This window comes from Mchenga conophoros, linkage group LG17 (assembly GCF_057382185.1).
Source record: "Mchenga conophoros isolate Kocher_MC1m ecotype Shallow Benthic linkage group LG17, M_conophoros_male_GT1.1, whole genome shotgun sequence".
NCBI lineage: Eukaryota > Metazoa > Chordata > Actinopteri > Cichliformes > Cichlidae > Mchenga > Mchenga conophoros.
In genome coordinates, this window is record NC_140542.1 from 38,475,436 (window position 1) to 38,615,820 (window position 140,385).

The 140,385-nt window shown below is 41.0% G+C and overlaps 8 protein-coding genes across 12 annotated transcripts; 5 read left to right on the forward strand and 3 right to left on the reverse strand.

Annotated features, from left to right (window-relative positions):
* Positions 1–446: 446 nt before the first annotated feature.
* On the reverse strand, positions 447–53,479 carry rerg (RAS-like, estrogen-regulated, growth inhibitor). Of its 3 annotated transcripts, none has more exons than XM_085251830.1 (5): positions 53,267–53,479; positions 41,125–41,272; positions 12,872–12,928; positions 4,895–4,968; positions 447–2,364 (listed from the first exon to the last, which is right to left on the reverse strand). In XM_085251830.1, exons 2-5 carry the CDS (start codon positions 41,183–41,185, stop codon positions 1,954–1,956), a joined length of 603 nt encoding a protein of 200 aa, XP_085107956.1. In that variant the 5' UTR covers positions 41,186–41,272; positions 53,267–53,479; the 3' UTR covers positions 447–1,953. The 3 variants fall into 3 exon arrangements, with proteins under 3 accessions (XP_085107956.1, XP_085107957.1, XP_085107958.1); XM_085251831.1 differs by having other exon boundaries at positions 53,139–53,273; XM_085251832.1 differs by lacking the exon at positions 53,267–53,479 and adding an exon at positions 52,995–53,101.
* A 6,954-nt stretch (positions 53,480–60,433) lies between these two features.
* On the forward strand, positions 60,434–81,716 carry LOC146555913 (plexin-C1-like). 2 transcript variants are annotated; one of them, XM_085251823.1, is made up of 16 exons: positions 60,439–61,719; positions 62,742–62,864; positions 67,800–67,934; positions 68,009–68,109; positions 68,186–68,291; positions 68,370–68,535; positions 70,335–70,437; positions 71,919–71,994; positions 72,365–72,403; positions 72,498–72,631; positions 75,297–75,476; positions 76,422–76,530; positions 78,249–78,434; positions 78,514–78,669; positions 80,700–80,796; positions 80,923–81,716. In XM_085251823.1, exons 1-16 carry the CDS (start codon positions 60,715–60,717, stop codon positions 80,976–80,978), a joined length of 2,772 nt encoding a protein of 923 aa, XP_085107949.1. In that variant the 5' UTR covers positions 60,439–60,714; the 3' UTR covers positions 80,979–81,716. The 2 variants fall into 2 exon arrangements, with proteins under 2 accessions (XP_085107950.1, XP_085107949.1); XM_085251824.1 differs by lacking the exon at positions 80,923–81,716 and having other exon boundaries at positions 60,434–61,719; positions 78,495–78,669.
* An 11,139-nt stretch (positions 81,717–92,855) lies between these two features.
* LOC146555914 (cornifelin homolog A-like) lies at positions 92,856–93,772 on the forward strand. The gene is made up of 3 exons (XM_085251097.1): positions 92,856–92,955; positions 93,087–93,274; positions 93,536–93,772. The coding sequence occupies exons 1-3, from the start codon at positions 92,883–92,885 to the stop codon at positions 93,770–93,772; spliced, it is 498 nt and encodes a 165-aa protein (XP_085107223.1). The 5' UTR covers positions 92,856–92,882.
* A 7,766-nt stretch (positions 93,773–101,538) lies between these two features.
* On the reverse strand, positions 101,539–102,838 carry LOC146555915 (C-C motif chemokine 20-like). The gene is made up of 4 exons (XM_085252387.1): positions 102,679–102,838; positions 102,232–102,343; positions 101,935–102,034; positions 101,539–101,847 (listed from the first exon to the last, which is right to left on the reverse strand). Exons 1-3 carry the CDS (start codon positions 102,773–102,775, stop codon positions 101,935–101,937), a joined length of 309 nt encoding a protein of 102 aa, XP_085108513.1. The 5' UTR covers positions 102,776–102,838; the 3' UTR covers positions 101,539–101,847.
* A 1,449-nt stretch (positions 102,839–104,287) lies between these two features.
* Positions 104,288–107,730, reverse strand: LOC146555916 (macrophage mannose receptor 1-like). 2 transcript variants are annotated; one of them, XM_085252386.1, is made up of 5 exons: positions 107,708–107,730; positions 107,189–107,266; positions 106,583–106,969; positions 105,540–105,890; positions 104,288–105,320 (listed from the first exon to the last, which is right to left on the reverse strand). In XM_085252386.1, exons 2-5 carry the CDS (start codon positions 107,220–107,222, stop codon positions 104,977–104,979), a joined length of 1,116 nt encoding a protein of 371 aa, XP_085108512.1. In that variant the 5' UTR covers positions 107,223–107,266; positions 107,708–107,730; the 3' UTR covers positions 104,288–104,976. The 2 variants fall into 2 exon arrangements, with proteins under 2 accessions (XP_085108512.1, XP_085108511.1); XM_085252385.1 differs by lacking the exons at positions 107,189–107,266; positions 107,708–107,730 and having other exon boundaries at positions 106,583–107,029.
* Positions 107,731–114,668: 6,938 nt separating this feature from the next.
* On the forward strand, positions 114,669–118,442 carry LOC146555917 (cornifelin homolog B-like). The gene is made up of 4 exons (XM_085252406.1): positions 114,669–114,749; positions 117,075–117,151; positions 117,255–117,442; positions 117,575–118,442. The coding sequence occupies exons 2-4, from the start codon at positions 117,097–117,099 to the stop codon at positions 117,710–117,712; spliced, it is 381 nt and encodes a 126-aa protein (XP_085108532.1). The 5' UTR covers positions 114,669–114,749; positions 117,075–117,096; the 3' UTR covers positions 117,713–118,442.
* A 5,405-nt stretch (positions 118,443–123,847) lies between these two features.
* Positions 123,848–124,743, forward strand: LOC146555918 (cornifelin-like). The gene is made up of 3 exons (XM_085252402.1): positions 123,848–123,938; positions 124,075–124,262; positions 124,345–124,743. The coding sequence occupies exons 1-3, from the start codon at positions 123,872–123,874 to the stop codon at positions 124,552–124,554; spliced, it is 465 nt and encodes a 154-aa protein (XP_085108528.1). The 5' UTR covers positions 123,848–123,871; the 3' UTR covers positions 124,555–124,743.
* Positions 124,744–131,789: 7,046 nt separating this feature from the next.
* LOC146555919 (placenta-specific gene 8 protein-like) lies at positions 131,790–134,027 on the forward strand. Its single transcript, XM_085252388.1, has 4 exons — positions 131,790–131,814; positions 132,479–132,584; positions 132,719–132,906; positions 133,774–134,027. Exons 2-4 carry the CDS (start codon positions 132,518–132,520, stop codon positions 134,008–134,010), a joined length of 492 nt encoding a protein of 163 aa, XP_085108514.1. The 5' UTR covers positions 131,790–131,814; positions 132,479–132,517; the 3' UTR covers positions 134,011–134,027.
* Positions 134,028–140,385: the final 6,358 nt, after the last annotated feature.

Sequence of the window (140,385 nt, forward strand, 5' to 3'; positions counted from 1 at the left end):
CAGTACAGCACCAAAGTAAGAGCTGTGGTGGAGCGTCTGAGTTACATCATTAAGGTTTCTTCTAATGAAAGAGAGACACTGTGGAAAACTACTGGAACTGGACGTATTCACATCTTTTAATTTGAAAATCCATGGTTATGTTAACGATTAGATTTGAACTTATACGAATGTCAGCTATCAGCAATGTCTCCATCCCCTTTGATCGCAGCTGATACAGGCTTTCATCATTTGAATATTTCATAATTTTAACAAATAAAAGCAGCATTTTGTGTTTGGAGACTAATATGTAAATGTGACATTTGATGGTGTGCATCCTGACTTTTAATGATCTGCTTGGAAGCATCTGTACCAATCAGTGATGATTATTTGAAACTGTTTAAGTGCTTCTCTTAAATTTTCTGCAGCCACTGAGGACATTTGCATCAATTATGACCAACAGGAAAAACTGGTGTGATATGTCAGTCTTTTATTGTAAGTGCACAGCTGATTAGTTTCATCAGAGAAGTTCACATAGATATCACATTTCTACAATTACAGTATATTCTATTATAGATGACTCTTGGTTCTGTACACACCTAAGACACAGCAGTGCTTAAGGCTATATATTCTGTTGAACATGCTGTAGTTTACAGTATTAACATTATCGCCGTGAAGAACATCCCAAGTATGTGATGGTGCTTCCTTTTGTTTAGAGCAGGGGTGTCCAACTCCAGGCCTCGAGGGCCGGTGTCCGGCCGGTGTCCTAAGATGTCCTTGATCCAACACAGCTGATTTAAATGGCTAAATGACCTCCTCAACATGTCTTGAAGTTCTCCAGAAGCCTGGTAATGAACTAATCATTTGATTCAGGTGTGTTGAGCCAGAGTGAGAGCTAAAACCTGCAGGATACCGGCCCTTGAGACCTGGAGTTGGACACCCCTGATTTAGAGAAAACAACAGATATTGTATGCATATTAGCTTTAAGACGTTCCAAACCTGCGGTGCTTTGGGTTCCTTGAGGGGAAAAATGTTCAGTTCACGAGTCCTGGACAAACGCACACACCCTGACAGCTAATGTCAAAGGAACATCGTAGACTTGATCGTAAGGATTGCTTGCAAGACAGAGACGGACAGCTTTGTAGATCTGTCTGGAACCAAAATGAGTGAAACACAGTAGATCTACGTTTATCTAAAAGGAGTCCTCTGCTCCTGAAGTTCTTTGACTGCTGCTGACAGAATAGTACAACAGCCCCCTGCACATGAGATAGAAACAGGAAACTCTAAATCTTACTGTGCAATGTCAAAGTTTTGGATTCCCTGCATGTTAAATAGGAGAGCGTGCATGAATCATTTTCTGGATACTCTCTGGTTTGTTTAATATGTCAGTTTGTTTGATGAAAGAATAAAAGAAAAAAATTAAGAACCTTGCCATGTTCCTGATCCTTTGTGATCTTAGCTCAGGGGTGGGCAATCTCAGTCCTCGAGGGCCGGTGTCCCTGCAGGTTTTAGATGTGTCCTCGAACCAACACAGCTGATTTAAATGGCTAAATTAGCTCCTCAACATGTCCTGAAGTTCTCCTGGTAACGAACTAATCATGTGATTCAGGTGTGCTGACCCAAGGTGAGATCTAAAACCTGCAGGGACACCGGCCCTCGTGGACTGAGATTGCCCACTCCTGTCTTAGCTAGTCGACATGACTCATCAATGTCTGTCATCTCAATCCAAAAGCATTTCAGTTTTTTATTAATGAGAAATCATCTTTTATGGCTCCCAAGCCAAGTGTCATTCGTTGTCTCTTACAGCCTGAAAAGACAGTGCACTTGGATTTTATTTTTTTTCATCGAATAACAATTAGAGAATAACAGAAGAACACATTTCACACTTAAATCAGTCATCGTCCACTGATGGTCCAAAACATTTGAGCGAGAAAAGCAATTTTTGTTCCTGTCATCAGGCGGTAGCATGGCTCTTCCCTAGCTGCTGATCTTGGTCAGCATCTTGTTGATGGCCTGTTTGACATGAGTGGTGGAGCTGCGGCGTCTGGCTTTTCCCTGAACAGCTTTGCGGCGTCTCACCTCTCTGCAGAGCTCGTGGAACGCCTCGGCCACAGCGCCGCCCTCGTCGGCACAGGCAGAGCATTCGTAGAAGGCACACGCCATTTCGGCTGCCAGCCGCTCTCCTTCCTCTGTACCGACTTGCCGGACGTGGTCCAGGTCAGACTTGTTGCCCACCAGAACCAGAGGAACGTTCTTCGGTTTCTTCACCTCCTCTAGGAGGCTTCGGAGCGGCCCCACCTCCTCAAAGCTTCCCCGATCCGTGATGTCATACACAAGGACAAAGCCGTCACCCCAACGCATGTGACCCTCCCTCTGCTGGATGTCCTCCTGAGAAGAAGACAAGACACATGGTGCTGAAGCTGATTTAGAGTTTTACAGATTTTCCCATGTTTTTAAATAAAATGATGATGTAATAATGATTCATAAGTCTGTAGAGACTTTGCTGAACAAATCCATGTTAGCAGTTCCTGTTTCCAGTTCCTAAATTAAGCTAAACAACTGTAGCTTTTTGTTTTTGTTTTGTTTTTTTTACTGTAAAATTATCATAAAACACCAACCAAAGAAAATCTCAGGTAAAAATAACAGACGGAGCAGCTGGAGAATTTCAGATGTGCTGCCTTTACCTTTGGGTCCAGTGAAGCTGTAAAAGTCATATTAGCATTTTCCTGTTTGTAGATTTATGTTGATAATGTAGTTTCTCTCTAATTTTCCCACCAAGAAAACTTTTCATTTAATATTTTTGACTCAAATATTATTTAAACAGAACAGGCTGCAGTCAGCTTCTTTAATATGCATATACATTTTTAGCTCTTTTTGTGTTTAAACATAAAAAGACGTGTAGTCCTTTCTGATCTAAGAATCATGTTTAGTTCCTAACATTATCTTTGCACTCTGCCACACCCTCTTAAGCCCTACATTGAATTCTGCAGCCATCTGTGTAATGCAAACACTCGAGCATGTGCTCTTAATTTGATCATGTGGCTGCAGAATCATCCATGACCGATCACACAACACCTGCTTGGACTAGATGGAGGCCCAAAGGCTCTGATCTCACAGTTACCGACAGAGGAAGCTGAACAATTTATCGAAGAGTGGCCAGATTTTTCAAAAATAGAATATTAGGAACCTGAATGGGGGGGGGGGGAAATGTTTTGCATGTGCATAATATACAAACAATATATATCTGATACAGTATGGTGCTGAAAACATTAGATATATTTAATGAATATTCATTTTAAAAAGGCACATTTACTATATATATATGTGTGTATATATATATATATATATATATATATATATATATATATATATACATACACACACACACACACACACACACACACACACACACACACACACACACACACACACACGGCAATTATACATCCAAATATGCTAAATAAATAATAATGAGAGGTCTGACATTCACTGAAGTCGTGTCTGGAAACATTCAGACCTCATCCTAATGCCAGCTGAAAATAGACTACATTGTAATGAGAGCAAGAGAGAGAGATGGCTTGGCTAAAGTGTCGCAGGGGAAATCAGCCGCCAGCAGAACACCTACGCAGCAGTGCAGCATATTTATCTTCAGCCCAAGGACTTACGCAAGCTCTTGCTCATGGTCAAACCTGGCAATACTTCTATTATACTCCAGGAAATTAACATCTTTAAGTGCCATCCACTCTCACATCCAGCCAAACAATTCTTCAAAACACCTGAATAATCAGAGGACAAGTTAACTGAATGTCTTTTCCATCTATTTCATTCACATTCATATTTAATTAAAGTACATTTCAGAGTTGAAAAACACTTGACAAACACTTTTTCAGTCGACATAGACAGTGGGCTGTACACCTACTTTTGGCACAAAGAAACAACTGTGAAAATGAATGATGCAGAAAGACTTGTTATTTTTTTTATTTTTTACAGACAGTTAGTTGGCATAAGGACTGAAGATGATTCATAAAGTGGATAAATGCTTGTTTTGTTATAAAGGCTTTGTCACAGTCTCAAAGGCCTAGAGCAGGGGTCCCCAACTCCAGGCCTCGAGTGCCGGTGTCCTGCAGGTTTTAGATCGCACCCTGGGTTAACACACCTGAATCAAATGATTAGTTCATTACCAGGCCTCTGGAGAACTTCAAGAAATGCTGAGGAGTCATTTAGCCCTTTAAATCAGCTGTGATGGATCATGGATCACCGGCACTTGAGGCCTGGAGTTGCCTACCCCTGGCCTAGAGACTGGTTGGAGACTCCCAGCAAACATCTGTCCTAAGAAAAATGTGTATCGCCCAACCAGTAGGTAAGTGATTTCCAGAGGTTGAGTGTCTTTGAAATCAGTTGCTAAAGGCCCAGCCAAACACCTGTCACACTCAGAGAAAAATGTGTATCCCATGACTGGTTTCTTGAAGTTGCAAACACTTCTCCAAAGTAAAAGTTGCATCTTTTGAAAGTTGTTGGTTTCAGCGATAAGGCAAAACCTTTACTTTGGAGGTGTACCTTCTGTGTTTCCAGTTCATACTTAGTTGGGGAGTGTTTCAAGACAAGCTGGTGTCTTCCAAACAAACTACAGGTGGCTGCTAGCGAACAAGGCAATAACTAGTTTAGCACCCTGTTGGCAACTTATTTCACCCTACGACAGCCAGCAACCTCCAGAACCACTCCAGAGTAGTTTTCCCTTGTGACCGGAAGTTGCCGAGAGGTTGCCAACTTGTTTCTGGGCCTCTGCAACTGTGCAAACATCTAAAGAAATGCCATGAAATGTTTGATCTCACTACCACCCAGAGACTACCCGGTGTAATCAAAAACAGCAACATAGGCGATAAACTACTGAAAAAAGTTACCTGACAAATTGTCTCACCTGGCCTGCAGTGTCGAGAATCTCCATGGTGACAGCCTCATCGTCGATATTGGCTTGATGACGATATGTTGATTCTGCAAGGCAAAAAATGTGAGGAAATATTTTATGCAGCATTCAAAAAAAGAACTAAAGTGAGTCATTACTGGAAAACTGACACTTCCTAACATGGGAGTGGAACTCATCGTTATGTATTCTTTGTGAGTTAACAAATCAGTATCACTGTGAGGGCGGGCAGATTTTCAATGTGTTTGCAATACTCTTTTCATTCGTGATTATAATTCCACCTACTACTCTTTTGAATATTCAGACGATGACACATAAAAGTGATGATTACTGTTTGCAAGAAGCTTACTCACACTAAAACCCTGCATCTTATCTAAGCTGTAATTTTATCTAAAATATGTTGGTGACAGGGCTGCTGGTGAGAAGTTTCAGGAAACTTGCAGGACTGACGCAGTTTACTGCATCACTGTAGCCTTCTTAAAACAACGCGCAACACATCAGAAACACATAGCAGATACCTTTCAAAGTGACGGCTCCAAACTCTCATGCTAGTTATAAAAACATAATGTGACAAAAAAACAAACATGTACTGCAAATGTCTGTGAAAGTTCTCAGCCAAAATGTTCCCATTTTGGACAGATGGTTTGAAAGAGGAGTGAAAGACGCCATCTATGTCTACCGTGAGCGACCATCTTTGAACAGAGGCGGGGCTTACGACACCAACTGTCTGCCATCTATAATCCAGTTTTGAGAGCCTTTCCCAGACACCTTAACGCCCACTTACATCCTGGGCCATCTGACCTCAGGAAATCACATGATAGGGTGGGGCTAGGCTTCTCAGTGAGCTCACCAGGAACCTTGGCTGGTTGTGACCTACACCCGTTTTCACACCTTGGCTCGTGTGATTAGGTAGAGGATCAATAGGGGGTCCATGTCCCTTTTGGGGGGGACACTCCCACAGGGCTTAAATCTGGGACTCTCCACATTTGACTGTAGAACTGAAGAAGCTGCTTGAATGAGAGTTGAAACGTCTTCAAGCAGCTTGAAGAAGTCCAGACGCTTTTCTTTTCAAGCTACTTAGACTTCACTGCAAATGTTTTAGAAGTGTGGGCATCACAAAAAGCCAGTCAGAATGACGAACATGATTACATGCTACTAGCCAGCTAGTAATATATGGTTGTGATCAGACGTTAATATACACTCTTCATGTGCATGATGACTGTCATGGGAATTTTAGGCTTTTAATGCTTTTTTTGGGACTGTTTTTTCCCCAGGGTGGAATGCATGCATCTTTAATGATGTGAAGCTTGTTGATGGCTACCAAAAGCATCTGGTTAAGGTGCAAAGTTGCATGTAACAGACACCGGTACTCCGTGCACATTTTGTACACACGTGTAGAAGTTGCAGTAAGCTGCAGCAACAGCAGAGGGAGATGTTTTATTTCAAGGTAACATGAAAATAGTTATTGAAAAGTGTTTAAACAGACGTTATTAACGCATTTACATCTAAATACATATTAGCCTTTCTGGCAATTAAGGAGCCAGAAAGGATTAAGCTTATGTTTTTTGCTGAAAAATAAAATAAAAAAAGTAAAGCGCCTCGTGGCGACTGCTGTTGTGTTGTGCTATATAAATAAAATTGAATTAAACAGAATCTCCACCCTTAAAATGACTGCAACTGTAGCTCATCTGCAACAGTGGGTTGTTTATTAGTTACCATGGGGTCATTTTCTAGTTCTAGTCCTTTCAGGTCATAAACCTCTTTACACTTTGACCCTCTGTTTGCTGATGATAAAAGCCAGGCAGGCAGTGCAATCCCCCCTGTTTGACACAGTCAGAGCAAAGGCATTTGGGTTTACAGCTTCCCTTTAGAGACATTAGCTAGTTGTCATTGGCACCACATTTGTTTTTGAGGAACCATGTATTAAACATGTTCATGCCTGAGATGGGAGAGCATCATTTTTAGGTCAAAACAACTGCTTTTTGCCTGGTTCAGACAGATGCTGAGTAGCTTGAAGAGAGAACACTCTTTCTCTTCTGCTTACATTTTGGGGACAGGTTTTTCCCAGCATGCTGTCAGACTCTCCTGGTTGCAGGGTGAAGTTTGACTCTTGCAATGACCTGAAAACAGTCTGAGCTTCGCCTCTCTGTGATTTGAAAAACAGGATGAGAGCTCTGTATTGCCGGCACAGGTGTGAACTGTGACTGTGACCTTTCATTTGACCTCAGTCAGAGAGCAGGTTATCTGCCCGCCCCCCTTCGCTGTCATAAAATCCCATCTGTAAACACCTCGCAGGCAGGATCGAGGCTCCCTGAAACCTTTTTTGTGCAGGCAAACTGCCGGGATTTTCCATCGCATGACATTTTCCATGACAGGGCTTAAACCGATGCTTTCTTCTAGCATTCTGAGTGATTTCACAAAAAATCTCTTACCTCTGCTATCATGTACACAGAGGTCCAGGATTCCTGACTCATTTGTCCCAATGTCTAAAATGAGCAAGTACTCCATGTGCCAGTCACAAAGACTGTGCAGTTCATCTTTAGACATAATTTGAAATGTTATTTTGTTTGTTGCTCCCAAACGTCATAAAAATGCAGTGTGCATTTTATTTAAGCCATTGCAGAATTTTGTTACTGAGTGTTTGAACCTTTCAGACTAGACAAACACGAGGAACACGCTAACATGACACACAGGAACGAAAGCTGCGCCCACACTGGAAGGAATGAACTTCAAACCAGCTAAACTGTGTAACAGTTTGTAACACTACAAAGTCCGATTGTGCTTCTGTTTATATATTTACTGATTCTTCTGGCATGATAGTTGTAAAAGTTCTGGGAATCGTCCCATAAACATAAAAAAATCTGTCCAGTCTCTCATTCAAGATCATCTTCGTGTGCATCCCTGGACTGCTTTCAGCAGGGCAGTTATTTTTAGATTATTCCTGGAGCTCTGTGCCGGCTTTAATTTCACTACAGTCCTCAAACTTCCAAGGTCTTTATGGACCATGACAGGTCAGGATCACAACCAGGAGCGTAGTTTTAGTCATAGTTTTTTTTCCTCTTTCACTGTACACTGTGAATTCAGACTAATAAAGCAGAAATCTGCTTCTATTGCCACTGTGTCCAAGTATACAATGCATTTAAAAAAAAAAAAAAAAAAGAAACACACCCTTCAGTCACCAGCCAACATACCCTGGAAGTCCAGCCACTTCCACAAAATGAAAGTTAAGTTTTAGAATTTGGCAATGTGTCGGTGTCAGTAGTGCGATTTCCAGGGAGTGATCTACACAACTGCACTGGACGTTTGTCAAAAACACACCAAAAGGGGCCCATTGAAAAGGTTAAGGTGTTTGATTTATTTATGTTTTGGTTTTAACTACATAAGACTGTTTTCTATGAACCTAAAGCACTACACATTTGATACCAATGAAAAGAACTTTCATAGTACGTATTAAAAGAAAAGCTTTGAAGATAAGTTCTAAAGTATCACTTCAATCGAATTAAATGCTGTATTTCAAATGTTTTATTCTGACTAAAAAAAGATTAGGTCTTATTACTTTAAAAACCCAAGCCAAGAAGCGATGGAGAGGACCTGTCAGACTGATGTTCAGATTCTATCTCACGAGAGAGTTTAAAATGACAGGTCCTGCAAGGCCCCCTCTGCTGTGTGCCAGGTGTGCTCACCTCTCCGGGGGGGATAAATTGTGTTGTGTGATGTAAATGAAATGTCACAGGGAGCCAGAGGAGGAAGCAACTGACGCAGCTGTTTGGCTGCATTCACAAGGAGCCTCCTTAAGGAGAACCAGAGTCACGCTGTGCCTCGTGGGACAGCCTATTTCAGGAGCCAGCTCCCTGTCAGCTCCCAATCTGTCCACGTCCACACCCCAGTGTATCTGTTGATAAAAGCACTGGCAGGAGGCAGTGCTGGTGGTATGATTTAAGCAGGCTCACCATCCTTTGTAAGGGTCTTGGGAAGAAACAAAAATGACAGTGCAAACAGCTGCTTTACGCTGTTTTGGGATCAGGCAGGGAAAAAAAGTCTCAGTGTCGACAGTGAAAACCATCCAGTTTGTTGATGAACTCTGTCAGTGTGCGCTTCCATAAATTGCTCCAACAAACCAGAGAAAATGGTGCAGAGCATGAGCAAGCAAAAAAGCCGTGTGATATAATATAAAGCAGAGCTGCTGTTGTCATGCCAAACCACAGGAGATTAGAATCTGTAACCAGACGGTGTGCAGAGACAGAAATAACTTTTGCAATATTGTGGCCATGTGCAGTCTGAAGTGTTGTTGGTTCCCATTGTGCTGCTGGGAATGAGAGCCATGTAGTGTTTCTGCAAACTCAGTCTCTGTTGCTACCAGCCGAGAATTTAAACATACAGAGATCTGCACGTTTTTTGGTTTGTTTTTTTTTTTTTTTTTTTTTTTTTACTCCTGTTTTTGCATCTTTTAATTCTCTTCAATGATTGGTTCCTTAACTAGAGATGAAAAAAAAAGAGATTAAATTCTTACCACACATTTTCTTTCTTTGGATGTGCAGGCTTTTATATGTAAAAGCTAAAAAATGCAGCGAATGCAAAAAGTGCTTTCTTTCTTAGTTATCAGAACTCAGTTTTTTTTTTTTTTCCCCACTACAAGCATGCTGACACAGACGATGGGCTAAGTTAAGAGCTGAAAAAGTATTAATTCATAAAATTAGCCCTTTTGGACCTTAGTTTAGTCTTTTAGCTAATGAGTGTGCAGTTTCACAGTCAGATGTATGCTTCCTCCGTCACATCACATCATATCCAGCACGAACACAACAACAGCAAGAGTGTGTGTGTGTGTGTGTGTGTGTGTGTGTGTGTGTGTGTGTGTGTGTGTGTGTGTGTGTGTGTGTGTGTGTGCGCGCGCGCGCGCGCAGGTACACAAGCACACTCATTCTTCATTCAAGTACTGATCATATCTGGAGATGCCCACATGTTCGTATATTTACATGATTCTGAGAATATGAATTTAATGTGTTAAGCAGTGGTTCCCAGACTTTTTTTGCTAGGCCCCCCTTTGTTTTACAAGAAAATGTTCGCTTCTCACGCACGCACGCACGCATCCTCCAACCACACACACCCATATTTTGCTCCATTGCGGTTCCTTTCACACCTCAAGCATTTAGTAAACAATTAGGAAAATACAAGTAACCTGCAATAAATTACAGGTAGAAAGAATGTAAACTACTAACTCTATTACTCTACGTCCACGCCTACAGGGGTATTTTTGGACATGCAGCCGTTTCGTCCACATGTAAACGGCGTTTCAAATCACTAAAAACGGAGATATTTTAAAACTCCTTTTCCCGTTTACGTGTGGACGAAGAATACAGAGTTCGTCACGCAATGTCAAAGGTAGGTGCCTTTTTTCACGTCACGCTGTGCGCCACGTTATTGTTTACATGAGATGAATTGCAGAATGGCAGATAGAGACAAAATACTGTTAATCTGACTATCTGCAGGTTTTACACGCTTGCATATACACATGCATTTACCGTCCCTCCATTTAGAAAGGCAGAGGCGTCACGATGTGATTATTTTACTGTATGTGTAATAATATTCAACATTGCCATCAATGCATTTTTCAAAAAATGCCTCTCTGTGCAAAATGGGTTTAAAAACATAAACAACTGTGGGATACTGTTTGTCCATGATTTGAAGAGCCCAGCGCTGCTCCCCACGAAGGGAAAACCAATTCTGCAGGGGAGACCTACCTCGGCACTTGTGCAGGTGAAGCCAAAGGGAAGACATGCTTCACCATATTTTCTAGTCTTTGGCTTAGAATGAAGTTGGTTTGGAAACATATTCAGCGATGCTTCATCTCCTGCTTTGCATTTCTGCATTTCTATCCTGCAGAAAATTGTCTTCGCTAAGCCTGAATTTTTTGCAGTCACAGTAAATCTACTGTCCCCTGAAATAAAATCTGCCTTTGAAGATGCACAAGATAGCTCTGCTTGGGCTGTTTCGTACATCTAGGCTGAAAAGGGACAATTCACTGCAGGGAATAAGATCTGAGCTTGTTTGTAAACCTGATCCAGATAAATAGGTAGATAATAAATGGAGATGAATGGTGAGCAATAGCTACTGGAAGGCATACTGAGATAGATGGAGTGCAGCCCCCATTGCGGCAGTAATTCTCCAGCATGCAAACCCCCTACCTGTGCGATCTGCTCATAATAGTGTTTTAATGATGTTTTGAGCACTTTGAGGGTAATTTCATCCAGGCAGTCTGATTGGTCACAGACACCCTCCAGCGGTGCTGTTATTTCCATTACAGACCTCAAGGGGTTGTGACGTAACCTCTTGTTGTAACCAAGGAAGCAGTTATTGCTCTTTTCCTGATTTCTACCACATTCCCTACTTTGAGTTTAAACAGCAGACGTGTAATATGAAGCTGGCACAGTGGCAATACATTATACTGTAAAAAAGTAGTAAGATGTGGATGGGTGGCAGCTGAGTATGAGCTAAATGCCACGTATGCTAAATGTAAAAGAAATCCAGAATCATATCGCTTTAAAGTGTTTCCTCTTTGTTGGTCTAGCACCTGAACATATCTCAGCAGTCTCACAGGCATATGTTGAGATGTCACACAGAGGCCATAATGACTGTGATCATTATGTTATTATATGAAAATGGATTAATTATGCTCCTGAGTGCGGTCTGCTTTATGTTGGTGATTGCACTGTACTGCACCATGTATTGCTAAGAACAGGCAGGCTATTGAAGGAGCATCATGTGAACAGTCCAGAGGCGCTGACCTGCCAAGCACAGCCAGGAAATGAAAAGCACATTATAGAGGAGGCACTTTGTGTCCCATAATTACAATGTAGAGAACTGGTTCAACCAGAGTATGAAAAGGCCAGTTCTACTGTATATAATGCACTGATAAGAGAAACCCCCCAACAACAATTTTACATTACGCTGAGTTGTAGCAGTTTCAGCACTTTATCCCAGAATTTTTAATAAATCAATTATTGCTTTTATTCTGTTTTCACCAGATAAACATTTGTGCAGAAGATTAAAGTGCTAGCTCTGTGCTGGCCATGATAGTGCCCATGATATAACTCCTGCACCTAGAATTTCCATTTTCTCTTTTTCCTGTTAGATGAGGAGATTTGGTATATATTAGTGCTGTCTGCGTTAATCTCGTTAAATCTCTCATCGCAGGGTGTCAACGCGTTAGCGCCGTCCAGCCCCACATGCGGGGCAATCCACGTTAACTCGCTAACGAAGATTTGCCGCATTAATGCAGTTATGGAATTAACGTTATTTTAACGAGATTAACGCTAACAGCACTAATATGAATCTATGCTAACTATGAAAACTAAAATGAGCAGCAGCTAGCTTACCTTAGATTAAAAGCTGGAAACTAGCTGGGGAAAGCCATTACCCTAGCTGTGCCAAAAGCAAACACATTTTCATTATGTCATCTTTAGAGAGGTTCATGCAGGAAAAATGCCTGAACAAGATGTTTCTCCTGCTTTCAATTTTTGGCTAAACTTACAGAAAGAGGGCACAAAGCTAAAAGTAATGCTAGGCTAGTTACAGAAGATTTCACATTAGCGGTAGCATGGCAGAAAAGAATCAAGGTGTTGCAATGGTCCAGTCAAAGACCAGACCTTGAACTGACTGAATTGCTGTGCTGGGACTTTAAGACACCTGTGCCATATAACACTTGTATGACAAAGTCATACAGAAAACCATTACTTCAAGTTATTGCTGCTAAAGGTGGTTCTACAAGTAACTGGCTTAGGTTTTGTAAAATTAGTGGAATCTGCTGTGTGTTTTTTACACCTGGGGATAGCTTTAAATAATCAACTTAGTTAAGGACTACATGTATTATAAGAACTTCATATAAAACCATAAAATTGACAGTGTGCAATTTCTGCAGATACAGGAGATGGCAGTAACAGCAGCAGGAGGGGATACACGTTTCTTGGGCTGTCTTACCAAGTGTGGGGTCATACTCCCAGATGAAGCGTCTGGTCAGAAATCTCACCACCAGAGCTGCAAAGAACCACAGGACAAATGTGTTCAGCATATGAAATCAGCACACGAGACACACAGCAGGGTGGCAGTTTGATTTTAAGTATTAAATAGTTTTCTTTTTTAAATAGACTGCATACTGATTCATGAATACACTTTTTACTACGTAGATGAAATTAACTAAAAATTGATGACCATTTGTTTATAATAGTGAAGCTCAATCTACAGCCCTAATATGTACATCCACTAACATGTATTCTCAGAAAATCAGCTGTGGCTAACGCACCGACAGTCCATAAGATCCAAACCACTTTAACACACATTTCATCTAAATGCTAATACCCACTGGAAAACGTCCAGCTCATTAAGACAGAGTTCAAACAACCTTGAAACATCAGCTCTCAGGTTTTATCAAGAGCATCTTCTTCTCTGAGACAGGATTGTTGGCCTGTCTTTGACAGTATCAGCCTTCCTTTAAAAAAACATCCCCAGTGAGCCAGTGACTCACTGTCTTAATGGTTTACCATCAACAAGCAATCTGCCGCACAGAAATGTCATTTATGCAGGCTGAATTAGACAGCCCTTCCCTGTTTATCAGGCACAGCCACACACCAAACCCTCTTTCTCAGAGTAAAATGACCTGTAAACACTGGTGTAAAATGTGTTCAGTTAGCTGAATGCTGCAACATTTCTCCTTTTAGTTCAGTTGTTGGGGAGGGGTGATGTCACTGAAAAAGAGACCTGCTGTATCAGTTTACTTTATGTAAAGAGATTAGCAGAGAAAATAAATGTGGTGGCTATGAGCTCATTCACTTTCACTCAGAGTGAAATGAAATGATTGAAACCACTCTCGTCTGTCAGTGAAATATGGATTCAGCTGTAGGAGGTGGGCATCTCTGTCATGGTCCAAAGGTTTTGTCTAGTATTTGCTGAATTTTGGTTCCTTTTGTTGATTCTTTTGCTTCTAATGTTGTGTTTCACTGCCTTCTCTGCTCTTTTATTGGGGTTAATATGAACCTTCATGTCTTAGTTTTAGCCTTGCCTTTTTGTTATTTTCTGTTTACTTTGATAATTGAGGTTGATTGCGTAAAGTGGTCAGTGTAAAGTTATGTCTTTTAGTCTTTATTTGGACATTGGCTGCTTTTTCACTCATGTTCCATCCCGTCCTTGTACCTGACCATTTCTAGATAAATAAATCAGTACAGGTATTTCACATTTTCCTAGTAAACTATAAAGAAATGACAGGTGGCTTGAGATTCACCATTCAGCATCTAAATGGACCGTTTCTCACGTAGCGCTTTGGTGCTTGTTTGATTGTGTCCATGTATTTATACAGTCTTCCCCTGCATTTAAGTTCTAACGTTCACACACCAATTAACTCACACAGGGATACTTTGGCCCCCCAGTTCGAACCACCAACCTCCCAACTGGAAGATGAGCAGCTCTACCTCCTGAGCCACGACCACCCTTCATGAAGTTCAAAGACGTTCCACAGGAAGACTGTAAGTCTATTTACTTCATTCACCTAAAGCTGGACCATTTAAATGAGCTGAGTTTTGCACTTTGGCTCAATATCGACATGCTAAGCTTTACTGACCTACCAGGCGTTCACCGGATTGATTTGTCAATCCGTGTTCTTAAAGGTAAAAGTAGGGTAACTTTGTTCTTTTATCAGCATTTAACTTTCTTCACAGTGGTATAAATAAAACAGTATGGCTTTAGAACTTATATTATAAATGAATTTTTAGTAACAAATATGTTAAAGCAACATTAAAGCCACCCAAGTCTCTTCACACTTTTTAATTAGCTTCGACTCACTGCCATTGGGACTGCCTGGCTTTCATGAGTCCAGGTGGGTCTCTGTGTAATCATGTCAGCTTACTGAGCTCCTACTTATGGAAAAGAGCTCATGAAGAAACAGTTCCTCCTTTGAACTTGAAAAAACAGGCCTGTCTTCCAATTAACCAAGTAAAGGAAGAAAATCCACAATGAAAAAAGGAGTGAAGGTGAGCCAGTGCCTTTGAGCTCAGGACAGTAACTTTCACGCATGAGGCAGACTGCAAAGCTTTACCATTTTATCAGCCAAATTGGTCTTTTACTTCAGCGTTCATCATTCCTGTCTTGCTGATTTTGTTCCTCAGGAAATCACAGCCTCCCTTTCTCGCTAACAAATTCAATGTGTTTTTAGGCAAAGGGAGTCCGGGTCATGTAACGTTCAATTATCCCCTGAACGCAGTGAAAACAGAACAGTGGCAGGTAATTTGTCAATTTGCTGTTGACAAAGCAGACGAGCGTGCATATTTATTCTCGGAGCACTTTTCCTTTTCCCGTTCAACCCTAATTTTGCCGTTGAGGTTTTAGTGGCGGTGGCCTGGATTCCAGGTGGCGAGAAAAACCAATGGGGTGTGAAGTCCTTTTCTCATTAGATGTAACTCTATCTCCTGCTTTTCACTTCCACGGGAAAGAAAGGTACACACGGCAGAGAGGAGCCTTTGTTAATGTGCATCAGTGCACATTGTGGCCCAGATTCACTGAAGGATTGCAAACAGAATAATGTGCAAGGTATCGCCAAGCTGACCAGAACACAAAAACAGGTGATTTACTGACTGTGTGCAGAGAGAGGAAAGCTGATAACAGCGCTGGCATTTACAAAAAAGCCTTTCTGTGCTCATCACATATTGCTTATGTGGATACCATTTTCTAGTTTGATCCTTTTTTCTTTTTTTTAACAGTCTGATAGAGGCGTTGCTTTGGCTAAAATGGAGCCACACATTTTGCAGCGACTCTGAATTAGAGTTGCATTTATGCTTTTAGCAGCCTGTGTTATTATGTTTTGAAAGGTGTGATCAAAAACTGGCATTTAAAAAAACAAAAAACAGTCCAGCAGGAATAATGACCTTCCGGCCACAAATTTCAAATCAGAAATCAGAATACTAAAGTGAGTGGCCGACTATTTTTTTTTTTTTTTTTTTTTTTTTAAAATGACTGAATTTGCATAAGCAGGAACACCCTGAACACACATCTGTTTGTATGGTGGTTGGTAATATCCAGGCGATGCTAAAGGGGAGACGGAATGAAATTTAATAATAAAAATAATAATGGATTGGATTTATATAGCGCTTTTCAAGGCACCCAAAGCGCGTTTCAATGCCACTATTCATTTACTCTCACACACTGGTGGAGGCAGCTACAGTTGTAGCCACAGCTGCCCTGGGGCAGACTGACAGAAGCGAGGCTGCCATATCGCACCATCGGCTCCTCTGGCCATCACCAGTAGGCGGTAGGTGAAGTGTCTTGCCCAAGGACACAACGACCGAGACTGTCCGAGCCGGGGCTCGAACCGGCAACCTTCCGGTTACAAGACGAACTGCCAACCCTTGAGCCACGATCGCCCCATATGAAATTTAAAAAAAAAAAAAAAAGAAAAGAAAAAAAACCAACCTAAGAATCAAACAGATGTTAAGGCAAATCCAAAACAAGACACAAAAGAAAAACAACTAACAGAGTAAAACAGGAAGCAAGTTTAATTCAAAATAGGAACTGAAGCCAAATAATGACCAAGAAAACCTCTAGAACAGTAAAGCAGTCTTAACAGGAATTTGAAAATCAACAAGATACAGATGTAATACAATATAATTTAAGCCTAATATTACATTTGAATTCATAATAAGGCCTCAAAACTGTAATTCAAAACTCAACCAACTCGACTATATCAACTGAGAATTCAAAATAATGAAAAAGACCCAAGGACCATGAAGCAATGTCCTGGTCTGCTTTGGTGAAGGCCCACTGTGGACTAGATCAATCTTCAAATACATGGTAACTAATGTTGCTGTCTGCTACACATTTAGCATAACTGGGACCAAAAAAAATAAACTAAGCATTAAAAACAGGCTGCTGTTTGGCAATAGCAGTAAAGTCTTAGAGGTAATAAACCAATAATAAGCAGTATGTGCTTGCTAGCATCAGCTAATATTAATCAGCTTAAATTGTGTTTATTCTACAGCAGCTTATAACTCCTGCATTGACTTTTGTCAGTGTCACTGGCTACAACATTACCGCTCCTTAGCCACAAATAAAACAGGCTGTGTGTAGCGATGGAAAGTAGATCAGAGTAGAGCCGCTGTTTTATATTTTCTCTGGTGTTTATTCTCTGGTGTCACATAGCCTGCATCATGTGGCTGGTTGAAAAATTCTCTTTATATTAACTATTGCCTTATAATGTCTTCAGCTGCTAACGGTTTCTTCACAACTTGACATTTCCCAACAACTGACAGCAGCTGGAGTCAAAGTAACAAAAAACAGATCTGATCTTATCAAATTGTTCAGCTCAGACTTCATAGGGCAGCTGCGAGCTGATGGATGACAGAGGTTTCAGATTTACGTCAGACACACCATCCGTAGTAGGTGTTTGCCAAAAGCTTCTTTTATCTGAAGTGACCTAATCACATTAGCGGCAGAATGTTGGACTAATTGCAAACAAAGCACGAGCAATTAGTGGCGCCCATGCCCCTGTTCTGAACCAGTGTTGTGTTACTCATTGAACAGTCTCTATTGATTCCTCATGACCATCAGACGAACACCCACAGCTCTTTAGTTCCTTTCAGCCACAAAAAACACCTCTTCGCTGTCTCTCCCAGAGCTGTGGCTCTGCAGTCAAGTCCTGTACCTATTGTGTTCGTGTCACGTTGGGTCATGTCACACAGCCAGCTGTGCTGATAAGACTGGAGGAGAAACGGTTACATGGGAACTGCCTTAAAAACAAATAATAGAAGCGAGAAAATAAAAATGTAATAATAGAAAACTTGAAATACTATATATACAGATATGAGAAATAAAGTTTACACAAGACTGTTTTCAGTCTTGTGTAAACCACCCACGCTGTTTCTCTAGGAACAAAGAAGGTAAGTAGCAGTGTGACCACCTCTGTTAAAGTGTGGGCATTAATAGAGTTTAACAATTGCACCAGGATGATGTCTGTGCTCAGACTGTGCAATGATCAGGGAAATTACAAAAAAACAAAACAAAACCAAGAGCTACAAACTCTACAAGTGTCAGTCAGCAGGTTAAATGTTAAAGTTCATGACAGTACGATAAAAAACTAAAAAGACTCAACAAGTACGGCTTGTCTGAAAGGGTTACCAAGAGAAACTCTTTCCTTTCTATAAAGGTGCACCTAAACAAAGCACAAGATTTCCAGAAAAATGTGCTTTGAGCAGATGAGACTAAAGTGGAGATCTGTGGCCATAAAGCAAACTGCCAAATGCTGCACATCAGCACAAACGCATCACACCAACTGTTGAGTTGTTGGTGGTGGAGGGGTGATGATTTGGGCTTGCTTTGCAGTATCGGACCTGGACACCTTGCAGTCATTGCTGTGTAACTGAAAGCTACTACATGACAAACCAGCATACAAACTGAGCTAAACTGAGCTACATTTTCCCCTTGATTTAGTGAAGATTATCTAAAGAGAGCAGTAGCTGGGGGATCAGAGGGTTAATGTTAAGTACAGCTGCCTTCTACCAGGTGGAAAATGTTACCACATATTTGGACGCATGGGTTTGATATTAATATGACTTCACGGATAACTTTATTTCTATAATACCCGCGAGAGCTCAGAAATACTGGCAAATGTGATTAAAAATAATCAGCAGCAATTGAATTTCACACAGAATTCAGTGTTGGATCTGGTTTAGACAGATCATAGCATTTGCCTGTGCAGATTGATGCCATCAGACTTGTAGTACATTGGCTGCTTTTATGTTTTATGTGAACAGAAAAGGGATGAATCATTAACAAGACATTTCTGGGGTTTTATTGCATTTGGTTTAGAAAAAAATGGCCACTCTGCTGCTTTGTTGGCAGACAAGAAGCAGCAATTTACACATAATGTTCTCCCCAAAAGCTTGTAAAGAGTAACACTTACCAGGAATCTGTAAAACAAAACGGACAATTTTGTTCTGATTCTGTCAACAACTTTGAGATTGTAAGATTCATTACTAGTTTAGATGACTAGAGGATTACTATTTGTGCAGCCGGCCCCACCCCTTAGTCAATATCATAACCATTTATTTCAGAGACGTTGACAGGATTACAGGTCACAGCTCGCTCTCCTTTAATTATCGATTTATGGTTCCTGCAAATCCTCTCAGCAGTTAAACAGAAACTGAGGAAATGAAGACGTTTTATTTATGCAGCTTTGCAGATCCATTACCCCCTGGTTCGAGGATTACTTCTGAGAATCTGAAAAGCTTCTGCAGGAACTAAATTATTTAAGAATGGTTAAAGTCAACATAAAGTGATGGACAGAGGAGAGAAAGGCGTACAGCAGCGTGGCAGCTTGATGCTTACAGCGCTGACACAAATGTATTCAACGTTTTTATTAACTTGAGAGATTTCACCTCATTTTAAAGTACTGATGAATCTGAAAGCAGTTTCATGGAAACAGCCAGCATTTTTTGTTGCTTTTTTAAATGCCAGTCAGCTAATTTCTCCGACTGTGGAAATGAAAACATTACTGTGCTGGACTGTTTCTTTACACACGCCAAGATGTGACAGCCCTCATGCTAAAAACAAGCAAACATGTGACCTACAAAAGCTCCCAAACCACTTCCTGAACAGTAGGTCAGGTCACAGTTTCCAGTCTCAGAGCTTTCCCAGACTTCCTTTCACCACCATTTTCCCTGGGGCATGACTGTATCTCATACCACCAACCAATACACCAAGCTTTCTTGGAACAGTTGAATACCCATAAACCATTTTTCAGCCATAAGGATGTGTGTGCTTGTCTGTTTAACATGGGCTGTTACGATTCCCAAAGCTGCCAGGGGAAATATCCAATCCATCTTAATACAGATAGATGTGAGGGCAGACATCTAATCATCTCAGTCCCATTCCAGATCAGATTACAGCTCGCCAATCACGCTCCCATTCATACATATATATTTTAAATCGTTTTAAAAGCCCATAAAGAACGGATGTGGGAAGGCTGAAGTGAGTGGAGTAACAATAACACACAAACCAGTAAACATGTCAACTCCCAGGATGATGGTGTTACCCTCTGAGCTGGAGTTCAGAGCCTGAGCATCTGAGTGCGATGCATGAGGACGAAATAACACGAACTTTTAGACCTTTGTTAATCAAAACTACCAGAATTAAGAAATAGAAAAGAATCCTGTAGAAAACTTCACTGATTATGTTGAGACCTAAAATGAAAACGTATCTGTATAAAAGCAGCTCAGCGGGACAGCTCTTTGTTTCGAGCTTCAATTTTTAGCATGTCCTGCTTACTTAGAGGTTAGTGTGAACCAAGCATGACTTCAAGACAGCGTAGCAACAAAATTGTTACATTAGGATTTAGCTTTTAGTTACATGACTAGTCATGCTGGCTGCTGCCATGACTCCATTACGCCGCCTCCTCCAGTGTTTTGGTCCTGAATGCTGTCAAGGTTTAGGTCTAATGTTGCCACACACCCAATCGCATAAATGGAATATAAAAGTAAATCAAACTGAAGTCAAATTAAACTTTTACTCAAGTAAATGTACAAAATGTTGCTAATAAAATCAGTGGTAATGTGCATTATATAATTAGAATAAGATTATTGAAGGATTAGTGTATCACTTGGAGTTTCTTGTAATTTTGGGTTATTTAAACTAATATAAAGCATTACACTTTATTCAAAAGTAAGTCGAGGTGAGGTGAAATATATTGTGATTCATTTATCTGTATAAACTTGCACTAAAGTAGCAGTAAATATAGCAGATAACCTTCTACCACTTCCTGAGAGCTTAATAAATTTACATTCATAAAATCCCATGTCAGTAAAATCCATCTTTCTTGTCAAACTTGATAGTGACATAAAAATATTGGGACTGTTTAGCACCAGTGTTGGGCAATAACGGAATATGTGGACCGGCGTTACGTATTTAAAATACGAAATATGAGTAACTTTATTCTGTTACAGTTGCCGCTCAAATAGGTGATAATTAGAATACAGTTACGTTGTGGAAATAAATGGATTGCACGGCGGTCTTTTCCTCTTTCTTATGTTTGGCTATCTTCTCTCTAATTTTGGTAATTTCACACATTGCTGGAAACCCAAACAAAACACGCAATGAGAAGCTCTAATGTGAGCATCCTATAAATGTTGATGGTGTCAGTTACACAATGGACCCGGAGCCAGCACAACAGATCCAGCAGTGCACGGGCAGGAATGCATTTCATACTTGGAAATTCTGACACCACTTTACCTTTAAAGAAGAAAGGGATGATGGGCAAAATCTGACTGTGCAATGAAAACTCCCTCAAGCTGCTCTCAGCATCAGAAGACTCCAACCTAAAGAAACATCTGGAAGTAAGTTCTATTTTAAAAACTAACGTTAGCTTGCTGCAGCTACCTTGTTTTAGTTGTGGTAGCTACCTGGGTTATGTGCTCTGCAGCATCTTCGATGTACTATTGCTGTGTGATTTATTACTATTACTGAAGGCTACTCACCAACAAGCTAACATCTAACATTAACTTATGTTAACACAAGCAAATATATTGTCTATTCAGAGAGATTTGGGCTTAACGGCCAATTGGTAGAGAAAAACAAATGAGAATTTGCAGGATGTGATATATCTGACTACAATCAAACCCCAGTTAAATAATATACAAATTAACTAAATCAAATCAAACTAAATATTCAGCCCATTCACACCCTCAGCTCTCATCTGATAGTTTACCCCACGAACAGAGGATAATTGGGGAACTCCAATCAGGTGAACATCATTAGGCTGTAATCATGTGTGCACATCATGAATCCAGCCTTCAGGGAGTTGACATCAAAAGAACATTGATTAGTGGACTTCAAAACAAAAGCACAACAAAATCAAAACTTCCTGTCAGACACTGCAAGAGTGTGCTTCACCTTAGTGAGGGAGGTGCTTCCCAGCACCCCCACAAACACTATAGTGCACAGCAATAATTAAGTCATTAGCGTCAGTCTTGCCTGCCTTGCTGTTCGTCATCAAGAGCATATATATAAGATTGTATTCAAATTTTAATTAGCTGACAAGTGCTAGCAGGTTCCTTACTGGGAAAAGTCAAGGACTGTCAGAGTGAAACTAGAGCCTCCATACTGATACAGCTGCTGTTAATTAATTTGATATTTTCACAATAAAATGTATTTAATATTGACCAGAAGGTCAATGAGGCAGTAGCTCATCCGGCCCAACATTCCTCACAGTTTACTGGTTATTTTCTGAAAAACAACAAATGCGACTTTGTCCTTGAGCACAGTTTGAATGTGTGCAAGTTTGTATAGATTCTGACCAATACTGTAGGAGGACTGATTCTGGTGAGCTGTGGCGGCACACACGGATGTGTGGATGAATGGATAGTGTAGACCTTGGAGCTCGCAGCTCCAACAGCAAAAATGGGAACATTATAAAGTCAATATTTAGTAACTTCCCAGCAATGTATTTTACAAACTAGCTGGCAACCACCTTTCTCTGTATCTGATTTAAAAAGTGAGTACTGTACTTACAGTGCAGCGTTCATCATATTAGATTTATCTGTGAGGAGCCAGTATCGGCTCAACGACAGATAGTTTGACCTTTAATGTCTTTCTCGCATATCTGAAATCAAATTACTGTTTAAAAAAATTATATCAGTTGGGAGTGTTAAATCTGCTACGCTGTGATTACAAGCTGCATACGAGCCGTAACTGTATGTAAACAGGCAAGCAAAGTTTAGCAAATACTCCAAGGAGCCTCAGCTATGTTCTGTTCCCAGAATACCAAACGCAGTAATACTTGAAGAAATCTCATCATCTCTCTTCCCCTCCTGATCAGATTACAGCTGGCCAATTATCACCACATGACTCATCTCTTTTTCTTCTCCATGCCTACTCATTAGTGACAGAGGTTCTCAGATTCCTGCTCATCATACAGCATTTAGTTTAATGAGATGTCGGCCATAATGAGCACAAGTGCTCTTGTGAGAATAATAGAGGAGCGTTCTGCTTTTCTGCCATGTTTACTTTGCCATTAACCATAGTAAGATTAATAATTAACCCTTTTCATAAACAACATTAAAAACAGAAAGAAAATGTTTTACATGAACAGCTCTCGAACAGCTGTATGAACCCCACTCAATCCGTCAACTACCAGTTTTTAATCTCAAATCCCCTCCTCAAAAATACTCCAAATTAAGCACGCTGTCGGCATACTACAAAATCAAAGAGCTTTGTAAAACATAAAAGATTCATAAATCATCCGGTGGTGCCCAGGAGCAGCAGCAGTGAAAATGAACACATTTGTCTTTGTATCAGTGTGAACAGCGTCCGACCTGATGCTGCAGACGGCCTATTTAAATGCCGTTGTGTGATAAACACATTCCCAGCGTCATGAGTAGATATTTTGGCAGCTAAATTGGTTTTGCTGCCTCAAGCCAGGTTCTGGTAATAAATCAAACGGCAATTAAACCATCAGGTGTCGCGCCGTTTTACTCTGCCGAGCTGTTAAATCGCTCCCCTCTGTAAATCTCTAATGCAGAGGGATTTGCTACACTTGCGAGCAATCTAATTAGATACGACAGTAACATTACGACTGAGAGAGATAACAGGGATTCAGATCTTCCGCATACACAAATATAATTTAAAGACCTGCACGGCACTTAGAAAGCTCGACTCTGATTCATCTGTGGCTGCTTTCAGCTCAACAACTGTTTTTGCATCACTGCCTGTTTTATCTTTAAGCGATGTCTGCTCCTTTTTTCGTCTACTGCTTTGAAGCATCAACTTTGGCATTTTGACCACCACCATCTTGGTTTTTTCTTATGTGGACGAGACAAGCGAAGGGTGGAAATCTGTGGGAGTATCTTTTTCTGTATGTAAAAAAAATAAATAAATAAAAAAGCCACTTCCCAGTGATTGCATTAAGAAAAAGCTGGTGATGTATCACACATTTATAGCCTTTTAAGATTTTGAGAAAGACTTAAGCATACAGCAGTGGAAAAGTAATTTGGCTGGTTTCTTTGGGCATTTAAAGGTGGAAATGGGAGCAACAACACGGGGTAATGCCCGGATTCTCCATTGAGCACATTGCAGTTTATGGTCTCCGTGTCAAAGGTTAATGATTTGTAATCGGGGTCTTTGCAGGTTAAAGATTAAAGTGGCTCCAGAGAGAAGCTGCGCAAATATTTAATAAAACTGGCATAAGTGAGATCACTTGGCTGACAACAGTAGCCACCTGCACTCTTAATTCAATGACTTTTCTTTTGAGTCTGTTGAACTACATCCAACCTATGTGGCCACTTTATTAGATGCACCTGTTTAATTGCTCATTCATGCAAATATCTATTCAGTCAAACACATGGCAGCAGCTCACTGCATTTACAAGATGACCTGTCGGACAGAAAGGGGAAGAAAGGTGATTTAAGTGACTTTGAATGTGATTTGCTTTACTTGGTACCAGATGGGGTAATCTGAGTATTCCAGAAACTGCTGATCTAATGGAATTTCCCCACACAAGCATCTCTAGGGTTTACAGGGAAAAGTCAGAAAAATCAAAAATATCTAGCGAGCGGCAGCTCTGTGTGTGAAAATGTCATTTTCCTCCGATCTCTGCCAGCTACAGAGAACCGGTGAAAATGAATGGCTGAAATGCTTTAAGCTGATAAAAGGGCAACAGTAACTTAAATGACGACTTGTTCCAAGGAAAGAATGCAGAAGAACGAACAACCTGTTCGACACTGAAGCAGCAGAGAAACCTCTACCTCTGTGAGCAAAGAACAGGAAAGTGAGGCCCAACAAAATTGGACAATTAAAGATTGGAAAAATGGTTTGACGAGTCTCAGTTTCCGCTGCAATATTTGGATTGTCAGAAACATGTTGCAATGATGTTAGGGATTTTTCCATGGCACACCTTGGGCACACCAAGTTAAAAGACCATACTATCTAAATATTGTTGCTTGTCTTTTGTCATAAAGCTCAGAAACTGAACCTCAAACAGCCCTCAAGAGGCCTCCACAGTCGCGAGATCCCAGTTCAAAAGAGCACATTTTGGGATCTGGTGAACTGAGAGATTTGCATTATGAATTTGTAGCGGACAAATCTCCAGCAACTGTGTGATGCTGTCATGTCAATATGGATCAAAATCTATAAGAAATTCTTCCAGCATCTTGTTGAATCTGTTCAATGAGGAATTAAGGCAGTTCGGAAGGCAAAAGGAGGCCCAACCTAAGAGTGCAAAGTTGTATCTAATGAAGTGTCAAGTGAGTGTACTCAAATCCTTTGCCTTCAGAGTTCATTTATTCACTAATAACTTCACTATGGCCAGCAGACATTTTTCTCATCTAATCAGATTATTTTCACGTCAAGCTCAAGTAACTTAATTACAGCTAAGAAGTTTCAATAGCAATCAGCTCTGTTAGTATAGCACTCCAAAGAGGCCTAATCACCTCTTGTAAATCACTATGCATCTTGAGTGGAGCAGTGTGATGTATCATGACGACATACTGTATGGTTCAGAGCAAAACTACCCGCACAAAGAGGGACTCCAGTCATGACAACAACAGAGGTCTTGCAGTATTACATCTAGGCGAGTGATGCGAATTGATTTTAGTCTCTTCTGACCCAAAAGTAGTTTGTCCCATATTTTTGTCAGTACGGGACAAACCGGCTTCACATCCTTTGGCTGAATGCGCGTTACCTTCACAGGCAAAGACAGATGTGGCTTTGTTTGAGCAGTGCATATTAAGTTCATTTTGAATGACAGTAAAGGTCGGATAAACTCCCCTCCACTAATCTTTGGATGGGATCCATGAACACACAATGGCAGAGGGTGATGCAGACATTTTCCTCAGGGCCCTGCGGCTCTGTAACACAGGACACCAGAGAGGCTTTGATTTCACGTCTCTGAAGATGGAAAAGGACAGAGGCTTGCACTCGTGGGGTTAAAACAGGAAGGGCGTGAGGATCCCAACACCACACTCATCCCTTTAATTTAGTCTTCTAACAATAGCACCACAGCGCTATTCATCATGAACCATTTGCAAGGCTGATGAGACGCTGCGGTGACCACACCTCATGGAGCGATCTTCACTGCGGTTACGGGCGAAAAGGTTAAGTGCTGTGTAGAAGAAGCAGCTGAGAACAAGCAAAGCAAATATTTTCAAGAACAGCCTCAGTATTAAAGCTTTCAATTTTCCTTGCAGCAGATACTTTGAGCCCTGTGGAGCTTAAACAGAAACCATTCAAGTTTAACCACTTAATGCATAGTGCATCATATTTGATAGAGTTTTTGAGCCTTTACATCATCACTGGAATTTCATCACTGGGGCAGAGATTTCATGGCTCAGGCTTTAAAGTGATATTCATGGTTGCACAGCCAGTTGATAGTGGTTTGGGCCATTCTTTTCTGTGAAGAATTAAGACTTATGTTAGGACTATATTCATAAGAAGAGCCTTTCCACCCACACAGATTTATATTTGGTGGTATAGCTCTAGCTCATGTCTCTTGAAACATTCCTGTGCATTTGTGGGCATGTACAAAAAGCCTAAGATAATAACTGAGTACTGTATGTCACTTAAAGGAGGAAAAGCTGGAAAAAGGTGGGTTGCAAAGTGGCTTGCTAATAATTGCTAATGCAAAAACCCACCTAAAGATCAGTATTTGCATTCTTTACTTGTTTATTTTCTCACATTTGAAAACTTTTAGTTTAATATGCTAAAACAGATCTCAGGATACTGATGGAAAAGTCACCAGTATCATTAAGGGGGCAAAATTTGCTAATGCTAATAATGGCTATAAGCTGAAACGCATCGCTGATTTAGCTAAAAGCTCCCTACAATGTCATAGACTGACTAACTGCAATAAACAATGATTTGTGGAACAATCTTTGATGTGGTGGTCGACTTCTGTCCCCCTCTATTATTCCATATGAGCTTATCAGCTGTCATGATTTGCACAACCACAGCAAAGAGCCACAGTGGAGCCTTATAAGGACAGCATTGATCCTGGTTTGGGTTTTTTAGGCTCTGACAATCTGCAGTTTCACATAAGCATATAAATTTGGTATCGATAATTAAGAAAACTGTTGCAGTAATATCCACTTCTAATGTCTTCCAAAAGGCATGCACACATACATGCATGCAGAGTAAAACTCTGCAGTTTTTGGAGTTGAATGACAGAAAAGCAGAAAGATGCTACTGCCCAAAAAATGTGGGAAGGCAGAGGGTGGAATAAATCAAATAGAGCTGAAAGTGGCCCTGAATATTAAACAGTAAGCTGAACCTCAGCTGATAACGCACCCCGAGAAGCAAAAAAAACAAAATACTTCATGGATTCATCATGAAATTTTCAATGAGCTGCTAATCTCCAGAGAGAGAGAGTGTGTGTGAGAGAGAGAGAGGTTGTGAAAAGCGAGGAGGAAAATAATCGGTGATGAGTCACGCACCGGCTGAGGACAGCGGCGGCTGTCCGAGTACATGAGCGGAGAATGGATGTGGATGTGTGGAGGCTGAGAGGAGTCAGAGGTGTGCGCTAAAAATAGTTCAGCAGAAGAAATAAGCGTGGCCACTCGACAAACTCATCTTCCTGTGACACAGTCATTTCCTTTTATGGCTCCTCTTTATCTTTGTATATGGCAAGGAAAGACTGATTTTCTGGTATTTATACACAGAACATTGGCTTCCTTCACTCCAGAAATACATCATTTGTAGTAATATTAGTCAAATCTGTGTAGGTGTGTGTCAGGTGAATAGGAACACGGGGGAGGGTTGGATTCTGAGGCCGCCAGATGGCCTTAAGAAGGCACAAACAGAAAAGGTGAATAGCACAGTCATTCTTTTCCTTTCTGAGGACAAAAAGCAGCTCTGGGCAGGAGATGCAGCACATTCAGAAGGAGAGGGAGTGGAGGAAGATAGAGAAAGACCAGCTGAGTGTGGGCATGCTAAGGGAATTCACTTTCTTTGACATTTTAATGAAGCTTCAGAGATGGTAGAGGATGAGGCATCAGAGGGACTGATGATGTCTATCTGCTGTCTGAATAGTCCTGCTCCTTACTGTAGCTGAAACTCAAACATGCAGTTAAGACTTTATTCTTAATGACCTCGTTTCACACATACGTGACGAGAATTTTAGACACGTTGAAAGTTTGTGAAAAGGCACCATCAATTCAACAGCTTGCAATACTCAATATCAGTGAGTTCTCAAGGAGACAAACCACTTCCAGTTCACCCACAGCAGCCCACTGTGGGCCTACATGCAGTCCAGCTTTGCCAGCAAAAAAAATAATCAAGCTGGATATCTACACTGATACGGACTGGATAAAGTGTTAGGCACAAAAGATGCCACATCACTTGATGGAAATTAATATTATTAACCTACAGCAAGGGTGTCCAACTCCAGGCCTCGAGGGCCGGTGTCCTGCAGGTTATAGTTGTGTCCTTGATCCAACACATCTGATTTAAATGGCTAAATTACCTCAACATGTCTTGAAGTTCTCCAGAGGCCTGGTAATGAACAAATCATTTGATTCAGGTGACCCAGGGTGAGATCTAAAACCTGCAGGACTCCGGCCCTCGAGGCCTGGAGTTGGACACCTCTGACCTACAGAGAGCTGAATTCAAAGACACCCAAAAAATCAAAGTGAAAAAAATATGCCCATTTTGCAGCAACTCAAAGTGATAGATGTAGTAGTTTTTATAGCTCCCACACGGTTGACCTGACAATGTCTGGGTATGCTCCTAATGGCATCCTACAGGATCTCCTCACAGATCTAAACCAGCACATCACTGAGCGTTTGATTGGTTAAGTCCCTTCTGTGACTCTGTCCAGCTCTCATAGAGTAACTTCTGGCAATTACACACAGAGCATTTAAAAAAATTAAAACTAAAGGCATATCATTCCTTTGCCTTCATAGTACATGTTAAAGAAATACTTGTGTGATATTGATCTCTCATCTGGCCACTGCTGCTTACTCAGTTTGCAAATGACAGCACTAACACAAGCTGATCGTACCCATTTCTGCAATAACATGGCTTCATTTTTTGGAAAATGGGAGGAAGTACTGATGAGTCATCTACTTATATAAAGTCTGAACCAAAGCATTTTATTTAGTGACATAGCAACATAGCCATCTCTGGAGCCATATAGCCACCATGCCTAAAACATGTTTTTACGCTGGCAGCATACGCTGAACATGAATTCTGCAACAATAACCTGAGTGAGAAGTCATTCTTCCTTTGTTGCCCTGACTATACTCATCAGCCGCTGTGCACAGAGTTATCAGGGCATGCAGGGTCAACAATTTCCTTTCACACAGCAAACACTCAACTTGCACACTTAATTACTTTGGAAAGGCATGTTCAGATAAATACGCAGCCTTACTGTAGCTTTCTCAGCTTTCTGAATAAAAGAAAAATACTTCCTGCCCATTTTAAAAGGTAATTAACGTCCTCACCTTTAACCTGCAATCCTTCCAATCAGTGTCCAACTTTAGCAAAGAACCAAGTGGAGATCCTGCTGATAATCTGATACATGTCAGCTACATAACGGCATCCAAATCCAATCACTCATGCAATTGTGTCCGGATTAGAGATGGCACGATACCACTTTTTTATGACCGATACCAATATCATAAATTTGGATATCTGCCGATACCGATATGAATCCGATATAGTCCATATTTCTGTAAAGTTATTTATTTCATATTCTGTATAGTTTTTCATATTTATATCCTGTTCATAGCCTGTACATAGCTTGTACTCACTACAGCCTGTACATACTTATAGTTATAGAATATTCACAACATACTTCATACCGTGTACATTATAACTTACCATAATAGACCCATTTCTGTAATATACTTACATATCTATACTATTGCTAATATATATTGTAATATATCTATATCACTAAAGCACTTCTGGATGGATGCAAACTGCATTTCGTTGCCCTGTACCTGTGCATGTGCAATGACAATAAAGTTGAATTCTATTCTATTCTATTCTATTCTATAGTGTTTTTTTAATCAACAAAACTGTTTTTTAAATATCTTGCTGCATTTTGTATACGTTCATACTCAAGTTTAAAACAACAACTACACTAAAGCTATTCTGTTATACCTGTATGCAAAAAAAAATATTTCATAGTTCAGCAATACTGATCAATCTAATAAACTTAAACCTACACCATCCTCCCTATTCTGGTATTTTAAAGAGTACTTAGCATATATATTAAGCAACCTAACTAATAGAGTTCCAACTCCCAGCAACAATAAAAATAAATAAATAAAAAATAGGGAACCACCCCTCACGCTCCACCTCATGATGCTTAATCGACGTAATCAACCTTAATTTGATGCAGTGTGAAAAAAAATGCACAGAAATCAATTATTTTTCAAGAAATATTAAATAGATTCAACATCTTTCTTCAACAAAATTGCAGACTGCACAGATGGTACCTTCCCAAAGGAAAAAGTACTATAGCTTACTAGGGTATATATATTAGACTTAATAGTCACTATATACAGTAATGGACTTCTATTCATTTTACATCAAATTAAAACTTTGGGTGTCAGATAATTATTTATTAAAAGCTAGACATTTTAAATGAGAATAAGAAAGAAAAGTCTGTCTTTGTGCCCCCTTTTCCCAGTTAATGCCCTATCGGCCCCCCTGGCTAAACTTTGCTAGATCCGCCCCTGCACAGTTACCAGCGTCAGCTACGTAGAAAAAGATCCTGGAGTAGAAAGTAATAATAAATAAATTCTAACAACAGCTTATCAAGCTTAAACGTGCTGCTGTTGTTCAGCCGCTGGTTTCCTCTTTCTGGTGCAAAGTGGGCCAGAGTCAAACCAGAGTCACGGACTCGCGACAGAAAAGCTGATCGTTAAGCAGTTTCACGATTGAAGTAGCAGCAAGAAGAGGCAGTCGCTTGTTAAGCTTAACGCAGGAATGCTTTACAAACATTCAGAGATGGACTTACACACTTGCTTTACTTCTCTCGGGATAACTTTATCGGAGATGAAATGCCGGGTTGCTAGCGAAGCTCCACATGCTATCCAGACCACCGACAGGTCCCGCATGCCACAGCCGCTCTATCACGTGATGCATACTGCTCCGACGTGCTAACGTTCTGAGGTGAGTTACGGGGTGTTGCAAGTTTTGTGAGGTGCTTTCGTGATATTTAATGGATCGGATTACATTTTTTATTTTTCTCCGATATCCGATCCAGTAATTTAGGTCAGTATCGGACCGATACCGATACGTAATATCGGATCGGTCCATCTCTAGTCCGGATGCATCTTTTTTTCCCCTCTCTCAAGCAATGATCAGCTGATCCTGATCAAAGAGAAGAACACAAATGGCTGTCGTTTCTTTCCGTTGGCTTCTGCCTGGAAAATGTCTATAATGCATGAAAAAGAGTCGAATGCTAGTGTTTTAAAATCACCTCAATCAGGGCAATCACTAAAGAACAACCTGACTCTTGGCAGTCACTTGCTTTTTTTTTTCCTTTCATTTGGACCTTTTGTTTCTTGCCATCTGCTAAGAGCCCAAGATTTACCTCTTTTTAGCTCTGTTTTGGTCTCCACGTATGAAATTGTGCATTAAGGCGCCATACTCATTTTCTACTTCAATCAGATTCCGGGAACACAACAGTGCAGACTTATTAATCTAACATACTGTGAGAAATTAAATTCATGCATTATTTACTGGACGTTCCTGCTGTCTGGTGATCTTGATAACTTTTTTTAAGCACCTGACCTCGGCTGCATGTTCGTGAGCACCTACTTGACTTTTCACCTAAACACAGAGAGGACTGGCTTGCTGAGCGAATAAGCCAAATTTAAAAGAATAAAGCCTTGAAATTTGATCAACTCTTATGTAACATATTCAAGTGCATAAAAGTCACTTAGCGCTTTGCACAGCACATCACTCACACTCTAAAAGCCATTTGGGAACCTTTTCAGATCTCTTATCTAAAACCAGTCAAATCTACTTCCGACCCACTGATTAGAGCACTTGTTCTGGGGCATAATGCAGTCTATGAGTCACACCATATGGCTGCTCACCAGGTCCGGCACGGAGAAAGCAATCAGGAGGAGTCAAATATCCAGTCAGCTTCACAGCTTTGGGCTCTGTCAGCTGTCAAAGGCTGAGGATGTGCCTGGAAGCTCGAGCAGCAGGACAGGCAATTTGCGCTCTTCTGCTTCTGCACCCTCGGAAATAGCTTGACTGTGCAATGTGAGGAGGTACACACAAGCATTGTTGATGGATGTCAAATAACTGGTGAGTTATTTGATCACTCTCCAGGTATTTCATTTCACCCAGCAGGAATCACAAGCAGTTGATTTTGGGAGCAGCATGGCCGCTGCAGTCAGAACGTTTGACTGTGCCATCTTTCACCAGGTTTGTTTCAAAATCAGATCACACTGTAAAGTCAAACTCATTTTCTTCATTAGAGATTATATTACTGTAAGTGTTACAACATCTCATCCATATTTTGTTTTTCTGCAAAACGAAAACGATACCAAATAATCTTTTTACAGTAGTTTTTCACAGTAGAGTCCAGTAGTGTCTTGTTTTTGTGGCCTCGTCTCCCCTGTCCGCCCTCTGAATGTCTGTTTACATCTCCAGACCATACATCAGGCTGATCCACGGTCCTCTTCTTGGCATTGAATGTGGTAAGCAAGTGGTATTTCAGAAGCAGACACATTTTAGCTCACTCCTTTGTTTTTGTTCTGCTGTCTGGCTGTCAGACAGGCCAGTGAGAGGGGGGGAAGGCGGCATGTTTGAGGAGTGACGAGACAAGAGTTTTTACGAGCTGGCGCTTCACACGCCTTGAAGTTAACTTTCCGAAAGAATTTCCAGAGAAGTTTCAAAGCACATTTCCCTCTGTTAATGTGAATGCTGTATAAACAGACAGAATCAGTGAAAGCCAGCCTGTGAAAAACACTTTCTTACAGTTATTTTTGTTTATTAGTAATTACTGTCAGCACATTCACAGCAGAAGGAACAGAGCACACACGATCAGCTTATGAAGATGACAAAGGCAACAATACTAGTAAACATCATTTTAGTACTAACGTTGCTTTTTATATGTGGACTGAAACATTTAAGCTACACTAGGCTGAAGTCACAACAATGAACACCTCAAGGCACTTTATATTGTAACGTTAAGACCCTACGATTATACACCAACAATCAGATGACCCCTATGAGCAAGCACTTGGCAACAGTGGAAAGGAAAAACTCCCTTTTCACAAGAAGAAAGCTCTGGCAGAATGAGACTCAAGGAGGAGGACAGGACAACAGACACCTATGAAGAGAAGCCAGTGTGGGAGAAATCTGCTCTCTCTTTCTAGTCCCAGTACTCCCACTCCAGCCTTTTGGATCAGTTGAAGGCTTCTCAGGGAGTTTCTTTTAGAACCACCTGATAATAATGAATTACAATAGTCCAGTCTAGAAGCAATAAATGCTTGAACTAGTTTTCACCGTTTCACTCTGAGACTTTCCAAATTTTGAAAGAAAGGCAGGAACATATCAGAAATTACTTCAGGATTCCTCACAGTGTTACTGGGGATACCATGTTTCTAAAACTTTAGGGCAGAGTACAGTAACCTCAGTTTTATCTAAACTTAGCGACATGGATAGAAAAAGCTGAGTATCATTGGCATAGCAATGAAAATGTACGATACGCCTTTTAATAATACTGCTTAAGGCACAGGTGTCAAACTCCAGGTCATTGTAAAGAAATGTAATGTAATGAAATGTAATACTGGCAAATAAGAGCAGTTTCAACTAGAGATGGACCGATCCGATATTACATATCGGTATCGGTCAGATACTGACATAAATTACTGGATCGGATATCGGAGAGAAATAAAAAAAAATGTAATCCGATCCATTAAATATCAAAAAAGCACCTCACAAAACTTGCGACACGGCTCCGACAGTCTCGGTCGTTGTGTCCTTGGGCAAGACACTTCACCCGTTGCCTGCTGGTGGTGGTCAGAGGGCCCGGTGGCGCCAGTGTCCGGCAGCCTCGCCTCTGTCAGTGCGCCCCAGGGCGGCTGTGGCTACAATGTAGCTGCCATCACCAGTGTGTGAATGTGTGTGTGAATGTGTGTGTGAATGGGTGGATGACTGGATGTGTAAAGCGCTTTGGGGTCCTTAAGGACTAGGCCATTTACCATTTAACTCGGCACATAACCGTAGCACGTCGAAGCAGTACGCGTCACGTGATAGAGCGGCTGTGGCGTGCGGGACCTGTCAGCGGTCTGGTTGAGTATTTGTAGCCTCGCTACTAATTCGGCATTTCATCTCCGAGAAAGTTATCGCAGAGAGAAGTAAAGCAAGTGTGTAAGTTCATCTCTGAATGTTTGTAAAGCATTCCAGCGTTAAGCTTAACAACAGATATATGGAGCGACTGCCTCTCTCTCTCTCTCCTGCTGCTACTTCAGTCATGAAACTGATCAATGATCAGCTGATCGGTTTTTCTGTCGCGAGTCCGTCTCTCTTGTTTGTTTTTGGCCCACTTCGCTCCAGAAAGAGGAAACCAGCGGCTGAACAACAGCAGCACGTTTAAGCTTGATAAGCTGTTGTTAGAATTTATTTAATATTACTTTCTACACCAGGATCTTTTTCTACAGCTGACGGCTGGTAACTGTGCAGGGGCGGATCTAGCAAAGTTTAGCCAGGGGGGCCGATAGGGCATGAACAGGGAAAAGGGGGCACAAAGACATACTTTTCTTTCTTATTCTCATTGAAAATGTCGAGCTTTTAATAAATATTTATCCAAATCTTACACCCAAAGTTTTAATCTGATGTAAAATGTGTAGAAGTCCATTACTGTATATAGTAACTTTAAGTCTAATATACCCTAGTAAGCTATAGTACTTTTTTCTTTGGGAAGATACCATCTGTGCAGTCTGCAGTTCTGTAGAAGAAAGATGTTGAGTCTGTTTAATTATTTTTTAACAAAAAGCAGCAAGATATTAAAAAAACAGTTTTATTGATTAAAAAACACACTACATCGGATTCATATCGGTATCGGCAGATATCCAAATGTATTATATCGGTATCGGACATAAAAGTGGTATTGTGCCATCTCTAGTATCAACAGTATGTCTTGGTTTTGCACATGATGAAATCTGTCTGAGGGTTGTTTTTTTTTTTTAAAAACAGCATATTTTTGTTAATTTAGTGATTTTTTTTTGTTTTTTGTTGATCTGCCATACAAAATAAATAATTCTATATTAGTCATTTAATTGTTTAAAATTTTATAAGCACTTTGTAGTGTGAATGAGCATAAATGTGAATACTGATTAATGCAGTTATAAATGCTGGCTAATCCATTCTAGTCTCATTTATTGGAGGGCAGCTTTAATGGCAATATTGGTAAATGGTAAATGGCCTGTATTTGTATAGCGCTTTACTAGTCCCTAAGGACCCCAAAGCGCTTTACACATTCAGTCATCCACACATTCACACACTGGTGATGGCAAGGTACATTGTAGCCACAGCCACCCTGGGGCGCACTGACAGAGGCGAGGCTGCTGGACACTGGCGCCACCGGGCCCTCTGACCACCACCAGTAGGCAACAGGTGAAGTGTCTTGCCCAAGGACACAACTGTCCAAGCCGGGGCTCGAACCGGCAGCCTTCCGATTACAAGGCAAACGCCCAACTCTTGAGCCACGATGGTAAGGCTCAAAAAATGTTAATATGAATCCCAGGAAAAGGTCCTCTCTGTAATATTCTAAAATTTATTATAACTGTAACAATCTGTCAGTGTGTGCAATAAAGATCCTGGAAGTCATTTCTGCTGTGAGTCCTCTCTCTATACAATAGAGCTGTTGAAAGATGGCGAGGCAGCAGAGGGACAAAGTGCCTCTACGCTCAGATATTGACTGATGTTCTCTGCAGTGTTAAACATAATAATCTGCTGCCGTGTTTTTCCTAATACAGCATGTATTAAAAGTCAGAAATAGCTCATGGAACAGAATATTTACTTGATGTGCAGCACTCTGACAAAACTACTGAAAAGCCTTGCTGCAGAGGAGCTAAGAGAGCTCACAGCATCTGCTGTGTGTGTGTGTGTGTGTGTGTGTGTGTGTGTGTGTGTGTGTGGTAGGCACAGCAATTGGATAAATGGGTCTTATTTTCTCACTCCACTCCGCTCTACGTCTGCTGAGTCAATAAACCAAAAGACTGCAAACTGCTAGAAGAGCCAGACTTAACACACTCAGCTCTTTATTAGAGCTAGAGCTCTCTGCAGGAATCCAAGTCAGACCCTCACAGGGAGCCTGGCACCCTGGAACCCCATCAAACAATTTTGAGACACCCCAGAGGTCTGCTGCTGATCATTCAGAATAATCACAGCTAAAGTGAAAATACCACCGGTACTGCTGTCCAAAGTAAAGATGAAACACTGATACCCGACATTTTTTTCCAAGTTAAACTAAGTATCAGAAATCTAAAGTGTTTGGAATCAGAAGGAACATTTAACACTCAAGGACTGCAAATTGTTCAAGGTTTTCGTCGGTTGAATTGATAGCAATTTGAACAAACCTGACAAAACATGCAAACAAACAAAAATGCAGCACAAAGATGGAATTTAGTGTTCTGAAAGAGATTTATGAAGTTCACAGTGTGCCTCCAAAACAACATATTAAATCTGCTTAACGTTGTTATTTTGCTTTTCCTCCCTGTTACAATGTGCGCGCAGGGGGAGTGTAATTTATTGCCCAAATGCAGATGTTTTCCCACTGAGAAGCAACCTGATTGATCTGATAGCATCTGCCAGTTTCCAGTGAAGGCCTATGTTTAGATGAGAGCTGCTCATTGCTGAAAGGATCACCAGGGCTACACGAAGCATCAGATGTGGCAACAATGCCTGTTATGCTGTGCTCTGTTTTTGTACATTAAAATAAAGCAAAAGGGAGACATGCTGGTGACACGAGGATCAGGCAAATACAAAGCTGCAGCTGTCCACGTGAAGATCAAATGTCCATGTGAGAGAGGAAGAAACCTTTCATTGAGCAAGTGGCTTTGTCACCAGAAGAAGGAGCATCAGTCTCATTGTTCTCAAGCTTGTTACAATTTTCTGTTCTTCTACACTTTAGACAACAACTTAGGAGACGAGCACTCCACCAAAACTCTGGAAAAGGCCTGTGAGAAAGTTCTATAGCTCAGTCCTCGCTGAAATATTCCCCTTATCAGACTCCTTGAGAAGTTTTTCACAGACACTCCGTCTGAAAGGATGAAACCAACTGACTTCAGTGAGCTGTGACTTCTCTTTCAGAGTTATAATGAGCTGCAGTTGTACTGATATCTTGAGTAAACCACTGACTGGCCAGAATGACATAATGTATGTTGTTCTCAGCTGACTGCAGGTTTTATGTGCAACAAGTTAAAAACATTTGAAACATGAAAAAAGAAAAAAACTATCTGCAATACACCATCAACTGCACTTTGATTTTAGTACAAATGACAAATGCTAACCCACTCAATAAGAATCAGTGTAAATAGAAACCATGAGGCATGTGAGGCCCAGAGACTAATCAGCCAGAGCACAGAGCAACCTCTGGTCGCTGAGGAACAATGTGTGTCCTCTGACAAGTTGCTAAAGGTTGTTGGAGGTAGCTGTGGAACTGGTTTTTAAACCCCATTTGATAGGTCTAGAGCCTGGTTAGTGGCCTGCGGTTACTAGGGTTACTAAGTGTACTCTGCAACTGGCTGGCATGTGGTTGCTGGAGGTTGCTGGTAGCCACTAGAGTGTAAAGAGGTATATGGTGCTGAATCAAAAACCGGCTCAGCTCACCAAGCAGAAAGTTTGAAAAATGCAACGCAAACTAAAACAGAAAGTTTGCCTACAAAGTTAAAGTTGCACCCAAGCCCCAGTGTTTTCTCTTTGTGTTGGTTGCAGTGTTAAGGCCCAACATTTTCTCTGCAGGTGATTGTTCTCAACATTCATAAAGCTAAATGCTCCATTCCTGCAGACACCTGGAAATTGCATGGAGGTTGCAGACGTAACTGTTGCAATCTGCTGACGAAAGCAAATACAGGGAGGTTTTGGTGCATTGGAGGAAACCTCCAGCAACCACTCGCCAACTATTCAGGGAATATGGATTTTTCTCTAGCAAGCCGAGGTTGCAAGGGGGTCACTGACCAGCCTCATTTGAGCCACTGTTTGTTCCAAACACAGATGTGTTAGCATGGCTACAGACTTTGCAGCCTAGTCTGATGGCAAGGCGAGAAATAATCACAAAATTGCTACAAATAAAGAGGTTTTTTTTTTTCTTTAAAGTTTGGACAACTTTAGTTTTAAAACTAAAAGACGCTTACCTGCTGCTCCTTGGCAGGTAGCTCCATGCCCTCCTGGGTTTTAATTGCACCTTAGAACACATATGCATCAACACTACAATGAGCGGGTGGAGGGAGGTTCGGAGTCTTCTCCCACCCCCGTTCTCTGCGGCCTGCTGGAGCGGGAGGGCTAGTAGGAGGAGTTGGCCGTCCGACTGCGGTCTGGGGTGTGGGGCCTCCCTGCTGCTGCGGAGTCGGGGTGGTCTGCCTCTCCCCACCGCAGGGAAAAGGGTAACACCACCTGGGTCTGGGTGCAATTCCCCCCTCCAGGGGCAAGGGTACCTAGACCCGGTTTGTAGAGTACGCTTGGGGAGTGTGATTGTGTGTACAGCGTCTCTTTATGTCTGTCTCCACGTTGGTTGAGTGTGGAGTGAGTGCATATGAGAGCATGAGGGGGGGAATGGATGTTTGTGTCTGTGTGTGCCTGTATGTCTGTGTCTATATGTCAGGTTGGGTATCAGACGCCACCTCTCTGGGGACACCTCAGGCCCTCCAAGGTTTGGAGGCCTATCTCCACCCACCACCACTTCCCCTGCCGGTGGCGGACTCCCTCAGGTGTCGGTGTGTTGGTGGTTCTTTGTGTCTGGGGGTGGGCGTCCGGGTACACACCGGCTCACTCCTTGGCGGCCGCTTGTCGGGGCCTGGGTCTCGCTCGGGCCCCTTTGGAGGTGGGGTGCCCCCGGCCTCTCGGCCTGGGGCTCGGTCACTCAGGCGCAGCTGGGGGCCGGCGGAGCTCACGGGCGCGTCACTGCAACTCCCCCTGACTTCTGCTCCGCGGCTGCTGGGCGAGCCCTCATCTGGGACTCTCCTCAGCTCTTACTGGAACAGTGGCGCGGCTGCCCCTCTGTTGGTCTTCCATGGTCTCTTGTGTTCTGGGGGCCTCTGGATGTCTGGAGTTTTGATCTCCTCCATACCCGCTTCACACCCTGGAGGACGGGGCTGTGGCCCCCCCACACTCCCTAGCAGATCATTACATGGAGAAACCTTTGGAATGCAAGCATGCTGATCCACACAGGTATGCACACATGGGTATTCACAGACGCGGACTAAAGCTTTCTTGGCTGCTGCCTCAAAGCACACTGTGCGCTGTCTATCTTGCGTGCTGCACAATATCGTTTATTATTTAGTAAATATTGATATCTATGACTAGCTAGTTTATTGTGATGGTGCTTTGTTTTCTCTATTATTATGTTGCTCTTTGTTGTTTGCTGTCTCCTCTGTTTGTTTTTTTTGTTTGTTTGTTTTTTTTTTCTCCATACAGGTGACCCAGGAGTTCTTTTTTTTTTTTCTCTCTCTTCCCCCCCCTTCTCACCGTCTCTTCTCCCCTTTGGTTTTCTTTCTTTCTCTCCCCCTCTTTCTCTCATTCATTCCCCCTGTCCTATTTATTAAAAAAAAAAAAAAAAAAAAAAAAAAAAATGACAAAGGATGAACTGAAGCTCTGCCATCACGTAATGTCGCATACTGCTGTTTCTGATGTCATTTATAAAAAAAAAAATAAAAAAAAAAGACACATTTTTGTGCCTGTACCACTTAGGTTCTAATGAGTAAAAATATAAATACTGTAAGTCCTGAGTGTCTGAAGGCAGTTTCTATTGAAACTCCTGTCTGAAAGCACAGGGACAGCTGTGACTTGCGATTCATTGGGACATAAAGATTGCATGGTCATGGCTTTCTATCCAGGCACAGGACTCAATATATTACATCTTGCAAGCATTTCACAAACTGCTGTGAAATTTTTTTTTGTACTATTTTATCTGTTTCCATCAGCTTTTTCACACGTATTTTGACAGTTGTGTGACGGTCAAAATACGTGTGAAACACTGCAGGAAATAATCAGCAGTAACCGTTTGCAGCAGTTGGAAAGGTTATCAGTGAGGTGCTTTTTGTTTTGTTTTTTTCTTAGAGAAAATGAGCAGTGACATGTTCATACATTAAAGACAGAAGCCGGAACACTAATCTTATTTCCAGAAGTTAAAACAGAAAGTCGCAGTAAAAGACGGGAACTGCAGCAGTGTGATTGACACGGACAGATGTCAGCTCCCTGATATATATTTTTTTGCAGGGGGGGATAAAAACTTGATGAAATGATGAGCTTCCAGCACCAACATCACACTTTTTAGTTCATGGAAAGAAGCAGCAGATTCAAGCTTCAAGGTATGTTGTGAAGAAGAACCCAGACTTACGTCAGATGCCATCATCCTCACTGACGTGCTTCAGAGCTTCACTCCTTCCACCTGGGGGCTATGAGCCTCTCAGTCGTTATACTTCTCAGTGCAGCACTTGAATTGACCTCCAACGACATTTTAATGGCCTCCTTTAACACAGAGGAGATCCCGCCAAGGCCTGTTTTCCAACATCTGATTGCTACATAGAAGCAATCAGGCTTGATTTGCCGCCAACGGGAAACACATGGTCTGTTTTATTGCAGAGAAAACGTACACGGTGCCAGCTGAGTGTGAGTGGCTGCAGCTTATGGAGGAAAGCTGAAACCAGATGATAATGACTCAACTTACTTATCTGTGGGAATGAAGGCTTTTAAGCCAGACCGATAACAACCACCTACTGCATTGGTGACAATGCAAACAAAGTCAGTATGATTTTTATAGCAAGCATAAAAATCCTGAAGGGACGATGGAGGGAAAACACTGGAAAGCACAAACTATGAAGACACAATATGGCAACATTAATGAGGCGGAAGGAGATTGGGAACAAAAACCACATTTATGCACCTAGTCCTATGGTGAAGTTGTTTAATATATTAGTTTGAGCCACTCGAAGAACTAAAAGTGTGCGCACAGTAAAACAGTCCTTTGTTAGAGCTCGAATGTACACAAACACACACAAGCACACACTGATGTTTACCTGACTTTCCCACCCCGGCTCTGCCGAAGACGGCCAGCTTCACCTCCGGGCTTTTGGCCATGACAGCAGCTGTGACGAGAGAAGCTCAGCGAGCCAGTCAGTGATCTCCGAGGTCAGCCCCAAACATCCTCCATCCAGGAAGCAGCGTCTGAGGAGATGAGGTAATGCGTCTACGTTTAGCTCCACGAAACATTCACGAAACATTTCCACCATCAGAAGTGAGTCACAGAGAAAGTGTTCAAGGAAGCAAGCAGAAGTAGCAGACTATGACTGAATGTGATGAAAAGGAAATAAATAGTTTTAGCAAATAAAATGAAATAATTCATACGTCAGTGTCACATCACTAGTTGCAAATAAATATAAAAACCTGATTTTATGTGGACACGGTTGCATAGATAACATGAAGATTGTGATGCTAGCAGCTCTTTTAAGAAGATGGCCACAAATTCAGGACCAAAGCATTTTCTCTCTTCCTTTTTTTTTTGCAATTTTTGGTACTGAAAGGATCAAGTTCAGTCTAAAAATGAGTTCATTGTGTACAGGTTAAAGAAAATATCAGTAGAAAGGCTGATTCACTTACTCAAGAAATGAATGAAACGATGTGGAAACATGTCAGCTCTCAGTGGAAAAGAATCATGCCAGATTTCTACACTGATATGGACTTTGTAATGTGTTAGAAATGAAAAGATGCCACATCGTTTGATGGAAATGAAAATGATCAACATGCAGAGAGAGGGCTGAATTCAAAAGTCAAAGTGAAAGTGAAAAAAAGGAGAATACCAGGAAAGGAGATACCAGCTTTAAAACACTTTATTAATCCATCAGCAGTCACTGAGGATGAAATGCACACTGCAACCTTCCTGCAGCTGTCATCTGTCTATGGAGCTTTAATCATCTGAAGGTGATGGCCCTCACACACCTCTCACTGTACCTCCACAGGAGAGAACCGATACAAATCACAAACCCACAAATCAGTGAGTTTTCCATTTCCAACAACATAGTGAAGTGAATGTTGGACAGTCATGTCCATCTTTTTTTTAGGCTGTTGATCTACCCAGGCTATGGTTTTTTATGTTGGTGCATGAAAAATGTGAAGTGAAAAAGACAGGAGAGAGAGGGGGAGAACACCGAGATCTGAAATCATCCATTCAAAAGAAAACACCAGTACAGCCAGATGAAACAGCCACACGCCCGTCTGTTTAATAAGAAAACAAGCAGCTGTGGCGCTGTCTCTCCTGGTAATTGACTCTAAACTTCTGGCCTGATCACTCTGTTTTTCTCCTGGATTCCACTCGGACCTTTAACCTGAGAACAAACAGATACTGACAAGGCTTTAATTCAAATCTTAGCTTGATGACTTCACAGCAATCCTGGGACAAACTAGCTGGAGACTGCTGTGTTTCCCATTAGCACCAATGCTGACAGAGAGAATGTAACACCCCAGGTCTATGTGGGGAGTCATGCTGTGTTTGGCTGGGCAGCTGCAGCTAAAGATAATTTTCATTTTTTCTCACTGCGCTGCAGTTTAGCGACGATGCGTGCAGAAAAACATACAGCTTAGTCACAAATCTACTTAGGAAGCAAAGTTGTCGACATTATCTGTTTGCAAATCCTTTATTCTAATGTGCTGCAGTGCAGAGGTGCAGCTTGTCAACCACAAGCCACAGTTAAAGGTGCAGTAGGTGGGAAGGGGCTACCTTTATTTTTCAGCCTGTCTGTCTTTGGACACTTCAACACATGGACGCTGAAGTAATCACTATTCCTGTATACCTGCCACCCGTGAAATGATACTCAAAGTAAGATCTTGGCTTGCTGTAGGAACCAAGATCTCCAGCTCTCAGTCACCTGATGCCAGTGATCAGGAGGCGTGACGCCTCAGTTAATCCTGCTGTGTGTTAGTCAGCTTTGATACAACATGAGGTGAAAAAACTCTGGCAAGTGACAGTCTCCCCAGTTACTCAAAGGTCAGACTGTTCCATGCTCAGAGAAAGTATAATAAGCCAAGAGCTACATCTCAGACTCTACGGGCCTCAGTCAGCATGTTGAATGTTAAAGTCCATGACAGTAGAATTAGAAAAACACTGAGCAAGTGTGGCTTTTTTGGAAGGTTTTACGGAACATAGGGTCAGAACATGTCAACACAGCTTAGTTTGCAAACTTCGATCTGAACAAATCATAAGGCTTATGGATCAGTGGCGTTGGGACACATGAAACTAAAGTGGTAATAATTCAATTCAATTTTATTTATACAGCGTGAAATCACAGCAACAATCACCTCAAGGCGCTTTATATTGTAAGATAGACGCTACAATAATACATACAGAGAAAAACCCAACAATTATATGACCCCCTATGAGCAAGCACTTTGGCGACAGTGGGAAGGAAAAACTCCCTTTTAACAGGAAGAAACCTCCAGCAGAACCAGGCTCAGGGAGGGGCGGGGCCATCTGCTGTGATTGGTTGGGGTGAGAGAAGGAAGACAGGATAAAAGACATGCTGTGGAAGAGAGACGGAGGTTAATAACAGATATGATTCAATGCAGAGAGGTCTGTTAACACATAGTGAGTGAAGAAGAAACACCTAGTGCATCATGGGAATCGCCGAGCAGCCTACACCTATTGCAACATAACTAAGGGAGGATTCAGGGTCACCTGGTCCAGCCCTAACTATATGCTTTAGCAAAAAGGAAAGTTTGAAGCCTAATCTTGAAAGTAGAGATAGTGTCTGTCTCCTGAATCCAAACTGGAAGCTGGTTCCACAGAAGAGGGGCCTGAAAACTGAAGGCTCTGCCTCCCATTCTACTTTTAAATACTCTAGGAACAACAAGTAGGCCTGCAGAGCGAGAGCGAAGTGCTCTAATAGGGTGATATGGTACTACAAGGTACTGCAATAATATTGCACAGCACCACAATTAGCAAGAAACACAAAGATCTCATGCCAGGTGTCCAGCACGGTGGTGGAGGGGTGATGATTTGAGCTTGTTCTGCACCTACAAGACCTGGGCACCTTGCAGTCCCCGAGCCACCCACGAACTCCTCCGTACACCAAGTATACGAGAGTCAAATGTGTGGCCAACAGCTAAACCCTGGATCATGCAATACGACAATGATCCCAAGCAGAGCAGCAAATCTACAACAGAATGATGTTGAACAGGCAGATGTCAAGAGACAACAGTAATTTGTTCTGTGAATTATTTTTAAATGTACACTCTAATTTAACACCACATAACTTTGCCGTTCAATAATTAAGACAGCCATTTATAGCGTGCTGAAGTTTGTCAGCCAAGTTTTTGAACAGATTTATCGTCAGTCACCGTTGTGTACATTACATGAAGCACAGACTGGACTGGACTTCTCGCTCTTTGTTGGCTGAAATGAGCTACAGCAGGAAAATGAGAGAAAGCTGAAACCGGATCACACGTTCGTGTGCCCAGTTAAATAAAAGCTGTGCTTGGTTAATATGTTGCTGGCACTGACACACACCCAACTTCACACTGGCTGAAATTATTAAGTGGCCAGCATCCAGTTTTCTTCTCCTTTACTCCAGGCAGACGCTTAAACACACACATATGTTTTAAACTAACCTTTTCCCCTTCATAGCAACACACATATGTCTATATATGGTGTGACAGCGTGCCGCTCTGTGTGACCCAAGTGGAGATCGATCATCTGTCTACGTCTCCTACTCGGCAGGTGGTGTCACGGCAGCTGCCAGCATCTTTAAATATTTGTTTCGGTCATTGCTGATGTGGCTCCGATAACCACACAGCACAGTCAAAGCAGTGAGCAAAACCGCTGCTGTAATAGCAATAATGACGTTGTGTTCTGTCCTCCCAGCTAAGTTTGTGGTGTTTGGCAGTTTCGAGGACAAAGATGAATGACTGAGTTTAACCCTGAGTGGCATTCTCCCACTGTTCAAGTTTGAAACGTGTCATTACATCTCCAACCAATATTAATATCACTGCCTCGGTGATGCAACCTTTATTTCCTGAGTGCTTAGAATGAATGAAACTGCCACATTTAAACAGTCATTAAGGCTGGGTCTAAAATCAAGTCACAGACTCCCATGTCTTTAAGACAGAGGAAGCATGTTTACAACCTGGTTTAAAACAAACAGTATAGGGGTACATTTTTCACATGACCCACCCAATTAAATGCTATTAAGGCTTAAAGTTCTGATTAAGTGTGTGGCTGCTTTTAGAGACAGGCCAGTTCATCTTGTTTAGTCTTTGTTTTAAAGGACACTCTGAGCAGTTGGCTGGTTAGTTGCTCCAGTAAACAACGTGTCGACACAGCACTCACATCAAGGCTTTAAAACGGGACATGTCTGTGAAGGTTCTCAGTCATCCAGGTCATCGTAGTCAAAGGAGCTTGCAAAGAAAAGCGTCTGGACTTCTTTAAGTTGCTTGAAGACGTTTCACCTCTCATCCGAGAAGCTTCTTCAGTTCTAAGGTCAAATGGTGGAGAGTCCCAGATATAAACCTAGTGGGAGTGACCCCCCACAGAGGGACAAAAGGACCCCCTGATGATCCTCTAATCGCCTGAGCCAAGGTGGGAAACTGGGCGTGGGTCCCAATCAGCCAGAGTTTCGGGTGTGTTCATTGTGAAACCTGGCCCCACCTTATCATGCGAATTCCTGAGGTCAGATGGCCCAGGATGTGAGTGGGCGTTAAGGCGTCTGGGAAGGGATCTCAAAACTGGATTATAGATGGCAGAGAGTTGGTGTCGTAAACCCCCGCCTCTGTTCAAACATTGCTAAGTTTGTGTTTTGGCGTTTTGTCTTTCGGGTGAACCAGTTTCTGTCTGAGCGTGTTGCTGGGTCTGAAATACACTGGGATGTCATGCTTGGAGAAAACTCTCCTGAGTTTCTCTGATACACCGGCTACATAGGGGATGACAATGTTGTTGCGTCTGTCCTTCTTATCCTCCCTCGCTGGTGTCTGGTCTTCTTTTCTGTGCCTCTTTGCTGACTTTAAGAACGCCCATTTAGGATAGCCGCACGTTTTGAGTGCTTCCTTTACATGTGTGCGTTCCTTCTTTTTCCCTTCAGGCTTAGAGGGAACATGTTCTGCCCGGTGGTGTAGGGTCCTAATTACTCCAAGTTTGTGTTCCAAAGGGTGATGGGAGTCAAGGAGGATGTACTGGTCCGTGTGTGTGGGCTTCCGGTAAACTTCGATGTTGAGTTTGCCGTTCTCTTCAATGTGCACAGCGCAGTCCAGGAAAGGCAGACAGTTGTCCTTTGTGTCTTCCCTGGTGAACTTGATGTTTTTATCCACAGCGTTGATGTGCGCAGTGAAGGATTCCACTTCTTGTGTCTTGATTTTGACCCAGGTGTCGTCCACATATCTGTACCAGTGGCTGGGTACTCTTCCTTTGAAAGAGCCAAGAGCAAAAACGGGACTTGACAAACCAGTGGGTGACACCACTGTAGCAACATCCATCTGTTTTGCCATCTATGTTGATAACGTGGTCGTCCTATGTATAGTAAATGGTGGAACCACAGTCTCTCCCCTCTGTCTATCCGACGCAGTAGGAAGCAAAAACATGGCATTGAAGACGAGCGTTCTAACCGAGGTTTTTTTTGTGAAACTGACAGCACGTACGCTTATCAGTGTAATCACAATCAAACGGCACTTAGATCCCACCTGTTAAACAAGCTCTGTAGAAGATCAGATATGAAATAACACTAGAAACTTATTTTGGCTACTCTGTTGCTCACAGGGTTTTACATAGTTCCACATATTTAAGTTGGGAGACTTTTTACAGTCTCATCGTGATCTCGCAGCAGGGATCTTTTGCATATTAGGTAAACACTATGATATGGAGCCATCAGATATGAAATTATACTAACAACCAAAAACAACTCCTGTCTGTTTAAAGACTCATCGCTTCCTTAGTTTGCTGTGTACCATAATATACCGCTCAAACACCGACATTTTTCCCATGGAGAGACTCACAAACCTCTACATGCTGTGCAACCACACCCTGCAGCGCAATGGCTGCCATTAGTTATCAGAATAAAACTCTTGGACCCGTTGTCAGAGCCCATGCCGGTGCAGTGGGTCCTGGATTCCTCGTGGTGCGCAACAATGCCCAGCTTCGTGTTCCTAGAGCAGAGGTAGGCAACTCCAGGCCTCGAGTGCCGGGGTCCTGCAGGTTTTAGATGTGTCCTTGATCCAGTACAGCTGATTCATCTTGATGCATTCTCAATCATCCAGGTAAGTAAATCTCCAAAAGTTGATTCTGTTCATCTGGACGTAGCGTTTTGTGGGAGAAACGTTTCGTCATCATCCAAGTGACGTCTTCAGTCTCAGCTGACTGCAGGTTTCAATCTTATAAACAGGACATTTGCATAATGACTGAAACCAGCCCACTGAAGGAACAATGGGCTGGGAGGTCAGTTCCTTAATCATAATTATGCAAATTCTCATGACCATTGATCAACAACCACTGATGAATGGCCAGGAGTCCCATTCACAGAGAGTTGGGGATGGCTGCAATCACAGCATTGTAAGATGCGAAAGATGTACCCTTAGGCCCCTCCTCGATTCAGAGATGGTCTTTCCCTTTTCACGTAAATGGCCTCCTTGGGGGTTAATCAGATACAGCTGATTCAAATTGCTAAATGACCTCTTCAGCATGTCTTGAAGTTCTCCAGAGGCCTGGTAATGAACTAATACTTGATTCAGGTGTGTTGATCAAGGGTGATAATTAAAACCTGCAGGACACCGGGCCTTGAGGCCTGGAGTTGTCCCCCCTGTCCTAGAGGATAAAGGAAGTGATACCACTGACGAACCCCCAAGTCTTTCTGACCCAAATTCAACAGAACACCTCTGGGATATTATATTTTGGTCATTCCAACGCTTCCAGGGTGAGAGGTAGGGTACACTGTGGACAGGTCGCCAGTCTTTGAAAGAGCTAACATAGAGAGACGGACATTCACTAATCTAATCTGAGCTATCTAATCTGTTTTGTTATTGGTGTCTATCTAACACCTGCATTATAAAAGTTTGAGGGGACATGAGTATCTACTGATACTGGAGTTAGCTGTGCACCAGACCTGCTGCTACTTCTGTAAAACACACCCTCTGTCTTCTAAAATGCTTATTCACTCCATCAAATGCTAGCTATAAGAATTAGTAACATCCATAACAACAGTGCTCTAAAGGGAGATAAAAGCTTCTCTTTTAGCTCCACGCACAGTGTTTACACTGACAGTAGATGCTAAAGGAAAAGTCTTCAGTCGAATGTAAACAGGACATGAAGGGAATATGTATGGCTGTTACAGCACTTTTTTTTCTGCCTTGTTTCTCACTTTTACGCTCGTGTTTGCTCTCCCTCTGTTTCCCATCTCGCACACATTGCTGTAACGACACAAAAACACACACACACACACACACACACACACACACACACACACACACACACACTGCTGCAGTGATCCCTTGCTCTCCCACGCAGCAGCAGGGAATCACCACTGAGAGGAAGAAGAGAAGCACAGAGACGTGTCTCCCTATCGACTCGGCCATTCGTCTTCCTGTTTTGCCTTTTATGGCCTCCACACCTGCTCCATCCTTCATCCAAACATACATGTATGTACACACACACACACACACACCTCAGTCATGCAATGAAGTCACAGGATGATCTGCTTTAGTGAAGCTGAGGTGTCTCTCTATTTTACTCAACGCATGTAGAGCTTTTTTCTGACAGAGAACAAATTCCAGTGGCTGCCAAGACAAAAACAAATGATATGTTGTTTCAGCATGGATCCAAGGTCAAAGAAACATAGGATCAGCCAGAGAAAGGAAAAAAAACAACAACTATGAGCCAGGATAAGCACTACAAGTAAAGCAGGGATGCATTTTAAAGAGCAATTTTTCTCACATTCTGAAAGATCACGGCCTGTGTGTTTGCCACCTTTATGTGTCAAACGTGGTAATCACTATCAACTTCATCTCACCTGCATGCGGTACAGAGATAAGACAAGCTGTGACTAGCTTGGCTGACCTTAGCACTGCACTCGTCCAGCGCTAACAAAGGTGCATTTGCATGTTGTCTCTTGTAAATATGGAGCCTCCTCTTTTTCTTCTGCTCTTTTTTAAAAAAAAAAACCCGATAAAAACCTGGCTAGCTGAAGTCTGATACTGTTGTTGGATAACAAATCACTGCTTGAATCTGAAGATGGGGAAAATAAGAAGAGGGAAAGAAAGATCTCAGGATTTACTTCAACAAGTGAGTGTTTACCGTGACTGTAGTCTAGCTTAACTAGCATGCTGTAAAGACTAGTGAAAACTGTTGGCCCAACTTTTTCTAAAGTTAATAAAAATGATCTTTGGTTCAACTAGAAGTGCCAAAAATTCAGTTCCTTAAGGTATTTGCCCTCTGTGAGAAATTCATCCATCTGAATACAAGAGTTACGGATGTGTTTACTTTGACTGACAGGCAGCTACAGCCAGTGAGCGCCTGCCAGGCCTTACCGCCACCATCTGGAATTCTTGACCACGGTCGTACACAGATTTCCAGATCAGCCACCCTGTGCTACCCAAACCTGGCTGGGCAGAAATGTCCCCGGCAGTTCATTATATCTGCCAGGCTTCCAGTGTGTTATTATTTGTGCCATGTTGCTATTGTCTGTATTGTCTGTTGCCTATTGTGCAGTGTACATTGAGAGCAAAGAAGTAACCTGAGCCCAATTGTGTGTGTACACATACTTGAGCGATAAAGTTCTGTACTGTTAGCAGACATGCGTGTCTGTTTGTCGCATATATACGGCTTATGAATGCATTTCTGCTGGTGTTGCTAGTCTTAACCAGCAGTCCCCAACCCATCAGGCGGGTCCGTGAGTGGTTTGGTACCAGGCCACAAGAGTTGAGGCTCGGGTGTGAAATTTATGATTTTCAGGGTTTTTATCGTTAACTCGGTTTCCCTGGGTCTTTTCCCGGATTTTAGGAGGACACTGCTAATAAAGTTACACAATTACACAGTGAATTTGTGTTTATTATTATATTTACAAAATACCACAGTTTTTGTCTTGGTCGTATCATTTTATTTTGTTGTATTTATCTGCGACACCTTACGGAGCCCTGCAGGGGACATGGAAGAAAAAAAAATTAAGACAGACTTTTGCGAGATCTCGCAAAACAAACTCGGGTTCTCGCAAAAGTTTTGCGAGATCTCGCAACATTCCAACAATGGCGGCAGCTACTTAGTTGTAATATTACTCTTTCTGGGTCACAAAATACACTTTTAAGATATTTTGAGGTGTGAATGTAGTTGTGTAAACGTCAGATACCTGCTCGGTTTACAAGACATCACAAATTTGCAAAAGTGCTCCGACGTTTTTGGAGATCTGACACCCACCATCTCGAAGCTAACGGGAGGTCGAGACCTACTACAGCCGGGAGGAACACCGCTTTCCCGGCACATCGTGCCTCGATCTCCCGGTCGGCTTCGAGCTGGCGGCCTCCGAAGAATGCGGCTAAAACTTTTGCGAGATCCCGAGTTTGTTTTGCGAGATCTTGCAAAAGTCCGTCTTAATTTTTTTTTTCTCCCATGTCCCCTGCGGGGCTCCGTAACACCTTAAAGGCCGGTCTGTGAAAATATTGTCTAACATTAAACTGACCCGTGGTGCAAAAGAGGTTGGGGACCGCTGGTCTTAACTAGCAACACTACCAGTCTTAACTAGCCAAAATGCTACCGTTGACGCATCACAGGAACTACGTCCATTTTATACATCTAGTTTATTACAGAAAAGGGTCTTTTTTCTTTGCTTTTTTTGGCTGGGTGGAATGACTTCATTCTCAGACAGTTTTTGAGCAACACATGGTAACGGCAATGCTTTAGGAATTCACAGCACCAGACTGTTTTTAAGCTAAGCTAAGCTAAGCTAAGGGTGTCCAGACTTCATAGGTACAAATGAGCGATCTCAGCTAACTCCCATCAGGAGACTAAATAAGTGAATTTCAGTATTTTCTACAACATTCCTTTAAATTGACTTTCAACGTTAATTAGAACATTCTTAACAAATCAACATAAAAGAGGCGAAAGACAAACTCGCTGTGTACGGCAAAGGTTAAAAACAGTCAGCACTAACTACAGCATGTGATTAGAAATGACTACAAGATTAGAAAGCAAATCCTGTGATCCTCATCAGACTGTGTCTTAATAAACTTTTCCATAATTGGCTACATAGCCAGTGCTGTCAGTGTTTCTGTGAAGCTGTTCTTGTTTACTTTCAGGAGAGGCAAAAACTTTAACAGAGAAATACAAAGAGTGATGATTGATGGACTCGATGCCCTCTGTCCAGGATGCAGCAGTGTGCTTATTTCGACACGTGGACCTCTGCTCTGCAGGGACTTCATCCAGACTGTCAAACTGGGCACGTGTATATATTTTTTTCCACTGTGTGCCCAGCTGGCCTTTTTGTAATTTTTACCCTGAGAAATGAATCTGGGTGGTGGTGCTGTGGTTGACTGAGATTACAGACCTCAGTGCTCCAAACCAAGGGAGGAGACCTGCTGCACCACAGGCTATAGAAAGACGGCAAACCGCAGGCCTGTCATCAGAATATACAGTGAAATGGTGCGCAGCCTCTGGAGGGAAATTAGTGGGGAAAATACTTCTGCAATGCCCTGACTCTAAGAAAACGTTTAAATTATATTTTTAGTTAAGTAAAAGCCGAAAAAAGACGCTAGATTTTCAGTAACGATCCAGACCAGGCTTTAATATTATACAAAAAAATTCCAAAAATTTCTACCATATGGTGACACTGGAACACCAACCAGGGGTGACGGGTATCTGTCACATGATCATCATCCTGATACATAAATAGAAGAAGGAGTGGCTCAGTATAAAAGCAGAACTCTTCACAACTCTTCTAATAAATTTCATTCAAGTTAAAGTAAATAAGTTTGGCCTCATTTGACCTGTTAACAAATAAGTCAGTGTGTACTCTGAGATTTCCTTAGGAGCAACTTTAACATTGAACTCGATACCATGCAGAATGGCCCCATTCTGGACATCATGCTAATTTCTATGTTAATGATATGTTGCTATTATCTATGAATTAGTGTTAACATTAAAGTGCATTGTAACTAGTTGCGGTGATTTTTTTCTTATAGGTTAACACGTGTAATCATAATCTACTTGGAAGTTCAGTTCAAGGGATATTAAGTAGCAAAAACTGAGAGTATGTCGGTTGTACTTGTGTTTTTTAGTAAGTGCACCAGTTACAGTGCTTCATCAGAAGGCAGAGACTGTAGTGCTTCACAGCTCTGTTTACAAAAAGGACTATTATACAGTTATTTAAGCTATTATAAACACAATATAGCAACATTTATCTCTGTTTTAAATATAATGAGTACATGCATTTTATTTTTCATTATTATTATTACTATTTATTAATTAATTATTATTCTTATCTGGCCTTCAGTCCAGATTGAATTGATTGAAATTCAGTGCATAAGCAGTATATCAAAGCCACTCAGCATTTCCTTGCCCCTCTTCTTCTGCCCAGTTTGGCAGGCACCAGTGCTGGGCGACAGGACCCTAATTCCCATAAAGATTTGGCCTGTTCTGCAGTACTCGGGGCTGCCCATGAATGCGAATGGAGAAGGAGAAGGGAGAGTAACACGAAACTGCATATTCATAAAGACTGAACTCTTTTGGTTGTATTACAAAACTGGATTCTGGCTTTCTCTTTCATTGCTCCATTTTAATTTCCTAAATAACTGACTTGCAAGACTTTTCCAACTTGCAACACGTCACTAAGACCACAGACTAAATTACATTAAGCTATGGTTAAGGTTAATTTAAAGCAATCCCAGCAACACTTAGGATAGACTTTCCCCCCATGAGACTCAACCTCACCTCAGGAAACACGAGCTTCCTTAAAAGGATTCCCTCAGCTGCTAATATATCAGACCTCTTGGCCTGACCACAAGTCTGATCGCTTCCACGCCTCTATATTGCGGGGATTTCGCCTCACGAGAAAACACCGGCAGGGCGACTCACCGGTGACCGCTGAATTCAGTAGTAATTCCTCCGGTGATGAAATCAAGAGGACAGAAATGGGGGGAAAGAGAGGAAAACAAGAAAGAAAAAAGTTGACAGGTCCGATGATCGAAAATAATGTGTCTGACCTTCTGAGGTGCAGATGCGGACGCTGCGCACCTCTGGGCAGAGGGGGAGGTGAACACGGATAGGTGGATGGACGGGTGGATGGAAGAGGAGATCCTGTCCGGGCGGACCGAGCAGCAGCTCTGACGGGGATGAATGAATCCCAAAAACAGAGCCTCAGTGGAAATATATAGAGAGGAGCTGCTGGAGTTCCCGACACTCTGCTGCCTCTGACCGGGCTGATGCTGCGTGCCGCTGCATGAGCACAACGAGGGGGACAGCGGCCTCTGGTGGCGGGGAGCAATAACACAGGCTTCGAGATTCTAAAGGGAAATTCCACTATTTTCCAGTTCCTCTCTCATTTCGCCAAACCCCCTAAAGATTTCAAAGATCTCAAAACGTTAAACGATATTCTTCCAAACCGTCTATGTTAGATTTTTTTCCAGTGTTTTGGCGGCATTTAGGCATGTAAACACAGACACTTTTTCACTTTTATTAAACCCTGGCTGACTTTAAAAAGAGCACCACAGAAATGTACAGTGGACTAAAACGTGTTCAGACACAAAAACAAAGTGGGGAGTTTGTCTGTGAAGGTTCAGCCAGTTTCAAGCAACTTAAAACAGTCCAGATGCTTTTCTTTCCAAGCTCCTTAGACAAAAATGTGGAGTTATTTAAAACTTTAGACAATATAAATCATTAAACTGAGAAAAGCAAAATGATACTCGTGAAACTATATGCAGCAGAAAGCAGACAAAGAAAATATATACAGTCTGAGAACATGGCACCAAAACTGTATAGTCCAGTAGAGTCACGCTGCATACATCCAGCAGCCAGTTTATTATGTGTGCCTGTTCAGGTCAAACTGAGCATCACGATGGTGAAGAAAGATGATAGAATGTGTCGTGGCTGTTGATGCCAGACAGGCTGATTCTGCTTGGATTTTCCAGAACAATGATCTCTGTGGTTTACAGAAAATGGTATAAAGAAGTTGAGATATCCAGTGAGCTGTATTTTCCTGGGGGAAAATACCTTCCTGATGCCAAAGGTCAGTGGAGAATGGTCAGACTGCTTTGAGCCAATAGTGAGGCAACAGGAACCATTTGTTACCATCAAGGTGTGCAGAAGAGCAGCTCTAAGTGCACAACACAAAGTAAATGGGCTACAGCAGCAGAAGACCACACCAGGTGTCCTGATCCTCCGGTCCTCTCTAGAGCTCCATTTGTTTTGGATGTTTTCTCTCCCTCTTCATTCCTCCTCCTGGTCCCTGCCTCAATCTCCACGACTGCTCATCATCACTCACCTGCTGCATGATTGCTCTGCCACTACTTAAAGCCACGGCGGACTGTTGTTCATTGCTGGGTTGTTGTGCTTACCTTCGTTAGTGTAGTTCCAGCTCTCTTTGTGAATCTCCGAGTCTCATCGTGATTCCTGGTTTTTCCTTTTTTTTTTTTTTTTTTTTTTGGCCTGTCCCGTTTGGCTCTTTTGCCATCAGAATTGTTGTCTAAAGGCAAAGAAAGATGCCCGACGGATTTACTTTACCAAACTGACCATCCCAGCCTTGCCGTAATGGTCCATTTGATTCACCTTTTATTGTTTATTTTATTTTCAATTACTGAATACGGGACAGACTTGACTGGGGGAAAGAAGGGGAGAAAGAAAGAGGGAAAGAGAAACAGCTGAGAAGAGGGACGGGGGAGAAGGGCAAAAAACAAAAACCAACAGAACGGGCAGAGAAAAAAAAATGCATATATCAATCACCTGGATCACCTGCTGAGAAAGAAAAAAGAAAGCAAGCAGAAGAGAACAAGAGTAATAGAATAAACAACATCACAATGATATATGGGAATATGACAGTAAATACTAAATATTAAACATTATTGTGCAGCACATAAGATCAACAGAACACAGTGTGCTTTGAGGTAGGAGCCAAAAAGGGTGTAGTTTGTGGGTGTGATCACCCGTGTGTACACCTGTGAGCATGGACGCGCTTGTTTTTTGTTTTTTTAAAAGGTTCCTTCATGTAATAATCTGCTAGAGGGTGTGGGGGGGCCACAGCCCCGTCCTCCAGGGCATGAAGCAGGTATGGAGGAGATCAAAACTCCAGACATCCAGAGGCCCCCAGAACACAAGAGACCAAGGAAGACCAACAGAGGGGCAGCTGCACCACTGTCCCAGAAAGAGCTGAGGAGAGTCCCAGATGAGGGCTCACTCAGCAGCCGTGGAGCAGAAGCCAGGGGGAGTTGCAGTGACGCGCCCGTGAGCTCCGCCGGCAGCCAGCTGCGCCTGAGTGACCGAGCCCCAGGCCGAGAGGCCGGGGGCACCCCACCTCCGAAGTGGCCCGAGCGAGCCCCAGGCTCCAGGCCCCGATAAGCGGCCGCCAAGGAGTGAGCCGGTGTGTACCTGGACGCCCATCCCCGGACACAAAGAACCACCAACGCACCGATGTCTGAGGGGGTCCGCCACTGGCAGGGGAAGTGGTGGTAGGGGGAGATAGGCCTCCAAACCTTGGAGGGCCTGAGGTGTCCCCAGAGAGGTGGCGTCTGATACCCAACCTGACATATAGACACAGACATACAGGCACACACAGATACAAACATCCATTCCCACCCTCATGCTCTCATATGCACTCACTCCACACTCAACCAACGTGGAGACAGACATAAAGAGACGTTGTACACACGATCACACTCCCCAAGCGTACTCTACAAACCGGGTCTAGGTACCCTTGCCCCTGGAGGGGGGAACTGCACCCAGACCCAGGTGGTGTTTCCCTTTTCCCTGCGGTGGGGGGAGGCAGACCGCCCCGACTCCGCAGCAGCAGGAAGGCTCCACACTCCAGACCGCAGTCGGACGGCCAACTCCTCCTCCTAGCCCCCCTGCTCCAGCAGGTCGCAGAGAACGGGGGTGAGAGAAGACTCCAAACCTCCCTCCACCCGCTCATTGTAGTGTTGATGCATGTGTGTTCTAAGGTGCATTTAAAACCCAGGAGGGCTTGGAGCTACCTGCCAGAGAGCAGCAGGTAAGCGCATGGTCCCTCCTGCTAGCCCTCAATGTCTACGTGTATTTAAAATTGAGAGGTGGGCAACGATGCCAGGGGTGGGGTGTACACCCTGATGGTACTTTGGACTCCGTGTATTGTGCCCACCCCCAAGATCCTATATGTATGTGTAATGAGAGTGTGAGTAATGTGAATGTCTAAGTTGTGGGATAAAATTGAGGCAGAGGCAGCCAGAAGGGGACAGAGGGGGGGGTAGCCTCCTCTGCACCCTGGTGACATACCCCTACTCCAAGGCCCTGCATGTGTGGGTGGTTGTGGTGGAGCGGGAAGAGGGAGGCAGCTGGAGATGGGGAGGGAAGGAAGGGAGGGGCAAGTGACCTCTCCCTGGGGCCAGCTCCCCCGCTGACCCCAGTAGGCACCCCCATACTCCGCGACCCGCCAGGGAAAGGGGGCCCAGGCCCATCCAGACCGGGCCCAGTGCAGCAGCGCCGCCCGGCCCCACAGAGCCCGGGACAGTCCACCCAACCCCACCACAGAGAAAACTGCACCCACCCCACCATCCACTCATCTTCCAGACTACATAAGACAATAAACACCCAGGCTGAGATCTTCCTCCACCTCTCCTGTATCTCCCCCTCCTGCAGAGGGAGCTCCTGAGGAGAGGAAAGCTCCTGCAAGATGTGACAATCTCCCCCACCAGTTGAAGAGCCCCCCAGGTGGCTCGACGCACCGGCGGCACCCTGCTCCAGGGCTGGGCCCCCATGCACCCACCCGCCCACAACCCCGGCAACACACCAACCAGTGATTCCTGGTTTTTCCTAACGATCCTCAGGATCCCTGCCTGTTTCATGTGGACCCTGCTTGGATGAGTGTCAGTGAGTTTCAGCGTGGGAGTGGATTGAGTACGAGTGAGTCACAGACAGTGTGAAGAGGACTGTGGACGTGGACCCCTGCCCTGGACCTTCCCCTAGATTTCCTGGAGCCCGTGTCCCTTCATCACTGTAATTCAATTCAATTTTATTTATTTAGCACCAAATCACAACAAAAGTCACCTCAAGGCCCTTAAATATGTACATATGTGTATATATTTCACTTGGTGTTGTTGTAAATAAACCTCCCTTTACATGCACAGCTCTGAGTCCCGCATTTAAGTCCTGCCTGACCAGCCGTGACACCAGCCGCATGTTAGCTAACATCAGTCCATCAGACACTTTGATCCACAGCAGAACATTAAGAAAGCAATGAAATTATCCTCACTTTGCTGTGGATGTTATTGACCCACAGAGGGTTGACTCAGTGTACTGCTGCTTGTTAAAACTCTTAATTTGCAACAACCAAAGCACTGTTTTACTATTAGTTTGGGTCGTCATTGTAAAAACAGAAAAAAACTTTCTTGTGTGATACATTATGTCTGCCTGCTTTCATAAAATGCTACTTCAGCTAGTCCTGTATGAGCTCCTTCTTAGGGAGGACAGCGGCCTCTAGTGGCCACAAGTGATAACAAAGGTTCTGAGTTTATAAAGGGGAATCCCTACACCTGTTTCACACACCCTGCCCGGGATGAGGGGCTACAGGCAGTTTTTGGGGCACCGTCCCAGTTTGCTGCTGGTTTCGGGGGGAGCTGGATGTTCTGGTGTGGTCACTGACCCGCTCCCTTGGTTGCTTGGGGTGGCTAGGACCTCCTTGATGGGAGGGGCTCTGCGGGGTGGTTCTTGGGCACCTGTGGCCCTTTGACCCTGTTCTCGGACCAGGGCAGCCAGCCTCTAGCGGGGTCGACTACCTCTGGTCCTCTGGGACTCTCACCCCTTAGCTATGGGAAACCCATCTGGGCCCTTCCTGCTTCTTCTACTGGAATAGATGTGTGGATGACGCAGATGTGTGTTGGGGGCTTTGGATGGCATGTATCATATTCTGAGTGAGTGTTTAGTGTTTTTCCACCTTATTTACTTATAAATAAATAACTAAATAAATACGTTTTCAATTACTCTCTCCCCTTTATCTAAATCCCCCTAAAGTTTTCACCCAGCTATACCCAGTGAAAGCAACATCAGCAAAAGGGAACTCTAGAAGCCCGAGAAATATCAAGGGCTGAGGGGGGAGCTTGAGAAGATGTGGATGGTGAAGGCAACAGTACTAGTGTGATAACTGCAGCATCGGGGCAGCTACCCCCCAAATTGAGCCAGTGGCTCCAGCAGATCCCAGGAGTGATATCAGAGATCTCTGTCCAGAAGAGCGTAGTCCTGGGAACGGCAAAGATAATGCGCCAGGGCATGTGTATCCAGTACACTTTCCAGCCTAGGTCCCACATGCTACTCCTGGGATATGAGCAAGAGAGACAAAACTGAAGCTATATCAGCTCAGACATCATCTAGATTAACAAGGTTTGTGTCGGAACAATATGAGAACAGCATCCATTCCAAGCCTTGAGTTGGAGCAATACTCGAACAGCATATGGAAGAAGGACATCACCAGACCCTGACACGATTCATGCCTACTGGCTAAAGAAACTACCTGCACTCCATGAGTGTCTGGCAGCACATGCAGCACAACACTACATGCCTTTGCAACTTCAGGTTGGGGGTCTGACTCCCGACCAAGGCGTCTGAATCCAGTAAGGGTCCTTTTAGAGGTTTCAGAAAAACTGGAGAGGACTAAAGGAGAAGTGATGCATATTTATGGGACCCAAACACACTGTATGGCAGCATTTATTGAGAACACCTTGATGGCGATTATTTTATATTGTGTCACAATTAAAGAGGGTTGTTATTAGCTTCCGGAAATCAGCTTTAGTGTCGAAATCTAGTTTTCAGCTAATGTTTTTTTATTGATTTAAAACTTAAACTTCATCTTACTCTGTGTTGAGGGAAAGGGAACTACTGTAATTGTGCCTCTTTTTTGTTCCTGGATATTCATACATACAGAAAAAAAGACTTCAGGGGCATAAATACACATATACCATTGTGAAAATATTCTTTTTAACAAGAGAGAGGACAGTTCTCATAATGCTGGACACAAATGGAGAACTGATTCACTTGAGTCTGTTGGATCAGGAAATGTGACGACGCTGCACTTGTGGTCAACTAGACCACGAGTCACATGCCACTGTTCATCAACAACCCAGCCGTGCATTACAGAAGCACTTACGCCTTACTTAAACCTTTTTTTTAATTGTTTGCATGTTCAAATATTCTGTGTATTTTTGAGTGAACGGACTGTTGATGGCATTCTGTTTATCATTAATTATGATTTTATATCGTAACCATAGTCACGACACTTAACACTTTTCATGTTTGAGATTTGTGAACAGAGATTTGTCCTCACACCATCTTTCACCACCACTGCGGAGCAGCTTTCCGGCCGACTCCACACACACACACACACACACACACACACACACACACACACACACACACACACACACACACACACACACACACACCTCTCCCTCCAGGCCCGGTGTCACTGAAATGGCTCCTCTGCAGTGGAGCCATTTACCACACCTCCGCCAAAATATTTAACAGAAAATATTCAGAGCAGCACTTTGATACTCACACGTTGGGACTTTGTTTCACTCAGAAACAAAGTCCTATAAATATGTTTTAAAAACCCCACACCTGTACTAATGAAGATGCTGGTGCACAACTACATTTTCTTCCTCTGAGTGGTGATTCCATGCTGCTACATAGGAGAGCAAGGGATCACTGAAGCTGTGTGTGTGTGCGTGCATTAAGGTGTTGAATAAAAATGATTAAATATTAAGATTTTGTCAGTACCCTTATGTCATTGTGTTACAGGACATGTTACAACTAACCCAGACTATGGGGTTAATTGCATCATTTCACTCTTTGTGTTTGAGACCATACCATGCAAGTACTAATTGTATTGCTGAGAAAATAGCTGTACTATTTAACAGCAGAGACATGTAAATACTTTGCATTACATTTTGCATCCACTACTTTAAAAGAGCTCGAAAGCAACAAATGCCAGAAACAGGGGAGACCGGGTATAGTTGTAACTATTTCTGGCTATTGTACTCACAAACACATATGCAGCGAAATATTGCCATAAGAATACAACGCTGAACTACTTCCTTTTCACCGCAGGGGTACAAAGCGAAACTTTTTTTCGGAAATGAAGACACTGAGAGAGTGCTGCTCTTAAAAGGTTGCACACTTTAGACAACTGTGCACGTCAGAAAGAGGATGTGTCTTGTCTTCCTTAGTTTTTTCTGACTTCATGGCACCGAGAGAGAGGCTGCTACTGTTAACTTGTCTCTTAGATATAATTTCTGACAGGATGTAAAAAAAAAGCCGAACAGGCTTTGTTCTGACGTTTCGGAAGGCAGTATTCGTCTCAGCTTTTAGACCCACGCTGCGCTTTTACGCACAAGTCTTGAGACACCACGTCAGAGAGAGAGAGCCGAGTGCCGTGCCAGACTTCGCTGTGTAGAGGAAGTATTGCTGTAGGTTCAAGATGATCCTGCTGCTCGCTCTGCTTTCTGTTCTCTGCGGAGAACCGGGTTTGTGCCTGGAGGAGGATGGAGGCTTCACGTTTAATGGAGACATCCGTCAGTTCGCCGTGACCTCAAACACACTTTACGTCGCCACAAAGGAGAGGCTGTACCAGCTGAGCCACGGCCTGAGTCTGATCAACAGTCTGACCCAGAGAGGAATCTTAAAGACCGGAAACCAGCAGGATGATGTCCAGTTTTACCGGGTTTCTGAGGCAGCTGAGTGGAACGCAACTTTCAGCATCAACGTGCTGTTGCCATTCACAAAGAATGACTCTCTGATCAGCTGCGGTGTGACTGACGATGACTGCGGTTACTGCGAGATTCTGGACCTGAAGAACATCTCCAACCTTCTGTACAGGGAACACTTCCAGGTGGGACCTCTGAAGAACAGCAGCAGGTCTGTCAGCTTTCTGGTGGATGTGAAGAAGAAAACTCAGACCGACGCTTACATTCTGACCGCGATCCAACAAAACAAAGAACAGCCCGAAAACAACAAGTGTGGTATCAATCAGCAGGCTGTCAACCTTCAGAATACGGATAACAAACAGGGTGGAGGTATTTTTTCTGTGACTGATGGAGCTTCGGGCGAACCTGGGATCAAAAGTAAAGGTGACGTGGAGTTTGTTGACGGGTTTCAGATCAGTTCAACCATCTATCTGTTCTCCAACGTGCTCTCAGCTCGAACAAACAGAGTCCGTCTCATTTGGCTCGAAGGCGATAAAAGTAAAACTGACACACTCAGGTCTCTGCGGGGCGCGACTCTCAGTGTCTCTAACGGTGAACGCAGCAGACTCGTGGCCTCCTCGGTCATCCCGGGGGAGCAGCCGGTGCTTTGGAGCGGCGTGTTCAGTATCGATGGAGGAGACACCGACACCGAGCTGATGGTGTTTGACATCAGCCCTGATTACAGCACGAACACCGACAGAGATCCAGACTTCTACACCTCTGCGCCAACAGAAGTGACGGTGGGTCGCTGAATAACTTAAGTTTATTTTTTTAATGGTTATTTTTTGTGTTGAAACTGTTTCCACCTGTCCCATTTTTTTCTCTGGTTTGTAGAAAGTAGCATTAAGTCATTGTTATGTGGCATCAAAAAGACATAACAACTGTAAGAAATGTGCAGGGACACAATCTACTGTATTATTAAACTAAACAAAAAATAATTATGGTGGAACTAAAATAACAGCGACGAATCAAATAAATGGCACAAAATATTCCATTAAAAGTTTTAAAAATATTTAGACTTTAGAAAACAGAAAAAAAATCCAGGGCCTCATATTGTAAAAAATGAACTAAAAGTCATGACTGAATAAGGATTCTGAGGTATTTAAAGTACTGTGTTGTCTGCTGGTTCATGTGAAGATGTTTGATTTATTAAAAACCATAAAGTATACAGACCAGCTTAAGCCTTCTGTAGAGTTGGTGCTGTGCATTCATAGGACCTCATATTGATTCATTATCAGAATATTAGTTTTCCAAACTGTAAGTAGAAACCATGTTGCTGCAGCTGCTGACCAGAAAACTCTCTGGATTTTAGCAGCTGTGGATGGGAGATCATTCTGTTTAGACAAGACGTGTTGTGTGTGAAACTGCATCTAATTAGTATTCAATTAAGTAAATGTATATAAACAGAAATGATCTATAAAAAAGTTTAGTTCCATTGATTCTTTAAGGCTAATTTTTAAACTGTACACATGATGTAATAAAAAAAAAGAAAAGAAAAAACCCTAAAACAGTACACGTGACATGTTGCCACATTATGTACTTCTTAATTTTCAACTGGCACTACGAAGTATTTGCTAGCACTTAATTTTTTGACAAGACAAAAATACAAAGTGAATAAATAGAGGTCACTTTGATGGCACAACAACACAAGGCTTTTTTTAGACTTTGAGTAATGAGATGCTATTTCTATATCAGGTACTTTCAGTACTTCTTCTGGTTAGTTATTTGTAAATATCCAATCTGCTGGTTGCCTGTTTTTCAGCCAAAGATCCTGAAACCGAAGGCAGTGCTCTTCAGGCACAGCTCCATGACCTCTGTGCTGGCAGTGAGGCAGAGAGGCTGGATGGTTTTCTTCATTGGGACAGGAGACGGGCAGCTCATTAAGGTGTGTATTAAGTAATAGATATCAGTTAATAGAAATAAGTATCTAACACTGCCTTCTGCTTGGATTCTCCTCCATCACTCATCATCCTCCACCTGCTTTCATGTAGTTGACAAAAAAAAACCCCATTCAGCAGAGATTCTGTATTGACAGCTCACTCACATCGTTAAAGAATCATATTGTGCTTGCTTGACACAATATTTACTATATTTACTAAAGTATTTTCTTTCAGGGTGCATTTACACTCATGTATAAATTATAATAGTAGCTTAATGGCTTTAATGGATGGAGGAATGCAGCTCCATGTAATGCCTTCCTCTGCCATAGTCTCTTGCATTTTACTGTGATCTAATAAAGCCAAAGATTAACTGAGTTCTCTTGCCACTCCCACAAAGTTAGATAGATGCTACTGATGTCAGTTAGTGAAGTGATTTTCAGCAGATGAATCTCTGACTTAGGGTAGCCACCCAAACAAGACAGACTACCCCGATGCACTGGCACAGTTTACAAATGTGAAACAGGGAGCTCATACTACCACAGTAATCTGAGAAGCACATGAGTGTCAGGTCAAACATCTATATAGGAAGGGAAGAAAGCTTGAAACCACAATCAAGGAAGTCTGGAACAATGTTAGTCAGTTTACCGAGATGCAGAATGGTTCAATGAGAAGCATGATGAATAGATGAATATGAAGTACAATATAAGTACATAAGTGCGACTCTGAAAGCTGCCAAACAAAGGCTCACAGCTCAAGCCACTAAGCTGAAGAAATAAACAATAAATGGTCTGTTCTCCAAAGCTCCAGTTCTGTTCTCCCAGCTACAACGAAATAATAACATGGGAACAGATGCACCCTGAACTGCAACTGAGTAATACTGGAAGAAGAAGAACTGGCTGAAGTCGCTAGCAGCATTCCATGAAAGGCAAGTGAACACTTGCTCAGAAATAAAAACAGGATGAAGGCATCTACTCCTGTTTGACAGAGCAGTGCACCAAGACTCTTAGACCAGGCAGACCACCCTAAACACCGCTGCACTGACTACGAGAAAGCCTGTCAATCAGTGCCCCACACGCAAACACTGGAGTGCTTGGCACTGTATCAGACTAACAGTGCACTAAGAACATTCATTCAACAACCCCAAAGGCAATCACTCATGTCACCATAAAGTTTCAAACATATCTAGGTGATGCACTGTACCTACTGCTTTTGCATAGACCTCAACCCTCTAAGCCAGCTTATTGCAGAGAGCTGATACGGACATTAATTCAGGAGTGAAGCGATCATCAGTCAGCTCCTTTACAATGAATGATTGCAAAGAGAGTGAAGGTGATGGAGTTGCCAGAGGGCAGAGAAGCAGACATAAAGGATACAAGTACCTGGATATCCCACAGGTCAACAGGAAACATGACAGAAATGCACAAAGGTCAGCCACAGTCAAGTACCTCAAGTAGACAAGATGTGTACTGAGCAGCCAACTGAGTGGTAAAAAGTGTTGGGATTAAAACTACAAATACATAGGCCCTGACAGTCATTAGACACCCAGATAGAATAATAAGCTGGCCATAGGAGGAGGAGGATGCCACTGAAATCAAAATACGAAAACTCCTCACAATGTACAGATATCTCCATGTTACTAGCAATGGGAAGCGGGAGGGTGAGGATCAGCGAGTGTCAGAGCCAGAATGGAACATGGAGCATCCTCAAATACATCAGAGAGGTGGTCCCTAAAGACTAACTGCTTCAAGACTGCCTCGGCAGTTGAAGACACATGTTAATGAGGAACAGGAGGAGGAACTATCCTGGACGAGCAAACCCCTGCATAGGCCGTACCACCGACAGGTAGACAAAGTGAAATCCTGCCAGCCGGTAAAAAGGCCAGCTTAAAGGACACGGCCTCTGATCTTGTAGTTATGGTTGTTCTTGTGCTGCCATGATCATGTAGGAGTCCACTACACCTGACAGGACCCAAGTTGCAGGCTGGCCAAAGGTACCCCAGTGACTATTCAGTACAAAGTAGCAGGATGTAAGATGAAAGCTGTGTACACTGAGAAGCACAACCAAGTGCCTGGGACAGTGTACAGGAAGACCTTTTCCCCACCTGAAGTCCCCAAGATCCAATGGAAACCAACCAGACAATGTGGTGGTTGACAAGGAACAAAAAATGCAATTGTTTTCTTTTGAATAACCGCTGGGTTTGCCACATCCTGGCAGACAGCAAGGTCGGGAAGGAGAGTGAGAAAAAAGAGAAATACCAAAGTGCTCTCTGTGGTAACAGGAGCATTAGGAGTTGTAGCCCCCAAATTGGAAGAACGGCTTCAGTAGATTCCAGGCACAACATCAGAGATCTCTGTTCAGAAGAGTAAAGTCCTTGGGACAGCTAAGCTAAGCACTGCCCCCAGATTCCCAGGCCTCTTGTAGAAGAGCCAATCTTGAGAAAGAACACAGACATACCAACCCACAGGGAGGCAGAGGGGGGTCTTATATACATTGTATATCTTTTTCCATTAAAACACCTGTAAATTACTTACTGCTTAAAATTATTTTTGCATTACTTAAAATTGCTAATAATTTAATTTGTGTCTCTTTTCCTCTATATTACCTGAAGTTACACAATACTTTAAATTCCTTACACTACTGTGTAACTGTCACAATGTAACAATTTCATTTAATTCTAGAGGAATTCGACGGAGTAAAGAGTAAAGTGTTCTAAAGTGTTTTTCTAACTGGATGCTGGCAGACAGTAAATGTTTCTGATGACACGACTCCTTTTCCGGTCACTATCTTGCAGCATTCGTGCTGATCCTGTTTAGAAATATGACACCATTACATCTGAGTGGGCCTCTGAAACGTTGCCATGATCTCAGCATTCAGCACCGCTGCTGTTTGCTGCAGATATTTCTATTTTATTGCAAAACTGTTCTTTTCTGCTTCTTAGTCATTCTGCTATATAGAGCATGGCTTCTTCTAAGGAAGCAGCATGGATCATGAGTGCATTCATTTCTGTTTGTGGTTGAATACGAGAAGAGGAGGAGACAGAGTTGCTGCACTCTGAGACATTGCTTAATCGATCTGAGAGTTTAATGGAAGTGTTTGTTTCAACATTTGAAATGCTGCCATGAGGCTCCATGTTACCCTCACCATCATTTTTAACACCCAGACCTTTAGCATGGATACCAACTGTAATACTTTATTTGGCTTAATTGCAATATAAAATGTTTGTCAATTAAAGGTCATTATGGTCGCAGTATGACATTTGTGTTCATACATGCAAAGAAAGTGAACTGATCACAAACAATAAAATATGTCCACTTTCTCAGACCTTATGTTATCTTCTTTTAAAGGTACATGAAGAAAAAAGATAGAAAAAAGAACGTTGTGCTCATCAGTTATACAAGAAAGTGTGCCATTACGTCTTCAACCAAAGTGATACATTCTTATGAACTTAGACATCATCCATTAAAAATACATAAAAGGAGGCGTTTATTTGTGGCAGCTAAACAACAACAGGTGGTTATCAGGTGAGATTATGCCAGCTAATTTAGGCTCAATAGTCCTAAAAATCCCACTTTACAGTTTGATAACATTCTCACATCATATTAGAGTTTCTTCATTAAGTGTCTGAGATCAACAGTATTAGATCCACTTCAAAGAAAGTTTCACAAATGTAGGCTAACAGCAGCTAAAAGAGGCTAACAGCTGCTAACAGCAGCAAAACTAGCAGCACTCGCCTACAGAAAAGTTCAGGATATCCTCAAAAACTTGTCTCATTATCACTGCCATAACTGAGCTTTACTGACTTATGGACTCCAAATGGACTTTCACAAAGTTTTACAGCCTCCTCCAGAGTAATTAGATGTGGTGTATTGCTGAGGTAAACAGCAGACATATTAAAAGGACCTGAAATATAAACAAAATATGACCTGGTTGAAAACAGTCCAGCCTAAAACAGGTTTAACTTTACGGTAACACCTACAATATAGCTGTTACAGGCCTTAGAAGTGGACTCTGAACTGGTTTTAATCACTATAAACTTTTAATGAGTTGTGAGATGTTCCACTCATATTTTTTTTTTAAATTTTGTTCCTGTTTTTGTAACTTTAAAAAAAAAATGTATTGGCATCCAGTTCAAAAAAAGGATATAATGGTCAGTGTTCATTTTTTTTATTAAATTTTCTTTGCTTCAAAAAATGTATTTATTGTCTTTGTACTATTTAAAATTAAATGTATTTCTTAAATGTCTGTGCTGATATGACCCAATCTGTACAACCCTCAAAAGTTGGCGGTATCACTCTAACATGACCGCCAACCAGCTTGTAGACCGGGTTTCTTTAACTTGGATCTGGGGGTTGTTTTGAGATCATGCTCGAGGTTGGTGCCTTGTGATCAGGTCTGCAGAGGGGACCAAACAGAAAAACTATCACACCAGAGCTGCTGACTCACGGTGGACTCCCACATGTTCCACTGGTCTCATGTCAGTGTCTGATCATTTTATCACCTTTTGTTTCCCTTGCACTCTCACACTCACCATGACATCTCTACACATCTCTTTACGCCTGAGTATCCTGAATTCATGTTTATCCTATTTTTCATATTGTCTGTTTTTGGAGACAAAGTTTAAAAAGCGTATTTACAGCTATTATTAAAGCTGTTAATTTACATTTAAAAAGCTGCATCACCTTCATTTTAAGACCCAAATATATTTTGTGACTACATGAAATTTTTCATGGGGTCAGAAATTTAATCACTCTGACTCATACACTGAGCAACACAATGACAGTTGGAGGATGTGATGAAATTAGGCAGCAACAAAGAGTTCTCTAAAACAGTAGCAGTGTTTTCTACACATTGTTTTTTATTTCTGCGCTGGTGTGATCCCGTTATTAGTTTTAACCCAGTGTTCAAAGGCAAATTTGGCAAAACCTCCTTCTTGTTGTCAGCTGTCTGTGGACAGGAACTATCACGCTGGCTGTCCCACGGTGCTCTACAGGACCAGTGATGACCGCAAAGTGTTTCCCAAATTACATCTGGATCCAGTGGATCAGAAACATGTGTATGTGCCATTTAGTAGCCAGGTACTTATATTTTTTACAGATTATCTGAACGTCACATGTACCTGTGCTGCATTTGACAGTGTTTGTTGTTCTAGATAAAGCGAGTTCCTGTGTCGAAGTGCAGCACGTACACAAATCTGCAGGAGTGTTGGTCTGCACAGGATCCATACTGTGTGTGGTGTAGCTCTAAACGCAGGTGAGAGAAACAACACGTGCAGCTGACGTCTTCAAACAATTCTGAACTTGGTGATGATTACTTTTTCTTCTCGTAGCTGCACATTTGAAGATGACTGCACAGATTCAGACTGGCTGTCCATTCCTGATGAGTCCCAACACAAAATGATTTCCCACAGAGTAGAAAAGGACACAACCGGACAGGTGCAGCTTACAAACACACTCGGGACTGTAACCATTTGTGGCTTTCAGTTATTTGTCAGTTTTGTTCTTCATTTTCAGATCTCACTAAAAGTCCACGCACACCTGACTGTGGGTGAAGAAGTGTCATCGAGGTTTGCCTGTCAGTTTGCTGCAAGGTCTGGCTCGATTTGTGTTTCGAATAGCCCTCCTCCACAGTTCCCACATTGCACCTGCATCCTGTCTGATCGTACACTTCCTGCTGATGGTCAGTGGCTTTTCAGAAATAATTCCAAGAATTAAAAACACTTCACAGTAAAAGTTGTTTATTGATTTGCAACATTTGCCAACATAAGAAAATATATTATACTCAGATATAATGATAGAGGTTCTCTGACTCTGTTTATTATTATATACTGGCTCAGCTCATTAAAACAGACATATCACTACAGGGAGTGCAGAATTATTAGGCAGGTTGTATTTTTGAGGAATAATTTTATTATTGAACAACAACCATGTTCTCAATGAACCCAAAAAACTCATTAATATCAAAGCTGAATGTTTTTGGAAGAAGTAGTTTTTAGTTTGTTTTTAGTTTTAGCTATTTTAGGGGGATATCTGTGTGTGCAGGTGACTATTACTGTGCAGAATTATTAGGCAACTTAACAAAAAACAAATATATACCCATTTCAATTATTTATTTTTACCAGTGAAACCAATATAACATCTCCACATTCACAAATATACATTTCTGACATTCAAAAACAAAACAAAAACAAATCAGCGACCAATATAGCCACCTTTCTTTGCAAGGACACTCAAAAGCCTGCCATCCATGGATTCTGTCAGTGTTTTGATCTGTTCACCATCAACATTGCGTGCAGCAGCAACCACAGCCTCCCAGACACTGTTCAGAGAGGTGTACTGTTTTCCCTCCTTGTAAATCTCACACTTGATGATGGACCACAGGTTCTCAATGGGGTCCAGATCAGGTGAACAAGGTGGCCATGTCATTAGTTTTTCTTCTTTTATACCCTTTCTTGCAGCCACGCTGTGGAGTACTTGGACGCGTGTGATGGAGCATTGTCCTGCATGAAAATCATGTTTTTCTTGAAGGATGCAGATTTCTTCCTGTACCACTGCTTGAAGAAGGTGTCTTCCAGAAACTGGCAGTAGGACTGGGAGTTGAGCTTGACTCCATCCTCAACCCGAAAAGGCCCCACAAGCTCATCTTTGATGATACCAGCCCAAACCAGTACTCCACCTCCACCTTGCTGGCGTCTGAGTCGGACTGGAGCTCTCTGCCCTTTACCAATCCAGCCACGGGCCCATCCATCTGGCCCATCAAGACTCACTCTCATTTCATCAGTCCATAAAACCTTAGAAAAACCAGTCTTGAGATATTTCTTGGCCCAGTCTTGACGTTTCAGCTTGTGTGTCTTGTTCAGTGGTGGTCGTCTTTCAGCCTTTCTTACCTTGGCCATGTCTCTGAGTATTGCACACCTTGTGCTTTTGGGCACTCCAGTGATGTTGCAGCTCTGAAATATGGCCAAACTGGTGGCAAGTGGCATCTTGGCAGCTGCACGCTTGACTTTTCTCAGTTCATGGGCAGTTATTTTGCGCCTTGGTTTTTCCACACGCTTCTTGCGACCCTGTTGACTATTTTGAATGAAACGCTTGATTGTTCGATGATCACGCTTCAGAAGCTTTGCAATTTTGAGACTGCTGCATCCCTCTGCAAGATATCTCACTATTTTTGACTTTTCTGAGCCTGTCAAGTCCTTCTTTTGACCCATTTTGCCAAAGGAAAGGACGTTGCCTAATAATTATGCACACCTGATATAGGCTGTTGATGTCATTAGACCACACCCCTTCTCATTACAGAGATGCACATCACCTAATATGCTTAATTGGTAGTAGGCTTTCGAGCCTATACAGCTTGGAGTAAGACAACATGCATGAAGAGGATGATGTGGACAAAATACTCTTTTGCCTAATAATTCTGCACTCCCTGTAATAACAGAGACACTGACATTCATCGTAAGTTTTTTTTTTTTTAATTTACAGGCCTTGATGTCACAGTAAAATTCAGACTTGGGACATCACCACTGTCACAACGACTGAGGTTAAACGACTGCTCTAACATCAGGGGAGCGCCAAGTTTCGTGTTGTAAGTCCATCAATATCAGAAAGAATTCAACGACTCACTGTGGACAGACTACAGTACATCAGACAGATCAGACAATCAGGTCACGGTTAGAAATCAGAGAGAATGAAACCTTCATGACCAAAGCTAGAAAAGTTTAATAATTGTAACTGTATCAGACGTTGTTGGCGAGTGGTCTTTATTTTGGTGTAGTATAGCCATCGTCAAGACAAAAAGGACGTCTGGAGGTGTACAGAGACTTTTTAGACAGGAATTTTTATCAAGTGAGCACTCGCAATGTGCTGTGGTCTGGAGTTTCCCCAGAGCAACATCATCATTATTGTTAGATGTTGTTAGTCAGCACAGTAAACTAACACAGCTTCCTAAATTCAGCTGTAGTCAGAACATCAGCCGGTTTCCCCTTTAATTCCTGCAGAATAACGCAGACTGAATGTTTCTGCAGTTCTCACTGAAGTGCATGCCAAGATTAAAGCAGAGACTAAAATATAAGAAATTAATAAAATTAATAAATGAGATATTAGATAAAAGACACATGAAAAGTACGAGAGTCGTCGCATCCTCGATTCCTCGACTGCTTTCCTCTTGTCTCGGCGAGTCCCACCAGACGTGTGAGCGCAGACACGTCTGCAAAAAAACATTTTCAGCTGCAAGGAATATTTTTGGTAAAATTTTATGTTTTGTAGGGTGCTGAATCCAAAACTGATCTCCATTTCCCTCACATACAGTTTTGTTTGCAAAACAAGAGAAATTTACATTTTTTTAAAAAGCGCAACCGCGATGAAAAAAATCAATATTTTATTCCAATTAACTCGGCATAATTTCTCTGAGATTCCTTACTTTCACTGTGAACAAACTAAACCTGTTAGGACGCGATCATCTGAGGTCCTCACACTGCCACCGGACCCCCCTCCTACTGACCCCCCTTATTTCCTCGCATTTTCTATGTGTATTTCTCTTGTGTTAGAAATATCAAATTAATGTAAGAAATCATTATTGGAAATGTTTTTTTTTTTACTCAAGTATAGGATACCAGATTTTGACTGCTTAATTGTACACTTAATTACATTTAAAAAATGAGGTTTGCAAGAAAACCTGACGAGATGGGATTTTAAAAATATTTTTCCTGTTTTCAGTGAGTAAAAACCAATAAGACACAGTCAAACAATCCTATGCAGTGTTTTGGTTGCCGACCTGTAATTCTCACCTGATGTCAGTAAAACATTTGTTATAACAAAACCACAGCTGTCTTTTATGATATCAGATCAGTGTCCACGATGTTTTATACTTAGACAAAATATGACTTGTTACTGTATCTGGTCCTTTTTTTAGTCCCACACACAGAAAGTCTGATCACCTTAAATGACTGAAACAACTCACAGTCAGAGTAAAAAGAAAGCTGTTTCCCGTCTCTTCTTCATGCTCATCTTTTTTGTGATTACACCTTTTATTTTGTTCATCTCATCTCCAATATGTCTCCTGTCCAGGTGTCAGGAGTGCATCAAAGCTGGTTGTGGATGGAACAAAAACAGCTGTTCCTGGGCTAACCAAGGAAAGACTGATGTACTAATGACTGATTTTCTGGATTTTCATACTTCATATCAGTCTGTGCTACATTATTTTAAAGTCATCACTTTTAACATTGAGCAAGAAACATGGGATTGATGGTAGAAAATGAAACTATTAAACATACACCAGAGATGCTAAAGAACGATTTTTTTAACTTAAAAAATGTTATTCACCAAGTGCTTATTGCTTCATCAGTACAATGATTTACATGTCTAGATTATAAAAAAAATGTCAATACTTTTATTAGCAGTTTTCTGTTTACTCCTCTTTTTGAACTAAACTAACGTTAGCTACAACAGGTCCTAGGTCAGTCCTGATAGATTATAGTGCTGTGCAGATGCTAAGTGCTGTATCCCTCCCGCAGGACAGAGCTTGCAACGATTTGGAGTCTGGGAAGAAATCTGTGAGTCTGATCCTCATTATCCCCATCCAGTAGAGGTCATGATGTCAGCAGAAGGAAACTAAATGATCTGATTATTTTTGTGTGTTGCTGCCAGGGGCCGGAGATCTACTCCATCACTCCCAGTGTGGTGTCTTTCTATGGGAGTAACCATGCGGTGTTATCAGGTCAAAACCTTGGTTTTGTAACACGAGTGAGGATCCAGACGCATGCTGAATGTACTCCAAAAGAGTGAGTCACTGTACAGATCACTAAGATGCTGAGAAATAACTGAATAAAGAGCAGATTTTAATCCAGGGGAACACCACCCATATTACAAACCAGAGGTGCGGACTCGAGTCATTAATTTTGTGGCTTGAAAAAAGACTTGTGACTTGACTTGGACTTTTACACCAATGACTTGGGACTTGAATTGGACTTGAACCTGTTTGCTTGAAAAGGTTTGCTATATTACTCCAAATCTAAAATTTAACAAGCATATTATATAAAAAGTGTGCACCATTTATTCATTCATTCACCACACTACGTACTGTGTGCATGAGCTGTTGCACAGCCAATCAAATTAACCAGATTTAAAAAAAAACAAAAACAAAAAAACACTCAAGCCAAAAATGCTGCCAAGAGGAATTTCTTTCAGGTACATAAACTACGAAGTAGTCAACAAAAAATGAAATGCAATATGCAAAAACATGCAAGAAGAGAATCACAGCCGAAGATGGAACAACTTCCAACTTTGTCCGACATTTGAAGTTGCATAAAGAACAGTAGGTGGTGCTTCTCTTTTGCTACGATGTGATAGCTGACTTCATCTTACTAGCAAATGTTGTCCAGGCTACGTTGATGATATTGTTTGGCTTTCACGTCTATGATATTTTTGTTATGCTATTTTAAATCCAATTCTACAAGCGCATCTAACATGCAGCTTGTTATCTCACAATTGTCGGTGGATGGTGAGCGGGGTCTGTTTCAGAAATTGGGTCCTGTACCTGAACGCAGGGAACGCACACTCTGTCACTCAGACATAGACACATATGTGCACAAACAGACTAGGCAGGAGAGAGAGGACATGCCAATCACAGCGCACTACATTTACTGCAATGGTTCTTTGTTTTCTACTGTGGAAATCTCAGCAGTTTTTGTCTGAATAGAAGTTCTGCTTTTGCAATTTTCATTCAGGGGAAGACTATTCCTACAGCTAAGTTTAATTGAGCTGCATTTTATAGAGGTGCAATTTCAGAATAACTTTGTGTATATTTTGTAAGTTCACGTGTTTCATCATGTGTTGAGATAAGTGGTCTCCTTTTTAGCATATAATTGCATTTTTTTTCTTTTTTCTTTTAAAGACTTGAAATTCAAAGTTTCAGACTTTACCAGGAACTTGATACTTGACTCTTGACTCGAGTATAAAAACTTCAGACTTACTTTTGACTTGCAAAACAATGACTTGGTCCCACCTCTGTAACAAACAGTGTTGGTCAAGTTACTTGAAAAAAGTAATCAGTAACTAATTACCGATTACTTCCCCAAAAAAGTAATCCTGTTACTTTGCTGATTACTTATTTTCAAAAGTAATTAGTTACTTAGTTACTTTTTAAAAACACGATTTACAACCTGAAGAGGTGATAAAGTGATAGATCTTTCAGCCCAATTCTACTTTTTCTGCATAATCCATCATACAAAATGTAATCAAATGGAAAAATCTCTTTTTAAAACTTGTTTTATTAGTTTTAATCTTTTAACTTTATGCATCAAGCAAAAATTAAATTATATGCAACATTCTCTGACTGGAAGAAATTTGTTTAATATTTAAACCTATTTTCTGCACATTCCAGCACATAAAATATATATATATTTTGTGTTTACACTCAGTCTTTCAAATAGATGCAAGTAAAACACAGCAGAAAATAAATAAAGTCAAAGACTCAGCGGTCCTGTTGCTCTATTTTCACCTGTAAAGCAGGAGTGGGGTAGGCGGAGGTTTACCCTGGTGCAGGTGTGCCGCGGTCAGTGGAAGAATCCCATTACGTGGCAGCTACTCGGTGCTTGTTTAGGGGTTTTTTTCGCTGTAAAAAGAAGTTTTCTTCCCACGCACGATGGACACTAATGTTTTTGTCACTTTTTATGGAATCAAACTCAAAGTAAGGTCAGTACTTCCACGCTTTAAACGCTGCACGCTCATACTCTCTCCGCACTCGATATATGATCCACTGTTGATCTGCACACAGCTGTTGTCACAAATGTCGCACTCGCTTACGTCACTGTCATGAGACATTCTCGCAAAAAAAAAAATCACGGTTTTAGTAACGCAGTAACGCAGCGTTCCTACGGGAAAGCAACGGTAATCTAATTACCATTTTTGCAATAGTAATCCCTTACTTTACTCGTTATCTGAAAAAAGTAATCAGATTACGCGTTACTGCCCATTTCTGGTAACAAACCACCATATTCTACAATTTGGGAATATGTGAGTTCTCACCCAGCACTTATCGATGGCAAAATAGTTAAAAATGAGTTTAAAAAACACTGATACAGATTTCATTGACAACAAATATTCATTTTTACTGGACACGCTGATTTTTATTTATGTTTTTTTGGCTTTGGAGCTTTTAGACTCAGGCTTGCAGAAATTAGGACAAATGATGCACAGTTTGAAACGCAGATTGTTTGGTTTCTGAGTGTAAAACAGAAGGAGGAGAAATGTACTGTTGTCTGCACAGTAAGAAAAAACACAGCAGTTTACAGCATGCAGTGAAATTCACAATGAAGTCTCCCACACAAAACAATAAAATAACTTAAGCATTGAAAATTAAGGTGCAAACAACGAAATTAGTAAAAACCAAAAGAAGGTTTTCTGCATGTCGTGATGATGTCACTGAGTCTGTGTGTCTTTGCTCAGGTCTCCTATTTGGGACAACGCTGGCGTCAGTCTGACGTTCCACATTCCCAGCACAGATATCAAAGGTGTGGTCCGTGTGTGTGTTATCCTAGAAGATGGTAGTTGCCATGGTGACGCCAACATCACTTACCGCTCATTGCCATCCTGCGGCAACATTACTCCAAGCAGCAGCTGGATGAGGTAAAATTAGTTTTGCACAATTCGTTAGTGATAACTGCTGATCGTAGATCCACAACTTCCAGAAGCCGAGGTTACAGAAAGAGTTTGAACTCTTTGCTTAATGTCAGTTTCTTTGCAATTATGATTAAAAGAAACTTGTGCTGATAGTTGTTTTTGAGGAGGCCACCTTTGGGAATCCCCAGACGCCTAAGGCCGTCCCTACCCTCAACCACAATAGCGAAGGCAGGACCAAACCATGACCCCCCAGCCATATGTGCTCCATATGTCTCATTTAATGTGACATATGGAGCACACTGTCTCTAAGAAATTATCTTCTGAAGAAGTGCAATAACAAACCTGATTAATCAAAATCATCTGCAGATCATTTTATTGGAGATTATGTATCGTAATTTCAGGAGCAGGACCACGCTTCCAAACACGCTCGTCTATAGATGACAACCTTCTGGTTTCCCCAGTTCTGCAAGCTGTTCATTCTCGTTTACATGCACCACCCTCCCTCCGTCCTTGTTCTCCATTCTTTAACGTCTTCACTTCTATTTAGTACACGGGGATCTGCCAGGGAGCCGTCGCCAGTCCCCTTCGAGGCCTTCCCCAAACCACAGCTCAAGTCATATCAAAGCATTCACTTTTACCTACTACAACGCTGTCAAACCTAAAATGAGGACGTGGGCCCAGCTAGTGAAGTGGGGAGTCTTCCTGAGGCAGATAGTCAAGGTGGTGTTAATCATCCGAATCTAAAACTACATTAGTTTTATTTATTTATTACAAATATAACAGGTTGGCAGGAAAGAAAATAGACAGATGGTTATTTTTCTGGTCCATCAAACAATAAGCTTCTCGTTATTCTTCAGTGAGATCTGCTGGATCCAAGGATGACTCACTTCTCTATGATCAAGAGTCTTTCATATTCTCTGCTCTGCATAAATGCTGCTCTGTGTTTTGCAGTGGGAAGAGGAAGCTCACACTCATGGGGTCACACCTGGAGGTTGCTGAAGGAGTGAAACACAGCCACACCAAGCAGGACGTCAAGCTTCCCACAAACAGCAGCTATCAGGTCTGCAGACACACACAGTGGAAATGGGACTGTTTATTATAAATTGAATACGTCAGTCTAACATTCTGCTCTGAGTTGATGGACTCACTAGCTTGGGAAACCTGGGAAACACTCGGTGAACAAAGTTTCAGAGAGATTAGCTGTGACTGAAAGAGTAACCGATTGGCGTCTTTGTCTAGATGAACGATTAATTACAAAAGTGTTCATGTTAACAATGAGCAAAGTAGGTTTTCATGTTCCCGATCATTATCTCTTTAATGCACTCTGATGTGTCCTTTTCTGTTGAATATATGAATGAGAAAATGAAAGTGAGGGTCAGACAGATGGTTCAGTGCAGCAGGAATGAAGAGGATTTTGGATTTACAGTCTGACATTTATTACAGCTACAGTTTTAACACAACTTAAATGTAAATATTTCTAGTTTCTTAGTCAAGAATTCCTGAAGGCTCCGTGCTTCCAGGAAGTATTCAGAGCGCTGCAGTTGTTCCAGCCTCATTCCAAAATGGATTCAATTCATTTTCCATTTAAAATTCTAGAAACATTACCCGAAAAAAGACTAAATGAAATACATTTGCTTGGAATTCCTGCAAATTTATCAAAAACAAAAAGATAACATGTAAGTATTCTCAGCCTTTGCTCAGCACTTTGTTGAAGCACCTCTGGCAGCAATTACAGACCTAACTGTTTTAGATTATGATACTATGAGCTTGGCACAACTATTTTTGGGAAATCTCTCCCATTGTTTTTTGCAGAACCTCTCCAGCTCATCAGGTTGGATGATGAGGATCGGTGCACAGCCATTTTCAGAGAGGTTCAGTTGGGTCTGGGCTCTAAATTGGGTCACCCAAGGACATTCACAGACTGTCCTGAAGCCACTCCTTTGTTATCCTGACTGTGTGCTTAGCATTGTTTTCCTGCCAAAAGATGAGCATCCTCCTCAGTCTGATGTCCAGAGTGCTCTGGTGCAGGTTATCATCAAGGATGTCACAGCATATCGCTGCATTCATCTCATCTCAACCCTAACCATTATTCTGCCACCACCATGCTTCACTGTAGGGATAGTATCGGCCAGGTGATGAGCAGGTGATGAGCAGTGCTAGTTTCCTCCCAACACTTTGCATTTAAGCCAAAGAGTTCCATCTTTGTTTCATCAGACCGAAGAGTTTTGTTCTCATGGTCTGAGAGTTCTTCAGGTGCTGCAGAAATGATTGTCCTTCTGGAAGGTTCTCCTGCCTGACTGTGGCCCTTATAACCCGACTCAGATTGGCCAGGCTGCCAGAACTATGAAGTCCCCGTGGTTCCATACAAGAGGCCAGCATTTTTGCTCATTGGGACCTTTTCTGTACCCTTCCCCACATCTGAAAAGGCTGGAAATACTTATGTATATGTTATATTCTTAATTTAAAAAACTATATTTGCAATAAGTTCAAACAACTATCATTCACTGTGTCACTGTGGTACACTGTGTGTAGAGTCTTGAAAGTGAATTTTATCCATTTTGGAATAAGGAATAGCTGCTGGAATGTTTGGAATAAACATGACAAAATGTGGAACAAGTGAAGTGCTGTGAATACTTCCTGGATGCACTTTATGCTCAACAAAATAAGGTGACGTAAGCATTCCAGCTCTTTTGGAAATGTGTTTGTGCTTGGTTTACCTTGACATCATCATCTGCTTGCTGTACTGTCCACACACTAAATACATTCTGTGTTATACAGTCAAAGTCCTTGCAGAGTCTCACCTATGACACACCTGCAGCTGAAAAAACTTTGAGCAGCAGTGTGTCTTTGAAAGTAGCCAATCAAACCTTGGCCTGCTCCACAAACATCACCTACTATCCGGACCCTGAGTTTACCAGCTTCACGGCTATAAGAACAGGGGAAGATGTACGCGTCACCATACAGGTAATGTTGCGTCTGTTGAAACAATCTACTAACATATGACATCAGCTCACTGAAGATCAGACTTCTGTTGTTGTTTCAGAAAAAGTCAGACAACCTGGAGATGTCAAAAGAAGAGTTATCAGTGTGGGGCGTTCAAGACAAACAGGAACACCCCTGTATCCTGGAGGCCAAAGAGATGGATTTATTTATCTGTCGGATTAAAAGGCCACCCAACACAGAATTTTATGACTTAAAGGTAAATCTTTCTTTTAAGTGTGATTAATGTGATAATAGGTATAACATCACAACATCTCTATTATCTTACAAAGTCCTCAGAAGTGTAGTACTGTGCTAACAATTTACACCATAAATACATTTCTGGTATGTTTTCAAATTACTGTTTTTTTGGGGTTTTTTTATTGAGCTTTAAAATACAATTAGCAGAAGAAAAGATCAAATCAGCGCTATTTGCCTTTAAAAATGTCATGAAATGGTCGTGTGTGGCAGGCAGGAAAGGACCCAAATGCAGACTTGTAGGCAAAACTCAGAAAACAGCTTTATTTGCTGAATAAATAAACAATGCAAAACTAAACTGGGAAACCTAATGAACCAAACACACAGAGAATCACACAACCATGAGGGTATGACGTGACAAAAGGCAAACACAGGGTTTAAATACACGAGGAGGGAATGAGAAACAGGAGGGAAACACAGCTGGGACTAATCAGACATAATGAGACAAAGGGAAGCAAAACTAGATACACTGACATAGGACAAGGACTATCAAAGTAAAACAGGAAGCATGAGACATAAGCAGACTTGACACAGAGACGTGGAACATGGCAGGTTTAGACCCAAGCACATAGCACACGGAGACTACATGAGACAGAAAAACTAAACCTTCACTAGAGTCAAGACACCAGGAACACAAGGAGGGCTTAGAAACAGAACATGGAGCACAGAGACAACAGTAACTAACAGTGACAGGGAGACGTGACTGACTGGGAAGAACTGACTTTAAAAAATACTGACACGGTTCAAATGATGCATGCGCGTGAGGAAAACAAAAGAAGAAACCAAAGAAAGCTGACGAAATGCTAACCAAGCTGAAAAGGGATGAAGAGAGACAACGGGACAGATGGACACAGGCATGAAGACAGCACAGTGACCATGCAGAGTCTCACACAAAAACTAAAAATATTCAAAGCTGAAGTCAAAAGTGAAGTGAAAAAAAGAACTAACTTGCATCAGTTATGCTATGAAAAGGAAATTTGGAGAAATTCAGGAAACAATTCAAGAAGAAATAGCAAAACTTAACAAAATGCAGTGCTGGGTGACAGAATTAGGAAAGTGGCACAAAGAAGCTAACGAGGCCCTTGTGATGTTGTTGAGCCATGCACAGCAGATGCAAGGAAAAAAAAAAAACCAACCTTGAGCAAGATCGTGAAGAAGCATCATCCATATATTTGGCATACCAGAAGAAACAGCCTATACGAAAATAAGCATCCATCTGAAAGACGGGGTGAAACTGCAAGTGACCTATGGAAGAGGGGGATCGCACTAGAAGCTTCAGGAGAGCAAGAGGCTAGGACGCTGGGAGAAACTGGAGCACCACCAGGAAGGCAGCAGGTGAGGGCTGGCAACCTGAACGGAAACAGTACAACAAGTGAGGGAAAGCTAATGAGAATCAATCCTTTTATGTCAGGTTTCGCTATGCGGCAGGCAGGGTGGGACGAAAATGCAGGACTCAAAACTCACGAACACAAACTTTAAAATAGCTTTATTGCTTAAGAGCTCAAAATGTGCTATTCAAAATAGCTCAGGTAAGAACGAAAACCAGTAACTCACAGACTGGCGTCCAACAGGGGCCCATGGATCACACAGCTTGTGGGGAGAACAAAACAAAGACCACGTGAAGACTGAAGTAATGAGACATAGTAAGCAAAACTGAATATAATGTACACGGGACTATCAAAATAAAACAGGAAGGAAACGGTGAGAACGTGAACCTGAAAAAACTAAACAGAGACACCTCTGGGAGGTAAATAAACACAGAGACAAGACTTCCACAACAGACGCTGAAGACAAGACAGAGATGAAACTGGGACATGAAAGGAACGAACATAGTAAAACAAAAAACCATGAAACAGACATAGAGATAACAACAGTTCTCTACAGTCGTTTTCAAATTGATATTTCTTTCAAAATGGTAGTAATAGAGGAAATACTGTGACCCAGTGCTCTGTTGAGACGTCCCTCTGTGAAATGCGTTTTTGTGTTTTCTAGATAAAGTATGGTGACAAGACAGTGAGCCTCAGTAATCCTCCACCACACAGTGTCTTTCCAATAGTACTTTCCCTGCTGATACCCGGTATTCTTGCTGGTAAGTTGGCTTTTTCTTCAAACCTGGACACAATTTCTTAAAAACGCCTGAAAACCTTTTCTACTGCAAATTGAAGATGTTCTAGTTTTTCCGCTCAGGTCAAATCTGTTACTGTTTGTCTTTCAGTGTTGTTGGCCATCTATCTGTGGCGGAAGAGTCGCTCGGATAGGAATGGGTTTTGACCACCGATGCCCGTCTCTGTATTCAAGTGATATTATATTTGAAGTCTTGATGTCTGTTTTTCCCCTCTCTTGGGATTAATTTCTGTGTTGTTTAATTCAGGTGTATTTATTTTTTTATTTTCAAAAAAAATTTCAGGTTTCTCAATTTTGGTTGATTGGCAACCTCATAATTCGACCTTAACTCAAGGTAGTTTATGATACTGTAGGTTAACGTTCGGTGTGCGTTCCAGTTGTTGTATATATTTATTAATTTTATATATGTTTTATACTTTACATCATGCTTGAAAGGGGTTATTGATCTAAATCTCCTCCGGAATGCAAATAAAAGCTTTCCTACAGTGTTGAATTATTTTGTTAAATCAGCTTCTACTATTTCTGCTTTCCTGATACAGTCTTTGGCTGTATCATATATGAAGTAATTGTATTTTTACTGTAATTGTATATTTAATAAATATTGATATATGTGCAACAACATTTGTTTCCCATGAATGAAATTACCTGAGAGAGAAAGACAATAGAAAGCCATAATACTGGTAGGCCTTCTAAAACATTTAGAATCAGAATCAGAATACTTTATTGATCCCTTACTATTACTTTGCATCCATCTGTTTGGTCACTTCTTGTGTGTCAAAAACAACTTCCCAGAGCTGACCATAGATATCTCCTTTGCTGCACTCTAGTAATAACCCATGTTTGGAGGTATCCGATATAGTATAGCATGTAATAGCCCTATAAATAAATCAATAAAACTACTTAAAGACACTCTGTGTGTGTGGACTGCTGAGAAAATAACCGCAGAGATTCATGAGTCTTTGACTCCGTCCTGTGGTCAGAGACAAAGACCCATGTCTTGGTGTGCTTTTCTTTCCATTCTTCTTTCAAAAACAAAAAAACAACCACACCCTTCAAAACATGCAAATGGGAAGGGTGTAGGGTAACATTGTTTCTATCAGTCCAAAATGCATGTACATACATACTTACATGCAAGCATATTATGATCGCACTGAGAGAATAAGTCATTAACAATGACACCAAAAACATCGGTATCATAATGATAACCATCCCCACCAATAATAAGTCATTAGTAATAATACTGACCTGCTGCTGTTTGTGGATGTCATAAGTCTCACAAGCTATCCTGGCTGATGTCCATCCCCAACACTGACACTATACTCAGTCAGTTTAATTCAGTGAATAAATCTAAACATCATCAAACAACAACAAGTGAAGGTCCCATATATTTCAATATGAGAGATCATTTGAAAGAACTGGAGATGATTTATTGATGTACAGAATTCAGTTTGAGGTTAGACTCTGATGACCCATCGCAGCAGAACAGAATCCCAGCGGTGATGGGGATTAGAGCATGTCCTGCAGACTCTAGATCCTGGTGGTGGACATGAAGATGGAGGCTTAAATGGAGCCTGAGTGACGAGAGAGAGGAGGTGATGGGGAGGAGGTGGGTTGCACAAATGGGTCTGCAAGGGAGAATGACAGATGGGAGATTTAAAGTACATGGAATGAAGGCTGATTGTCCTGAAGAAGGGTGACAGAAAGATGATTGGGCTAGACCAGTGATGTCACAGTCAGCTTGACAGCATGAAAAGTGGATGTGATATAAAGCCAATGCTAAGTTTGTTTCTTTGTTGTGTTTTAGTAATAGGATCGTACCCTAAACAAATGTTTGAAGTTGGAGTTACTTAATTTAACCCTTTTGAATGTAGTCTATTTTCTACTGTGAAAGTCAGAAAGACCGAGTTGGATGAGGCTCTGCTGTATTTCTTGTGGAGGATTTGCAGCTCTTTGAAGAGAATGAAAGCTTTCAGGGCCTTCGTCCAAAAGCATGACCCCACCTTTATCCTTCCATCGAGAAAGACACTCAAGGAAGTGGTGGAGGACAAGGACAGCAACATCAAGGAGAAAGCCACGGCTGACCTACAGAAGGGGGATTTTGTTAGTCCAGCTGAAATGTGGCCTTCCATTAGCATAGATGGGTATATTGGTGTGACTTGCCATTATGTCGCAAGTTACAAATGCTGTAATTGGGAAGGCTTTAGGACCCAGGGGATGAAAGGGAGGGTATAAAAGTAGTAGCATGTGCTCTTCTTCTCTCCTTTGTGCTGATGAGTGGCTGTGAACAAGGGTGATTTGTGAAGGCAAAGAGCCTGAGATGATTTTGTGGATGTAGGAGTGATGGTAATTTTATATATTTGACATTAAAAAGGGATATTTATGCATTGAAATGTGATTTATATTGTATTGTCTCCTACAAGACTGGCTGTACATGTGATTGTCTCACTGCTTTTTCCTCTTTCTCCTTTTTTGTTGCATTTTTCTCCCTAGTTTGTTTTAGAGCATGTATGAATGTATGAATAGTATAAAGGCGCTTGACGGTTATTGTGTGGTTTTAATCACTACACTAAGATATTTGGTGCCATATAAATAAAACTACATTTAATTTGTGAAATGTCCAGCTGCTAAACCTCCTCTCATACTTAATTTGCCCACACTCTAAATCATTTTATAAAGTAGGCCTGTGACTGAACACCTGCTCTGCAAGAAATTTGCAACAAATCCTGAAAATAGTTGCATTATTTGTGACTATGGACAGATTCATGAATGCATGTCACTTTAACCATTTAAGCTCACGATGACAGAATGTTTGAGGACCAGAGTACTGGCATTAAAAGATAAGATAAGATACCTTTATTAGTCCCACAAGTGAGCAATTTCATGTTAAGGCTGCCGACCTATTGCACGCAATGGCGGCGCCATCTTTCCCTCCAACCATACATACATTACACAAAAACATCACATGGGGAAGACAGGTCAGAGAGGTATAACAATGGAAAAAGCACAACATGAGGAAAGATAAGGAGAAAAAAATAACTCCCCCCAGATTGAGCTCCAACAGGGAGATCAGGTTGAGAACAGAAAAAAAAAAAAACACCTCTGCACATAGCACATAACAAAAAACAAAAACAAAACAAAAAAAAAAAAACTCTTAATACCATAAGGAAACACATGACAAGCAACAGGGATGCGTGTAACTTAGGCTTACACTTGAAGGCCTGCACACCAGATCATTCTGGGTACCAGCCTTGGTCACGCTGCATGACCCAATTTTTAAAAATACTGCATGTGGACATCTGAATAAGGCCCACGAAGCACAGACTCTGGTGTGTGCTTCACTGATACCACCACCACCAGATTGTGAGCAGTTCCAGTTTTTATTTCACTATAAGTGATATCAGCTAAAAAAGTAATGTGTTTGTTATGCCGATGCTTTAGTTCTCATTAACTCAGAAGCACAGCCGTCAACATCTACAGGCCCACCACAAGCTCCACCACCACAGCAACCAATCAGCAGCAGCATCAACCACAGTGATCACAGACTTGACAGACAGTGTGGGAAGTTTCTGACAACCGGGTTATAGAAACCCCAGAGTGCCCACAGTTACATGAAAGAGGGCATTATAAGCTTTATTATTATTTGGTATCAAAAAGCCACATAATCTAAGGAAATATGCTTTCATTTAACTCATTCACTGCCAGCCATTGGCAGTGAATGAGTTAAACCCATTGACGTCAATGGCAGTGAATGAGTTAAAATCAGTTCATTTGTACAGATGAACTGACTAAACTTTTTGAAAATCAGTTATGTTAATAATAATAATAATAATAATAATAATAATGTATTGCATTTATATAGCGCTTTTCGGGGCCCTCAATGTAACAAAATCAACACAGATTTTCAACAGTACAGACATATATAACGGCAAAAGCTACTCGCAGCAGCTCTTAGAAAGTTCCGGATGTTCGATTCTGTTCCTGCTCTGACTTCCTGTTTCCTTCACCCACTTTGTGTAGCTTGACTCAGGTTTCTTGGATTGTCATGAGTGTTCGCAATCAGCTCTAATTTTCATGAAACTAGAGTAAAGTGGACTCCATGTTGAAGGTATCTTTGATACCGCAATCAAACATAACTGTATGTTCTCATCCTCCTTCCTAAACGTCAATATTAGCTTGAATTCCTCTCTTGCTATCTTCTTCCAAACTACAGCACTTCCTTCATCTGAACTGATTTCACCTATCGCCCATTTCCAACTTGGCGTTCCAACCAAACTTTCATCCTCACTCCACTTCCTCCCTCGTTCTCGTCCTTTTCTACCCGAGACCTCTGTCCTCCATACCCATATCATCCTCGTCCTCCACTTTCTTCCAACAAAATCAAAGAGGCTTTTCTCCTGGACTGAATGCAGTGAATTCGTCAGTCACAGCAACATTTAAAAGCTGCTGCCCTTTAGACAAACTTGTAAACTGCCAGACGGGTCAGTTTAATAAGTTCACTGTTGGCAGTTTTGTGTTAAACCTTGTGAGGAGGACAAACACAGAAGAGGGACTAAAATGACCGATCATCTACAGTTGTGTAACTTTATTTGACAGATTTATTCACGGCCTTCTCTTCCTCTCTTTCAAAGAAATCTAACCCACATCCTCAGTTGGTGTTCCTGACACAAAATACCAGATCCATGAGCCATCCAGGAATGTGTATGAGTGGGATCTGTCTGCTGAGCCCTGCAATGCAATTCACAGAGATGGGCTATAAGCGTGCACTCAGCACCGTTTTTTTAATCAGAGTTCTTCCAACTGAGTCATGCAGCTGCTGCACACAGGAAGAAGTCCTTGAAGCACACGTGTGGAGGACACAAGGGTAAACTGTTTGTGTAGCATCCCCGGTTGAAAAGATGGTCTCTCAAACTGATGGTTCACAATCCTTTTATTAAACAGCCGTGTATGTGAACACACCGTAAGAGCTACAACATACAGAATAAAAGACTATTAGTAAATCAAACAGTGTGTTACCTTTAACCTTTTGACTTATTCATTAATCACAAATTAATTCTCCTTACCTTACATAACAAATAACACTAAAACTTGTAAATTATTTCATATAACAGGGAAATCGTGGCATCGCTGCCTAAACATGACGAGGTACGTTAGCGCCCTCTAGTGGGTGAAAACTTAGCCTTTATGCTTAGTAGCGGTCAGCTGCTATATGCTCCGTAAAACAACAAAATAGATATCTACCAGACAAACTTTGTTACAAACCTTGTTCCCTCATCAACCAGGTGCTAAGAAACTGCTTTCAACTCAGTGTTGCACCTTAATAGCCGTTTTGTTTGTGACCGACACATCACTAGTAGCTGATAGTTGGTAGCTGTGCAGGGTGGGTCTAGCAAAGTTTTTCCAGGGTGCCACGTAGGGCATTAACAAGGAAAGGAAGGCACAAAGACATGCTTTTCTTTCATTCTCATTTAAAATGTCTCACTTTTAATAAATAATTATCGTAATCTTACAACCAGATTGTCAGGAAACAAGATGGCGCAGAAAGAAACAGGCGTGGGGAAAATTGTTTGGTGATTCTAATTAATTTTATGTAATTCTGAGCAGCCTATAGATCCTGCCTGGAATTAGGTAATAGTAACAAAGGGAAACGAATAAACAAAGGATAGATATCTAAAAGAGGAGAAAATGGCAAAAATGAAGAAAATCGAAGAGGATTTGGAGGAGATCAAGCTTTCACTTAATTCATTGTCGACGGATGTCAAGAAAGTAATTAAGCAACAAGGATTACTTACGTCTCTGATGGACCAAATTAAAGAGCTAAAAAACTTGATTACAGAGAAAGACAAGAAAATCCAACTCTTAGAAATGAGAGTGGAGGAGTTGGAACAGTAGACATGGCTTGAGGATGTCATCATTACTGGTCTGGAAACCAAACATAGGAGTTACGCGAGAGTCATCGAGACAGGGATCGGTGTAAAAACTGGTGGTGATGAGCCCAGTGCAAACACTGGAGCGGCAAGTTGTGGAGTTTTTTGCGAGTAAAAAACTGTCCCTGCACAGTAACAACATTGCAGCATGCTATACCCTTCCCAGAAAGAATGCAAAGCACCTCCAGCGATAGTAGTGAGATTTGTAAATCAAAAACACAAAACTGACTTACTGAGGCAGTCCAGACAGCTGAGAGGAAGCGGAGTATACTTGAATGAACATCTTGCAAAAAAGAATGCAGACATCGCCAGACAAGCTCGCATATTACGGAAGGAAAAAAATCCAAGCAACTTGGACGAGAAACTGTAAAGTGATGATAAAGCTTAATGGAACACCAGAAGAAGCCAAGGTCATCACGATTAAAGATCTCGAGGAATTGGATATATAATTGTATGGAAGAGGACCAGAGTCAGGCTGTAATTTGGACATGGGACTGTGATAAGATCACCGGATTTTCTCTTTATGTTGGTAGACAGATGCCGACTGCTAATGTTGTTTCGTCTTTTGTTTTTTTGTGAGAATAATAGTCAATTAAAGAATACTCATTTACAATGAGCGGTGATTTAGATTATAAATCATATGACTTTGAAGCCAATATTGATCTAGAAGGGAATGTGCTTAACACAATTAATGAGACATGTGAATATTATATGGAGGACCAATTTAGAGATAACGTTGATATAAGTAATACATTTTCTTTAATTGCTTTTAATGGCTGTGGCTACAATGTAGCTGCCATCACCAGTGTGTGTGAATGTGTGTGTGAATGTGTGTGTGAATGGGTGGATGACTGGATGTGTAAAGTGCTATACAAATACAGGCCATTTACCATTTAATTGTAGAAGCCTATATAAAAACTTTGCTCCGATTAATGATTTTTTGCATAGTTTGAGAGGCAAGTTTAAGGTAATTGCTTTATCTGAAACATGGCTAGATGAGAAAAGGGTCTGATTTATTCTATATTGACGGGTATGAGTTATAGTACATAAATAGATCTAATAAGAAGGCAGGAGGGGTGGCACTTTTTGTTAACTGTGATCTGAAATGTAAACAACTTAAAGATATGTCTATGGTTATTGACGACTTAATGGAGACTCTTACAGTAGAACTAGAAATGGAACGAAGAATATAATTGTTACTTGTATATATAGAAAGCCTGGAAAAATGTATAGATGTAGTGGAAGATTTATTAAGTAGGGCTAAGGGAAATAAGACTTTCTGTTTGTGTGGGGATTATAATATTGATTTTCTAAAAGAAACTAATCACAAGAAACAAAACCTAAGAACGGGAAATCACAAAACGCTGAAGAACTTAGAGAGCCAGAAAATCAAAAGACTAAACCATGAGAAAATCACAAAATCAAAGAATATAAAATAATCAAAACTTAAAAACTGGGTCACCAGACTCTCGTCCATGACAGTATGTCTGAATACCTGCAGCCTGTGCATCATTTACAGATGCAGCATGGCAGTGTTATTCACAGTGCTGCTGTATAACTCTTAGGGATGCTTCGGGGATGCTGAAGTGACTGAGGAGGACATCGCTGTTTCTGTGTGTAACATATCTCCAACCAACAACTTTTCTTGTCAGAAATAAATCTTTGACTTTTTTTTAATCAATTCACTTATTTCTCTTTTTTTAAAATTGCATTTTGAAAAGATTTTTGTAAAATTCTGTTTTTTTATTTAGAATTAGAAAATGGTTTTTGAAGTGAGTTTTCTATTGAGAGTTGAATTCTTTTTTTGACATCCATTTTGAAATGGTCATTAGAGAATAAGTCCTTAATGGATAAATGATTTCAGTACCATCCCTAACCACAAGATGGCTCTCCAACACAAGGAAGGGAAGTATCTCTCTACAGGCAGTTTGTCAATACTGCCCGAATACTTCCAGTTAGTCTCTGTACACAAGCAATATGGTTCTTTATCACTTCGGCTTTACACAGAAACACAAGAAACAGTCTGAGCTACAATAAACACTGACAAAAACAATTAAACCCCTGAAAGAGTGCGGAAACAATCAAACAATCAGGCATCTCCGACCCTTGACCTCTTCATTGTGGCCTTAAACTATGCTCAAGCCTTGACTACGATGTCTTCATCTTCCAAGCTTCTAAGGAAGAAAGATCTCTTGGTAAGTGAGGCACACCCTCTCAGTCAACGGCTAATGTGACGCCTATCTAAATTACCTCTATGGTCACTAGCATATTTAAGCTACATATAAAAAACTTTTTTTTTTAAGTTTGTTAACTAGTTTCTGGTTTGTTCTTCTTCTTTGTAATTATTAGATTTTATTTGCTTTTATTTATTTATTTTATTTATTCATTCAAGTAATCCCTAACTACCATAGGGGGTTATCCTATCAAATTAGCATGTGAATTACATTTTGATGGTGGCAACAAAGTCATTAATTAGCTGCTAGAAAAGAACAGAAACAGAAAGCACTAAAATCCACTTATGTTACAAGTAGCAACAAGAACAAACATAAGCAGGTCTTACAGAAATATTCTTAATAACTGTAGTTTGTTCATAACGAAGCAGTGAAAAGTATGCTGCACAAGACTGAGTGCCCTGTTGATTGAATGTTTCGCCCAGGGTACCTGCTGTTGCTCATTGCTTTTACTGAGCAAAGCAGCATTTTTACCACAAGGTGACACAGTTGGCTTTTCCTGCACATCTACTAACATTTTTATGTAGTAAGTCTTTAAAGATTTTCTGTATTAAAGTGTATGAAAGACAATTAACCCATTGCTAAATTAAAAAGTAAACAGTCATAAGCATGTCCTGATTCAACACATGGATGGCCTGAGGACAGAAAATCCTCTTGAGCCTCTCTGTTTTTGCGTGGATGGTTCTGAACCTTCTGCCTGATTACAGAAGTTGGAAAGGTTTATTGCTGGGATGGGACGGGTCCTTCCATATCAGCATCTCCTGGTGTAAATGTCCTGTGGGGAGGGGAGGGCAGTCGTACAGATCACTCTCTGAAGAACGTTTTGGTCTTTAGCAAAGCTGTTCCCGCACCAGGATGTGATGTTCTGTGTGAGGATGCTCTCCACAGCGCCTGTATAGAAAGTCCAGAGGATCACTGGAGCAAAGCCGAACTTCCCCAGTTGTCAGAGGTGATACAGGCGCTGCTTGCCCTTTTCGGACTGGACCTGAATGTGGGCAGACCATGTCATGTAAATGGTAAATGGCCTGTATTTATATAGCGCTTTACTAGTCCCTAAGGACCCCAAAGCGCTTTACACATCCAGTCATCCACCCATTCACACACACATTCACAGCTACATTGTAGCCACAGCCACCCTGGGGCACACTGACAGAGGCGAGGCTGCCGGACACTGGCGCCACCGGGCCCTCTGACCACCACCAGTAGGCAATGGGTAAAGTGTCTTGCCCAAGGACACAACGACCGAGACTGTCCAAGCCGGGGCTCGAACCGGCAACCTTCCGATTACAAGGCGAACTCCTAACTCTTGAGCCACGATCGCCCCATGTTTGAGGAGATGTGGACACCGAGATACTTGAAGGACTGCACCCTCTACACTGGAGCTCCATTGATGACAATGGGCTTTGTGCTGACTCATTCTGAAGTCCACCACAAGCTCCTTGGTTTTGCCGACATTCAGCTGGAGGTGGTTATACTGGCACCACGATGTCAGATTCTTCACTTCATCCATGTAGGCCGCCTCATTGTTATTGGAGCCCAACACCACTGTGTTGTCAGCAAACTTCACAATGGTATTGGAGCCGTGGGTGGCCACACAGTCTAAAGTATAGAGGGAGTAGAGCAGTAGCGAGAGTACACACCCCTGTGGCGCTCCCGTGTTGATGGCGATACTGTCAGAAATGCACCAACCCACCCTCACCATCAGAGTTCTGCCAGTGAGGAAGTCCAGCACCCATGCAGACAGACGACTGATGAGTCCTAAATCCCTCAACTGTGTGAATAGTCTACCGGGCACTATTGTGTTAAATGCTGAACTGTAATCAATAAACAGCAATCTCACTTAGGCTACGTTCACTCCGATTTTTTTTTTGTCTGCTTGTTCACACTACAAATAAAATGCGACAGCAAACGCGCTCTAGTGTGAATGCTCAAAGCGGCCGCATGCAGAAAAGAAGACGTCACACACAACGCGCTCTGTTTAGACCCAGAGCAACAGTATTGTTTGACTGATGGCCCTTAATATAAAGACTTCGGTCTTTACGTTTCCCAATTTTTGCTTTAAGTTATTTTGTTATTTACATAATAATGTAAATAACCTAATAATGATCCTTATTGCTGTTTTAGAGGAGCGCTGCTTCAAAGGATAGTTGCAGATTTCTGTCAGAATCTGCAGATTATACAGTACAAATAAAACGTTCACGTTGTCTTCCCAACAGTTTCACTGACATCTACACGGGATGGCCAGGAAGCGTTCACGATGTCTTCTCTGGCGCTGATAATTGGAGTCTGTCTTGTGTCGGTGACGTAAAAGACGGATTTAATGCGACATGACCATCAAACAGCAGTCGCTTTCTAAAACATCAGATATGTATCGGATTCAGTACCACATACGAAAGTGACCCAGATCGGATTTGAAAATATCGGATTTGCGCCGTTCACACTGTCACACCATGATCGGATAGATGGGTCGCATAGGGTCAAAAAAGTCGGATTTGATGCGCTTTCACCTGCAGTGTGAACGTAGCCATAGTTACCCTGTTTCTTGTCTATATGGCTAAGGGTGGTGTGCAAGACATGGGCGATGGCGTCTAGGTTGGTAGGCGAGTGGATCTGTTAGAGAAGGGTGCAGTCCTTCTCGAACACCTTCATTACTACAGAAGTCAGTGCAACAGGCCAGTAGTCAATCAGGCATGAGGGCATGTTGGACTTGGGCACAGGGACGACGGTGAATCTCTTGAAGCATGTGGAGACCACAGACTTATCCATGTATCACTCACTTAAAAAAAATCAACCAAACATGTAATTAAAAAAACTATATATAACCTCCATTTGTTCTCATGCATAACCACACTGAAGGACATAACAAAAGGGTGAGAACACTAAAATCCTGATACATTAGAGAAATGTGCAGTCAAAAATAAGCAATATGGAAGATAAACTGGCAATATTAGTACAGCTATCCTACCACAGTAAGTTCTATTGGTTGTTAAGATAAAAAGACAAACATGATAATAATTATTATTAGTTCCTGTTCCAAATTCAAGATTCAAGAGATTCAAGGTTCCTTATTCGTCACATGCATAGTTATAAAGTATAGCTCACAGTGAAATGTAACCAGACACGCTCCTCGACTTGTGCAAAAGGGGGGGGGGGGGGGGGGGGGGGGGGGGAGGAGGAACTATTTCTTTACTATTTGGGACTCTTTCATTTATAATAAGCATCCTTTTTGAAACATGTCAGTTGTGTTTTTCCTTGTTTGATGCAATTATTAACACATAATGGGCAGATACTGTTGTAGGAATGCACTTTTAGTTTCATTTCTCAGTTTCCAGCATTTCAGGCTTTGCAGCATTGTTTGTGTTGACCCAACTGACAATAAAACTCCCAATCCAAGGAGCATCCTTTCAGTCATTCATTCAAGGATCAGAGGTGGGCAGAGGGTGTCCAGCAACAAAAGGTAAGAGTTTCCAGTTTTCTACAAGTAATTTCACATTAACTTTGTTACATAGACTGGGAAAGGTAATTTATATCATGAAGCTAGTAGCAGTTTTATAGAAAAGTTATCGCTTTTTAATTTTTTGGAAATACATATGTGCACATGCGGTACATTCGTCCTGTTCAGGGAAACAGAGGTCAATTGAATGTCCATAGAAAGCTTTTAATTTTTTCTTACACTCACGAGACGATTACTCGTGCTTACTTTTTTCTCTGTGTAATGCTGTAGTGTTTTCATCTTGCAATATAACATTTCTTGTGAATTTACTTTGTAAATCAAGCTTAATGTAGAGATGTAGATGTATTATACAGCACTGTGTGTCAGCTGTAGTTATTTTACTTTTTCTTCTCGACTTTCACAGAGTGAGCGTTCAGTGTCTGTGGGTGAAGTTCAACATACAATGGCAATTGCAGGAAAACCCTTGCCAGACTGGGACAGTGATGTCCTTGGCTGTTGTCAGGATATGAAAACTTGTAAGAAGCCAGTTAAATTTTACTGACTCACAGATTAAATTCAGGATTTTTTTTCCTCGTTTGTGTTGCCTTCATCTTTTGAGACTTGTTACCACTTTATTGATGTGTTTCTGTGTTTTTGTGTTTTTCAGGCTGCTATGGATTCTGGTGCTGCCCCTGTCTCGCCTGCACTGTTTCAGGAAACTTTGGAGAGAACAGCTGTCTCCCTTTATGTGATATATGTGGCCCTGGTATATTAGCAGCCTGTGGGATACCTATCTGTGTTCCTCCTGCAGTTTTGTCCTTAAGAGCTGGCATGCGAAACCGATACGGCATCAAGGTATGAAGCATTTGATGGTGACACTGAACTCAAAAATCAACTTAACTAGGAATTACAAATCTTATTCACCAAATCAAAAAAAATCTATATTGGATTTAATCTATGCCTAAACCTTTTTTGTCTAACATTCACACACATAGTATCTCTTCCGAGGAGATTCCAAGGGATTAATCTACCAAACTTCTGATTGTTAGATTTTGTTGAACCTGCTCTTCCACCTGAATTACACAAAATCTGTATGCTTGTATTCCCTTTCTGCAGGGCTCTCTCTGTAAGGATATTGTACTTTCCTGTTTCTGCGAGTGGTGCTCCTGGTGTCAGATGCATCGCGAGTTAAAGCATCGCAAGAAAAACCCGACTGTCATCACTATACAGAATAACCCTGTTGTCAGCATGCAGCCTATTCCAACTGTCCAGCCAGCAATGATGATGATGCCTGCGCAACCAGTTGCAACTGGTTTCGTGTCTCAACCAACAGTGGTCATCCAAACAAAGTGACACTCGTAGAAGTCTGATGCTGCTCAGAGTGTGTTCTCATGTATTTACTTGTGAAAGCATAGAGTCTAATCAGGCTCATGTTAAATCCTTGCTATTGATTTTGTAATTATCAAGAAAATTATCTCTATTAAAAGTTAGCATAAATGATAGGAATGATGATTCACCTATTTGAAGTTTAGTTACAAATATGGATTTACGTTGTAGTTATAATAAAGTAATAATAATGTTTTACTGACTCAATAAAAAAATGAAATCACAGATATGGGCCTCATTGTGTACCTTGATCCTACTTTTCTGAGAGGTTTTTCAAATAAGTGTAACACCCGTCCCACGTTCTACTGAGAGGGGCCCTGGGTTCCTATTGTTACTTTCCTACTGATATTCCCTTTTTGATACTTATGATATAAAATATGCAATAAAACTACACTACAGTGGAACCCCGACTTACGAAATTGATCAGAGAAGTCGGAGACCTCCGTGAGGAGCCTTCCGTTAATCCTGCACCACTGAACCTGTTGATGCTGGGGTATTGTCTCTGGATTAGCCTTTGCACAACATAGATGAGATGAACAACTCTGCAATGACCAGAGGCAAATAAAGCAAAGTTCTTAAAGGTTATGGGACTTTTGTAACGCAGAACTTTAGAAATTGTCAAATTCGGTTAAAAAAAAAAAAGGCCTTCTCATGCATGTTCTGATTGAATATACAACAGCAGGCTATCGTTGGAAGATCCAAAAGAATAGGAATAGAAATACATTTCACTGCAAATAGTTTAGTTTATTAATTTTATCCTTCCATCCATCCATCTTCATCCACTTTATCCAGGGCCGGCTCGCGGGGGCAGCAGCCTAAGCAGAGAAGCCCAGACCTCCCTCTCCCCAGCCACCTCCTCCAGCTGTCCAGGGGAACACCAATGCGCTCTCAGGCCAGCCGAGAGATATAATCTCTCCAGCGTGTCCTGTGTCTGCCCCGGGGCCTCCTTCCGGTGGGACATGCCCGGAACACCTCACCCAGGAGGCGCCCAGGAGGCATCCTTGTCAGATGCCCGAACCACCTCAGCTCCTTTCGATGTGGAGCAGCAGCTGCTCTACTCTGAGCCCCTCCCGGATGGCTGAACTTCTCACCCTATCTCTAAGGGAGAGGCCAGCCACCCTTCGGAGGAAGCTCATTTCCGCCGCTTGTATCCGCGATCTCGTTCTTTCGGTCACTACCCACAGCTCGTGGCCATAGGTGAGGGTAGGGACGTAGATCGGCCGGTAAATTGAGAGCTTCGCTGTTACACCCAGCTCTCTCTTCACCATAACAGACTGGTAGGCTACAGCGTCCACATCACTGCAGCCGCTGCACCAATCTGTCTGTCGATCTCCCGTTCCCTTCTCCCATCACTTGTGAACAAGACCCCGAGATACTTAAAAAAAACAAAAAAACAAGTTAGACCCTTCTCTTATTAGCAGTTACAGACCAATTTCAAAATTACCGTTAATTGCTGGAATTTTAGAAAAGGTTGCGGCTAAGCAGCTTTTCAGGTTTTTAAATCGGGAAAACAGCATGAAGGAAGTAAGACAGCGCAATGAGGAACACTGAAACAATGCTACACATGCCATAGATTCTCCAACAGTTCACAATCCACCAGATATACGTTTAATCTGAGATAAGGGAAAAAAAGAAACGACAAACGACACACAGCTAAAAGCAGACAAACGGCCAACAAGGGGAAATATGAAGTCACTCAAATATTTAACGTATCTATAGCTTTTTGTTGTAACTTGCTTAACAATGAAAAATCTGACACCAGGAAAAGATTTAAAAAATAAGCTTCTGTGGTGACTATTTTCAAACTGGAGTCACAAACAGACTTTCTACACATTTGATAATTAATTTTATTGATTATTTCTTCGTAAAATAACTACAAAAACACAGGACTGACAGTCTTTTCAGTCAGTTACTGGGATTTAAATTAAAACCCAACATGCAAATTTGTTGGAGGTGTTTTCTGTCCATGTGGTCTTCAAACATCATCACCAAGTCATCTAAACAAATATAAAATAGTTATGGCTTTAATGGACTACTTGCACTAACACTTCCGCGTTCTATGTAGTCCTGCTCCAGTGCTTCCGGTGCGGTTAAACCATGGCGACGTTCTACACTCGATGCCTACAAGAGCTCCCAAAATTGAACATCACCGATGTTCATCGGATTTGCAGAGTGATGACTACCCCCGCCAGCAAATTAGATAAAGGATTTAAGTTATATGCTGCATCATATATACACAACTACGAAGGTAAGAAAACGTAAATTAACCGACAAAGAAACGCTAGCTAACGTCAAATGCAAACACTACGTTACTCCGCTATGTCCTTCATTTGATGTCAGTTCTCTACATTACATGTTTTCTTAAACGGTGTTTTATGTCGTCCTAAACTATAGTTGAGGTTTTCTTAACTAATGTCACTTTTGTTGTTAGACACTGTTATATTAGCGTTAGGTAGTTGGCTAACTATGGAGGTAGTTAACTACCTAATGCTACTCTTGCTAAGTGTAAAATATATATGTTTAAGACATGCTGAAATGAGTAATACAGAAATAATGCTAATGGTACTTGTATCTTTATTCAGTGTCCAATAAAGACAGGTTGTCAGGGGAGGTCGGTGTGAGAGCCCTGTGCTACAGGTCGATGAGGAAGAGTGAGGCACCACACAGACTAAGTGTAGGCAGGAAGCTGTGTAAAGTTGTTAATCCCCGTTCTGTGGGGTTCAGTTCATTTAAGCATTAGTTAAGTTCATTCCTAAAGGCCCATCAACTTGAATGTTTTCCTTGTCTCCCTGCTTTATCACTCCTAATTTGACTAGTCAGATAGTTAAATCAACGTGTGTTTGGGTGATCAGAAACATTTGACAACAAGTTAATACTGCAAATATACACAATCTAAGTTATTACAGTTATCAAGCATGGTTAAGTTGTTTTAATAGGGAGAGAAGGAAACACTAAGCATTCAGGAGGGTGCGTAACCATAACACTGAACTATGTTCCTGTTCAGCTCTTCCATAACTCAAACTGGCTATCGTCATTTATGCTTCAAAATCCATAAGATGTTTTTTGGTGTTTTCCCTAATAAAAGTTACATCCCCTGAATCATAGTTGTTATTCACCTCTGGCTCTCTTCTACATTGTGTCTTCATCCTGTCTTCCTTCTCTCACACCAACCAATCACAGCAGATGGCCCCGCCCCTCCCTGAGCCTGGTTCTGCAGGAGGTTTGCCAATTATCTATGAAGCCCACATCGTTTCTGGGACACCACTCAGACAGCCAGCAATGGTTCTGTCGGAGGTTTCTTCCTGTTAAAAAGGAGTTTTTCCTTCCCACTGTCGCCAAAGTGCTTGCTCATAGGGGGTCATATGATTGTTGGGTTTTTCTCTGTATCTATGAAGCGCCCTGAGGCGACTTTTGTTGTGATTTGGCGCAATATAAATAAAATTGAATTGAATTGAAGCTCATGGCTCTCCAACGGGAGATTGAGAGACCATTGACGGACATTTAGATCGACTGTAAAATTGACATGCAGTTGTTCGCACTAAAGGAAACCACCATCATTTCATGCAGTTACCATATCGGCGCCAGCTGTGGTCTCAAGGCTGGAGCTGGACAACAAAATTTCTCCCTGATAATAAACTGTGTTTAGACTGTTCCTTCCCATCCTATGCACCCTCATCCTGGATTCCAAACGCCTTCGAACGCTTATCTCCAAGGCCGAGGTCAGACGGTGGGTCTGGGCCCAGCGCTGGATTAATAGCAGCAGGGCAGGATGGCTGTGTCTACATCGGCTCACCTCTCACCCCCTTACCCACCCCAGTTGCTCGTCATGTGGTTTATGGTGTTGTGATGTGGAGATGTATGTGCTCTCTGTGCAGAGGAGTTGTTTTTTTCTGTTCTCATGCTGACCTGCCACCAGGAGGCCAGAATGAGTAGAGGTCTCGTTTTTTCCCCTCCTCCACTTGTATTGTACATTTCATTGTTTTTCCAGGTGTAAACTTTGCATGTGACAAATAAAAGGCTTGATCGATTGATGTCACTTAAAAAAGTTTCTTTTTCACCATTCAAGCTCCCCCCGCTTTTCAGGTTTTCAATCGGGAAAACAGCATGAAGGAAGTAAGACAGCGCAATAAGGAACACTGACAAAATAGATTCTCTAACACTTCATAATCCATGAGATATACCTTTGAACTGAGATAAGGAAGGACAGATCTAAGACAAGGGACGCACAGCTAAAAGCAGGCAAACTGCCAACAAGGTAAAACATAAAGTTACTTAAAAATATTTAACATACCAATAGTTGTTTGTTGTGCTTGCTTAACAAGGAAACAGCTGACACCAGGAAATAATTTAAAAAATAACCAAATGTGTTTTGGAGTTTGTACGTGCTTTGTCTCTAGGGGCCACCGTATATATTTATATATAAACATATATAAATAAAACCACGCTTTTTTTTTATATCAGTAATTCCTTTTGTGCATAATTTTATATTGTTGTTAATAATAAATGAAAGCAACCTGAAGAGCTGGTTGGTAGCCGGCTCTTTTTATAGAACCGGCTCTTTTTAGTGAGCTGAGCCGAAAGAGCCGGTTCTATAAAAAGAGCCGGAAATCCCGTCTTCCTTCTCTCACCCAAACCGGTCGCAGCAGATGGCCCCGCCCCTCCCTGAGTCTGGTTCTGCAGGAGGTTTCTTCCTGTTAAAAGGGAGTTTTTCCTTCATACTATCGCCATGGTGCTTGCTCATAGGGGGTCATATGATTGTTGGGTTTTTCTCTGTATCTATTATTGTATGATCTACTGTACAATATAACTAATGTTGTGATTTGGCGCTATATGAATAAAATTGAATTGAATTGAATTTCTTCGTAAAATAACTATACAAAAACACAGGACTGACAGTCTTTTCAGTCAGTTACTGGGATTTAAATATAAGAAAAAATATATATGAAATTATTCTTTAAAAGCTTTAAATACAAAATCATTCATCCTGCTGTTTAACTGCACTGCTCATTAAAACCCAACATGCAACTTTGTTGGAGGTGTTTTCTGTCCATGTGGTCTTCAAACATCATCACCAAGTCATCTAGACACATATAAAATAGTTATGGCTTTAATTAAATGACCCACATTTATTGTCTCAACTGTAGAAAACGTTTCACACACTGCCTCCCTGTGGTCACAATTCGAAACTACATGACAAACTGGCTTAATGAAATTAATGTTATTTTAACTGGATTTGAAGAAAACAGCTGTCCCCTCTTATGAGGTATATGTTCATTACTATCTTTACCTCTTTGTGTTCATCCTGTAGCCTTCTTTGTGAGGGCTGCCATGCAAAACAGATATAGTATTAAGGTGTAAAGCACTGGATGATGGCATATTCTGAACTAAAGGTGGAAAGACAAAAACATACTGTTTGTTCCTTCAGTGGTGCTGGTTTCAGTGCAAACGTACTGTTTATAAGGCTGAGGAAACCTGCAGTCAGCTGAGACTGAAGAAGTCACTTGAATCAGCGACGAAACGTTTCTCCCACTGAAAATGTCCAGATGAACAGAATCAACTTCTTAGGACCTACTGACCTGGATGAGCATGCATCTGTAATGATCTGTAAAACTAACTAACCCTTTAAAACGTTTTTTTCTTTTGTTCTTCTTGTTATATTTTTGAACTGTGAGATTGATGTTTGATGTATAATAAAGTGTCATGATCCAACAGTATTTAAATCTCCTCTTGGCTCTTCACCAGCAAGCAAATAAGCAATGAAAAACACAGATGTTGTGTCAGCAAAATAAAATTAAAGCCCAAATAAAATGTGTACACAAAGTAAAATGGTAGAAAGACATACATGGTAACATTTAGTAGCAATTGCAGTCCATTTCCATCCTTATCCACAAGTTGGCTTCAGTCTCAGGCGGCATGTGCGCCCAAAGCACGCGCATCTCGAAGCACAATACTCCAGTCCACCAGTAGGTGGCAACAATACAACATGGGAATTAGATTAAATATCCCAAAAGGTTGATTCTGTTCTTCTGGACGTAGCGTTTTCAGTGGGAGAAACGTTTCGTCACTCATCCAGGTGACTTCTTCAGTCTCAGCTGACTGCAGGTTTCCCCAACCTTATAAACCTTGAGACACTTCACCTCTCTAAAGCAGGGGCAGTAATATCTGTACTCATCCAGTTCTGTTCTTCAACGTCTTCAAGAAATTTAGTCCAGACGCTTTTCATGACAAGCTTCTTAGATTACGATGACTGGGACACTTGTACACTATATGTGGGTAAGACAATCAATCAATCAATCAATCGATCCGCAGAATGACGGGTGACTTTGGGTGGTGTTTGAAAAAGGAAACACCACCTAGTTCAAAATAGCCGAGGATCTCTAATTTTATTTTAACAATTTAGGTGCCACAGCAGTGTGAGCTGTGCTAGAAACAGAGTGGAGCAGAAACACAACAATAGAAATCGACGTCTTCTCTGTTCAGGACGTCTTAATTATCACACCTGGTGTTACGCATCCTGTCTGCCTAATACCAGGTGAAAACTCACTGTATACTGGAGCCTGCATTAAATATGTGGAAGGAGCTTATGATCCTTTGTGATGAAGACCTAAAATGCTATTCTGATATTCTAATAATATTATATTATCTAATATTCATGTTGCAAAATGTAAGTAACAAACAATGAAACAAAAAACAAATAAACAAACAAAACTAATATCTTTAGTCTTCCGTGAGACTATAAAACAGGCCATCTCAGCAACATCACCCTAAATATTTGCCAAAATAAGTTACAAATAAAATCCTAGGTTTTTTTCAAGTCTGTTGTAAAATTAGATTAGCTGTCAAAAATTTGCACTGAAGACGATTTTGTTGTTGCAATAGTTTTTGGGAGTACTGGACCCCATTTTGCCTTCACCTGCCACAGCAGGGTGCTAAAAGCTTCCCCTGAGATTTTGGTCCATATCGATATGTCAGCATCACACAGTTACTGGAGATTTGTTGGCTTTACATCCATGATGTCAATCTACTGTTTCAATAATATGCTGCAGTGTAAGTTGGTACCAAAGTGAAGTAAATATCCACAACACCAGAGTTTTTATAGTTTCTGTTTTCAAATGACTGTTTTTAGTATTTCTTGCTCAAAAGTGTTTGGTTTAATTAGTTTAGTTTAATTTGTAAATACTTTATGTCAAAAGTCAGCACAAATTACAATAAAAATACAGAACTTTTTGAAAGTAGTTACACTGTTGTTGGCATTAAGAGTCTCAGTAAATACATTCATCAATCCCTCATCAGACCAGCTCATAATGTTTTTTTTTTACCAATATTACAAATACTGAAAATGGAGATATTTCTCCCATGTTTTTATTTTTTATTTTTCTGTTTTCCAAGGTCACATAATCGTTTTTAGATTTTATTTCAATTTTTAGTTAACTACAGGGTTTTGTTTTTACATCTAGTTTTAATTTTGTATTTAGTTTTAGCTAACTATAATAACCGTGCCCCACAGCATTACACCCCCACCACCAGCCAGAACTGTGGATACAAGACACGATGGATGCACATGGATGGATCCATGCTGTAGGCCATCTACAGTTCCATATGTGTTGTGTTTAGAGATGCTGTTCTGCATATCTTGGTTGTACAAATTTCCCTTTCAAGCACATCTCAAGGATGCTGTTGCAGTGCAGTGTTTTTAATTTTCTATCATCAAGTTGCAGTATACAAACCAAAGGTTCTGTTTGGTTTTGCTCTTTATTTGCAAAAGAAAAACACAAAGTCCAACTCTAGCAAATCTGTGTATATTTTTAAAAAACCTCAACTTATCTGTTAACAGCATGTTAAGGATACATTTTTCTCACATACACACACAGTTGAATAGTATCATAGATGGTTCACATAAATTATTTTACTTATACTGGCTCTAACATTAAGTATACAACATATTTCTGTATTAGTAAACTGTGTACATGACTAAAGATGATATCCGATCTCGGACAGCTAGATAAAGATGTCCACTGTCCCCTCTTCTGCTTTTTCTCGTTCTGTAAAGAGGCGGTGTGTATTATGGTTAATGTACATAGCCTCTGAGAGTGTATGACATTGGGAGAGCATGGTATGTATCTTTTTACCTAATGCAGCATTGATGGATCCAGCCTCTTCATCTCCCTCTGGACCCAATCATCGTCTGGATTGGCACACACAGGTTTGGACTTCTTTTTCATCTGAAACCTACATATGTGAGTATCATTATTTAAAGTTCTCAAGCTTATTTTAGAAGCTCACACACTTCATTAAATGTCGATCATGCACTTCCTAAATTGGGTTTTTCTTTTTCCGTCAGTCTGTGCTTATTAATTATGCTGGAATTTGACAGTGCAGGAAAACAAAACCAGTCAGAAGTGAAGGATCTTACACTGTATACTCACAAAACAGCTGTCATGTTGCAGACAGTGTTCGGTTCCTGCATAGTGTAACCGACGATGTTTCTCTTCTTTTTTATGTCGTTAACATAGCCGAGGCAGCACTTGCCATACGAGCCTGGAGAGAAAGTTAGAGAGTAACGGAGAAATAAACCACCCCGCTTGGAAATGTTGTGGACAGTGCTGTCCAGTATTATTCCCACATCCCCTCACTAAAAAAAACAACAGGTGTTCAGAAACAAAGACAAAGGAATGAGGCTTCAGGAACTGTGGTTAACCCAAGATGTGGCATAAAAAACCCCACCAAAAGATGGGTGCATATTTTTAGTCAGATTTTTAGAAGATACTGTGAAGAGCTGCATGGTTACATTTCTGTGAATTCTGTTAAAAGTAGATATTTAAGTGGAAATGTCACAGTTGAGTTCTGCATCCAGTCCATTCTGTTTGACTTACCTTGTGCCAGACTCAGGTACGTGCAGATGAAGAGAAGAATGAAAACAAAAGCATGAAACTTCATCGCTGCTGCTGTTGTTCTTGTTGTTTTGCTCATTGCACAGAAACACTAAGAGATTAAATAAAAGAGCAAAGTCAAACAGAAAGGTGGAGGCAGAATAAATCACACCCACTGCTTTACAGATGTTGGGCAAATATACAGTTTTTTCCAAAGCAAATGCCTCCCTCTGTGCTCTTTCATAAGAGCACAGAGGGAGGCATTTGTTCTCATTTCTTTAGTTCAATCTAAAAAACATCCCAAAGGTGCCCTCAACAAATTTGATTCAAGCTACAACGACTACAGCAGATACAAAGTAACTGAAGGTCACGTCATTAAGAAATCAGAGAAAACATCCGTCAATGATTTGGCACAGGAACCAGGATGTGTATATTAATGAGACCAATAGTGTGATACTGAGTTCAGTATGTAGCCCACTATATTGTGCTAAATAAATCATTTTTTGGGAAATCAAAAAATATGTTAAATATTGTACTATACTAAATGAAAAATGATCACCTGTGAATAAAAATATACACAAAATGTATAATTTGTGTTGACCATCATGTCTGGTTCTGAAGAATCAACATGCTGGTTTAAAGCTTATAAAAATTGCACAAACTCTTTTTGCCTCAGCTGCTGCGTTTCCATTTTTATTTGTAAATTTTTCACTACATCACTGCATCCATTTTCCATTTTCCAAGCAGAATGTAAAGAAATGAGGGGTGGTTCTACACTGTCGCACAGACCATATGGGAAATGTGAACATGTTTAATTGCTGTGAAATTGTTGGCTCATGTGAACCATCTAGTGTTCTCTTAATTACTTAAAAAAATCCTGAACAATACACACTTTTTTACTGACACTAATGATAAAAATATTTAATGTTTAATATTTTTGTTTCAAATTTCATTATCAGTTATACCAGTGTTCCCAGTTCACAGGAAAATCTGACAACATTGTTAAACAGGGTCAGAAAAATAAAAATAAACATTTTACTTAAGTCCTTAAATTTAAATAATTATATATAAACATTGCATTTGGGGGGTTAAGACAGTTATTTACATATTAGATATTAGATATTTTGACTTACCTTGTGCCAGACTCAGGTACGTGCAGATTTTATTTTTATTTGAATTTTATTTTATTTGTATTCTTTCACTTATTGTTGCATTTGTGTTGTTGCTGCCTGTGTTTGAGTAATTTCTGTAACTGTGAGACACCTGCTGCTGCCGATCTTGGCCAGGTCTCCCTTGAAAAAGAGGTTTTTAATCTCAATGGGATCTTCCTGGTTAAATAAAGGTTAATAAAATAATAATAAAAATAAATAATCTTATAATTGCTGTATACACTACAAAGCCATCACCTTATGTTATCTAACAGGTGAAGAGTTATTGAGCTAGAACAGATTCCTATTTTGTAACAAATATGTGACAGAATACAAAGAAATAAACTTCAAAAGAAAAATAAAAACAAAGAAATGCTATCGTTGTTATGTGTCGCTTGTTTCTAGCCTGGAAACAGAGAAAACGTACTTTTAACAGTGTTTTTAGGCTGTGATTGTAACTCTTGTTTTTCTTTCTCCGTTGCTGCAGTCGGTCTCTGTCTCATTGGTCCAGTTCTCATAGCAGACAAAGCCGGTCATTGACCCAGAGCCACAGATCAAGAGCACAGCTGTAGCACAGTCCCAGCCAGACGTGGGCTGTGTTGGTGTTCTTGGCTGCCTCCTTCACCAGTTCCTGCTGTTCCGGGTTTGTGATGGAGACCAGGTCAAACATGCACTCTGCATTATTTTAAGGCCTCATGCTATTATTTTTCTTTCTTTAATCAAAGGTTTTTGTTTCTCTTTGTATGTTGTTTTTTTTAAATAAAAAATTGTTACTTGCTCAGGATAAGTATTACTATAAATCTTGTATCTTTGTCAGATTATGGAAAGTTTATATAAGCATACAAATGCTGTGGTATATTTTACTCTACAGTACGTATCGCTTTTAAACTTATTTAGGAATAAAGCATTCTACAGTTTGAAAAATAAAAAACAGCTTCTAACACATTAGCTTTGAGGACCAAATGTTGCCTTGGTCCCTGATGTATCCCACCCACTAACAGGCTCTATGATGAAGAGATAATCAGTGTAATTCACCTTACATGTCCGGGGTCATAATTTTATGCCTGATCAACTTAAATGATTGTTATGTGTCATCTGTTTCTAGTATTGCCACATTTTTAACCCATGGCTGCTACACTGCTTTTAAAACCAGTCACAGAGAACAGATGAAGTTAAACTTCTCTCCATCATCTTTCTTGAACCATTTATGTTCTCCTCCTGTCTCCATGGCTACAGCCAGGTTGCAATGTCCAGTGTCTGTCTCATTGGCCCAGTTCTGATAGCAGGCAAGCTGGTCATTGACCCAGAACCACAGATCGAGAGCGCAGCTGTAGTGCAGTCCCAGCCAGACATACGGAGTGGTGGCATTCTTGGCTTTCTCCTTCACCAATTCTTGCTGTTCACTGCTTGTGATGGAGACCAGGCCATCATGGTGCTTTCTGCAGTAAATTAAGGCGTCGTCCCAATTTTTGCTTTCATTGATCAGGATCCATTTTTCTGTCATGAAAGAACACATGATGTTCGTTTATAAGAACAGAAGAAAACTCCATAGTAGTTTGTGTTATTTAGCTTGATGATGAAACTTATACCAGCGTTCCTCATGTACACTTCTTTCAGTGAGAATAAGAAAGATTTAAAAATTATTTTAACATTTATTCCTTCAGTAAGAAAACTGACAGAAACCAGATGTAAAAGCTGAATCTTTGCAAATCTCACCATCATAGCAGAAGAAAGGTTTTGTGTTGTTACAATCATCAGCGCTCCATTTTCCTTCTTTGTTTAATGCAATCATCGCACACTTCCTGGTGCCGCTGTCAGTTTTAGACAGCTCTACAGGCAACTCATGCACACTTTCCCAGTGTCTGTAAGAAGAATTACTCCCATCTGACCACCTCCAGGTGTCTCTGAACAGGCCGATCCATGATGGTGGTTTACGAGATAATTTACTGACTGCTTCCTTTAACTGTTCTGCTCCACTGGCCAGGTCTGTGTGGTGCTGTCTGCAGTAGCTCTGAGCCTCACGCCACTTTTTTTTTGTGTCAATCAAATGGAGTGATTTGTTTTGTTCTGTGGAATAAAGAGAAAAAAGTGTCACAAGAAATGCAAATTTTTTGATCTCAGACAATAGTTTTTTTTCATGAAAACTGGAAAATATTAACCTGGAATACTGAAAATTGTGATCCTTTCATTGTGCTGTATTGTAACAATAAGATCAATAATTAATGACTAGCTCAATAATTCATACTGCATGTCGATACAACCCACTAACAAAAAATGCGACTTAAAAAAGAGTCCAAAGCTGAAGTATGATTGTAAAAGTACTTTCATGTTTTACTCTCTGTAGCAACGTTAGGGGAATACCCACTGCTGTGACATCATGCTCAGGATGTCTTTGCTCTGTGTGGCAGAGAAACAGTTCTCTGAAGTTTTATTCTTTCCCAGTTAAATTTACCCAATTTATTTCCTTTCCTTTTCATAGTCTTTTATTTTAGGTCACGAGCAGTTGTCTAAGCATTTCACTGCATATCGTACTGTGTATGACTGTGTATGTGACAAATAAAATTTGAATTTGAATTTTATGTTATTTTGTGTAATACCATTTGGCACCACAAGATGGTGCAGTAAATCAATGAAACATACAGTCTGCTCTGCTCTAAAAAAAAAAAAAGCAGTGCTTCTTTTCATATTCATTAGAGGTGAATTATATTTAAATATGAACAGTTATTTAATTAATTAATTAATGATTGCCTTATTCTCACCATTATAGCAGACAAAAGCGTGATTGTTAGAACAGCCAACATCCACCAGCCCATCAGGGCTTTTAATCCGTCCACAGTTCTCAAGATGTTCAGGTTTATCATTAGGTTCCCCTACTTTCCATTTCATCTCTTTATCATGGAACTCCACTCCTGGCAGAGACCAGTGCCACATCCTGTTTTCTCTTCCTGAGATGCTGTACAGCCCAATCCAGGCGTTTGCTTGATTCTCTGTAGAATCTATGTACAGAGTCTCCCTATATGTCACGTCAGGCACTGTGGCCAGGTCTTTATATCCTTCTCTACAGTAGCTCTGAGCTTCGTCCCATGTTTTAGGCTCTTTAATAAAATAGTACTTATAGCGCTGGCATGAAAACAAGGAACACTGACCTAAAAAGAAAAAAACAAATATACACCTTAATAAATGTATAAACATAATGATGTCAGAGAAGTCATTAAGAAAGTTAAATCAGGAGGGAAGACATCACATAAAGAAAGCAACACATGCCTAAAACGAGTAGTTTCAGTGCTTTTAGTGATTACACAGTAACAGTGCACTAATCTGAAGTGAATTATTTTGTAGTTTTTCCAGTAAAATGATCTACTTACCCATTAGAATGAGCAGAAAAGGTCTCCAGTGCATCTTTGCTCTGTTTGATAGACCCAGTATTTCAGTGTGTGGTTAGTCTTTTTTTAAAATTGTTGTTGTTTTTAGAAGTGGAGAAAAGACAATTGTCAAAGTTAATATGGTTTCACTGCTTTGTCTAAGAAAGCTCAATAGAAGGACGGATAGCAATAACAAAGGAGGGAAATGTGCAGATGATAAAAATGCAACTAAACAAGGAAAATAAACAAGAAGCTGAGACTTTTTGTTTTGTTTTGCAATTTCACAGCTTGGAACAGCCGTTTTAACACAAACTGTTTTACTGCAGGACTATTTTATCACTGCCTTATATTGCTATTTTTGTTTCTGTCATTATAGCCACCCCCTGTGACAGCAAACAAGAATAAAACATGGGCTCTACATTTAATATGTGAAAATACATTAATATCAATCTCTAAAGAAATACATTTTAACCTCTATTCTGAGCCAATAATGTCAAATTACACTACAAAGTTTCTACTTACGTCAGGTTGTTCCTCTGTCCCTGCTTCACTCTGATCTGTTCTTATTCTGGGTCATTGAATGAAACATTCAGCTCTAACAAGAGGATTCTGTATTATGTATTTGAACATTCAAAACAGAAGTCAGTCATTCACAATCTAATCTAGATGAAGCCATGGAAAACAGGAAAGACGACAGCTATTGCACATTTAAAAAACAAAAACATTTCAATAAATTCAAATTATCTGTCAACATAATGCCTTTCATCCACTTTGAAGGTGAGATTCATATCATATGGTTATTTATAGCTACTCTAAAGATGCAGCATTTGACATCTGCTTTCTATCAGTGTACTTTATGAAGATGAACTGAAACTTTTACTCCCACGAATCCCTTTTTTCCTATTTAAAAAGCACACACAGCTGGTGGATGTCAGCCACGTGAGCCAGTGATAATACTCAAGTGTGTGACTATCTGTGATGTGTCAAATTCTAGTAGATTTATATCAAAGTTTGCAGTGATCAGTAAATCTAATTGTGGTGGAGGTGTGGTCCCTGGATCAACTGCAGGGGACGGGTGGTGCCAGGGAGGTTGGTGGGTCAGGTGGGGATGATTTATGATGAGGTTTTCCCCCTTTTCAGTGATGTCACAGACCGGAGATGGAGGGGGAGGGTGCAGCTGACTGCAGAACTGGCTGCCGTGGGTGCTGAGAGTGAAAGTGTCCCTGAGCGATTAATAAACCCATAAAGGTGAACACAGGGTGCTGGCTCCTTTACAGTTGTTTACAAATCATTTTTATAGCAAATGAAAAAGAAACCAAGTGTTTGTTCCATCACTTACCTTGAATAAGAGGGACAGGAGACCAGCCACAAAGGCTGGCACATCCCACATCGATGGAGACAACACTGAATGTCACACCGCTCAGAGAAAAACACTGAAACATGACTGTAGAAAAGTGTGGTCCACACCGAACAGTCATTAAAAACATACGAACAGAATTATATTAAGGTTTGTAACTTCATCATGCACATATTGTTATTAGACTTTGTTGGTTCTCGCTGGATGAAACTGGATGCAAAGAAGATTAAAATCTCGTAGTGACTGGTTGGGTCGCTGCAGTTTTTCATGTTGGTCTGCAAACACAAAGTGTCACAAGGAAAAACACTCATTCTTATCAATGTTATATAGATCAATATTTAAGTATAATTTCCCAATAATACACATCTTATGTGTAGTGAGGTGTTTTATACTAGTGTGGTCATCCTGTAATAAATATATAACAGTGTTCAAAGAAGTAAACGGAGAATAAACACAAAAGAAAAGTTATTATTGTTTGTAGCCTGGACGATGCAACAATATTGTATTTTTCCAGACTTGCTAGAAATATAAGGTCTATCACCGGTAAGCCTGTCAGAAAGAATAGATGAAGTTTAACTCTTCATCTGTTTTCTTGGACCACTCGTCTTCTCCTACTTGCTTCTACAGACATGTCAAACTGTCCAGTCTCTGTCTCATTGGTCCAGTTATCATAGCAGAGAAGCTGATCACTGACCCAGAACCAGAGATCAAGAGCACAGCTGTAGCACAGTCCCAGCCAGATGTGTTGGTGTTCTTGGCTGCCTCCTTCACCAGTTCCTGCTGTTCCATGTTCATGATGGAGACCAGGTCAAAGGTGCACTCTGCAGTAATTTCAGGCCTCATCCCGTTATTTGCTTTCTTTGATCGGGATCAACATTTCTGCCATGAGTAAACACAGATGTTTGGTTGAATCTGAGGACATCGGGCTTCAGTAAGAACGACATTAAAATGTGAGGCGAAACAAAACAGGGCACAAAAAAACAAACAGAAGAAAAAGTACGAGTTAGGCTTTACGTTTTGACTTTAACATTTTCCCCGTATCATCTTTACTTTTCTTACTTTACTTCATTGCTTTGCTTTCTTCATTTCAATATGGCATCTTACTTAAAATTCTAAAATTAATTAAGTAAGAATGCTGACAAAGACCTTATTTAGAAATCTCACCATCATAGCAAAAGAAAGGTTTTGTGTTGTTACAATCATCAGCGCTCCATTTTCCTTCTTTGTTTAATGCAGTCATTGCACATTTCGTAGTGCCACTGTCAGTTTTAGACAGCTCTTCTTCAACTCGTGCACACTTTCCCAGTGTCTGTAAGAACAGTCACTCCCACTTGACCGCCTCTGGGTGTTTTTGAATGATAACTAATAAGTAAAAAGTTATATCAAAACTAAGAGAGTGAAAATGGTGAGTGAAGAGAAAATACTCAAGTAAAACCCTCAGCAGCTTAAACCTGTTGCAGTGTAGCTGGAAGCAGCTCTCCAAACTGGGAGCTGGAACGGCAAGGGCGGGGTAAGTGGTCAGAGTGAGGCAGATTGGTGATCAATTAGATCACCAATCTGATCCAAGGGGTGCTGTGATGCAAAGAGCTGCCGAGTAAAAACCAGCTTCAGGATGAAGGAGTGCATTGCCAGAGGATGGAGGTGGCAGACAACAGGACGGCTGAGGGAAGGAAAACAAAGGCTGAATAAATGTTTCTATGAACAAAACCCTCTTTCTGTGAAACTCTGTGGTGGCCAGCACTAACTGTGGTTAGCTGAAGACTTGGCAAAGAGTCGTGGTGAGCACTGCTCATCAGTACTGGCAGCTCAGTTGCCAGCAGGTGTGGAGACACGCAGGAATCAAGTGACTCCACCCAGGGGTGGAAATGACGACTCGGTGGAAAAACCCAAGCACTCACCCGGACCATGACAATTTCATGTTAGCACTACTGGCACCACTTTCTCTGGTTTATAAAATATAGTCTATTTCGAGGAAGAACAGTAAAGAAAGCATGGAAATGTACAGACTTTACTATTGTTACTTCAAGTTTTAGGAATATCTGCCTCCATTCACTGTAAAAAAACAAACAAACAAACAAATAAAAAAGACTTCAAATAAATATTTTTATAAAAGAAAATGGTAAAAACATTCAGACCTGGACATTGGTCTTCATTCGTCTTTGATTGTCTCCCCTTTGTGGGCTAAGGAAGAATTTACTGCTGGAACAGGAGGACTGTAATCTGCATTTGAATATTAAAAAATAAGTCTGAATTCCACTACATCCTTCAACATCTAATTTACATAATGTCATGTAAGCAGAAGAGACAAGAGGCCAAACAGACGCTCTACTGCTCCTCAATCCAAACTGCTCAGCCCGACTCTGTTCCTCTGATATACTTCTTCCTAATCCTGTCATTTCTGGTCACTCTCAGCAAACATCTCAACATCTTGAGCTCTGCCTCCTTCAGGTTTGGCTCCTGTCTTTCTGTCAGTACCACTGTCTTCACCGTCCTTCTGTGGAGTGCACATTTTCAAGCCCCAACGCTTTTTAAGTGTTTTGACTACCACCATGCTGGTTTTGCTGGAGCCATAGAGTACTGCATTTGTTGAGGGTAGAGTGCTAAGCTATCAGCTAATGCTTTGTTATTATGAAGCTACATCCACTATCTGTACAAGTGCATCGGAAACAGACAATAAAATACAGTATGAGCCACCAAATCTCAAGAAAAAACTTTTTGGATCATCTGTATCATTCAGCGAGCTAAACATAGTGAACAGTCTCAGGTTCTGTGAGCTGAGGTGAGGTCCACACACAGGTCAGCTATAGCCACCACTAGGAAAACAGACAGGGCTGTGCCCCCCCACACCCTCTAGCAGATCATTACATGAAGGAACCTTTTAAAAACAAACACGTCCATGCTCACAGGTGTACACACGGGTGATCACACACACAAACTACACCCTTTTTGGCTCCTACCTCAAAGCACACTGTGCGCTCTCGATCTTACGTGCTGCACAATAATGTTTAATATTTAGTATTTACAGTTATATTCCCATATATCATCGTGATGTTGTTTATTCTATAGCTCTTGTTTTCTTCTGCTTGTTTTCTTTTTTCATTCTTAACAGGTGAAATTAAAAAAGTATCTACTGTTATCTATTGTTAGCTAGTTTCTTGTGATGGTGTTGTTTTTATTATGTTGCTCTTTGTTGTTTGTTTTCTCTTCTGGTTTTTTATCTCCATACAGGTGATCCAGTTGTTTTGTTTGTTTTTCTTTTTTTTCCCTTCCCCATTTTCTCACCTTCTCTTCTCCCCTCTATTTTTCTTTCTCTCCCTCTCTTTCTGTCATTCTTTCTCCCTGTCCAATCCCCCAGTCATGTCTGTCTTATCTTTAAAAAACGAAAATAAAATAAATACATAATTATAATAAAGGTCAAATGGACCAATATGGCAAGGCCATGATGATCCACTTGGTAAAGTAAATCCACTTGGCATCTTTCTTGGCCTTCAGACAACAATTCTGATGGCTAAAGATCCAAACGGGACAGGCAAAAAAAAAAAAAAAAAAACGAAAACAGAAAAACGAAAACACAAGAAACACAATCATAAAATCAAAACAGGAACCAAGACTCAAAAATATTAGTTCTGTATTTCTCAAAATTCTGTTTAAGATACCATTTTGTATAAAATCCTGTGAAAGTTATTATCACCAAAATTAAATTGACTAAATAAATAAACTTGCTTTTTAAATCTAGTAAAGGAGTAAGGTATACTGCAAGTGAGAAGCAAGTGTCCAAAGTTTTTATCAGTTACATGAAATTGCCAAAATGAAGCCTTATTTTCCTCCTAAAGACCTAGAAAAACTCATTCATGCGTCCATCACCTCTAGCCTGGACTACTGCACGTCTCTCTATTTAAACAGCCTTCTCTCCAGCGTTTGCAGTTAGTCTAACACTTGTCTTTTAACAGGTGTTAGTATGTATGAACACATCACTCAGGCTTTACACTGTACATTATCGTACTGATTTTAAGATTCTTATAAGATTCTAATTATACATGACAAACATGACAAACTCAGAATTTACATTTAAAGAAAAGTAACTGCAAAAAACAACAGGAGCCCTTAGAGAGCCCCGAAGGGCAAGGGCTACACAAAAACACTGACGTTTATACTGAGATGGAAATCTGGTGTAGTGTATTCATCTTTTTGTGTCATTGTGAACTCATTTAATGTGTGTTGAAAAAAAATGTTTCAAAGAGCTCAAAGAAAGTTCTTATAACCCCTAATAACTAATATATCATTTAAAAGTTTGGATATGATCCTTTGGAAACTAAAGCTTTATCCTAAATTTTATGACCCTGACCTTGTACCTATACATAAGGTGTAGTTTATAATCTTTAACCATTTGTATGGAGCAGATTTTGGCTTATATGAGCTAAAAGGAAACCTTGAGATTCTCTTGAAATTTGAAGCTCAAGGTCAGATGCTTAGCCACACTAGGTACTTGTGTCCCCCAAGGCCTAGTATACTTTGAAGTTTGAAAATGCTTCACAAAAAATTGTGAGTAATATAAAGTTTTCACTGATTTTGGGCAAAAAGAAATTGCCTGTGCTGTTCTTAGTATCTACCCTCACATAAAATTTGAACATACTTTGAAAACTGTGGTGACTCGACAGATGGACAGACAGACAAAAAAACTAAACAAATGAAACCAATTACATACTCACTCCCTTCAGGGGGAGAAAAGAGTTTTACTTGCCTTTAATCATTCAAGCACTCATTTTCATCATATTTAGAGACTGTGGAGCTCTCTTTAGAGCATTCAGAGGGTGTGCTCAACATTTACAACGAGCTGCACCTCTGGGCAACACTTTTGCCATCTGTCACATTAAACAAATGTCCAGGACAAACATCCCAACCTTTTCTTTTTTATAAAACTTATAGTTGTTGGGCTGAATCAGATAACCCTGAACCATCCTTTAGTTGTTCTGCTGTAGGTTCGCGCTGCTGGTTGACTTCCCATGATGCACTGAAAATGTCTTCCCCTCTTTTCTCTCCCAGTGCGTTTATTCACACCACCGCTGCATGGCAATGTTTGTCTGCTGCCACAGTCTGCGTTTTATCCAAGATCTCTCTAAGCGGTCCTTTTCTCTCGTCTCTCACCTCTATACTGGTCAAGCTGGATGCTAGCTGCCCCACCCTGAGCCTATAGGACAGCTAAAGGTCCTTCCTGTTAAAATCGAGTTCCTCCTTCCCACCAAGTGCTGTGCTTAAAGGTTCGTTTGATCATGTGGCTCGTCTATTTCATACTGTAAGGTCTTTACAATATAAAAAGCCAAAGGAAAACTTTAATGTGGTGCTATATAAATAAAACCTTATTGAATTTCTTATTGAATTTAAATAATATTATTAAAAATATTTAGAAAAGGGAAAATTCACAATTCTTAAATCTTTTTCGACTGAACTTTTACCCATTTCCAGACATTCATTTTTAACATCTGCTGGTGAAACTCAAAATGTACTTACATCATCAGATGACCTCAGTTTGCAAAACTGGATTAAGGTTGAGTGTGAGGAAAATGTGAGTCATTTTTGTGGAAAAACATATCAAATAACGATCTTAAAGAAAACAAGAAAACTGCAAAGACATGTGTGCAGTTTGAAAAATTGCACATAAACGTCAGTCAGTGTTTGGCAGTCAAACTAAGCAGAATAAAGGCTACAATAAAGGCTAAAAAACCTAAAAGAAATCTTTAAAAGAGAGATCAGACGTTTAAATAATTTTGGCAGATTATTTTTTTAATTTTTTTAAGGCTAATACATTTGTTAAATTACATTTTGGTTTCAATCATCCAACTGACTGATGACCACTTTGCACATCACGTACCATTAACCAAATGATGACAATGAAAAAACATCAGCATGACAATATCAATCACATTATTGTGATTTCTTTAACAACACGCCTGTTGTTAAATTTAAAAAAAAAAAAAAATGGAAATTGAGGTTTGGCCATCCAAAAGAAGCACACTGACTGTGTTTACAGCGATGTGGTCAACAGGTTTGCCACACCTCGGTGCACGTTGTTGTTTTAACCTTTTTTTATGTGTAATAGTTCTGGTTCGGCTGCATTTTTTTCCGAGGTATCTGAGTAATGCACGGTGCACATGCAGCATGTTCTCTCAAAGCTTCCTGACTTCACAACAAGACTTCCAGCTTTAACAGGTAAGATTTTTTGGTTGCTAGTAAAAATGGAAATTTATAATCAAAACAGTGAGAGGTGTGAGATTATATCAAACAGCTAGAACAGAGAAGAAATCATTTTTATCGTATTTTAAAAATATATATTTTCTGAGGTGTAAAAAGCTACATTTGGAAGATGACTTGTAAACGTCTACAAAAGCTTGCAGATCTAACATAAAACTGATCTGTTCTGGCTTTCACCTGAAAGATGTAAACTAATGTAATCATTCTGGTCTTTTAACAAACATTTATGGTCACTGAGTATTTTAAAAACATGTTTATTATTTCTAACTAATGTTTTGTAACTGATGCACGTGGCACTGTGTCGAGTTTGTGTCTTTTTTTCTCCTTCTGTAAAAGTTATCTTTTTAAAGTGCATACAATTCTAACTCAGCTCTGTAAATCATTCATCAGTCAAACAACTAGTGTTGTGTTTTTCCTCCAAGTGGGATTGCACAATCGTGTAATTTACTTTTCCCACACTGAGCTACCTCGCCCTTGTTCTTGATACAACTGTGTGGTAGTGGCTTCCAGGTAAGTGCATTGCTTAGGTGTGGTTAACAACATGGTAACAAATTTCATACACACAGCTTAACACTACCCAATGTTGCTGTTAACAAATCCATTTACTGATTGCACTGCCTTTGTTGCGTTTTAAGAGTGGTTATAAAACAGACATTTTCGTAATCTTTGGGGAAATCTCTAAATACGCTGATTTAATTGTGTTTTATTTTTGGAAAAAAGTTTCAGGGAATTATTTTAGTCTTGGTAGCCAGGATCGGTCCACCAGGACCTCCGCTCCTGGCTTGCCGCCCGGCTCACAGTGCACCCGACCCCTATGGCACCTCCTGTGGGTGGTGGGCCTGCAGGAGGATGGGCCCATGTCCCCTTTTCTGGCTGTGCCCAGCCGGCTCCATGGACTAATGCCTGGCCACCTGACGCTCACCCTCGGGCACCGTCCCCAGGCCTGGCTCCAGGGTGGGGCCCCAGTAACCCTATCCCAGGCAGGGTGAACTGTTCCCTCGATGGTCTTGTCATAGGGGTCTTCTGAATCGCTCTTTGTCTGGTCCCTCACCCAGGACCAATTTGCCATGGGAGACCCTATCAGGGGGGCAGAAGCCCCCAGACAACATAGCCCCTGGGACCCCTGAGACACACAAACCCCTCCACCACGATAAGGTAGCGATTCCCTTAGAGATAGGGTGAGAAGTTTGGCCATCCGGGAGGGGCTCAGAGTAGAGCCGCTACTCCTCCACATCGAAAGGAACTAGTTGAGGTGGTTCGGGCATCTGACAAGGATGCCTCCTGGGTGAGGTGTTCTGAGCATGTCCCACTGGGAGGAGGCCCCGGGGCAGACCCAGGACATGCTGGAGAGATTATATCTCTCGGCTGGCCTGGGAACGCATTGGTGTTCCCCTGGACAGCTGGAGGAGGTGGCTGGGGAGAGGGAGGTCTGGGCTTCTCTGCTTGGGCTGCTGCCCCCACGATCCGGCCTCGGATAAATGGATGGATGGATGGATGGATGGATGGAGGGCTGAATTATTTTAGTTCACTAATTCTAGGAGGTCAGAGTTCAGAGTTGTGATGTCATCAGTAAGCGCAGAAGAAGAAAAAACAGTGTTTGAGAGCATTGTTTGGTGATGATATGCTATGCTGCCTGTAAACTCCAAACCTGAAGTGAGGAGAATAAAGAGAGTGAAGTCATGTCTCTCTGAGTGTGCAACACTTAGATATCACTCATCAAAACAACACAGTCAAAGTTGCATTTATTGTATGCAATACCATGAGGTCATAAATATTTGGTCTTCATACAAATGAAATAGCTGTCAAGCTGGGATTTAAAGTTTTTTTTTATAGGGATTTGCCTATGGTCCAGTGCCATCCCAGTAATTCTTCTATTCTTCCTACTCCTTTTTAACTTGCAAACATATTCACTTAGTGTACATTAGATACCTTTTGATGTTCAATTCAGTTCAATTCAATTTTATTTATATAGCAAGAGCATTTGCTTCAAAGTGTTTTGTACTGTAAAGCAAACGACCCTAGAATAATAGAGAGAAAACCCCAACAATCAGATCACCCCCTGTGAGCAAGCATAGGGGGAGAAAAACTCCCTTTTACCAAGAAACCTCCAGCAGAGCTGGGCTCAGAGAGGGGCAGCTACCTGGGTGTGAGGGAAGTCACATGACATTTAGAAAACAAAACTTGTTCTTTGTCTAAATCAGCCTCTTAATGAGGAATATGTGCTAAACGTGAAAGTTTTGCATTAGGTGTTCTTGCTTGGTACTGATTTCCATGTATTAACAGGTACAGTAACCAGTCAACAACAATGACAGCCAACTGGAATACTGACCTCTTTGGCTGTTGTGACGACATAAAATCTTGTAAGCAACCAAAGAATTTTTTTATTTATATTTCCCTTTTATCATCATATGCTGCATTTAGATAATGTACTAAAACATAAATAAACATAAATATTGTTTCCAGGCTGCTATGGTTTCTGGTGTTGCCCTTGCCTCGCCTGTACCGTTGCAGGAATGTTTGAAGAGAACCGCTGTCTCCCATTATGTGACATCTGCAGCCCCGCTGTGTTATCAGCCTTTGGGATACCACTGTTTGTGCCTCCTGCTGCCTTGGGTCTGAGGGTTGGCGTTCGACACAAATATGGCATCCAGGTAAAACCCTATAACACTTATTAATAAAAATATTATTCTGACAGATATTTTTTAGGCTCCCACTGGTAAATTACTAACTAAGAAATGGTACAAGTAGTAAAATGAGTATAGTTACAGAATATTTCTCTACAGGGCTCTATCTGTAAGGACATCGCCACTTCCTGTGTCTGTGTGTGGTGCACCTGGTGCCAGTTGCATCGCGAGTTAAAAATTCGCAAACACGGCACCCATGTCGTCAACATGCAGCCTACACCCACTGGGAAAAATTGAGAGTTTGTTATGGCTTCGTGCTGAGGTTGCTCCTCGTTGGTGTGATCTGTCCTCTAAGATCTGTTATGTTTGGTCTCACCAAACTAATTGATATTTGGTTATGATGGTCTTGCTTTTGACCTTTCTTTTCCCTCTAAGGATTTCTGCTGTGATACACTCAAGACAAGCATCGTATGTTTTATATATGCATGGTTTTCATTGCCTCTCTGAGCTAGCTCGTGACATGTAAGTTAATTATTTTAATGCTACAATAATGATGATCATGACAATTGAGAAACTGAGATCAATGACCCTCAAACACATCTACAAAAATAAAAGTGAACTCTACTAAGTTCTTAAATCTCTGTGTGAATCTGTAACTTTTTTAGACATACTAACTTTGTATATGTAAAAGTATCTCAAACTAAATCCATCTAACCCAAAAGTCCTGTTACATGAAAAACAAAACATGCTGTAAACAAGATCAGCCCACAGTCACGGGTAATGTTGTTGTAATGTTATGCAAATGTGAAAAATACCTAAATGGAAATGTTCTATTTCAATACTTGTCTAAGAGATCATGAATATCAATTTGTCCGTGATGCTATGATTTTCATGATTACTTGAGATCTGTTTAATCCCACCATATGAATCTATGATGTCATGACAAGCAAGGAAGCAATGCTTGTCTTTCTGTAAAAAGTCACGGATGCACCCATGAACATGGTTGGCTTGGTGGGCTTCCAGCTGAGAGCAGATCTTCAGAGGAGAACAACGGCAATGTTGGATTAAAATGAGTCCACAATTACAGTATGATCTGCAAATATACAGACATAATGCATCATTACACATTTTGTACACAGTCTCTAGAGTGTTGTTGTATACATTGTGTGACAGTGAGTGGCCTGACCGGTTTCAAACTCAGAACAACAAACACTTACAGCAGAACAAAAATAAACTGATAACCACTAGATTACTGTGATTCAGAGTCTTGTGTCACTGTGATTACACCTAGGTACACAAATAAAACTGCCACAGCCACAAGGTAGGTAAAATGACTAATGAATTAGCTTTACCTGCTGATAATTATTACCATTGCTAATCTACACTGATGCCCCCCATAAATGCACTATAAACACCCTATGGACGTAACCTTACACCAAGGTCAACTGGACTATTTTATGCTTGCTTATAATGGATTGGATTTATATAGCGCTTTTCAAGGCACCCAAAGCGCTTTACAATACCACTATTCATTCACTCTCACATTCACACACTGGTGGAGGCAAGCTACAGTTGTAGCCACAGCTGCCCTGGGGCAGACTGACAGAAGCGAGGCTGCCATATCGCGCCATCGCCCCTCTGGCCAACACCAGTAGGCAAGTAGGGTAAAGTGTCTTGCCCAGGGACACAACGACCAGGACAGAGAGCCCAGGGATCGAACTGGCGCCCTTCCGGTTACAGATGCGATTCCCAACCCCCTGAGCCACGGTCGCCCACCTGCAAACGTACAGAAATCGCGCATTGTTACACATTCTGTACACAATCTCTAGACTTTTGTATAACAGTGAATGGCCTGGCCTCTTTACTCCAACTTGATCTGATCATTTAGGATATACTCCCTCTTGTGGTGTAATGTAGGCATAGCCGCTCTCAATAGAAGAGAATAAACCTTTATTGTCCCGCGAACGAGAAGTTTGGGTGTTACACTGCTCTTACAGCAAGGGGAATATAAAATATAGAAGAAAGAAAAAAAGTGGTCCATATTAAACATAAGCAACTGAAGTTATACAGGTAACAATGTACAGAAATATGTATAAACATTGTACGGAGATATGTACACGAGTGTGTGTGTGTGGGGGGCAAACAAGCTGATGAGTAAGTAACCAAAAGCTGGTTGTCTGACAGCTGCTAGCGCTCCTTCCTACACTGTGGGAGTGAAAGTCTACTGCTGGACGAGCAGCTCAGTGCTCATGCAGGGGATGGGAGGTATTGTCCACGATGGATGTCAGCTTAGACAACATCCTCTCCACTCCAACCTGCTCGATGGACTTCAGCGGACAGTCCAGGACAGATCTGGTCCTCCTGACCAGTTTGTTGAGTTTCCCCATCCCTCTCTGCCATTCCACCACAGTGTCGTAAAAAGTCCTTAGAAGAGTACTTACAGTACTATATCTCATTGGAGAGCGCACATTATTTTGTGACAATAAAATAACATTTTAAAAACACAAACATTATAATTAATTGATGCAGTGGTTCCCAAACTTTTTTTGGTTTGTTATGTTTAAAAAAAAAAAAAAAAAAAATTATATATATATATATATATATATATATATATATATATATATATATATATATATATTTTAGGGGTGCAACGATACACATAATTCACGGTTCGGTTCGGTTCGATACTTTGGTGTCACGGTTCGATATTTTTTCGATACAAAAAAAATGTTCATGCCTTTTTAATTTGTCATTTATTAAAATTATAAATATATATTTTAACTCAAAAGTACAGTTTTTAAATTTAACCCTAACCCTTGTTTTTTATTTTGACAGCGAATATGCACCTGCGGACCACTTATGTGCAGCCCTGGTTATTTAGCTCGTCATATTGCAGCCACAGAAATTCTTTTGTCCATGAAACCATAAAGCTGCACTTTCTTTTTGCCTTATAGTCTGATTTGTCATAACTTCTCCGTTTTGTGGTAAGCTTTTCTTTGGCTGTCACTTCTTCACCCTGACCTGTCTTATTTGGCTCAGCAGAACTAAAATATATATCTGTCTGTGAAGGTCATCGTAGTCAAATATATATCCTGCTGCTTTTACACACACACTCACATAAGCTCAGCGATTCTCTGCGCGATCAACCTCTCACATGTTTAAGCTGCGGGAGATTTCACTTGTCATGTTTGCATAGTAAGCTAACAATTAATAAGACGATGTCAGAGGAATTGGTGCACAAATTATCATCACTCACAGATCAGTGCTGTCGCTCTCTATACACAGTTCACGCGATTGCAAAGTGAAAGCAAAAAAACAAGTGCAAATTCAAACACGATTTCAATATGTCACATATTGACAGTGGCTCACCGATGCCAATGATATAATTACCCAGCTACATTTCCGAAAGAATGCAAAAGCATTGACATATATTTTTCCTTCCTATAATAGCCCGACGGGCAGGGCAGAGATAGATTTTGGTACCCCGACTGAAAAAATCGCTAGCCCCGGGACGTCGGGCTAGCGATATTGCGAGCCCTGTATCTGATTGAGGAATCACTCATCTTTGGAAAAGAGAGTTTATTACAGAGAAATGTCTCTTTCCAAAATAAAAGCTATACTATCCGCTTCTTCTGGGCTATATTCTCAGCAGCATATTAAACAGCTGTCTAAATGACTCGGCTAAAGTTAGTAGCATGCTTGTTGTTTTTGTCTTTGCACTAGGATGATGTCGGCGTAAATGTGCAGTCATATTCGTTGTGTTCCCACTAGTGCTTTCAGGTTAATCTTGTTGAAATGACGTTAACGCCACAACACGGCAAATCTCCGTTAACGAGCTACCGCCGATCGCCCCGTGCATGGGGCTAGACGGCCAACACGTTAACGAGCTAACTGTGCTAACACACTAGCTCCCACCCATGTAATTGAGCATTGCATGGCACATCCAACATACTGTTTTACTTTAGTCCATGACTCGCTTACCTTCAGCGTCATACGTCACATGAAAACCAAAATAATTCCAAACGCCAGATCTGAATGAGGGTGGGGGAGGTCCATGTTGCAAGGAGAGCTTAACTTCTGTCTCGCTAGCTTGCCCTGCGCTCTTCCTTCCGACGATGCTGTCTGTGTTGCGCGCTCAGTGACTCTGCGTTCGACTACTCCGCCTAGGCTGCACTGTCGACCCTAGGCGGAGCAGTCGAACGCAGATTCACTGAGCGCTCAACACAGACAGCATCGTCAGAAGGAAAGTTGATAAAATAAATTACAAATGTTGTATTGTTCGATACATATGCGTACCGAACCGAAAGCACTGTATCGAACGGTTCAATATCGATACGAATATCGTTGCACCCCTAAAATATATATATATATATATATATATATATATATATGTGTGTGTGTGTGTGTGTGTGTGTGTGTGTGTGTGTGTGTGTGTGTGTGTGTGTGTGTTCCTTTGTCCCAGATCAAGGAACACTAAATTTCAAAATAAATAAATTGTCACGGTCCGGGGCAGCGGCCGTGTGAAGAGTGGAAAGGAGGACTCAGATGCAGCACTTACTCAGATGTGAAGGTGATTTATTGACAATACTGAACATAAAGTGGAGATGGCAAACAGAACTAAGGATGAACTAAACTGGGAGAAACTACACAAAGGGAGTGGCAAACCTGAACATGAAGGGAGAACAGCAGGGAGAGCACGCAGGGGATTCACGGAGAAATGCAGAGTACGCAGGGTAACACAGAGGATGAACACAGACGACGCGACGAGGAGCAGAGGAAAACACACACTATAAGTACACAAAGAGACACTGGGAAATCACACACAGGTGGGAGACACAGCTGGACCTGATTAACCTGATGAGACAGGGGAACACTAACACCAGGGACCAATAGAGGGAGCACAAACCCAAAACCCAGTATCTAAAATCCCAAAACACAAACCATCCCAAAACAGCCCAAGAATAATAAAGAGAATAATAACAATAAGGAACACAAACACAAAGTCACTGAGTCATGGCCGCAGGACCATGACATAAATACATGAATGAATAAAGAAACTGTTGATTCTCTACTTGAATTACAAAGCTGACGCTGCTTTTGATATGACAGCTAAATGTCTTTATTCAAACTATCAGACCCCTAAAAAAATCTGGAAAAATTTAACGTACCTGTGTACGTTAACAGTCACATCTAAGTCACCTGAGACTAGAACATGATCATGACTATTATCAGCAGTTTCCGTTTGTGTTTTTAAGAAACACAACAACAATAAAAGGAAACTTTGTTTTAAAGTAAATTTATATGTGTATGTTTTTTGACATTTATCTTCAACAGACATATAGATGTTGCATTTGTTTGTATGTTTAAAATGAACTTGAACGCACTTAAAACACAAAGAGAAAAGTTCATTAAAAATATAGAGGAACTTCTGGGCATGATCTTTTGATTTCCTTTCTCTGTTTCTATAGTTTCAGGTTTTGCAGCATTTTTGTGTCAAGCCAATGGCAACTCTAAGCCACTCCCATTACAAGGTACATCCTTTCCTATATTCCTTATCACAGGTGCACACAGGGAGTCCAGCAAGACCAGGTAAGACCTTCCACTTTTCTACAATGAATTTTACATCATCTATCGTTTAGTGTGATTCCTTTATGGTTCACGGTGTAATACTGGATGTATAACGCTGTAGGAGATGTGATGACAGAGGGAATAAAATGTAAGTAAATTTATGTAAATTGATACATTCTTAGAAAGAGATGAGTGTTTTTTTTCCTGTTTATTATTGACTCTCTGTATTGGTAACTGTTTATCTGCAAAGGTGAATTATATGCAGGGCTGCAGACTGTAAGCTGTCTTGTGTAGAGGTCAGGTTATATTGAACTGTACTCTCAACCTCGTGACTGTTTAAAATGAACTTGGATGTTTTAGGAAAGTCAGTGTTTTACCTCGTGGTGTTTCTGGTGTTTTTCTGTCTGACGCTGTTGTGTTTTTAAAGCTCAATCTTAGTCTTTGGAATCAAGGATGTATAAATCAGATTTAACTGAAGAATTACAGACAATGCACTTTTCATTTCTCCGAGCCTATAGTTTCAGTTTGTTTGTGTTTATTCAACCATAAAAAGATGCTGCTTCTAATCGAAGGAACTATGTAATTTTCTGAGGTAGAAAGCTTTTTTTTTTACATGTATATATATTTGAATTGTAGCCAACATACAGTACAGTGTTCTTCTTTCTATTTTTCGTAGTTAATCTTAGCGATCGCTGGAACAAATATTTTAAGAATTTAAGGTTTCTGAATGAACAAGCTTCGCTACAAGGTGCTCCAGAATCTAATCTGATCATCTACTGCCTAGATGTCCTACACAACAGACGGTTCTTTCTGCAGATGCATTTCTTTAACTTTGGTTTACCCGCTCCTCTACTTTCACAGAGCAATCCTATAGCATCTTGGCACACAATGGCAGAGAAACCCTTGACAGACTGGGACAGTGGTCTTTGTGACTGCTTTGAGGATGCACATACTTGTAAGAAGCCAGTTAAAGTTGATTGACTCATAAATTGTATTTTTGTTTTCAGGACTACAGGTTTTTTTCTCATTTGTATCGTCTTCATCTTTTGAGACTTGTTACCACTTTATTGACGTGTTTCTGTGTTTTTCAGGTTGCTATGGATTCTGGTGCGGCCCCTGCCTCGCCTGCACCGTTTCAGGAAGATTTGGAGAGATCTACTGTCTCCCTTTATGTGACATACTTGGTTCTGCTGCATTAGCAGCCTGTGGGATACCCCTCTGTGTTCCACCAGCAGTTTTGTCTGTAAGGGCTGCCATGCGAAACAGATATGGCATCAAGGTATAAAGCGCAAGACGATGACATACTCTGAACTAAAAGTGGAAAGAAAAAGCAAAGTAATGCTTGTATTCTCTTTCTGCAGGGCTCTCTCTGTAAGGACATTGCAGTTTCCTGTTTCTGTGCCTTATGCTCCTGGTGTCAGATGCATCGTGAGTTAAAGCATCGCAAGAAAACCCCGACTGTAATCACTATAGAGAACAACACTGTTTACAACATGCAGCCTGTTCCAGTTGCCCAGCTACCAGCGGTGATGGTGTCTGCACAACCACCCACAGCTGGTTTTGTTGCTTAACCCAGGAGGTGTTATGTACTCACAGTGGCACTGCTCTGAGTTAGCTTTAATGTATTTATCAGTGAAATCAGAGCCTCTAATAATTTTTAATTGAATTGTATGATCAATTATTTGTATTATTTTCCTAATAATCCTCAATATTTTTTCCTTTAACAGTTATATTTTGAGAAATGATGATGATAGTGAGAGTTGGTGATTCACTATAGTTCTGAGATTCATTTGGTAAAAAATAGTAAAATGACGAAATCAGATACAAAGATGAAACCAAAGTTTCAGGGCTCATTTTTGTAGCCAACTATGGCAAAAGTCCATCATAAAACTTTTCTTTCAGACTTTATACTGATGTTTGATGTCATGCAGTCTGTCCAAATTATTTCCATTTAAACAAAGACAAGAGCTCAGAGTTCCTGCTACAACAATAAATAAATAAATAAATACAGGTTAGCAGAACACAAAAGACTGAATCTGGAAAAAGAACGAAAAAGCATCAAACTAACCCTGCTACAAAATAGAGCACATTTCATTCATAATGTTGTAAATCCAAGCCCATTATGTATTCATGATTTGAATCCTGGGTTATGCGAAATCCCAGAAATAAACCTTAGACAAAGTGAATCTGTGAACTAAGGTGTAGGTCTATTAGGTTATGTTGTGGTGATCCTCGGGTTGAGGGATGGGTGTTCATACTGGAGTGCAAAATTAAAACCAATGGAAGATGGACAAGAAAAGTTCAAAGCCATCAGGTCCTCAGTTTAGAAAAAAGAGAAAAGAAGAGGAGGAGAAATGAGCAAAAGATGCAGGTAAGCAGGTGTGTCATTGGATAACGGCAGCTCATCCTGAAACAATCAGAATCAGAATACTTTATTAATCCCTAAGGAAATTATGAGGGTTACATTTGATCCAAGAAGAAAAATAGAACTAAAAATAGTAACAGTAACAGACCAACTCCAAACAATACATTGTCTTACAGATTTTACACGTTTAGGAAATAGCACTAATATATACAGATCACTCAATTATAAATATCAAGAATGAACAGAAGTGATTATAAATAAATATCAAGAAAATTGACAAGAACATTACAGAGTAGAAAAGAGTGTGTGTAAAATGGCTGTAACTATTGCAGTGTTTACAGTGTATTTCACTAGCAGGGACCACATCCTTGGTAACAATGGGGATGAGGAAGTGTGAATAGTGCTGCGGTTTGGGGAAGGCCTTGAAGGGGACTGGCAACGGCTCTCGGGCCGGGCAGATCCCCATGTACTAACGAGAAATAAATAGAGGAAAGAAAGAGAGGAGAGGAGAAGAGAAGAGAGGAAAGAAAAGGGGGGGCAGGGTGGGGCATGAAAATGAAAACAGAAGGTATTGGAGAAGGGGGGGTTTATAGCCTGAGGCCGGGGGGGGCCTGAGGCCGGAGGGGGCGTGAAGTGGTCCCGCTCCTGAAATTCAGATGATATCTCCACTAGATGGAGGAGTTGTAGAGTGAGATGGCCACAGGCAGGAATGATTTCCTGTGTCGTTGCCAGAGGGGGTGTTCGCCCAGGGCACCAAACAGGCTAGGACCGCCACTGGGTAAGGGTTAGGGTTAGGCATTCATTTTTCATGGTTAGGGTTAGGGTAAGGGGGTAGGGAAAGCATTATGTCAATTATATGTCCCCACAAGATATGAATACCCAACGTGTGTGTGCGTGCGTGTTTTCGTGATGATTCTTAGTATCTATTAAATATTAAAAAGATGTTAACTGTCAGTCACCTCACCCCGGTCTGTGAATGCTGCTGGTTGAAGAGTAGCAATATTGATCCCTAGTCTGAAATTACTCTAAATTTATTTTTATCAATAAACAACCCTTTAGGAAATGTCCTGCAGGTCTATAAAACACTTGTCTGTTCTATGCTGAATATGCTATGTTGGTATGGATATGAGTGTGTCCTAACTTGTTATGGAAGTAATGCTAATTCACTGTCGATGTAAGCTATTCCGAGTTGTATTTTCACTGTGACTGTGTACAAGGGTTTGACATGGTGTGATTTCTGAGAACAGGAACAAAAAAAACAACAAGATATTACAATGCAAATAAGAAATATTTGTATTGCATAGGTCAGAGCAACAGGCCCCACACATGGACTTGTTCTTATATAATGCTTTTCTACTCTGAGCACTCAAAGCACTTTACAGAGCTTGCCTCATTCATCCATTCACACCAGTAATCTTTTTAAATGCTCTTTCTATGTAAGTGCTTTCTATCTAACATTCACATGCATTCATATTCCAATGGACGCACCGGAGAGCAACTTGGGATTAGTATCTCGTCAAGGACACTTGGCATGCAGACTGGAGGACACGGAGATTGAACTGCTTACCTGAGCTACAGCTGCAGCTACCCCTACATTCACACTACAGTCCTGTTAAGGAAATGCATTCTCCTTATTGTGCTAAGAATGCAAAAATATATTAAAAACAGTTCTTAAATACACCACAAGATGGTGGACCAACACAAGGAATGAAACAGGCAGTTTTCAATAGTCAACATTTCAGTTACCGTCTGTGCACCAGGAATATAGTTCTTTAACACCTCTGCACACGAGAAACTCTTCAAGCTACAATAAATACTGATGTAAAGAACTAAACCCTGAACAAAACGATCAAATAATCAGTCAACTATGAGTTAAGAAAAGTTCGAGCAGGAGAACCAGAGTAGCAGAACCAAAGGAATTTGTTATCTGGAATGCTTACGCTGATGATGATCAGACCTCACTCCTGACAGAAATTGAGGCTGTCAGGCTTTTAAAGAAAATACAGAAGACATTAGCTAAGTCAGATTTACAGCTACACAAAACTGCCAGCTGATGACCTGGCAAAGGTCTTCAGACACAGACATAGGGACATATTCTTCACCTCTTCAATGTGGCCTTGGACTAAGCTGGATCCTTGAATATGAGACCTTAATCTTCCAGGCTTCTAAGCAAGAATGGTCCTTCATTTATCAGGCGCATCCTCTATAGCTGTACATCACTGTACAGTGCAAGGCTAACATCCAAGACCTTACCACTGATCCATGTGACTGCCAAAGAAAAGAAATGGAATGCACAGAAAGACTCCCTTTTAGAGGTCGAACTCCTGTACATACCCAGACCTTATGTCTCATTGCCTCTGTTCTCAATGCAGCAACAATAGCACTGTTTCTTCTCAGATGAGTTGTTGATTGAAATTACAGATTTCATCAACGCTGCCCTTGCTCTTAATGGAGACGGACAGCGCTACATTGGATTCATCATGGTAAAAACCAAGCTGGTGCCTTGATGAGGCTTGAGTTGCACGCTTTATATTACACCAATGACTCTTCACGAAGGTTTTAAATGTATGTACCCAAAAAAGTCTCAAGAATTAGTACTTCCACTACACAGACTCAGTGGCACCATGTTTCAAAGGATCACAACTTAGCTAACATTGCGACAGGGCAAATAACAGCAAGTCTGCAAGTAAATACATGAGAAGTACACCAGCAAGTACACCAAGACAAGTTTTTTCACTCATCCTTGGTTCCTGAAGTTCTAACAGCAGCTATTTACATCTGAGACATGAAGTATGTTTGATCTGGTCAAACCAGAACATGATGCAGAGATCTGCCCATTGATCAGTGTTTTCACAACTAAAACTGTTGACAGACTTCTGTTTCCTCATTGACTAGAATAGTTCTCCTTATGAAAGACCCTGATATGAGGAATGACAAAGCTCATCAGTGTGGCAAGGAAGTCTAAGGTTTCGAGGGAAAACCCTTAAAACCCCTAAATACTGCAAATTTTCGGGTGATCCTTGATGTTTAACAGTTAGCATTCAAGGATAAAGTTAAACAGCTGGAAGAGGGGAACTAGTTTTGAAAATAAGTTCTTTGTCGAGGCTGAGCCCATTCCTTGACCAGGTTGTGGGACGATTATGGTAAATGGACTGGTTCTTATATATCGTTTTTCTACTGCATCTGAGCTCTCCAAAGCGCTTTACGCAGTTTGCCTCATTCACCCATTCACACAAGCACTTTCTTTCTAAGCTCTTTCTACGTAAATGCTTTCTATCTAACGTTCATCATCATGGTTATAAAGTAGAATCATTGCTTTGAAGTCTCTCCGTGGTGGTTTTTATCTTTGCTTTGTGTTGTCGGCTTTGCGTTCATACTTAAATACTAAGAGAAAGAACATGTGTGTCCTCATTAGGACAGGGACTAGTGTTGGTGTGTGGGGCTGTAGCCACAGGTTTATAATGTTAATTGGCAACTAGAAAAATTTGCATTTCCTGCGAAAATGCTGTGTGGATTCCTTAACGCTGAAGATGTCTGCTGAAAAAAGCTGAAAAAGTTGAAAAAAATGTTGCCCTGAGCAGGATTCAAACCTGGCCCTTCTGGTCTCAAGGAAGCTACTCATCTCACTGAGCCAAAGTCATTCTCACAAAGCGGAGGTGGAGAGACTGACAATTGTGCTGAATGATGAGCAGAAGCTGCTGAGAATTGTGCTGATAAGAGGTGAAAAGGCTGAAATTTTTTCTGAAGAGGTGAATAAGCAGAATTTGGGCAGAAAAGAGGTGAAAATTCTGAAAAGTCTGCTGAAAAGAGTTCCATCAGCAGAATTTCTGCTGAAAAGAGGTGAATGAGCAGAATTCTGCTGAAAAGAGGCTTTTGCTTGGTTCACGTTTACTAAGGCACTACCCAAAAGGCGCCACAAGAGGGCACTCCAACACAAGAGATGACCTATTTACACTGATGCACTTAGTAAACAGTCAGCCCCCTAGTGACTATGATTTGGCAGAAATACTATGACTTAGTAGTAATACTATAACATAACAGATTTCCTAAAAAAAAAAAACTATGAAATTGCAGTAATTCTATGACTTGGCAGAGATACTACGTTAAAAAAAAAATGTTGCCCTGAGCAGGATTCAAACCTGGCCCTTCTGGTCTGTAGGCGGCTATTCATCTCACTGCGCCAAACTCTTTCTCACAAAGAAGTGGTGGAGAGACTGACAATTGTGCTGAAATGAGCAGAAGCGGCTGAGAATTGTGCTGATAAGAGGTGAAAAGGCTGAAAACTTTGCAGAAAAGAGGTGAATCAGCAGAATTTCTGCTGAAAATAGGTTTTTTCTGAAAACAGCAGAAAAAACTGAAAATTTTGCTGAAAAGAGTTCAATCAGCAAAATTTCTGCTGAAAAGAGTTGAATGAGCAGAATTCTGCTGAAAAGAGTTGAATGAGCAGAATTCTGCTGAAAAGAGGTTTGTGCTGAAAACAGCTGAAAAAGCTGGTATTTGTGCTGAAAAGTAGTGAAAAAACTGAAAATTGTGCTGAAAAGGGGTGAAAAAGCTTAAATTTGTGTTGAAAAGAGTTAAAAAAAGTTTAACTGTTGACTGAAAGAAATGTTGCCATAAGCGGGATTTGAACCCAGGCCTCCCACTCCGAGAACGGATGCTCATCTCACTGAGCTAAAACACAGGTCAACCCGGCAAGGAAAATCAGTGAGGCCACTGATAATATGCAGAAATAGGCAAAAAACATTGCAAAAAAAATTCAATATCTCAAAAAGTATAGAAGTTATGAGCACCAAAAGTCTTACCACTTTTGCCTACGGCATCCACACAATTATGAGACACTGTGTTTCAAATCATTTTACATAGTAACAGGAAAGTAACAACGAGTAGTACAACATGGCTTTCTCATGGGTGTAATAAGTAACATACTGCACTACTTTTAAGAAAAGTGTTCTGTGTAATATGTGTAACAACTTTTTTACTTTTCTATTTTGGAGTTATGACCCCAACACTGATAACAACAAAGAGGGAAAACAACATTCACAAACATTTGACCACGCACCGTGTAATTAGTTTGCATGAATGTAATGTCGTTGATATGCTACTTAGAGATGGTGGTGACTCTCAAACTGGAGCAAATGAGAATTGTTAAGAGGTATACTCTAAAACACTTCTTCAGTAGAGACTCAGAGAAGAGAAACACACAGAACTTCTTGCTAGCAAGGGCGAGCCTCCAGCACTGAGACTCGTGCTGAGAAACTGCCCCGGTCTTTATTTATACTTCAGTGAGCGTTTGTTTCTTACATTGGAATGTGGAGGTGTACGAGTGTGTGTGTGTGCGTGTGTGAGACCGCATAAACGACTTCCCTTAACCTGCTGGTCTGGAAAATCCAACAGTTCATCTATATGTAAAGAAGGCACTTAGACTAAAACTGACATAGCTACGTTAATCCTACCGTAAAACAATAAAACAAGGTACGACCTCTCCCATGCTCCTAGGATGTGGGGGTGAACGCCAGAACACCCTGGAATGTTACAGACCTCCTAGAATGAGACATTCTTTCAATATGCCACCAACTATATACTTCTAAACACAAATGATTACATGTAGTATTCTACCATATGCAAACTTATATCATTAAAAGATTATACTGACTACTAAATACAATTTTCCATTGACAAGAATCAATAAGGATTTTAATCAATGAGGGATATCAATGTTGGAATAAGAATCGCTAAATTCTTATCAATTCCCTACGTGTGTAACACTGGCATGGTGTGGTCACATATGTATCAAAGTTACAGATCGGTATTTTGAGGATTCTTAAGATAAGAAGAAAAACATGATAATTATAATTATTAGTTCCTGTTCCAAAAAGCAACTGAAAAACACTTAACTGTTTATTTTTCTTTTAGCACTTAGGACTCTCTTTTATAATAAGCACCCTTTTCAGTTGTTTTTGCTTTTCCTTTAAAAACCACCTGGAATGCAGTTATTAATAATAATAATAATGGATTGCATTTATATAGCACTTTACAATTCCACTATTCATTCACTCTCACATTCATACACTGGTGGAGGCTACAGTTGTAGCCACAGCTGCCCTGGGGCAGACTGACAGAAGCGAGGCTGCCATATCGCGCCATCGGCCCCTCTGGCCAACACCAGTAGGCGGTAGGTGAAGTGTCTTGCCCAAGGACACAACGACCGAGACTGTCCGAGCCAGGGCTCAAACCGGCAACCTTCCGGTTACAAGACGAACTGCCAACTCTTTGAGCCACGATCGCCCCCGCAATTACCACATAATGGAAAGTCACTTTTAGTTTCATGTTTCCATTTCCAGAGTTTCAGGCTTGGCAGCATTGTTTGTGTTGGCCCAAATGCCACTGACACTCCTTATCCAAAGAGCCAAGGATCCTTTTATTCATTAAGTTTCAGAGGTGCGCAAAGGGTGTCCAGCAATAGTAGGTAAGATGTTCCAGTTTTCATTCAATTCATTTTACATCAACTTAGTGGTCGGAGAAACAGAGGTCATCATTACGGTGTGACTGTAAAAATCTAAGGTTTATGTAAACTGTTATGTGTGTTATTAGTATTCCCAAAGGCAAACCACATCCAAATTCTAAGCTGTCTGGTGTAGTGGACAGTTAAAGTAGATTACACTGTCTGAACTTTCACTTCCAAACCAGTCTACATATCCTGTTCAGATGTTTACTTTTGAGATATGTCAACCACGTATTGCTGTTTGTTTTAAAGTCACTTGGATGTGTATAGAAAGCTTGTTCTTCCTTCATCCCCAAATGCTTGTTCATTATCGATGTTTGGGGGTGTCTTTCTGTAATGCTGTAGAATTTTTACCTTGATATATAAAATGTCTTGTGAATTATGGATATATTAATCAAGCTTAACTGACGACTTACAAAATGACCACAATATCCTTAACATGCACTTTGGTTTCATATCTATGTGCATGTGTCCACAACATATACTTTTTTTCTCTACTTAAACTTTCCCATTGCTACAAATATTTGAATGTCTCAGGTCTCGTGAACAAGTTTGATAGAAAGAACTTCAAAATTAACATTTTGAATTTTCATTTAATTTGGCTTTTTCTGCTTCTCGACTTTCACAGAGTGATCGTTCAGTGTCTGTGGGTGAAGTTCAATATACAATGGCAGAAAAACCTTTGACAGACTGGGACAGTGGTCTTTGTGACTGCTTTGAGGATGCACGTACTTGTAAGAAGCCATTTAAATATGATTGACTCATAAATTATATTTGTATTTTCAGGACTACAAGTTGTTCTGATTTGTGTTGCCTTCATCTTTTGAGACTTGTTACAACTTTGTTGATGCGTTTCTGTGTTTTTCAGGCTGCTATGGATTCTGGTGCTGCCCCTGTCTTGCCTGCACTGTTTCAGGAAGATTTGGAGAGAACAACTGTCTCCCTTTATGTGATATATGTGGCTCTGGTGTATTAGCAGCCTTTGGGATACCTGTTTGTGTTCCTCCAGCAGTTTTGTCTGTAAGAGCTGCCATGCGAAACAGATATGGCATCAAGGTATGAACCGTGAGATGATGACACTGAACAAATTCGACCTGGGTCACTTTCGTATGTTGTACTGAATCCGATACATATCCGATGTTTTAGAAAGCGACTGCTGTTTGAACGGTCATGTCGCATTAAATCCGTCTTTTACGTCACTGACACAAGACAGACGCCAATTATCACCGCCGGAGAAGACATCGTGAACGCTGCCTGGCCATCCAGCGAAACTCTTGGGAAGACAACGTGAACATTTTATTTGTACTGTATAATCTGCAGATTCTGACAGAAATCTGCAACTATCCTTTGAAGCACCGCTCCTCTCTAAAACAGCAATAAGGATAATTATTAGGTTATTTACATTATTATGTAAATAACACAATAACTTAAAGCAAAAATTGGGAAATGTACAATCCGAAGTCTTTATATTAAGGGCCATCAGTCAAACAATATTTTTTTGCTCTGGGTCTAAACAGAGCGCGTTATGTGTGACGTCTTCTTTTGCGCATGCGGGCCGCTTTGAGCGTTCACACTGGAGCACGTTTGCTGTCACATTTTATTTGTAGTGTGAATGAGCAGACAAAAAAATCGGATTTGATCAAAAAATCTGAATTGAGCATCAAGACCTGCAGTGTGAACGTAGCCTTAGTGGGAATTACAAGTCTCACTCACTGAATCAAAAACATCCATATTTGATTTCAACTATGCCTAAATGTTTTTTTGTCAAACATTCACACACATACTCAGTATCTGCTGCAAGGATATTGTGACATGTGGACCAGAAGAGCCAGGGATTGATCTACCAAACTTCTGGTTGGTAGATGACCTGCTCCTCCACCTGAATTACACCACATCTGTAATGCTTGTACTCTCTTTCTGCAGGGCTCTCTCTGTAAGGACATTGCAATTTCCTGTTTCTGTGAGTGGTGCTCCTGGTGTCAGATGCATCGTGAGTTAAGGCATCGCAAGAAAACCCCGACTGTCATCAACATACAGAATAACACTGTTGTCAACATGCAGCCTATTCCAACTTTTCAGCCAGGAGTGATGATGCTGCCTGCACAACCAGTTGCAACTGGTTTCATGTCTCAACCAACAGTGGTCATTCAAACAAAGTAACACTCGTAGAAATCTGATGCTGCTCAGAGTGTGTTCTCATGTATTTACTTGTAAAAGCAAGAATGTAATCATTTAGTATGTTAAATTCTTACTGTTGATTTCCTAGTTTTCAAGAAAATTAAGAGAGTTAACATAAATGATGGGAATGATGATTCGCCCATTTGAAGTTTAGTTACAAATGTAAATGTACTTTATTGTTGAAGTAATAGCGATGTTTTACAGGCTCAATAAAAACAAATCTGCACCCCATTTTTGTTGTCTTATCCTACTTTTCTGAGACTTTTCTGGTCAAATGAGTGATTCAGTTTTAAAATCTGCAAAGATCCACCATGAAGCATTTGTTTCAGATTTTACACTGATGCTTTGTGTCATGCACTGTGTGGTTGTGTCCTTGTGGTGTTTTCAATATGAAGATTCTCAGTCATCCAGGTCATCATAGTCTAAGGAGCTTGGAAAGAAAAGCGTCTGGACTTGTTTAAGTTGCTTGAAGACGTTTCACCTCTCATCCGAGAAGCTTCCTCAGTTCTAGGGTCAAATGGTGGAGAGTCCCAGATTTAAACCTAGTGGGAGTTTCCCCCCAAAGAGGGACAAAGGACCCCCCTGATGATCCTCTACCTAATCACATGAGCCGAGGCGTGAAAATGGGTGTGGGTCACAATCAGCCAGGGTTTTGGGTGAGCTCATTGTGAAACCTGGCCCCACCCCATCATGTGATTTCCTGAGGTCAGCTGGCCCAGGATGTGAGTGGGCGTTAAGGCGTCTGGGGAGGGTTCTCAAAACTGGATTATAAATGGCAGACAGTTGGTGTTGTAAACCACCGCCTCTGTTCAAAGATGGTCGCTCACAGTGGACATAGATGGCTTCTTTCACTCCTCTTTCAAACCATCTGTCCTCTCTGTCCAAAATGTGAACGTTGGCATCCTCGAAAGAGTGACCTTTGTCTTCTAGATGCAGATGAACTGCTGAGTCTTGTCCTGTGGAGGTGGCTCTTCTATGTTGTGCCATGCGCTTGTGAAGTGGCTGTTTGGTCTCTCCAATGTAGAGGTCTGGGCATTCCTCGCTGCACTGCACAGCATACACCACATTGTTAAGTTTGTGTTTTGGAGTTTTGTCTTTGGGATGAACCAGTGTCTGTCTGAGCGTGTTGCTGGGTCTGAAATGCACCAGGATGTCATGCTTGGAGAAAACTCTCCTGAGTTTCTCTGATACACCGGCTACATAGGGGATGACAATGTTGTTGCATCTGTCTTTCTTATCCTCCATCGCTGGTGTCTGGTGTCACTGAGGAGAGTAGTGATCTTTGTCTGGTAATCCGTTGTGTTTAGGACCATGGTGCATCTTCCCTTATCAGCTGGTAATATAGTGATGTTGTGGTCTTTGCTCAGGGAAGCGACGGCCTTCTTTTCTTGTAATGTGAGGTTAGACGGCGGGACTTTGGCACTGGAGAGGGTGGCTGAGACTTTCATCCTGATTTGCTCTGCTTCTGTCTGTGATGATTTATTAATCCATATGGCGGTTTCTGTGGCTGTGATGAGGTCCACTATGGGCGAATTAGTGATGGGATTTCCGGCTCTTTTTAGAGATCCGGCTCTTTCGGTTCGGCTCACTAAAAAGAGCCGGCTCTTTCGGCTCCGAACCGGCTCTTCAGGTTGTTTTGTTGCTTTAATTAATTTATTATTAACAATAATATAAAATTATGCACAAAAGGAATTACTAACGTAAAAACAAGTGGTTTTATTTATATATGTTTATATATAAATATATGCGGTGGCCCCTAGAGACAAAACACGTACAAACTCCAAAACACATTTCTAGCATGAACTTAACTTCCAAAGCAGAGCTACTAGATCACTTAAATTACACAATTGAAAGCATGTGTGTATTGTTTGTGTATTTATACACAGGCACTCATATATATATATTCAAAAAATTTTAAAAAAAAGTTCATTTACCTGTTATTACCACACACCAAATCCGGTCATTGGTACTTGCTGGCTTGTGTAGCCACAAGATAACAAAGGCTCAACACTGCACCCAGCATCCTGGAGCACTTCTGTTGTTTTTTGTACGTGTTTTGAGTTTTTATGTGCTTCTGAGTTTTTATATGCTTCTGAGTTTTTACGTGCTTCGGAGTTTGTACGTGTTTTTATGTGTTTGGGAGTTTTTACGTGTTTTGGAGTTTGTACGTGTTTTTACGTGTTTTGGAGTTTGTACATGCTTCAGAGTTCGTACGTGATTTGAAGTTTGTGTGTGCTTTGTCTCTAGGGGCCACCGTAAATATACTTTTATTTATTCACTCCACATAAAATGTAATAAATAAATCATCTAATACAAAAATCAACTATTCACATTTCAAGTTTTAACTATTTAAATTTTCAGCTTTTTCCTTTCACAAATTTAAAGTGAAAAGAACACAAAACACTGCAAACCACAACAAAATTAAATATAAATTATAATATGAAAACTAAAAGAACATGCATATTCTCTGTCATATGGACCTGCATGAATAAACTTTCTCAATCCTTTATCATCTGCAACCGAAAATAGTTGTGGATGATTACTATACCTTTCTAATGTTGTTGTCCCTGCCTCTCTTTCTCTCTCTCTCTGGCTCTGTTCCTGTGCTACTGAGTGTAACTACCGCCCCTCCCCCCTCTGCCCAGCGTAAAGCACAAGGCTCGCGTGCAGAGTGAAACGGAAAAAAAGTGCGAGAGAGGCTGAGAGAAAGAAAAAAAAAAAAAAAAAAACCACGTGACGGCTCGCGATAAGGAGACAGTTCGCGATAAGGAGCCGGCTCGCGTCGTTCACGTCAAAGAGTCGGCTCTAAGAGCCATTTCGTTCGCGAACGACCCATCACTAGGGCGAATGTTGCGGAGAAATGGCAAAATTGAGACCTTTAGCTAATACTTTCTTTTCAGGTTCAGTGAGATTCCGGTCTGAAAGGTTCTTCACCCATTTTATAAAGTTTATAAAGTCGTTTATAAATTCTCCATGTCCCACTGTTAGCTAGATTGCATTTTGCTTTGCAGCATTGTGCCACCGAGTCTGTGTAGTGGACTTTCTAATTAGGGCTGATATTGTCACCGATTTCTACAACTCGTTCAATTCTGATACGCAAGGTCATGATTTGATTTGCCTCAATTTGATTTTGAAATATTATAAATATATTATTATATTATAATTGTGATCATTTATCTTGTATATGTACTGTATAATGATTCAACAATTCTTTGATTAGAAGTATAAGGTAGCATAAGATATAATAAGATGTAACAATCTCACAACCTCGAAGCGTGAGGAGACAGAGAGCAGGGCATGACAGACAGACGGACCAACATCCTCGTATACACTATATACACACAGACAAGGAAACAAAGAAATGGCAGTTAGGCAGGGAAAACCAGCTGACACTAATCAGATGAGACAAGACTGGGAGGAAGCAAAAGAGAGTAGTCACCGGGGAGACAGAGGCCTGAAACATGGGACAGGAAGGCACAGAGCAGACACAAAACGGAACAGGAATAGAGCTAGAAATACTTGAACAGGAACCAAAACACTAACATTGATAACCATGAAAAACAAATAATCAAGAAACAAATTAAACAGGTATAAAACACTGGGTCACCGATCCAGGACCGTGACAATTTCTCTGCAATTACACACTCAGTGTAAACTATCTAGGATTAAAAGCAAAGCTGATAGTTGTGAGACTTAATCAGAGGTTCAAGGATCACAGCAGATGCCTTCGTGTCAAAGTAACTGAGAATAAAACTGAAAAATATCAAGATTCTTTTTGGCCTGGTCTTTTACAGCATTATGACCCCCTTGAAAACGATCTGCAGGAGATCAAAAACTGAAGGAAACCATGAATCAACATTTGACGATTATCTGATGCTGCTGAAGCGAAGCAGAGCAAAGTTAGAAGTTTGTTAGAGACACAGATAAGCGTTTTGCAATTTAGCATAAGTTGTAAAAGTTGAAATTTCTTTGTTATTGAAAAGCAGAAATTAGGTTTTCCTGTTAGAGCTAATTTTGGGAAAATAAATAAAAATTAAAAAAAAACCAGCGGCCGACAGTGCTCTACACAACGGTAGACTGGTGGGTAATAACAAAGAGAATCACGCAGAAAGATAGAGATTTTTAATGGATTTTTAATGGGTTTTCTCGTGGTGGAAGCAAGACAACCAAAGTAAGATGGAATTCATGACAATGTTTTTCAAGTGTAGTTTTGATCTTCCTTTGCTGTTGGATCAGTGAATTTTGGACAGAGTGACAAAGCCTGCAGCTGTGCAGTCTGTGAGATTGCAAATCTGTCAGCTTTCAGCACCCAAAGGCGTGTCCATTGTTGCCAGACTAACCGCAATTTGTGTTCAGATATTTATGTGGAAACCATTTACCTGCTCTTCAATCGTTTGCTGTTTTAGCAGTTTAGTGGGTGTTGAAATACTTTTGTGAGCTTTTAGCTGAGATTCTGGCATTTCTGGCAAAATTCATTTATATTTAAAAATGTATTTCAGGACTTAATGAATCGATATTCTTCAAATGAAAATCGATTTGAAATGGGAAATCAAGTTTTTAAACCCACCCTATTTCTAATTCTTGAGTCATTTTTTGGATACGTACGTGTAAAACCTTTGTAAATAGTTAGTTAGTTATAATAGTTACAAACTTGCCAATGACAGCTGTAGTTTCAATAAACGACTCATCTGAGAAGAAACAATGTTTTTGGTGCTGCATTGACAACAGAGAGACATACGATTTGGGTATGTACCGGAGTTCGACCCCACCGTTTTTCTGTGCATTCCATTTCTTTTCTTTAGCAGTCACATAGATCAGTGGTATGGTCTCCGATGAGGGCCTTGCACGATACAGTGATGTACAGCAATGTACAGCTATAGAGGATGTGCCTGACTAAGTGAAGGATCATTCTTGCTTAGGAGCCTGGAAGATGAAGGCATCATATTCAAGGATCCAGCTTAGTCCAAGACCACGCTGAAGAGGTGAAGAGTCTGTCCCTATATCTAAGTCCTTTTCCAGGTCATCAGCTGGAATGCATCCATCACTTTGCTACTGTTTGAGGCAGTTTTGTGTACGGTAGCTGTAAATTTGACTTAGCTAATATCTTCTGTATTTTCTTTGGAAGACTGACAGCCTCAATTTCTGTCAGAAGTGAGGTCAGATAATCGTTAGCATAGACACTCAAGATAACAAATTCCTTTGGTTTTTCTGCTTCTCCTGAATTTTCTTCACCCATAGTTGCCCGATTATTTGATCATTTTCACCCTTGTTAAGGATTTAGTTGAGGTTTTTTCCTCTTTCTTTTTCCCCTGTCCTGTCCACCAGTGTAGCAATCAGAATTTGTGTCTGAAGGACAAAAATGCATTTGCTATATTGGTCCACTTGATAGCCATATTTTAAAGAAATATTTTTAGGATTTCTTTTATATTTAATTATTACAATCACAATGTAACAGACTCGGGGCAAGAAAAGAAAGAATAAAGCTGTGGAGAAACTTAAAAGAAGGAGATGGAAGGAAAAAACACTTAGAATCTGCTTCAACACCTACTGAAAATAAATAAATTTAAAAAAAAATCAGAGAAAACAAAGCAACAACCAACATAAGCATAAACAGCAGTAAATAATATATGTTAATGAACAGCACACAGTACTAACAATACCAGATACATTTAGAGGCAGTAGCCAACCGAGATAGCGTGAGTCTGTGAGTACCTGCTTGTACAGCTGTGTGGGTGACTGCGCTTGTATTCAAAGGTTAAAACACAATGGCCATGAAGGACATTGTTGAATGGACTTTGAGTTTCATTTTTCCGTTTCCAGAGTTTCAAGCTTTGCAGTGTTATTTGTGTTGACCCAACTGAAATAAACTCAGTCCAAAGAGCCTCCGTTCAGTCATTAAGAGGTGCGCAGAGGGGCAGGTAAGACCTTCCAGTTTTCTACAAGTCCTTTCACATAAACTTAGTGATTAGTACTTTTTGTACCTGATACTAGAGGCGGTTTGCAAAGAGAAAGCTTTGACTTTATAATTTATTGGATTACATGGGTGTACACGCAGTGTGTTTTGTTTGTTAGCCCTCTTTGGAGAAGCAGAGGCCATCATGAGGGTGTGGCTGTAAAACGTTAAGGTTTATATGAACTGAAACAACAACAAAAAAAAGACTCAAATGTGTATAACAGTATCGAAGTTCTTAGAAAGAGAGAGGTATACTTTTTAATAGCCTGTGTTTCTAGTGTTGTTTTTTAAATTATTATTCCCAAAGGCAAACCACATACCGAACTCCAGATTCTAAGCTGTGTGTTGTAGAGGACAGTTAAAGTAGATTAGTGAGCTTGAAAAGAAAAGCGTCTGGAGTTCTT

Bases quoted from the DNA above. Each gene is read 5' to 3' on its own strand.
- rerg (XM_085251830.1), bottom strand. From the start codon at position 41,185: ATGGCCAAAAGCCCGGAGGTGAAGCTGGCCGTCTTCGGCAGAGCCGGG. The intron at 4,969-12,871 runs GTAAGACAGCCC...TTTGCCTTGCAG, and splicing joins GGAGTATGACCCCACACTTG to AATCAACATATCGTCATCAA. The intron at 2,365-4,894 runs GTGAGACAATTT...TCTTCTTCTCAG, and splicing joins TTCTCGACACTGCAGGCCAG to GAGGACATCCAGCAGAGGGA.
- LOC146555913 (XM_085251823.1), top strand. From the start codon at position 60,715: ATGATCCTGCTGCTCGCTCTGCTTTCTGTTCTCTGCGGAGAACCGGGT. The intron at 68,536-70,334 runs GTCAGTGGCTTT...TTTAATTTACAG, and splicing joins TCGTACACTTCCTGCTGATG to GCCTTGATGTCACAGTAAAA. The intron at 75,477-76,421 runs GTAAAATTAGTT...TGTGTTTTGCAG, and splicing joins CCAAGCAGCAGCTGGATGAG to TGGGAAGAGGAAGCTCACAC.
- LOC146555914 (XM_085251097.1), top strand. From the start codon at position 92,883: ATGGCAATTGCAGGAAAACCCTTGCCAGACTGGGACAGTGATGTCCTT. The intron at 92,956-93,086 runs GTAAGAAGCCAG...TGTGTTTTTCAG, and splicing joins TTGTCAGGATATGAAAACTT to GCTGCTATGGATTCTGGTGC. The intron at 93,275-93,535 runs GTATGAAGCATT...CCCTTTCTGCAG, and splicing joins GAAACCGATACGGCATCAAG to GGCTCTCTCTGTAAGGATAT.
- LOC146555915 (XM_085252387.1), bottom strand. From the start codon at position 102,775: ATGAGCAAAACAACAAGAACAACAGCAGCAGCGATGAAGTTTCATGCT. The intron at 102,344-102,678 runs GTAAGTCAAACA...CTTTCTCTCCAG, and splicing joins GTACCTGAGTCTGGCACAAG to GCTCGTATGGCAAGTGCTGC. The intron at 102,035-102,231 runs GTGAGTATACAG...TCACATATGTAG, and splicing joins TGCAACATGACAGCTGTTTT to GTTTCAGATGAAAAAGAAGT.
- LOC146555916 (XM_085252385.1), bottom strand. From the start codon at position 107,015: ATGTTTATACATTTATTAAGGTGTATATTTGTTTTTTTCTTTTTAGGT. The intron at 105,891-106,582 runs GTGAGAATAAGG...TTTATTCCACAG, and splicing joins CGCTTTTGTCTGCTATAATG to AACAAAACAAATCACTCCAT. The intron at 105,321-105,539 runs GTGAGATTTGCA...CTTTCATGACAG, and splicing joins ACCTTTCTTCTGCTATGATG to AAAAATGGATCCTGATCAAT.
- LOC146555917 (XM_085252406.1), top strand. From the start codon at position 117,097: ATGACAGCCAACTGGAATACTGACCTCTTTGGCTGTTGTGACGACATA. The intron at 117,152-117,254 runs GTAAGCAACCAA...TATTGTTTCCAG, and splicing joins TTGTGACGACATAAAATCTT to GCTGCTATGGTTTCTGGTGT. The intron at 117,443-117,574 runs GTAAAACCCTAT...ATTTCTCTACAG, and splicing joins GACACAAATATGGCATCCAG to GGCTCTATCTGTAAGGACAT.
- LOC146555918 (XM_085252402.1), top strand. From the start codon at position 123,872: ATGGCAGAGAAACCCTTGACAGACTGGGACAGTGGTCTTTGTGACTGC. The intron at 123,939-124,074 runs GTAAGAAGCCAG...TGTGTTTTTCAG, and splicing joins CTTTGAGGATGCACATACTT to GTTGCTATGGATTCTGGTGC. The intron at 124,263-124,344 runs GTATAAAGCGCA...CTCTTTCTGCAG, and splicing joins GAAACAGATATGGCATCAAG to GGCTCTCTCTGTAAGGACAT.
- LOC146555919 (XM_085252388.1), top strand. From the start codon at position 132,518: ATGGCAGAAAAACCTTTGACAGACTGGGACAGTGGTCTTTGTGACTGC. The intron at 132,585-132,718 runs GTAAGAAGCCAT...TGTGTTTTTCAG, and splicing joins CTTTGAGGATGCACGTACTT to GCTGCTATGGATTCTGGTGC. The intron at 132,907-133,773 runs GTATGAACCGTG...CTCTTTCTGCAG, and splicing joins GAAACAGATATGGCATCAAG to GGCTCTCTCTGTAAGGACAT.